Source organism: Neovison vison, chromosome X (genome assembly GCF_020171115.1).
Source record: "Neovison vison isolate M4711 chromosome X, ASM_NN_V1, whole genome shotgun sequence".
Taxonomy (NCBI): Eukaryota; Metazoa; Chordata; class Mammalia; order Carnivora; family Mustelidae; genus Neogale; species Neogale vison.
In genome coordinates, this window is record NC_058105.1 from 44,204,069 (window position 1) to 44,348,247 (window position 144,179).

The 144,179-nt window shown below is 39.1% G+C and overlaps 1 protein-coding gene, 2 long non-coding RNA genes and 1 pseudogene across 8 annotated transcripts in view; 2 read left to right on the forward strand and 2 right to left on the reverse strand.

Annotated features, from left to right (window-relative positions):
* Window positions 1-1,235, reverse strand: part of LOC122897184 (retinitis pigmentosa 1-like 1 protein) — a 2,950-nt gene extending 1,715 nt beyond the window's left edge. The window contains exons 1-3 of one of the 3 annotated variants that reach the window (XM_044235373.1): window positions 1,113-1,235; window positions 460-529; window positions 1-114 (exon numbers count right to left, since the gene is read on the reverse strand). The exon at window positions 1-114 is cut by the window's left edge and continues 1,715 nt beyond it. In XM_044235373.1, the coding sequence (XP_044091308.1) occupies window positions 1-91 (91 nt within the window). In that variant the 5' untranslated portion in view covers window positions 92-114; window positions 460-529; window positions 1,113-1,235. Of the gene's footprint in view, window positions 120-459; window positions 530-1,064 lie in introns of all 3 variants that reach the window. The other 2 variants (XM_044235372.1, XM_044235371.1) reach the window with 2 other exon arrangements.
* A 27,987-nt stretch (window positions 1,236-29,222) lies between these two features.
* Window positions 29,223-82,812, forward strand: LOC122897044. 4 transcript variants are annotated; one of them, XR_006382457.1, is made up of 7 exons: window positions 29,223-29,393; window positions 41,234-41,323; window positions 41,977-42,135; window positions 51,884-52,035; window positions 56,174-56,239; window positions 61,741-61,881; window positions 82,773-82,812. It is a non-coding gene; the product is annotated as an uncharacterized LOC122897044 (long non-coding RNA). The 4 variants fall into 4 exon arrangements; XR_006382459.1 differs by lacking the exon at window positions 29,223-29,393 and adding an exon at window positions 29,402-29,490; XR_006382460.1 differs by lacking the exon at window positions 29,223-29,393 and adding an exon at window positions 29,869-30,025.
* Window positions 82,813-92,764: 9,952 nt separating this feature from the next.
* Window positions 92,765-94,006, forward strand: LOC122897045. The gene is made up of 2 exons (XR_006382462.1): window positions 92,765-92,961; window positions 93,758-94,006. It is a non-coding gene; the product is annotated as an uncharacterized LOC122897045 (long non-coding RNA).
* A 9,132-nt stretch (window positions 94,007-103,138) lies between these two features.
* Window positions 103,139-105,147, reverse strand: LOC122897043 (annotated as a pseudogene).
* Between the last annotated feature and the right edge of the window lie 39,032 nt (window positions 105,148-144,179).

A 144,179-nucleotide genomic window follows, 5' to 3' on the forward strand; every position in this document is an offset into this window, starting at 1 on the left:
CCGGCTTTCCCGCATCTTGTGACTGTTCTTTGTATTCCATCTTTTCTTCGTTCTCAGTCATTCCATCATTTTCACTGCAGAGTTTTTCCATGTTGAGATTTCCCCCTCCTTCTCCTGTCCTGGGTTGGGGAGAAGAGGAAACAAAGGGAAGACAAGGGAAACTGAGGGCTTGGGGTGGAATGCAGGTCCGAATAGTACAGGCATCTCTCCCCTTGTCAGGGTTCCCCTGACCTGGGCCGGCTTTTAAGTGTGCTTTCTGCCCACCCTCTCCCCTCACACATGTGAGCCAACCATTTCTCCCGCAAGCCCTGCCATTTTCTCTACGTTTGCTCAGCACGACAGAGTGTGTATAAATGCGTTTGGAGCAGGGAACTGACACCCCATATTCTGCTGGTACTGTACCCCCCACACTCCCCACCCCTTTGGGTCCCTGCCCAGAGACGCCCCTCCTTCACTGACCTGCAGGGATTCTGAACAGATTCCTCCTCCTTTTCTAGCCTTCCAGAGTGCTGAGAACGGACACGCAGACCTGCAGACAGACAGGAGACAGGGGCTGCGCGTTTGGGTGGATGCGCCGGGACTCAGCCCCTTTCCCGAACCCTGGCCCTCCTCATCCAACGTTTCCCTCCCCCACCTCCTCGGCCCCCCGCACCCTAGCCGCCATTTCTTTTCACGCCTCGGGCGCCAGACCAGGATGTTTTCCAAACTAATTTTGGATCTCTGCGTCCTTCTCCCCAGAGGTAAGTCGCCTCCCCACCCTTAAGGTCAACTTTTTTTCTCTACGCATAGAGTAGTAGAGAGGATTCATTTCCACTGTCTCGCTGGCGGGGCGCCCCCCAGCTCACCAGCTCCGGCTCCAAAATGGACGGAGGGCAGCGAGAAGGAGGTGCGGGAGAAAAGGGTACACGAGTACTAGGGGGTGTCCGCTCTGCCCACCCTCCGCCGATTGGTCGCTAGCTCCACCTTAGCCATTTTCCCACCCCCATCTCTAGCTACACTCTGACCAGCTTCCCTCAACCCGGACCTCATCCCCACCCTTTTGCCTCTCCGTGTTCGTGCCTCACCCCCCATTCCAGGGTTCCGCAGGAGGCGACGAAGGCCCTCACACTGACCTCAAAGAACCTGGAGCAACAATTAGGAGCTTGCAGACCGCTCCGGATCCGACCGCAGGGGAAGAGGGCGGGCTCCCAGACTGGTGCCCACATCTGCGCCCCGACGATCACGTGAGCGTCGCGTCACCCGAGCTCGCCCCCCTCCCCCTCTCTCCCTGCCGCCCCGCCCACCAGCCAGCGTCTGCCAGTCAGTCACCCCACCGCTCTCTGGAGCGCTTCCCCTCTGACCTCTATGGGCTCTTTTGTCCTTTTTCTCTTCTTGAGGTGGTCGAAGGAATAATTTTAATAAAAACCACAGAGGCTTTTTTTCATGGGTTGGGCGGTCGGGGGAGGAGTCTTGACCAGTTGCTCTTAATTTCCATTGAAAGGACTAGAGCCAGCCAATGAAATCGTATGAATGTGAACTTTCATGTGGTACAGAGACTATTGCCCTTTATTTTTTTATTTTAAATTTTTAAAGTTGTATTTATTTATTTTAGGGCGGAGGGGCAGAGAAAGGGAGAGAGAGAATATCCAGCAGACTCCCCGTTGAGCTCTGAGCCCTTGCAGGGCTTCATCCACCACTCTGAAATCAGGACCTGAGCAAAAATCAAGAGTCTGAGGCTTAACGCACAGAACCACCCAGGCGCCCCAGAATATTGCACTTTAGAAAAAATTAGGAAAAATGTTACTCTCAAGATAAATTTGTTCCTTTTTTCTGACATGTGCAAACAGTAATTTTCTAATTATTTAAGTCTTAAAATCATATTTGAAGCAGAATAAAGGAAAGATTTTTTTTTATAAGCGAGCTACTGAATATACAATGGACAATGACCTGACCATACATGACAATAGAACTGGGGACCCACAACCTCTGCAGCAAGCAGCCCAGGAAGCCAAATCCTAGCCTCTGAAGCAATCTTCAGGACTTGATCATTGACTGCCAGCCTCCCTATTTTTGCCCCCACCAAGAGAAATCGAAATAGACTCCCCAAACCAATCATATAAGGTGTGCCGCTTTTAGTTAGCCTGCTTCCAGCTTCCCCATGCCATCAGCCTCCAATCAGAGAATACTTAAAGTCTTCTATTTTGTTGGGCTAAAGCTTTTCCACTCCCCATGGACATTAAGTCTCTGCCAAACACAAGTAATGGTGGCTGAGTCCCTTGTTATAACAAGTTCTGAATTAGTAGTCTATGTTTAAGGTTTTTGTGTGGGAGACCTTTAAAAATATAACAGACATGAACAACTAAGGAAAACGTTGATAGATTTGACTACCTGAAAATGTGTACCAATTTCTTTCTTTAAAACAATAGTGTCATTTTCACTATTTTAAAAAGGATTTTATTTATTTATTTGACAGGAAGAGAGACAGCAAGAGAGGGAACACAAGCAGGGGGAGTGGGAGAGGGAGAAGCAGACTTCCCACTGAGCAGGGAGCCCAATGCAGGGCTCAATCCTAGGACCCTGGGATCATGACCTGAGGAGAAGGTAAGACACTTAATGGCTGAGCCACCTAGGCACCCTGTGTACCAATTTCTTAAGGTAATGAGGACACATGCACTCTTCCCTGCTCTAGTTGAGTGGAAAGGTAAAAAATATTCTGAAAAGTAAGCTGGTAAATTGTTTTAAAATAAAAATATTTGGGGTGCCTGGGGGGCTCAGTGGGTTAAGCCTCTGCCTTCAGCTCAGGTCATGATCTGGGGGTCCTGGGATTGAGCCCTGCGTAGAGCCGGCATCCAGCAGGCATGGAGACCTGCATCAGGCTCCCTGTTGGGCAGGGAGCCTGCTTCCCCCCTCTCTCTGCCTGCCTCTCTGCCTACTTGTGATCTCTCTCAGTCAAATCAATAAATAAAAACCTAAAAAAATTTTGATATTTTGGTTCAGTAATTTCACTTCTAGTAATTACCCATGGAGAGAATTAATAATGTGCTAAACTAGGGCGCCTGGGTGGCTCAGTGGGTTAAGCTGCTGCATTCAGCTCAGGTCACGATCTCAGGGTCCTAGGATTGAATCCCGCATCGGGCTCTTTGCTCAGCAGGGAGCCTCCCTCTCTCTCTTTCTCTGCCTGTCTCTCTGTCTACTTGTGATCTCTGTCTGTCAAATAAACAAATAAAATCTTTAAAAAAATAATGTGCTAAACTATAATCTTATTTTTTAAAAAATGCTTTATATTTTAAAAATTCCTATAATAATTGTTTATTATGCATTTATTCTTTGTTGGAACTGGGGCTTCAGTATTCATTATGTAGGCTTTGTTTATAATGGAAAAAAAAATGGAATATCACAATTGTCCATCACACAGATTTAGTTGCATAATCTTCTTTTTTTTTTTTTTTAAAGATTTTATTTATCTATTTGACAGAGATCACAAGTAGTCAGAGAGGCAGGCAGAGAGAGAGGAGGAAGCAGGCTCCCGGTGGAGCAGAGAGCCTGATGCAGGGCTTGATTCCAGGATCCTGGGATCATGACCTGAGCCTAAGATAGAGGCTTTAACCCACTGAGCCACCCAGGTGCCCCAGCATGATCTTCTTAATACATTTGTTTACCCTGGTTATACTTGGATGTTGGGTTAAGAAAAATAATGAAAATGTTGGGTTCTCAATACACAGTAGAAATTATTAACTATTTATGATCCCCAATTACTATGGGTAGTGGGACACAAGAGATAGTCACAGGATGTGGTATTGCCCTCTAGAGAATGCCACCTATATGCCAGGAACTGTGTTAGCTACTTTATCTTACCTGGTGTGGAACTCATTTACTTATTTATTATTCTTTTTTTCCTAAGATTTTATTTATTTAGGTGACAGAGAACACAAGTAGGCAGAGTGGCAAGAAGAGGGAGAGGGAGAAACAGGCTCCCCACTGAGCAGAGAGCCTGATATGGGGCTCGATTCCAGACCCTGGGATCATAACCTGAGCCGAAGGCAGACGCTTAACCGACTAAGCCACAGGCATCCCCAGAATTCATTTATACCTGATAAAGGAACTCACACTTCAAAGAAGCAGAATGATTTATAAAGCTATATGCTTAACTCAGCATGGAATTGGAATAAGCGTAGCAGGAGGAATAAAACACAGAGATCCCACAACATACCCAAGTATAAAGGTTTTCAGTATGTGATAAGAATCCATCTCTGGTCAGTAGAGAAAAATAGGTTATTATGGAAATTACCTTTGTATAATTAAATAGTTAAAGAAAAAGGAAGATCCTTATTTTCTGACCTACAATCAAGTTCTTATAGGCAAGTACAATGAAATAAAAGGCTTCCAGATTACAAAGAAAGAAAAAGTTCCTTTATGTGCAGATGGCTTGACCTTGTATATAGAAAATCCCAAGAAATCCACTAAAGAGCTATGAGAACTAATAAATGAGTTTAGATCAATATATAAAAATCAATTTTATTTCTATATGCTAGGAGTGAACAATTTGAAATTGAAAGTAAAACATTTCCATTTAAAATAGCATCAAAAAGAATAAAATACTTGGAAATAAATTTATTAAAAAGTCTAAGACTTGTACACTGAAAGCTATAAAATTATGTTCAAAGAAACTAAAGAATACTTAAAGGGAAAGATATCTTATATTCATAGATTGGAAGACCTAATATTGTTAAGATGGGTAACATTTCCCTAATTGATCTACAGATTCAACACAATCTCTGTCAAAATCTCAGCTGCTTTGTTTGCAGAAATTTACAAGCTGATCCCAAAATTCACATGGAAATGCAACAAACACGGAATAGACAAAACAATCTTGAAAAAGAAGGGCAAAGTTGGAGGCCTCACACTTCCAGATTTCAAAATTTAATATAAAATTATAGGAATCAAGACAGTGTGGTACTGGCATAAGGGCTTAGAACCAATGAAATAGAATTTAGAATCCAGACATGAACCTTCAGATTTATGGTCATGGATTGTCAACCAGAGTCCAAAGAAAATTCCGTGGTGAAAGAATGCTCTTTTCAATAAATGCTGCTGAGACAACATGCAGAGATGAATTTGGACCTCCACCTCATACCACATAGAAAACTTAACTCAAAAATAAATCAAAGTTCTGGGGGTACCTGGCTGTCTCAGTCAATAGAGCATGCAACTCTCGATCTCAGGGTCCTGAGTTCAAGCCCCACTTTGAGCATACAGCTTACTTTTAAAAATTACATTAAATTAAATTAAATCAAAGTCCTACATGTATAAGCAGAAACTATTAATCTCTTAGAAGAAAATAGAGATGTAATTCTTCATGACCTTGGATTAAGCAATTGTCTCTTAGATATGACACTAAAATCTCAGACAACAAAAGAAATATAGATAAATGGGATTCTATCAAAATGTAGAATTTTTGTAATTCAAAGGACAACATCAAGAAAGTGAAAAGACAACCCACAGAATGGAAGACAATTTTTGAAAGTAATATATCTGATAAGGGACTTATATTCAGACTATATAAGGAACTGTTGCAACTTGATAAGAAAACAGACAACCCAATTTTACTTTAGGGATTTTGAGGTTTTTAAAAATTGAAATATATTTGACCTATAACATCACTTAAATTTAAGGTGTACAACACATTGATTTAATAAAGTATATATTATACTATGGTTGTCACTGTGTTGATAATTAGCACCTCTATCATGTAACATAATTATCATTTCTTATTAGTGGTTGGAATAATTGCAATCTGGCCTTTTAGTAAGTTTAAGGATTATAATCTAACATTGTTGTCTATATTCACTATATTGTGCATTAGATCTCTAGGACTTAATTACTATTCACTGTAAGTTTGTAGCCTTAGACAACATCTGTCCTATCTCCTTACCTCTTAGGCCCTAGTAAACACCACTTTACTCTCTATTTTTACAAGTTTGGCTGTTTTAGATTCCACATATAAGTGCTATTGTACAGTATTTGTCTTTCTCTGACTTGTCTCACTTGGCATAATGTCCTCAAGATCTATCCATCTTGTCACAAATGGCAGAATGTCCTTTCTCAGGGCTGAATAATATTTCATTGTGTAAATATACCACATCTTCCTCTTTTTTTTTTTTACCACATCTTCTTTATCCCATTTATTTTCTGCACAGAAAAAGAAACAACCAACAAAAAGAAAAAACAGCCTACAGAATGTGAAAAAATATTTGCAGACCATCCATCAGATAAGGGGTTAATATCCAAAATATATATAGAACTAATATATCCAAAATATATAAAGAACTCATACTATTCAAAAACAAAGAAACTCAGACAATCCTATTTAAAAATGAACAGAGGAACTAAATAGATATTTTCCCAAAGAAAATGTCCAAATGGCTAACAGATACATGAAAAGACGCTCAGCATCACTAACCATCAGGGAAATGCAAATCAAAACCCCAGTGAGAAATCACCTCACGCCTGTTAGAATGGCTATCATCAGGAAGAGAAGAGTTAAGTGTTGATGAGGATGTGGAGAAAAGACTTGTACACTATTGATATAGAAATGTAAATCAGTTCAACCACTATGGAAAACAATGTGTTAGTTCCTCAAATGTTTTCTAGAAAATTAAAAATAGACTAGCATATGATCCAGCAATTCCACTTCTGGGTATATACCTGAAGAAAATGAAAATGGGTTTTTAAAGAGATACCTGCACTCACATGTGTATCACAGCATTATTCACAATAGCCAAGATATGGAAACATCCTAAGTACCCATCAACTCAATTTTGAAACGAGGAAAGGATCTGAATATATATTTATGCAAAGAAAATATACAAATGGCCAATAAGCACAATGTGTTCAATGTCATTAGCCATCAGGGAAATGCAAATCTAAACCACAATGAGATAACACTTCATACTCATAAAAAGACAAATAATAGCATGTGTTTACAAAATATGTAGAGAAATAGGAACCATCATACTCTGATGGTGGAAATGTCAAATGGTGCGGGCACTGTAGAAAATGGTGAAAGAACCCAGTCACAAAAGACTACATACAGCGATTTCACTTATATGGGGAATTTAAGAAACAAAGCAAATAAACAAAGAAAAGAACAAAGGGAAAAATAGACAAAAAAACAACCCAAAACACCCAGACTCTTTTTAAGATTTTTTATTTATTTATGCAAGAGAGAGAGAGAGAGTGAGCGAGAGAGCACATCAGCAGGGACAAAGGGAGAGAGAGAAGCAGACTTCCCTGCTAAGCAGGAAACCTGACGCTGGGCTTGATCCCAGGACCCTAGGATCATGACCTGAGCTAAGGCAGGTGCTTAACTGTCTGAGCCATGCAGATGGCCCTGGGCTCTTAATTGTATGGGATAAACTGGTGGTTACCAGAGAGGAGATAGGTGGGGACAGATGAAGGAGGTTAAGAGTACCTTATCATGATGAGCACTGAGTAATATATAGAATTGCTTAATCATTATATTATACATCTGAAACTAATATAACAATTGTACATTAATTATACTGGAGATAAATAGATTAGATAGATAGATAGATAGATAATTATAACCTCCCAGGCACTCCACACTAAAACAAAAAAATAAGATGACATAGGGTATGATTCAATTAATATGAAACATCTAGACTAGGCATATTCTTAGAGACAGAAAGATTAATAGTTGCTTAGGGCTTGGTTGGAATGATGAATAATACACTTTCTTTTTGGGGTGATGAAAATGTTCTAAGATTGTGGCGATGGTGGCACAACTCTGAATAACTAAAAACCAATGAATCGTGCACTCTAAATGGATAAATTATATGCTATGAGAATCGAAGCTGTTATAGAAATCTGTCATAATTTTGGTGATTTCAAAGTACTTTATTCTATAGATTTTCTATCCAACAGGTTGAATTAAGCTCACATAATTTTTTTTCTCTACTTGGGATGTTTTTGTATTTATATACTGGTGTATTTCTCTGGTCATTTTCTTTGGATTTATTCTTTTTTTAAAAGTAAACTCTAAAAAATAAAATAAACTCTACCCCTGATATGGGACTTGAACTCATTACCCAGAGGTCAGTAGTTGCATACTTTACCAACTCGGCCAAACAGGCACCCCATCTTTGGATTTATTCTAAGAAATTGAATTGGAAGATCTAAAGTTATGAAAAATTTAATGTTTCTTGACACACATAGCTAAAACTTAACTAGTTATTAATTATAAAAATTTCAAGGGGGGCACCTGGGTGGCTCAGTTAAGCATCTGACTCTTGATTTGGGCTCAGATCATGATCTCAGAGTCCTAAGATTGAGTCCTGTGTGGGACTCATCGTTCAGTGAGCAGTCTGCTTGCCCCCTCCCTCTACCCCTTCCCCTACTTGTGCACTCTTTCTCTCTCTAAAATAAATAAATAAATCTTCTAAAAGTTTTCAGAAAACATAAACATATATAATGTAAAAAGTAGATCTGCATGTTATGTATTAAATTTTTTATGCTTATTTCATACACATAATTTCTATATTTAGTGAAATTATATCATATATATTGTTGGACTACTTGATTCTTCCACTTAAAAGTATAACTTCAGGAAAGAAAAAATGAAAGAAGATGGGATCGGAAGGGAGACAAACCGTAAGAGACTTTTTTTTTTTTTTCCGTAAGAGACTCTTAATCTCACAAAACAAACTGAGGGTTGCTGGTGGGTGAGAGGGTAGGGAGAGGGTGGTTGGGTTATAGACATTGGGGAGCGTATGTGTTATGGTGAGTGCTGTGAAATTTGTTAACCCTGATGATTCACAGCCTGTACCCCTGGAACAAATAACACATTATATTTTTTTAAAGATTTTATTTATTTATTTGACAGACAGAGATCACAAGTAGGCAGAGAGGCAGGCAGAGAGGGAGAGAGTAGGAAGCAGACTCGCCGCCGAGCAGAGAGCCCGATGCGGGGCTCGATCCCAGGACCCTGAGATCATGACCTGAGCTGAAGGCAGAGGCTTTAAACCACTGAGTCATCTAGGCGCCCCAATACATTATATGTTAATAAAAATAATTTTTATAAAGTATATCTTCAGCACATTTGCATGTCAGTATACATGGAACTACCTATGCATTTCAATTGTTGCATGTGATTCTACTCTTTAGATTTATCACATTTTATTTAATCAAATCCCTATTAATATTAAAAATGTTTCATACTTTCACTATTAACATTGCTCCAATGAATACACACACACACACACACACACACACACACACATAAAGATAGCCTTTTCAGAGAAAGAACTGTAGGCCATAGAAAAAAAGAACTTGGGGTGCCTGGGTAAATCAGTTGATTTAGCATCTGCGTTTGGCTCAGGTCATGATCCCAGAGTCCTGGGATCAGACCCTGCAATGGGCTCTCTGCTCAGCAGAGTGCTTGCTTCTCTCTCTCTCTCTCTCAAATAACTAAATAAAATCTTAAAACAAAGAAAAACAGAACTACATTTTATGAGTCAGCTTAATTTCTATCATACTAATTACTGTTGCTTTAAAAGGCCCATGTTTGTCAATATGACATACAGATGTTTTTCAACGTTATCTGTCATATTGGTCCCATACACATTGTATTATGTAAAAAATCATTTTAAGAACTTGAATCCATTAGGATATGTGTGTGAGGGGGGTGCATATGTGTGTGTGTGCCCGCTGTGGATGTCTTGCATTTGTAATTTCAGATATCAAATGAGAGCACTAGGAGAACAACATTAAAATGCACCATAGGGATGCCTGGCTGACTCAGTCAGTTGAGTGGTGGCCTTCAGACCAGGTCATGATCTCGGAGTCCTGGATTGAGCCTCACATCTGGCTCTTTGCTCAGTGGAGAGCCTGCTTCTCCCTCTGCCTGCTGCTCCCCCTGTTTGTGCTCTCGCTCTCTCTCACTCTTGCTCTATCTCAAATATGTAAAATCTTTAAAAAAATAAAATGCACAGTAATTGCTCTGTGGATGGGGCACTTGGAGTGGAAGTGTGAGAGACACCTATGAAATCTGGGGAAGAGAAAGGAAGATGAAGTTTGATGTTGAAGACCAGAGTGGGAGTTGAGTACATCTGATTATTACTATGAGTGGATGATTGAGGTAAAAATTACCTAGTGAGCAATCATGATGTAATGCTGTGGTTATTTTTTTAAAGATTTTATTTATTTGTCAGAGAGAAAGCACACAAGGAAGCAGAGAGGCAGGCAGAGGCAGAGACAAAAGCAGGCTCCCTGCTGAGCCAGGAGCTCGATGCGGGACTCCCAGGACCCCGAGATCATGACCTGAGCTGAAGGCAGTGGCTTAACCCACTGGGCTACTCAGGTGTCCCAATGCTTATGGTTATTGAGATGAAATGAGGGAATAGCTACTGCTTCACTGACAAATTATAAGCAACAACACGGGGAAAATAGCAGTAATAGGACAGGCATATACAAATCAAACTTTTTCAATGCTATTCATATTGTGAATTTCTTTGAAAAGCATAAGCAAGGACCCAAACTCAGGATGCAAATGTCTAAATCTGAAAGTTCAAGAAACAACAGCTATTCAGGACCCTTTCCAATGGAATGCTACTCTTTTTTTTTTAAAGATTTATTTATTTATTTGACACAGAGAGAGAGAGAGAGAGAGAGAGAGAGAGATCACAAGTAGGCAGAGAGGCAGGCAGAGGGAGAGAGGAAGGGAAGCAGGCTCCTCGCTGAGCAGAGAGCCCGATGTGGGACTCGATCCCAGGACCCTGAGATCATGACCTGAGCCTAAGGCAGCGGCTTAACCCACTGAGCCACCCAGGCGCCCCCAATGGAATGCTACTCTTAACTCGTTCAGTTTTATCTGATTTTGTTCTTTTCAGGTTATAAACTTTCATTCTTGAAAGGTCAGAACTTAATTATTTACAACATTATGGGTATTATGGAGCATCCAGTTGAAGCAACCACATACAATTCTGAGTCGGCCTCTGGTGGACCTACAGCCTCTGAGCCACAGCCATTGGCCCTCCTATATATGAGGAGGTGTCTTAAGATGAGCCAGTACATGTCTTCCTTGGTTATTCCACCTGGGAGACTGAGGGGGAAGCACCTCTGATTCATTCATTCATTCTTTCTTTCTTCCTTTCTTTCTTTCTTCTTGTTTTTTTTTGTTTGTTTGTTTGTTTTAACGAGCTCAACCTGTTTGTTATTAAATTCAACAGAAATAAAGGCACTCAGTCAGATTGCTATTGAGGTTTGTAAATGCTTCTTTCAATATCTGTGTTTACGCTGTTGTGGGAGGCTAACAGTCTGTGGATCCGCACCAGCCCAGCGGGCACATTTTGAGTAGCAATGTGATGGAAGATGAAGCGACTTGCCTGAAGGATGCTGGGTGTGAGCATCTGAGGAGGAGCTCAAACCCAGGTTTTCTCACTCCAGGTGCAGAAAGACTCGCTCTTCCTGCAAGCCTGCCACTGCATCCTCCTGAAGCCTGTCTTGCTCTATAGCCATAGACAGAAGGAGGTCCCTGAGGTGGGTAGCAGTCCTTCAGACATAGCAACAGAGACGTCACGGTCCATTCTCCCCATCTCCCCCAGTATAGGCAACTGCTGTATCTGTTTTGGGTCTCTGCAGATTTACCTGTTCCGGACATTTCATAAGAATGGAATCACGCAATACGCAGTGTTTTCTGACTGGCCCCTTTCCCTTGCATCATTATGCAAGGTTTGTCCACGTTGCAGCTTGTATCAGTCCTTCATTCGTTTTTATGGCTGAATAATATTCCATTCATGCCACATCTGTTTATCCATGCATCAATTGCTGGCCATTTGGGTTTCCCCCACTTCGGGGATATTACAAACAATGCTGTTATAACCATTCTTTTATAAGGTTTTATGTGGACATAGATTTTCATTTCTCGTAGGTATATATTTCAGAAGGAATTTCTGGGTTACATGTTAACTCTGTGTTTAACCTTTTGAGGAACTGTCAGACTGATTTACTCAGTGGCTGCATAATTTTACTTTCCCATCAGCAACAAATGAGAGTCTCATTTTCTCCTCATCCTTGATAACACTTTGTTATTATCGGTGTTTTTGACTATAGCCATCCTAGTGGGTGTGAAGTGATATCTTACTGTGTTTTTTTAAAAAGATTTTATTTATTTATTTGACAGACAGAGATCACAAGTAGGCAGAGAGGCAGGCAGAGAGAGAGGAGGAAGCAGGCTCCCTGCTGAGCAGAGAGCCCGATGTGGGGCTCGATCCCAGGACCTTGGGATCATGACCCGAGCCGAAAGCAGAGGCTTCAACCCACTGAGCCACCCAGGCGCCCTCTTACTGTGTTTTTGATTTGCATTCCCAGTGACTAATGATGTTGAACATCTTTTCATGTGCTTAGTGGACATTTGTATATCTTATTTGGAATAATGTGCATTCAGATACTTCGCCCGTTATTTCATTGGGTTATTTGTTACTTATTACTGAGTTGTAAGTATTCTTTATATGTTGTAGATACAAGTCCCTGATCAGATATATGCACATGTACTTGTAAACATTTCCTTTATATCCTCACTGACACTTAATATTTCTTGTCTTTTTAATTCTGGCCATTATGAATGAAGTAAGGTGATATCTCATTGTGATTTTGATTTGCATTTCTCTGATGATGAGTGATGTTGAGCATCTTTTCATGTGTGTATTGGTCACTGTACGTCTTTTTTGGAAAAATAGTTATTCAGGTCCTCTGCCCATTTTAAATTGGATTATTTATGGGGTTATTATTTTTTATTTTGCTGTTACATTTTATAAGTTCTTTACATATTTTGGATACTAACCCCTTCTTGGATATATTGTTTGAAAATGTCTTCTTGAATTCAGTTGGTTGCCTTTTTGTTTTGTCGATGGTATCCTTCACTCTACAAAAGTTTTTTTATTTTGAGGTAGTCCTGATAGTTTATTTTTGCTTTTGTTTTCCTTGCCTTAAGAGACATATCGAGAATATTACTATAGCTTATGTCAAAGAAATTACTGCCTATGTCCTCTTCTAGGAGTTTTATGGTTTTAGGTTTTACATTTAAGTCTGTAATCCATTTTGAGTTAATTTTTGTGTGTAGTGTAAGAAAGTGGTCCAGTTTCGTTCTTTTGAATGCAGCTGTCCAGTTTTCCCGGTAACACTTATTGAAGAAACTGTCTTTTCTCCATTTTATATTTTTGCCTCTTTTGTCATAGATTAACTGATGATATAAGTGTGGGTTTGAGAGAGGAATGAATAAAGAAAATCCGGTATATATACAGTGGAATATTACTTAACTATAAAAAAGGGATGAAAGTTTGTCATTTGTAAGAACATGGATGGACCTTGTGGGTATTATGATAAGTGAAATAAGTCCAACTGAGAAAGATAAATTCACTCGTATGTGTAATCTAAACAGCAAAACAAATGAATAAACAAACAAACAAAAAGCAGAGTCAGACCTATAAATACAGGGAACAAACTGATGGTTGTCAGAGGGGAGGAGGTAGGGGGATGACAAAATGGTTGAAGAGGAATGGGAGATAGAGACTTACAGTTTTGGAATGAATAAGTCATGGGAATAAAAAGTACGGCATAGGGAATACAGTTGATGGTTTGTTTTTTTTTAGTTAATGGTTTTATAATAGCATTGTATGGTGACAGATGGTAGGTACACTTGTGGTAAGCATAGCATAAGGTATAGAGTTGTTGAATAACTGTATTGTACACCTGAAACTAATGTATCATTGTGTGTCAACTATATACAAATAAAAATAAATAAAATGCCCCTCTCCTCATGACTTTTTTCTGAGGTATGTATTTTCATATTAATTTACAATTTAGCTTTATATGCTGTAATGGGTATTTTATTTTATGTTTTAAATTAATTAAAATAAATATACTAAAATTCTCAATTTTTATATTAATACAGTAAATTTTGATAGATGTAACCCACATAAAAATATTTAAACTCTGTAATTTTTAAATCTTAAAGTGCTCTGAGACCAGAACTGCTCCAGGTATTGTTTGCAGTATAATCATATCACTTGGAAATAACTGGTCTCTTTTTTGTGGTTTTTCTGCAGGAGGAGCTGGCTATCCCATCCCTGCCCTGTAAGATAACGTTCATTTGCATATTTGTAGCCTGGGAATTATTTCCACTGCTCTAAGTTGTCTAAAGCTTGCAGTTATAAAATAGTTCCCATTGAATCAGAATCAAATAACACAGAATGGTGTACTCATAATTTTCCTTTGAAGAATAGTTTTCCCCTATCATCTCTCCTCCAGTTTTGATAAACAGTAATCTCAAAAATTATTCTTTTTTTAAAAAGATTTTATTTATTTATTCATTTGAGAGAGAGACACAGCGAGAAATGGAACACAAGCAGGGGGAGTGGGAGAGGGAGAAGGAGACTCCCCATTGAGCTGGGAGCCCTACATGGGCATGGCTCCTAGGACCAGGAGATCACGACTTGAGCCAAAGGCAGACCCTTAACCATCTGAGCCACCCAGGTGAACCTGTATATTTAATTTTTGAGGAAACACCATAATGTTTTCTTTAATAGCTGCACCATTTTACTTTCCCATAAGCAAAGCACAAAGCTTCCAATTTCTTCACATCCTCAACAATAATTGTTTTCTGTTTGTTTTTTTTTTATAATGTCATCTTAATGGGTATGAAGTGGTAGCTCATTATGGTTCTGATTTGCATTTCCCCCATGATTGGTAATGTACATCTTTTCATGTGTTTGTTGGTCATCCGTATATATTTTTTTCTAATGTTTTTAAAGATTGTATTTATTTATTTGTAAGGCAGAGAGAGAGAGAAAGAAAGAGAGAGAGAACACAAGCAGGAGAATTGGGAGAGGAAGAAGCAGGCTCCCCTCTGAGCAAGAAACTGGATCCCAGAACCCTGGGATCACAACCTGAGCCAAACGCAGACGTTTAATTGACTGAGGCCACCCAGGCGCCCCCCCATCTGCATATTTTCTTTAGAGAAATGCCTATTCAAGTCCTTTGCCTATTTTTAAATCTGGTTACTTGTTTTTTGTTGTTGTTGAGTTGTAAGAGTTCTTTATATGTCCTGGATATTAGCCTCTTGTCAGATATATGGTTTACAGATATTATTTCCCATCAGTAGTTTGCCTTTTCACCCTCTTGATTACTTCCTTTGCTGCACAATTTTTAAGTTTGATGTAGTCTCATTTATCTATTTTTGCTTTTGGTGTCATCTCTAAGAAATAATTGCCAAATCTGCGTCATAAAAATATTCTCCTGTGTTTTCTTCCAGGAGTTTTATAATATCAGGTCTTAAATTTAGATCTTAGGTCCATTCTGAATTAATTTTTATATATGGTATAGGGTAGAAGTCTAACTTCATTTTTTTCATATGGATACCCAGTTTTCCCAGAACAATTTGTTGAAAAGACTATTCTTTTCTTATTGAATGGTTTTGCCATTTATGTCAAAAATCAATTGATCATGTGTGTGAAGGTTTATTTCTGAGTTCTCTGTTCTATTCCATTGATCTAAAGGTCTGTCTTTATGCCAACACCACACTGTTTTGATCACTGTAGCTTTGTAGTAAGTTTTTTTTCTTTTTTTTCCAATTTATTTATTTTCAGAAAAACATTATTCATTATTTTTTCACCACACCCAGTGCTCCATGCAAGCTGTAGTAAGTTTTAAAATCAGGAAGTGCGAGACCTCCAACTTTTTTTTTCCCAGAATATTTTGATTCTTCAGGGTCCCTTGAGATTCCATATGAATTTTTGGATAAATTTTTCTATTTCTGCAAGAAGTATCATTGGAATTTTGATAGGGATTTCAACAATCTGTAGTTCACTTTGAGTAGTATTGACATCTTAGCAATATTAAGTCTTCCAAACTTGATTTTTATGTATTGGTTTCAACTCCTACAACTTTGCTGAATTAGTTTATTAGTTCTAACAGGTTTTTTTTTGTGGAGTCCTTAGGTTTTTCTACATATTGGAGCATGTCATCTGTGAAGAGATGATCTTACATCTTCTTTTCCAATTTGGGTGCTTTTAATTTATTTTTCTTATCTAACTGTCCTGGATAGAAATTTCAATACTATGTTGAACTGAAGTGGTGAAAGTGGGCAAAATTTTCTTGTTCTTGGTCTTAGAGGAAAGGTTTTAGTCTTTCACCATTGAGTATGATGTTAGCTGTGGGTTTTTCACATTGTACTTTTAAAAGCCTCTTATTAATTATTTACCTATCCTAAGGCTAGCAAGAAAAGCCAAGAGACTATCTCTCCCAAACTTCACCTACAAGGTGTATAAATTGGGGAAATTCTTTTCTCAAGGTTACCAAACTATCTCAGAGTTCCTGACCAGCCTATTAGGCTGAGTTCCTTTCTCATCTAAAGACTGGAGACCCTGTCAGCCAAGTATCAAACCAGTTTTCTTCAGTGGGTTCTTTAGAGTCAACCTTAATGCTCTAACTATAGCAGGTCATACCCAATTAAATGAACATCATTCTCAAATATGGTATCCCAGGCAAGGCCTTAGTTACATAACCAAAGTTTCTAATTATATCCTGTTAAAAAGGAGCACACATTTTTTTGGCTGGTCTCCAGAGCATTTATTCTTTCCCAGTAGAGAGGGTATAAGGGTCCAGTGGTCTGAGGGATCCAGGCCCCTACATGTACCACATGAAGCCATAGTTGGCATTGAGGATCTCCTTGTTCATGTATAGCCCATGATCTCACCTGTCATGGGAGTCAACCAGTGCACTGTGTAGAAAACAGACTTGCCCATGTCCCAGTCAGGCACATCCTTCAAGATGATGGCTTCCTTCTCCAGATTCTCCTGAAGCATCATCAGGACCCTCCCATCCTGTTGCCATGCTTGCAACAGTGGCATCAGCATGATTCAGTCCTCTAAGTCCTCAATTTTCAGTCTCCTGCCTTCCTGGTTCCACTTTGTCGTGCTATAGTATCCTAAGAGCAATGTCCCAATGCCCACAGCAATGGGTTCATCTGACGGGTTCTACTTGTAGTTGATGGGGCCATAGGGCACCCCCCTCACTGGCAACAGACAGGGGCCTGTCCTATTTCACCTTCATTGTTACCATGCTCGAAGGAGTACATGTTATTACTGAATCTGTGCAAATCATTACATTGTAATTAAAAGTAAGAAGACTCAATTAGGGTTTGTAAATTCTACATAGGGTTGGGGGGTCAGTGAGAAAAAAAGTCATTTACAAATGTTTTATTTCAATTTATAAGTGCAGTACATAGTAAATTGTTATGGGTTGTAGTTAGTGTCAGAAAGATCTAGGGCCACATTGTATATCCAGAATATGGATGAAAACAGTATCAACAATATTCTAAACAAAAACTACAGTCATCCCTCATCAGGTCATTTAGTCCTATATAGTTAACTCTTGTTCTGCTGGATCTTGGGTTAGTAGTCTCATGGACCCATCTGTTTCTGAACTAAAAAAAAAAACCATCCTGGAAGTCAGGACTCAGTCCATTGGTATGGTTTAAGTTGCTGAAGCAAAGATTTCAGAAGTCCATATCCACAAATGTACTCTTTCAAGTCTCAGTAGGCTAAAATACCTAGCATAGTCCTTTTTTGGGAAAGAGCTCCTTTCTAGCACCACAACAACTTTGCATGTATCCACATTGGCCTTGTAGCCTAGACTCGAACATCAGCTCATCTGAATCACTGAAGAATGCCTTTTGTTGTTTTTCCAGAACTTGAGAGCATGGAAGCCTTCTGAGAAGCTGTTACCATAGCATTGCCCACTCACCTCCTTACCTAGCAGATTATTTTAAGAGTTTTTTCTTGCCTCCTGGATTCTGATGAGGTGTGAATCTTTCTGCCTCTCTCTTTTGAGGTAGATCCATAGGCTATAAAACTGTTGAGCTGCAGGACAGTATTGACTCCCCAGAAACTGGGTGCCCTATAATCCATTTGCAGTTTTCTGGCCCCTTTCGCATTTTTTCCCCAATGCTAGGGACAAGAAGAACAGTTACCTGCAGCTACTCATACTTTTAATATCTGTGTAAGTAATGCACTGTCTGAATCTTAAAGAAGCCCACTCACTGTTTTCTTTACTAAGCATATTTTTATCCTCTTTGTGTTGAAATAGATTTCTGCCGTGCTCTGAAGCAGTCCCTCTTTACTGAAGACATAAATTCTGGCCTATAGCTGATTTTGGGCTCAGCCTATAGCTGAGTCTTTGGGCAAGCATCAGAGTAAAACAAAGCCTATTTATAGATATGACATTTTGATTTATGATAAGAAATATGTATTTATTTTTTGTCTCTGTTCCTAGCACAGAGCTCATGGAATCCTTGGAATTTCCTAAGTGCAGAGAGCAATAATAATATCTTTTGTTATGTTAATGAGGCAACCTGGCAAGACCTGAGAAGGGTGGGCTGGTTGCTAGGGGAACTGATCCTGTGCTTAGAGCGTTGGAACTTTCTGTCCCATCCCAAATCACCCTTTGGGAAGGGAGAGGGACTGGAGATAGAGTTGGTGGCTCGGTCAGTAGGGCAAGAGATTCTTGATTTTGGGGCTGTGAGTTCAAACTCCACATTGTGCACTGAGATTACTAAAAAAAAAAAAACTTGAAAGATAACTAAGAGTTAATGATTTAATCAATCGTGCTTACATAATGAAGCCTCCATAAAAACCCAAGATAGGGCCCAGAGTTGTTTGGGTTGAACACGCGGAGATTTGAAAAGGGTGGAGCACTTGGAGATGGTACCAAAGCTCTGCACCCTTTTTTCTATACCTTCCCTTATGCATCTCTTCCATCTGGCTGTTCCTGAGTTATATCCTTTTATAATAAACCAGTAATCTAGTAAGTACAATGAGTAAGTAAAATAAGTGAATAAAATGTTTCTCTGAGTTCTGTGAGCCAGTGTAGCAAATTAATTAAACCCAAGGAGGGGCTGGTTGGAACCTCCAAATCTGTAGCTTATCAGTCAGAAGAATAGGTGACAGCCTGGACTTGAGAGTGATGGTGGCTATCTTTTTTTTTTTTTTTTAAAGATTTTATTTATTTATTTGACAGAGAGAAATCACAAGTAGACAGAGAGGCAGGCAGAGAGAGAGAGAGGGAAGCAGGCTCCCCGCTGAGCAGAGAGCCTGATGTGGGACTCGATCCCAGGACTCTGAGATCATGACCTGAGCCGAAGGCAGCAGCTTAACCCACTGAGCCACCCAGGCGCCCTGATGGTGGCTATCTACTCCAGGTAGTAGTGGCTATCTACTCCAGGTAGTTAGTGTCAGAATTGAATTGAAATGTAGGACATACAGCAGGTGCTGGAGAATTGTTTCACGGTATGGAAAAAACATGGGAGTTGGAGTCAGAATTGTAGTAGATGACAGAACTTAAATAGCTGTCATTAATTCATTTAATTTTTTAAACTATTTTATTTCTTTATTTTAGAGAGAGAAAGGGCACGAGTAGGGCAAAGAGCAGAGGGAGAGGGAGTGAGAGAATCCCAAGCAGACTCTGTGCTGAGTGTGGCGCCTGATGTGGGGCTCCATCCCAGGACCCTGAGATCAGGACTTGAGCCAAAACTAACAGTTGGACACTCAACTGACTGAGTCACCTGGGCACCCTTGTGGTTAATTTATTGATGGTAATTTGCTAAAGTGAAAAAGCTGAGGAGCTTATAACAAGAATAATACAATTGACAAGGAAATTTTATTTCTGTGGCATACAAAAAACAATGACAACAAAGACAATTCACAAAGTCTTAGACAAAATGTGTTTAAGGATCATTATTATGCATATTTTCAATGAAGACAATGACTGTTATATCTGATTTGCAAAAAATAGATGAGCATAATATTTACAAAAAAACAAAAAATTTCAAGATTTATAATAATCCAGGGCAACTGGGTGGCTCAATAGGTTAACTGTTTGACTCTTGATTTCAGCTCAGGTCTTTATCTCAGGGTTCTGAGGTAGAGAGCCCATGTCAGGCTTCACCCTGGATGTAGAGCCTGCTTGGGATTCTCTCTCTCATTTTCCCTCTGCCCTTCCCCCATACCTGCACCCCCGCTTTTGCGCACATTCTCTCTCTCTCCCTCTCTCTTAAACCCAGGGTCCTAGAATCGATTCCCCCATCGGGCTTCTTGCTCAGCAGGGAGCCCGCTTCTCTCTCTGCCTCTGCCTGCCACTCTGCCTGCTTGTGCTCAATCTCTCTCTCTCTGAAAAATAAATAAATAAATAAATAAATAAAATCTTAAAAAAAAAATCCCAGGACATAACATACTCAATACACTATGAATATACCAAGCATGCAGTAAAAATATACACCAAGGGAATGTCAAATAGAGAGAGAGATTCATAAGTCTAGAGTAGGTCTGAAACATCTATATTTTAATAAAACTTCATAGGAAAGTCTTTACATTCCTCACTATATGTGAGGTCCAATGCTTAGTTTCTGAACCTGTTTTGAAAGCATAAGCAGAACTATAGTTGTATTAGTTGCATTATTAACTTAACTCCTCATTTTTTGTTTTGTTCCCTACTTATGCTTTATGTACCTCTTAATCTCATGCACAACCAATCATTAATTTTGTCTTTTTACTCCTGGTCCCTGTTTACCTACAGATTGTAGAAACCTAGTAGGGACTGGACAATAACATCTGTCTTGATGAATCTGATCATACAGGTCCCAAATATCACCTCATTGTCTGGGATAATGCTTACCTCCAGATTGTTTCAAGGACTCCTCCCCCATCAAGTTTCAAGAAGCCCCTTACCCTCCACTCATGTATATAAGCTGTCCCAAGGATCAAGGCAAGGCAGCCTTGGGAATGATCCTCTGTCTTCTCACTGGGCAGCCTTCTGATTGTAAAATTTTCTTTACTTCAAAACCAGTGTCTCAAACACTGGCATACGGCTCATTGGGTGTACAGACAAGTTTGAGTTTTGGTGACATATGTCTATGGGTTTGCCTAGGTATCATTGCATAACTTACAGTTTCCACCACATATTTGGTTCTGGGAGTCACCTACATTCTATTTTTGACTGGTATATTGTATTTCACTGTATTATTGTACCATGATTTATTTATCCAGAACAATCTGTTGATGGATGTTTAAGTTATTTTAAGATTTGTGCTTTTAAGGGGTGCCTGGGTGGCTCAGTGGGTTAAGCCGCTGCCTTCGGCTCAGGTCATGATATCAGGGTCCTGGGATTAAGTCCCACATCGGGCTCTCTGCTCAGCGGGGAGCCTGCTTCCCTCTCTCTCTCTGCCTGCCTCTCTGCCTACTTGTGATCTCTGTCTGTCAAATAAATAAATAAAATCTTAAAAAAAAAGATTTGTGCTTTTAAAAAGAGTGGTGCAAAGGCCTTTTCTGTACAGGCCTCCTTGGGTACTCTTGACAGTGGTTCTGCGTATACACTTTGGGGTCTATTTGAGGATAGGCACAATCTGCTAGATATGATCAAATTGCTCTGTAAGTTGATGCAAGGTTACAGTTCAACAAATTGTGTATGAGAATCCCCATTGCTCTGCATAGTCCATCTAAAGAGGAGCTAGAGTGCCTAGTTCCAAGCACAGGACTTTGAATCAATCACATGGAGGTTATGATAGCATTTCTTTATCATAGTAGTTGTGTGATCCTGGCACATATTTAAACTCTTTGAGCTTCACTCTTATAATCTGTGAAAGGACATCCTAATGCCAAGGAGAATATCTAGAATGTATAGGAGAGACTGGCAGCAAATGTTTGTTTCCTTCTCATTCCATCTTTTCCCCTCTTTAAGAGAGATTTCATTTTCCTCAAGAGTGTCACTATGTCTTAGAAAGAATTTTGAGGATATTAAAAGAAGAAAGAAAACAGACATCCTCAGCTACAGCTACATCATGTAACAGATTAGGGTCATTTCTGTGATGAAGAATGCTATAGAATGAGTTGTCTGATGGAGTGGGGTGGGAGAAAAAGACTTCGTATTTTCTACTGAATGATTATGCCTTTGCTGTGGCCTTTTTGGGTCCAGTAGGTTCAGTTCAGGTGTATTCATGAGTTGGGAGGCTGGGACCTTCTTGGAGTTCCAGATAGATGAGGCATTTGGTGACTATGAATCTATGGGGAGGGACACTAGAGCAAGAGCCAGAAGTGCTGCCTGAGTCTCAGCGCCTGAGCCTTCACCATTGACTGGACCTTGGGTGAATCATCTCCTCTCTTCTCTTCTCAGCTACCAAAGAGAATTATACCAGGGATCCAGGTCAAAGAGGGTGTGGTACCTGAATTGAGTAACAGCTATATTCTAGGCACTATGCCATCTGTTTTACTTGCATTTTTCCCTTTTTGTCAATCACTTTTGCTCAAGTGGTCTTCATGGTGCAAAATCCAGCATCCTGTGAAAGAACAATACTGGGGACCTAATTTAGATGGTAAGGAGGTAAAAAATATCCTCTCTGAGGGTGCCTGGGTGGCTCAGTGGGTTAAAGCCTCTGCCTTCAGCTCAGGTCATGATCCCAGGGTCCTGGGATTGAGCCCCGCATCAGGCTCTTTGCTCAGCAGCAGGGAACTTGCTTTCTCCTCACTCTCTGCCTGCTTCTCTGCCTACTTGTGATCTCTGTCTGTCAAATAAATAAACTCTTTAAAAAAATCCTCTCTGAAAAAAAAAATCCTCTCTGAGAAATTACATGTAAGGGTAACCTGAAGTGTGAGGAGGAGAGAGCTAGGGTGGGATAGAATCCCAGGTGGGAGAGGGGTAGCATGTGCAAAGGCCCTAGGGTGGGAAGTAGTCTGACACTTTTGGAATGGAGTGAGGCCGTGGTAGCAGAGTGATTGTGAGAGAGTAAGTGACCCTAGATAGGAGTAGTAAGGAAGGCAGGGGCCAGAGTATGCAGGGCCCTCTAGGCCATGGTTGGGAGTTTGCCTTTTACCTGCAGAGCTCTGGCAAGGCACTGGAGAGTTTGTAACCAAGTGAGAGTCCACTTGCTTTTGGTAACCAGGAAGGTGTTGGATTCTGAGAGTAGAAATATCATCCTTCCTCAGAGCAGAGCAGCAATGAAGAACAGCCTTGTGGATACAGCTTCTGTTGCTGAGGTGACAGAACTTTGTCCTTGTTACTATGGAAACCTGATGTATGGCTAGTGGCTGGTGATAATATGTGACAGGCTGTGGGCTGGCAAGTGAGACTCCTGATTCTCCCACCCCTGTGAATGTACTGCATAAGGTAAAGAGGGCTGGGGGGCAGCTGATCCTTCATCAGTCTATAAGCCTTGCTAAGGGAGGACAGAGGTCACAGAGACACACAGCTCACTTTCTTTGTCTGGGTCTGAAACACCTAGAAATTCTTTTTTCAAAAAAATATTTATTTATTTATTTGAGAGAGAGAGAGAGAGAGAGAGAGAGAGAAAGGTTGGGGCAGAGGGAGAGGGAGAAAGAGAATTCCCAAGCAGACTCCCTTCTGAGTGTGTAGCCCCACGTGAAGCTCAGTCCCATGACCCTGAGATTATGACCTGAACTGAAATCAAGAGCCGAATGTTCAATTCTGTGAGCCACCCAAGTACCTCTGAAATATCTAAAAATTCTTATGCTCATAACAAGAGACCCATAGTCTTCTATGACATTTTTTCTATTATAATAACAATACTCAGGCACAGTTCCTGATCATTCGATATTCTTTAAAAGATACTATTATTATTCACTCAGGGCATAGTATTTTCTCTTTATGAATTACAATTCAAAAGGAATATAGACCACATTTATTTAAATTTTAGCTGTATCCACTGAACATTTTATTTTTTGCATTTTTTTCTCTCATAAACCATGTGAAGCTAGTTATCATTCCTACATTAATTTTAGTGGAACAAAGAGACAAATATATTTTAAGTGTATATTGAATATCATTTTATACTTCTCCTCAGTACCCTTACTTCCTGTCAGAATATCTTCCATATATGCTATTTCATAATGGATTATAAATAGAGCTAATTTATGTGCAGTTTAAAATGCCTCATAGCCACAGTGAAAGTCTTCCTCTTTTTTAAAAGATTTTATTTATTTACTTATTTGTCAGAGAGAGAAAGAGAATATACAAGCATGCAGAGTGGCAGGCAGAGGCAGAGAAAGAAGCAGGCTCCCTGCCGAGCAAGGAGCCCAGTGCAGAACTTGATCCCAGGACCCTGGGATCATGACCTGAGCCAAAGGCAGTAGCTTAACTGACTGAGCCACCCAGGCGTCCCCACAGTGAAAGTCTCTTACCTGACCTTTATTTCTCCTTCCTGTTCCCCAAAGGTAACCACTGCTATCATTTGATTTTACTTGGCATTCATTTTTCTATGCATCCTGAAAAATATATCTATGAATATACATATATTGCCCTTTTCATCAATTGATTTATTTTTCAGATATGAAATTGGAATCACAGAATTAACACTAATCTACTTATGTTCTTCATTTAACAAATTACTGTTTTTTTTAAAGATTTTATTTATTTATTTGACAGACAGAGATCACAAGTAGGCAGAGAGGCAGTCTGAGAGAGGAGGAATCAGGCTCCCTGCAGAGCAGAGAGCCCGATGTGGGGCTCGATCCCAGGACTCTGAGACCATGACCTGAGCCGAAGGCAGAGGCTTAACCCACTGAGCCACCCAGACGTCCCAACAAATGACTGTTTTAAAACTTTTTTCATTAAGTTATGATTAAGAAAAAAAATTCACTCTTTTTAGTGTACAGTTCCATGAGTCTTGAAAAATACATACTGTTGTATAACCATCACCACAGTCAAGATAGACAAGAGTTCTATCTAGTCAAAAAATTTCCCTATTCCTTTTGTAGTCACTCATTCTCTCCATCCCAACCATGACAACAGTTTGTTTTCTAATCCTGAAATTTTGATAGTTGTAGATTTTCATTTTGTCTTTTCATTTAAATTGTGTTCTGTAGGTTTTTTTTTAATTTTTCTTGAGACTTCCTGCCTTGGGCTCAGGTCATGATCCCAGGGTCCTGGGATCAAGTCCCATGTCAGGCTCCCTGCTCAGTGAGGAGCCTGCTTCTCCCTCTCTCTGCCTGGTGTTCTCACTCTCTCTCTCTCTGTCAAACAAACAAATAAATAAATAATTTTTAAAAAAGTAAATAAAATTCACAATAATAGTATAATTTAAAAGTAACAGAGGTCATTATTAATAAGTTAAACAACACTTTGGGCAGCATCAAATGCCGAGAGAGATTAGAGCATTCAGAGCCTTGGCAGCTTCAGGACACATGAGAAAAATTTTAGTGTAATTCCAGGTTTCACTGCTGGGCAGGCTTTCAGAGCAGTTTCCCTGATTTACTTAATCTCTCCTAACTTCCTATCATGATCTGGATTATAGGATTGAATAGGTAACTTGAAGAAGTGTTCAGTCTAAAGGAGATACTACAGGGTGACTGGCTGGCTCAGTCTTGATCGTTGGGTCTGTAGTTCAAGCCCCATGTTGGGTACAGAGACTTACTTTAAAAAAGATTAAAGGAGATTGAAATTTAGAATATCACTTGTTTACATTAATTCTATAAACATTAATTTCCTACCCTCTATATCCTCTTTCCTAGAGAAAATATCTGTTCTGACTGATCCTTTTCTATTTATCATCTTAAAAACCAACAACAAGGGGTGCCTGGGTCGCTCAGTGGGTTGAGGCCTCTGCCTTCGGCTCGGTTCATGATCCCAGGGTCCTGGGATTAGAGCCCTGCATCAGACTCTCTGCTTGGCAGGGAGCTGCTTCCTCCTCTCTCTCTCTTCCTGCCTCTCTGCCTACTTGTGATTTCTGTTTGTCAAATAAATAAAATCTTTAAAAAGAAAAAGCCCAACAACAATTTACATACTCAATTCTCTTGACTTTAGGTGCAGGATTTCATTTCTATAATCATCATCATCATCACCATCACTGTCACCACCAAGAGTGATTGTTGTGTATCCATGAGGAAGCTTAAATGACCTGTTCTTAATTCCTGGTGGCCCATGAGATACATAAAAGGTCATAGTGTGTACAAAGTGTTGTCAATTTTCTTTCATTATCTCCCCCTTCAAGGAGCCTTGTCAGACTTTTTTTTTAACTGAATCACCTGCAACCCTACTCCCTGGTGGAATATGACATTTTTAAGACCACAAATGTAGTTTATCTGTTTGTATGCTGTGGTCCTTTGAAGGTTCACAGACCACTGTAATATCTATTGTAATATCTATGAAAACTCTATCCCCAAGAACCAATCTTCAGCTCCCTGTGGGCTATGTCACCTCTGTTGAGAATGCATGATGTACAGTTATTAGGGCAAAAGCTAGAATCCCATTCTTTCTTCATCCATCTCTGGATCTAGAAAATCTATCACATCTAGGTGCCCAGCCTTGATGGACCATCCACGGAGTCACACCCAGTGTTTATGGAGCACTGCTTGTGCACCTACTCTTGAAAAGACCAGTAGACCTCCAACCTCATCCCTCTCTGAGAGAATATTTCCTTCTCTGTGTTTTCAGAGGCCCTTTCTTCCCTACAAGGTACAAGCAGCCCAATCATTTCCATAAATTTAAGTTTTCACAAAGGATGAAAGAAACACAGGCTTCAGACAGCTTCTGCTTCCAGTCTCCTCACTAACCTCCCCTGAAGAGGGGGAAGAGTCACCAAGCCTTGCTCCCTGCAGCAGGGAGGGTAAACACCAGGAGAACAGAAATTAACCACCTCAACAGAACATGTCCTGATACCTTTGTTAAAACTTGCCACCAGCAACTAACAGTACCCAGACTGCCAGGTCCCATCCCTGACTCTAGCAGTGAGCATGGGGAGCAATGTTTTGTCATCTGTGTCTGTGCTTAGGAGCATGTACTTTGGAATAACATATATCTATGAAGAGAGAATAGTGATACCCCACTAGCAGGGCTATTGTGAGATTAAATACCACCACTAGCATGAAGACCCTGGATCTGGGCCCCTCAAAACAATCTGTTCCATAAATAGTAGCTATCTTTCCTCTTTGAATCAGGAAATTGGTCCTGACCTTCTCTGTCACCCAGGTCCCCTTAACTAGATTGTACCTCAGAATCACTTTGGGGATCCATTTCTAAACCCTCACACGCATTTCTCTTGTTGGTAAAAATAAGACGTCCGTATTAAAGCCATTCAAATCATTAAGCTATAGTAATATGGTTCTCAGAAAATGAATATTCTCTTTGACAGATTCATATGTTCCTCTCCTAGGGTTGCCAGATTTAGCAAATAATGTACAGGATGCCCAGTTGAACTTGAATTTCAGATAAACAAAGTGACCTTGCATGTGAAATATTTAAAGTAAAAATTATTTGTTAGCTACCTATAATTCAAATTGAACTTGGTGTCCTGATATTATCTGGCAACTGTATACAAGTAAGATGCTGTGGAGGAGAACCAAGGTGCCCCAGTGAACAGCTCCAGCTGAATCCCCAGCAACAACGAACACCAATGGCCCATGTGCGTGATTAGATGTCCCAGCTGAGTGGAAACTCCAGATGACTGCAGCCCCAGGTGACAAATATCACATGGAGCAGAAAACAACCTAGCTGAGGCCAGGTAGCCCACAGAATCCTGAGGGATAAAAATTGGATATTGGTGGTGTTTGTTGAACGGAAATGGATATCCAGCACATGTGCTTTGGGTGGTCTGTAATCATTGGGTAAAACAGGGATTTGCTTATTCTTGAAAGTTTGGTAGGACTTAGTTATAATTTTGGCTATGGTTAGTGTGTGAGTTTAAGTGTGGGTATAGAGTTTGAACATTTCCTCAATTCCTTCTTGAATGGATTTCCAACAAAATTTTCATGATGTTTGACCTTCATCCTATTCTTGGAATTTAGAAATTTATTCCAAACCCCTTCTACAAGAAGAGACTCCCCTGCAATCATGCTTGTCAAGGAAATGACAGGGTAATGCTTCAAGCTGCTTCCTGAGATACATGGAAAACCATATCCTCAGAAGGTGGCTTGGTGAGTACGTAATTAGAACAAGGACTATTTAGTCATCTCAAGAAGTTTTCTCAAAGAAACTGTCCCGAAATACTTTTTCCTGCTACAGGGACAACCTTGCAAGGAACACACTCTTCTTGAATACACGCAGAACTCCTTCATCGGATAGCAGATATAGATGCATTGCAGTCCTTAACCTTTCTGAATGTCCCCATGCAGCACTGCTGGATAGTAATGTTTGCTCAGTTCTGGGGTTCATTAATAGGAAGCCCAATTCCCACATTCTCCAATATCATCTTTATAAAAAATAAAGTAGATATACTTTCCTTAATATTCTTTTTTCCCGTGTTTTTTTTTAGGTGGTTTAGAACCCAGATATGGAGAAGGGGTGTATTTTGAGGATCCCTTAAAGACCCAAACATTTTGGACCAAGACCATAGGAACACTCTGGAAGAAAAGAAGACACAGAAAAGGGGAGAAGAGCTGGGAGTCTATTTTTAGACTCATCCTTGAGGACAGAGGAAAATATGTGCTCCATAAGGGCAGCTTGCCAAAAGAGTTTTGAAGGGAGAGAGCTTGGGTCCTACAACCCATTTGTCCTTCCAACCTCGTTAATCAAGTAAGTGATTCTCTTGAGAATGAAGCAAGTGTGTTTGGTTATAGATGTCTCTACACCTGGAAGAAAATATGGGAAATGGAGGATAAGAGTTCTCCAGGAAAAAACAATGCGTGGTACAACTGACTAGGTGTCTGCCTACTAACTGGCTGGTATAGTTTAGGGCTGCTTCCCTGAAATTACTCTGAGATTTCTGAAATGACATTATTTGCGTATGTACCTAGATCATTCAGTCACATTGCAGACAGTCTTTCAGTTTTCTGCCTCAGATGGCTAACCGCTTAATATGGTCCTGATTTCTATATTTACCCTCCAAGGTCTAGTTTATCTTCAAGAACCCTAGGAAATCTCCCCTGGGCCTCTGTGTATTGATAATACTACCCTAGTGTTTCTTCGAAAGAAGCAAAATTCTTGAAGACAGTGACATGTTTTGTTCCATCAACAAGAGCAGACTTCCACGAATTGTTCGGGTCCGAGTCTGGTGCCTCTAACTACTATGCTTTCTCACGTGGTGGCCTAAAGAGCTTGCAACTATGCGCGAGAGGGTGGAGCCGCGTGCAGAAGCTCTGCGAGTTGTGGAGGACCAGCCCACGCTTCGCGGTTGCCATAGAAATATGACGTCAATATGGCGACCGTGACGACTTTTTAGTAGAGACGGACGTTCTTTCGATAGAAGAGCAGGGGTCCACCTTCAGGAATTTGGGGCTCTGTTGAAGGTGTTGGTCCCCGCGGTGGGGGCTGAACAGCCCCGGGGCGTGAGGAGACAAAGAACTCCAGATCCAAGCTGATTCCTTCCCGAGTTGGAAGTCGGAGCCGCCGCTGTCTTGTAGGTAAAACCATGGGGATCTCGCCCCGCCCCAGTTAGTGTGAGTCCTGCTCGAGGGGATGCCATGGAGATGCTTTCATTTAAAGACAGGGGCGCGGGAGGTAAGACAAACGACGTCCCTGAGACCCAACTTTCCCGTCTGTAAAATGGGTATGAGAATGCTGCATTCACAGGATCGCTGAGAACAATCAGTGATACACACGAGCAAGCGCATGGCCCGGTGGTTACTGTGGGATCATGAATGTATGAACTCAGCCACTTCTTACTCCTTTTCGGCTTTGTTGTTGGAGGATAAATTAGGAAAGTAGCAGAAAAAGGCTCTTTGAGAAGCCCATTAAAACGTGGTTGTTACGATCACGATGCAGTTTGTATCAGTGTCATTGCCACTAACCCAGTGCCTGGCATGGTGCTGAGCACATACTTAGGCCAGTAAATCATAGTGATTTCTGGATCTGTCTCTCCCTGTGCAGCTCTTCATGAACTCATATCAGGTACTTGGAGAAGGCAGATTCCGAGGATCTGCGTCATGATGGCTGCTGAAGCTTCTACTCCAAATTCAAGGGCAGCAGTCCTCAGGAGACCCCAACACTTCACTCTCCTGGTGGAAATTGATGCATGGATCAAGTGAATGCGTAGGTCTGAACAAAAGCATGATGTGGAATAGCTCTTGTGAGGTTCACAAACTAGTCTAAAAATAGAGAGCTATTTTGATCCCATCATGGCAGAAAAGGTTTAGCAGGTGGAATTATATTCCTTCAGTGTCTACATGCTGTGTAGTAACTCTTGAAGTTCATTTTTTAAAAAATATTTTATTTATTTATTTGACAGAGAATACAAGTAGGCAGAGAGGCAGGCAGAGAAAGAGAGAGAGAGAAGCAGGCTCTGCACTGAGCAGAGAGCCTGATGCGGGGCTCGATCCCAGGACCCTGGGATCATGACCTGGGCGGAAGGCAGAGGCTTTAGCCCGCTGAGCCACCCAGGCGCCTTCTTGAGGTTCATCTTAAAGAAGCTTTTTTTTCCTGAAAAATAATTGTCTAGTTGATGAAGGAAGTTGGTGCTTTTTTCTTCTTCAAATTTTTACTTAAATTCTAGTTGTTAACATATAGTGTAGTATTGATTTCAGTAGAATTTAGTGATTCATAGATACAATACCCAGTGCCCATCACAGCAAGTGCCCTCATCTTTTTTCTCTTATTCTATTTTATTTTATTTATATATTTTTATTAACATATAATGTATTATTTGTTTCAGGGGTACTGGTCTGTGATTCATCAGTCAGCAGGTGCCGTCCTTAATACCCTTCACCCATATAGCCCATTCCCCACCCACATCCCTCCCAACAATTCCGTTTGTTTTCTATCATTAAGTCTCTCATGGTTTGTTTCCCCCTTTTTTTCCCTTCCCCTATGCTCATCTGTTTTGTTTCTTAATTCACATATAAGTGAAATCATATTGTATTTGTTTTTCTCTCACTGACTTATTTCATTTAGCATAATACTGTAGCTCCATCCATGTCATTGTAAGTGGCAAGATTTCATTCTTTTTGATGGCTGAGTAATATTCCATTATATAGTGTATATGTGTGTATATATATATATATATATATATGCGCCACATCTTCTTTATCCGTTCATCAGTTGATGGACACTTGGGTTCTTTCCATAATTTGGCTATTGTTGATAATGCTGCTGTAAACATTGGGTGCCCCTTTGAATCAGTATTTTTGTAGCCTTTGGATAAATACCTCGTAGTGCAGTTGCTGGATCTCAGTAGTTCGATTTTTAACATAACGAGGAACCTCCATACTGTTTTCCTGAGTCTCTGCACTGGTTTGCATTCCCACTAACAGTGTAAGAGGGTTCCCCTTTCTCAGCATCCTCACCAACATCTGTTGTTTCCTGTGTTGTTAATTTTAGCTGTTCTGACTGGTGTGAAGTGATAGCTCATTGTAGTTATGAGTTGCATTTTTCTGATGATGAGTGGTGTTGAGCGTTTTTTCATGTATGTGTTGGCCATCTGGATGTCTTTTTTGGGAAAATGTTTATTCCTGTTTTCTGCCCATTTCTTAAGTGGATTATTTGGTTTTTGGGTATTGAATTTGATAAGTTCTTTGTAGATTTTGGATACTAATCCTTTATCCAACGTGTCATATGCAAATACGTTCTATTCCACAGGCTGCCCTTTAGTTTTATTGACTGTTTCCTTCACTTTAGCTTTTTATCTTGATGAAGTCCTGATAGTTCATTTTTGCTCTTGTTTCCCTTGCCTCTGGAGATGTGTCTAGTAAGAAATTGCTATAACCAAAGTATTTCCCAATATATATATATATTTCTGTATTTCCCTAAATATTTGGATATATTTCACTGGAAATGATTATTTCTGTTTTGGTTCTATGTACCACGAACCAGTTTGGCAAGACATAGTATGGTTGTGTTGATACTGTAAGAACAATGGTGGGAATCTTTCATCTATTTAATTGCATTGCAGAATTATGAATGTATAAATATTCTACAAATACTTAATTCAGGTATGATTAACATGCAACATACTATACATATTTAAAGTTTTTGCTTTAATAAGTTTTAATATGTATGTACTTGTAAATCCAATACTACAGTCAAGATAATGAGCATATCCATCACCTTAAAACGCTTCTTCATACCCCTTCGTAGTGCTCCATCAACCTCTCGCCAGTATTTCTGTCTTTGTTACTCTACCCCATTCCAGGCAACCCACTGATCTTCTGTCACTATGGATTAGTTATTTTCCCTATAATTTTATGTGAATGGAATCATATTGTGTATTCTTTTTTGCCAGTCTTCTTTCCTTCAACCTAATTATTTCTAGATTTATCCATTTGTTACATATGTTAATAGTTCCTTCTTTTTTGTTGCCTAATATTCTGCTTTATGGATATGCCACAATTTGTTCTATCTGTTCACCTGGTAATGGATATTTGGATTATTTTCAATTTTATATTAATTTTATTTTCAATTTTATAAATAAAGCTGCTATGAATATTTGGGTATAAGCCTTTGCTTGGGCATATGTTTTCTTTCTCCAGTACTGAGGTGTATTTACTTAAAGAATTTGTAAAATTAACTTTGTAGGAGTGCTAAACTGTTTTTCCAACATGGTTGCACAATGTTTCATTGTCACTAGTAGTGTATGAGAGTTCCATCCTCCACAACTCTGTTAGGACTTGGTGTGGTCACTTTTTATTTTAGCCATTTTCAGGGTGTAGTGGGATTACTTTTCCCTAATGACTAATGATGTTCAAAATCTTTTCATTTGCTTATTTAACATTTGTATTCCTTCTCTGGTGGAGCATCTTTTCAGATCATTTGTCCACTTATTTATTGGAGTGTCTGTTTTCTTATTGACTTTGCAAGGTTTTTTTAAAATTCTGGATACAAGTCTTTTATCAGATATAAGATTTGCAAATATTTTCTTGCAGTCAGAAGCTTGTCTTTTAATTCTCTCAACAGTGTCTTTGAAAGAACAGAAGTTTTTAATTTTGAGGATGTCTACTTTTAATTTTTCAGTTATGGTTTTGATTTTGCTTTTGATGTCCTATCTAGGAAATCTTCATTTAGCCTAAGACCACAAGAGTTTTTTCTTGTGTTTTCTTCTAGAAGTTTTATAGTTTTAGCTCTTGTACTTTTCTTAGTAATTCACTTTGAGTTGACTTTTGCATATGGTACAATATATATATGGATCACAGTTTATGTTTGTGTATATGGATACATACTTGTCCCAGAACCATTTGTTGAAAAGACTGTCCTTTCTTCACTGAATTGCCTTTGTAGGTTTGTGAAAACCAGTCATCTATATATGTGTGGGTATTTGTGGACTCTTCATTTTGTTCCTTTGATATACGTTTCTACCTTCGTCCCAATATCACACTATATGGATTACTGTAGATTCATAATAAGTCTTGAAATAAGATAGCGCTTTTTTTCCAACTTTCTTCTTTTTCAAAGTTATTTTCATAGTCTATGCCCTTTGTATTTCCACATGACTTTTGAAAAAAGCCTGTCAATTTCTTCTAAAAAAAAGTAAGCTAAGATTTTTTAGAATTGTATCGAATCTATAGATCACCATGGGGAGAATAGACATCTTAATGATAATGAGATTTCTCAACGCTGAAGGTGATATGTTCTTCCTTTACTTAGGCTTTGTTTAATTTGTCTCAGCAATGTTTTATACTGTTCAGAGTATAGTCTTTACACATTTGTGGACATAGCTGTGCTACATAAATTACCTCAGTGTAGTTTATCCTTTTTTAAAAAAAAGATTTTATTTATTTATTTGACAAAGACAGAGAGAGATCACAAGTAGGCAGAGAGGCAGGCAGAGAGAGAGGGGGAAGCAGGCTCCCTGCTCAGCAGAGAGCCTAATGCGGGACTTGATCCCAGAACCCTGAGATCATGACCTGAGCCGAAGGCAGAGGCTTAACCCACTGAGCCACCCAGGCACCGCTAGTTTATCCTTTCTTATGCTGTTGTCAGTGGCATTATTTTTATTTTAAATCAGTTTTTCCTATCCCCTTATCCCTCTCCCCTCTGGCAACTACCAGGTTTTTTCTCTGTATTTATGGGCCTGTTTCTGCTGCTTTTGTTCAGTCATTTAAAAAAAATATTCTACATATAAGTGAAATCATATGGTATTTGTCTTTCTCTGACTTATTTTGCTTGGTATAAAACTCTGTAGGTCCATCCATGTTTTGACAAATAGCAAGATCTCATTCTTTTTTATGGCCAAATAATATCTCATCGAGTGTGTGCTTGTGTGTGTGTGTTTCTATACACCACATTTTCTTTATCCATTCTTCTATCAATGGATACTTAGGTTGCTTTCATATCCTGGCTATTTTAAATAATGCTGCAGTAAACATAGGGATGCATATCTTTTTGAACTAGTATTTTCATTTGGGGATATAAATATCTAGTAGTTCAATTACTGGATTGTATGGCAGTTCTGTTTTTAAATTTTTGAGGAGCCTCCATACAATTTTCCACAGTGGCTGCACCAGTTTACATTCTGATTAACAGTGCATGAAGGTTTCCTTTTCTCCATATCCTTGTCAGCACTTGTTATTTCTTGTCTTTTTTTTTTAATTTTTTTATTTATTTACTTGATAGACAGAGAGAGATCACAAGTAGGCAGAGAGGCAGGCAGAGAGAGAGGGGGAAGCAGGCTCCCTGTTGAGCAGAGAGCCCGATGTGGGGCTTGATCCCAGGACCCTGAGATCATTACCTGAGCCGAAGGCAGAGGCTTAAACCACTGAGCAACCCAGGCGCCCCTATTTCTTGTCTTTTTTAAAAGATTTTATTTATTTGAGAATGAGAGAGAGAGCATGAGAGGGAGAAGGTCAGAATGAGAAGCACACTCCCTGCTGAGCAGGGAGCCTGGTGCCAGACTCAGTCCCGGGACTCAAGGATCATGATCTGAGCTGAAGGCAGTTGCTTAACCAACTGAGCCAGCTAGGTGCCCCGTCAATGGTAATTTTTTAAAGATTTTTATTTATTCATTTGAGAGAAAGAGTGAGAGAGAGCATGAAGAGAGCAGGGGAAGGAACAGAGGGAGAAGAAGAAATAGACTCCCCTCTGAGCAGGGAGCCAAATGTGGGGGGCTTGCTGCCAGGATCTCAGAATCATTCCAGGACCCCAGGATCATGACCTTAGTTGAAGGCAAATGCTTAACCAACTGAACCACCCAGGCGCCCCTCAATGGTAATACTTTTAAAAAAGATTTTATTTATTTATATGTCAGAGAGAGAGGGAGTACAAGCAGAGGGAGTGACAGGCAGAGGGAGAAGCAGGCTCCCCGGTGAGCAAGGAGCTTGATGCAGGACTTGATCCCAGGACCCTGGGATCATGACCTGAGCCGAAGGTGGATGCTTAAGTAACTGAACCACCCATTTGCCCTAATGGTAATATTTTTATTATACTTCTCAAGTATTATATTTTCACTGTACTGTCAGTAGCCAAATGTTACCAGGAATCTTTTCAGTTGAAAACACAAGTTACTTTGGGCTGAAAAAGATACTTGATGCTTAGCACCTGTATTAGGGTTCTCCAGAGGAACAGAACCAATAGCATATTTATAGACAGAGATTTATTTTAAGAAGTTGACTCATGAGATTGTGGAGACCTGGCAGGTCCAAAATCTGGTGGGGGTGCTGGCAGTCTGGGGACTCTGGAATGAGTTACAGTTGGAGTCTGAAGGCTGTCAGCTAGAGAAACATGAGAAGGTGAAGTTGTAGATAAATTCCAAAGGCAAGTCTGGCAGAATTCCTTCTGGCTCGGGTAGATCAGTCCTTTATGCTATTCAGGCCTTTGGGTGATTGAGTGAGGACCACCCACCTTATGGCTGGCTGCTTTTACTGAAAGACTACCCATTTACATGTTTATCTCTTTCAAAAGTAGTCTTACAGAAACAACCAGAATAATGTTTGATCAAATATTTGGTCATTGTGGCCTAGAGAAGTTGATGCATAAAATTTAAATTTTAAAATTTATCACCGCAATATTCATTTGCCTAGATTTCCATATTAGCTTTTAGATATTATTGATAAAGTACTTAAACTGGGAAGAAAGTGTTCCAGAGAAAATTCTATAGGTCATCTCCAGAAAAATAATCACTAAAATGAAATAGATTAGTAGCGTTCAACCTTATATGTGTGGTTAAAATTGAATTGTGAAGTTTTCTTTCCCTATGCCCAAATAAATCCACCTCAATGAGTTACTGGGTTCTTGAGTGGTAAGAAAAAGAGGGAGAGAATATGTATAACTCTGTGTGTGTGTGTGTGTGTGTGTGTGTATTGTTGCAGCTGGAAGGAATATTTCTTGTGAGGAATATATGTGGTGAATTACTATAAGTTATGTCAGTCCTCGGTTCCTAGCACATGTTAGGAGACAGATCAGGATGTTTGCTGTATGCTTTTTTCCCAGGTTTTCTTGGCCAGCACGGTTACCATGGTGACTCAGTGACTGCTGTGGGATTTGGTACAGCCTGAAAATCTGTTCATGATTCTTGCTTGAATCATTCATTACTATGATAGTTGTTAAATGTTGCTTTTATAATTCTATCATTCCTTCTAGATTTATTAATTGTTGTTCTGATGTTGGGTAGAGCTTCCTACTCTCCCTTATGGTTTATTTATTTATTCATCCATTTATTCAACTACTCTGACTCATCGAGTCTTATGTTGCTGAAAAGGTCACTACCTAACATTATTTATTTTGTTGGTCATGTTGTCACAGAATTGGCCAGTGTTTGCCCCTTCAGGTTGGCTTCTGTGTCCGTTTGTTACCTCCCTAGAATTCTTTGAGCATGGACTTTGTTCTGTGAGCTTGAATATCTCCCAGTCTGTAGAAAGGAAGTAATGATGACCCCTCAGGGCATTGCTTTGAGGATTTAAAGAAAAAAAATCTGAAAATAATGACATATAGCATGGGACATCTAGTAGACCCTCAGAATGTTAGTTCCTCATTCTAATTTTGCCTTCTTCATTCTGTCAACATAATGTCTCTGACATGATTATTCTATCATGACTACCAGATAGAATACTTGGACATGGAGCACCAAGTAGGGATGAGCCCCCATCTCCATAATGTGAGAGCTTTGGCCCCACTGCTGTGTGTGGGAGGGGGCTGTGGGATGGAGCTGGGGAAGAGGCACAGTGTCACTGCACAGCTTCTAGTGAACTGAGTGGGTATGGGCAAGCACATACCCATTTCCCGTGTGTTTCATGTTTTCCCTTCCTCTTTTTTTAAAAGACTTTATTTATTTGACAGATAGAGATTGCAAGCAGGCAGAGAGGCAGACAGAGAGAGAGGAGGAAGCAGGCTCCCTGCTGAGCAGAGAGCCTGATGTGGGGCTCGATCTCAGAACCCTGGGATCATGACTGGAGCCGAAGACAGAGGCTTTAACCCACTGAGCCACCCAGGCGCCCCTCCCTTCCTCTTACTTTTCTCTCTGTTCCATGTGCTGTCTATCCAGTGTTGTCAGCTTGATCCACCCATTATTAAATTTCCAGTCCACCTTTTAACTCAGGTTTTTTGTATCTTCTTAAAGATAATTGCCTAGATTTACCTTTCTTTAACAGATGTAAGGGGGTGCCTGGGTGGCTCAGTGGGTTAAAGCCTCTGCCTTCGGCTTAGGTCATGATCCCAGAGTTCTGGGATCGAGCCCCAAATCGGGCTCTCTGTTCGGCAGGGAGCCTGCTTCCTCCTCTCTCTTCCTGTCTGCCTCTTTGCCTACTTGTGATCTCTGTCTGTCAAATAAATAAATAAAATCTTAAAAAAAATTTCTTTAAAAGAAAAACCAGATGTAAGGAGTAATGTTTTAATTCTGTAATTTCTTCTGCATATATTAGAATTCTATAAAACAGACTTCCTCTCAACAACTACGTGGTTACACTCAGGTATGGTCCACACAGAAGGGAAGGATGAATGCTTACTTCTTTTGTAATATTTCTGCTTTTTATAAATAATGAGTTGTTTCCCTTGGATCCTCCAAAGATGAACTGTGAATTTGCTATTTGTTTTTTATTTTTTGTTTTTCTTTAAGAGTGTTGTCATGAGTTCTAGATGCTTATATACTTGAGGTTGTAATCTACTGCATCCATTAATGTTTTTGATGTTCAGTTGATCTATCTTAGGCCTGTGGGAGTCCCTTTGGGTTGACTTTTTTCTCTTTGATATTCTTTCTGGTATGAGCTGTTTGGTCCAGGGTCATCTGCTATAATCCCTTCTTAACCCTAGAATCAGGTATTTCTTCAAGGAAGCCTGGTTCTTTTAGGGGTAAATATTTTTTTAGAGCACTCAGTCTGGGAACTAGAGATGCTCATTGCTACTGGGTTGGTCACTGTTGATTGTCCTTTTTACTACCTGGAACCTGTAAATATGTATTATATATTTTATGGGAATGTACATCATCTTCTTCCATCCTGGGCTTATAGGTTCCTCTGTCACCTTATAGGTAATCATTTTTCTCAACTGGGTTTTAACCTCCCAATTTTAAAAGATATAGTAATTTACAATATATGTTTATTAGTTTTTGTCCCTGTTCATTTGTAAAAATGAAATGTAAAAAGGTGGCATATTCTACACCAGTGCTCTGCAATAAAAATTTCTGCAGAAATGAAAATGTTCTGTATCTGTTCTATCCAACTTGGTAGTCACTAGCTACATGTGGGTGTGTTTGGCAACTAAAATGTGGCTACTGGAACTGAGGAATTGAATTTTTAATTTCATTTAATAAAACTAATTTAAATTTAGGGGCACCTGGGTGGCTCAGTTGGCTAAATGTCCAACTCTTGGTTTTGGCTCAGGTCATGATGTCAGGGTCCTGGGACCAAACCCTGGGTCCAGTGGGGACTCTGCTTCCCCCCTCTCTCTCCATCTGCCCCTCCCACTGCTCTTGCTCTTTCTCTGTAAAATGCATCTTAAAAAATTTAAATAGTCCTGTGTGTCTATGACTATCATATTGGACAGAAATAGATCTATACATTTTTCTGTACCTTGCTTTTTTCACTGAACAATACAGCTATAGCACTATAGGGAGGTAGTCCTCATTGCTTTTCTTTTTTTTTCTTATTGCTTTTCAAGCTGCATAGTATGCTAGGATATAGATGTGCCATAGCGTATTTATCCAGTCCCCTATTGGTGGACAGCTGTCTTATTTCTAGTTTTTTGCTGTTACGAATTTTTCTTTAAGGAATGACCTTGTTTGTAACTTATACCTTTTCATTTTTTGTATTATTTCTTTAGGATAGATTCTTTTTTTTAACTGCATATTTTTTTATTAACATATAATGTATTATTAGCTCCAGGGGTGCAGGTGTGTGCATCACCAGGTTTACGCACTTCACAGCACTCACCATAGTAGGATAGATTCTTAAAAGAGAGATGACTGGTTCCAAGAGGAAATACGCATGTCATTTTACTAGATAGCATCAAATCCCATCTACAGAGTTTGAACCATTTCATATTACCTTCAGTGATGCATGGGAATGCTGATTTCCTCACATGCTAATTGGTGAGAAGAAATAGTTTTTTTTTAATGTCTTATCATGAGTTAGGCTGAGCAATTTTTACATGTTTAAGACACTTTTTTTTTGGTGAAATAGTTGTTTGTATCTATTGTCCCTTTTTCTTTCCTGGTGTTTTTTGGGGGTGTTTTGCCTTCATTTTTTTCATGACTCTGTATATTATGGATATAACCATTTGCGATGTAGGTTGTAAATATTTTTCCCAATTTGTAATTTTTCATTTTGCTTTTGCTTTTTTTGTTGTTTTTTTTTGCCATGTAACTTTTATTTTTTATTTAAAGATTTTATTTATTTATTTGACAGAAAGAGAGAGTTAGAGAGAGAACACAAGCAAGGTGAGTGGGAGAGGGAGAAGCAGGCTTCCGCTAAGCAGGGAGCCTGAAGCGGGGCTCAATTCCAGGACCCTGGGATCATGACCTGAGCCACAGGCAGGCACTTAATGACTGAGCTATCCAGGTGCCCCTGCCATGTAATTTTTAAATGAAATTAAATACATCACTTTTCCCCTAATTGCCTCTAGATTTGTAGGCATAGCTGGAAAAGTTCCCTCCACCTCCACGTTATAGAGGAATTTCAGTGGGTGTGCTTCTGTGGGCAGGAGAGAGATGAGAGAAGTGAATCATATTAGGGTGTCAGGCATAGGAGGAGCACTTAGGGGAGGTGACCATATTGTAAGAAATCTGTGAAAACCATGTTACTAAGTCAGGAGAACTAGATGGTGAAGTCAGGTCTTGGGCTTGTCTTCGAGAGCTCAGTCTCTTCTTTCTCCTGTGAATGTGTGTCCAGACCCCACACAACTGGGAGATGAGGTCTTTAGTGAAGTAGAAATACCATGCCACCTTAGATGGATCCTTCGTAGGTCTAAATGAGAGGACCACCCTCCTAGTGATAAGGAGAAACACAAAATCATTTCCAAAATCTTCCACATAACTTGGCTATGGACTAAAGAGAAAGTAAAACCTTTAGTTTGCAACCATGAGAGAACCAACACTGAAACCACACAATTGTTATCTTGTCTTTCACTCTCTTTCTGTGAGATCTCCTCAGGAGAAGGTCGCAGTCTCTTAGTGATATTCAAGATGACGGAGGTGTGTTACAAATTGCCTTTTCCCAGCGTCCCAGGGAATAGCATCTCCCTGTTCAACCACCTTATTTCCTGCTTAGATGCTGGGTTTCCATCTTGACTCAGGGTCATGGTTGGGCTAAAGTTGCTTGGAATGGAATCTATTTAAGGCCATACCTCACCGTTCCTGGGTTGGACACTAATATTCACCTTGTAGCCTGTGGGTATTTCTAGATCTCCAGTCTAGATATCAAGAGAGGGAAGATGTGGATGCAGATGTGGAATTGGATGGACAGTGCCTGTCACACAGCAGGCATCTGATTCACATTTATTTAACATGAGATGTAGGTATAAAGGCATAAGTAGGGTATAAAATGATGCATATATCCTTTCATTGTTTTTATATAAATGTTTTTATGTAAATGTTTTTCAAGGAGATTGGGATCACACCACAGTTACTGATTTTATAATCTGCTGTGAAGAAAACATTTTGTTTCTGTTTCTAAACATTGTGTCTTTTCACTGGGAAAAAATAACCTGTAGAAAATGAAGAAAGATGCTTCTAAGTAGATGCGTGTGGTCCTGTAGTTGGTCATCTGTAAAATGGGCAAGTTGGTACTAACCTCACAGACTGCTATGAGGAGAAATGAACAAACCAACAGGAAGTATCTGACATATAATACTGTAAAACTTTGACACATATTCTGTGTTCTCTCCCCAGTAGAGGAGACGACTTTACCATGAACAACTCATAGAGACCACTGGGATTTGGAGCAGGAAAGCAAGTATATATGTTACGAGTATATATCCGGTATGTATTCTCTTTCAGAGCTTCTAAAGCAGACACACCCATTTTCTCACTTTATATGCTGTAGGAGCTCTAACAGAATCAGCAGATAGGATACTGTTTTTAGGCATATATATATATATATATATATTTTTTTTTTTTACTCAGCTATGTTTGGTCTTGGAGTTCCCAGCCTCTGGCTAGCCCAAAACATTGTCAGGTGTCTCCTGAACCTGAAACATCTTCCCTTTTCCCAGGCCTTATTTTCAGGCTTTTATTCACATTGTTACTCACTGAGTCCTGTACATCTGCAGCCTGATCTGGGCCATCCTGGTAAGAGATGCAGTGACTGCAGGGAGTTCATTCTCTTGTGTCCAGACTAATATCCACATCCCTACATTCACTGAGGGACCCATTCTATTTTGAACTTGAGCTGATTTGTATTACATATGCTGGGCTGTATGTATTTTCCTTTCCTTTTACTATTTTCATTGTACAAAGAAGGTGATTTAGAAGTGTTTTAATCCACATACATTGGTTGCCCTGTCCCCTGGGCTGAAGTAGCTGGTAACTAAACCTCCCCCTGAATCCCGCTGGTGAAACATTTCCCTTCTGGAAGCCGTGGGCTGAGAGCACTGGGCCATCTCATGCTTTCTCCCACATTCTCTCCACTGTAGGTTCCCGCTTGGCTAACTGGGAGGTTAGACCCATGAGCCTGCTTTCAGTTCAAGGGGCTTTATTTGGAGAGAAGAGAAAGAAGCATTCTGTGAAACTACTTTCCTCTCATGACCTTTACCAAGTCCTGGGGAGTGGAGACATCAGAAGACTTCTCCAGTGTAAGATTTTTTTGAGCAGCATGCTCGCCTTTCCCCTAGGCATCTGTAGTGTCCCTTACACTGTCATGTAGATTCAAAAATTAGTTTTGAGACCGCCTAGTATGTAATTCCCTTGGTTTAGTGATGTTCCCCATTCTGAGGCCGAACCACTTTGCTATGGGGAAGTCTAGGGATATTTACTTATTCTTATTATTTTTTCATGCTCAAAACCAAGACAATTTTATGGTAGTTAAAAATGGATACTGCTCAAAAGGAAAAAAAATCATTAAATACCCTTGGAAGTCTGTTTTCCATGGATAAGCACTGTGATCATTTGTATTTTTTTTCAGAAATTTTACTATGCTTGTATAATCATGCATTTTTAAGCTTAGCAATGATATAACCATCTACTTACAGTTTTGTAAATTACTTTCTTATGATAAACACCATATTATTAAAGTGACTTCAAGCCAATCAGTAGAAGCCCATATAGTAATAAAAGTGACCCTAAGATCTCTAATGATGCATTCTGGCATGATAATAATGATAAAAAAGTCAGTATTATGACTGACTCCCTTTGTTCCCCATAGTGTTGAACATGATAAACCTATACTTACTCAGTCATCACCACAGCCTATGAGGAGGAGCTACTGCTGCCTGACTTGAAGTATCAGGGAACCGAGGTGAAGTGAGGGCAGGGCTAGCAAGTCATAAGACCAAGATTTGAACAGATTCTGTGTGGCTGCTGAAACCCTGCATTTAACCAGTGTGCATAGACCCTCAGTCTTACTGTTGATTACATTTAAAGGGCCACTGAAGTCATACTACATGCCATATACTCCAGGCAGATTTTCTTTTTCTTTCTTTTTTTATTAAGTTAGCCAACATGTAGTACATCATTAGTTTTTCATGTAGTGTTCAATGATTCATTAGTTGCATAACACCCAGTACTCATCAGATCATGTGCCTTCCTTAATTAGGCAGGTTTTCTTATTTACTCATTGAGACAGCTCTGTGACAAAGGTCTGGTGAGTCCCATTTCACAGGTGTCTAAGCTCAGACTGACAAAGCCTACCCAAGTTACCTCTCTAGATTAGTGAAGGATGGGAATGAGGTTCCATCTCTTGCCCTCCCTAAGGGACACAGAGCAGCCTCCCTTTCAGAAGATGGGCTTCCAGGGCTGGAGAACTGATTGGATCAGCTCCCGTACTATTGTGGCTCTGCAGTTACTCATTAAGCAACCCCTCTTGTTGATGAGGATAACAGAGGAGATGAAATCTCACCCTTTGTGCTAAGAGACCTGGGTATTGGGCCACGTGTGTTGGCTGATCCTCTAAGTGCTGACTTAGGCTGGGGCAGAAGCATAGATCAGACAGGTGATCCAGAGAGAAGGGAAGCAATAAGAGCAGAGCTACTTTAAGCAAATGTATTTTATATTTAATTTCCTCTAATCTTAACAGCTTTAAATATACATTATTCAAATCAGGGTACTGACTTTAAGGGAGTTTAAATACATTAGGGAAACAACTTATTTTCTTAGAATCAACAGCGAACTGGTATTATTTTAAAGTTTTTCACCTTTTGTCTTGAATCCTCCTGGGCTCTGAATGACTTAAACCCTAGGCATGGTCTCTATGTGTTACTTAATTTTTAGAATTGTGAGCTACATAGTTTTTGTTACAATATTATTGAAATTTAAAACATTCTAAATGGAGAATATACTAGGAATTGTGTGAAAACAAGGGAGAAATCATTTGCAAACTACAGCTCATCTACTGGATTAGTGTCCATAGTTTGTGAAACACACTTAGTAATAAAAATTGGCTTATAATTTAAATAGCAAATTCATGTAATGTAAAATTATAAATGAATAGTAAACATGTCAAAATATGCCCAAATCACAAGCATTAAAAAGATGCGAGTATAAATGCTTAGATTCATGTTGAGTGGAAAATATAATATGCAAAAGATGAGAAATGTGATTCCTTTTTTGGAAAAGACCGTATGTGTGTGTGTGTGTATATTTGTGCACACATGCACATGTGCAGGCATCTGTTTTCATGTATCCTTCACCTATAGGGACACATCTGGAGAGTAGCACCGTTCTATGACAACAGACCCCTTTCAGTCAGGCGGTAGTACTGTGGCTAAGAAATGCAGGACAATTTCCGTTTATAAATGTACTTGCATATGTTGTTTGAAATACAGTATTTAGGAAAAAAGTATTTTGATGAAAATTTGAAAGCAGAATATACTTATAAACAGATTCAGAAAAGTAATGCACACATGTATTCATTACTTTGGAAAAGCATTCATTTTTAAAAAATTACTTAGAAAAATGATGTAGGAAAAAATAGAGTTGAAAGTGTTTCTCCCTGTACGCATGTGTGTTTATATGTCTCTCTAGCTGTATCACCCCACATACTCACATTCACAAGTGCATCTTTATCTTCAGCTCAGACCAATGCTGGACAGCCAATCTCAGGCCTAGACAGCCCAGAAAGTGATGGTGATACAGCTGGATGGCTGCTAGTGGGTTAAAAAGTTCCATTAAACTCTGGCTGAAACTATTAGACCAAGATCCAAACTCCCGTCCCTTTCTTCCCCTTGCCGATCCCCCAGGTTTGAAAATCTCAGTGCTGACATTCTAGATCTGGCTTACTGGTGGCGTCCATCTCCCTTTTTCTTTTCTTTCTTTCTTTTTTTTTTCTTTTTTTCTTTTTATTTATTTATTTATTTGACAGAGAGAGATCACAAGTAGGCAGAGAGGCAGGCAGAGAGAGGAAGGGAAGCAAGCTTCCTGCTGAGCAGGGAGCCCGATGCGGGACTCGATCCCAGGACCCTGAGATCATGACCTGAGCCGAAGGCAGCAGCTTAACCCACTGAGCCACCCAGGTGCCCTTTCTTTTTCTTTTTCTTTTCTTTTTTTTTTTTTTTAGAGGAAACGAGTGCATTTAGCAAAGGGGAAGAAATATCAGATGGTTTGTTTACTAAGACACACCAATTGGCTCAGTTGGTTAAGCATCTGCCTTTGGCTCATGTCATGATCCTGGGGTCCTGGGATTGAGACCTGCATCGGGCTCCCTGCTCAGTGGGAAGTCTGCTTCTTCCTCTCCCCCTGCTTATGCTCTCTCTTTCTCTCTCTCAAATAAATAAATAAAATCTTTTTTAAAAAGTGAAAAATGGGAAAATTTATATGAATACTAAAGGAATTCCATCCATAGTTGACCCTAAATCTAGTTCATGTTCATTGACGTATTTCTTCCCTCCTTAATGTGGGTTGACATGTCCACATTGTAGAGGTTCTCTCCGAGAGAGCAGGGCATTCATCCTCCATTGTTCCATCCTTATAAGCCTTCCAAACCTTCTTCTACCCCTGTCATCTGTCCATGACACAGCACACAGCTGTCCAGACCCTGCCCAGAGGCCCTATCCTTTCAGTCACCTCCCTCCTGCCTCAGCTGCCTCTTCACACACACTGCCAAGGCATGCTGCTGCCACCTAGTGTTTCATCATCTGCAGGACCTGGAGTATATGTTTTCGAATCTTATACATTCATCAGTTTTCTCAGACAGAATTAGAATCATTCTGAACGTGGATTCAAAGGCTGTATTTTAAATGAGGGTATTGTGGTTTTTTTTTTCAATTTATTTATTTTCAGAAAAACAGTATTCATTATTTTTTTCAACACACCCAGTGCTCCATGCAATCCGTGCCCTCTATAATATCCACTACCTGGTACCCCAACCTCCCACCCCCTCGCCACTTCAAACCCCTCAGATTGTTTATCAGAGTCCATAGTCTCTCTTGATTCACCTCCCCTTCCAATTTACCCCAACTCCCTTCTTCTCTCTAACACCCCTTGTCCTCCATGATATTTGTTATGCTCAACAAATAAGTGAAACCATATGATAATTGACTCTCTCTGCTTGACTTATTTCACTCAGCATAATCTCTTCCAGTCCCGTCCATGTTGCTACAAAAGTTGGGTATTCATCCTTTCTGATGGAGGCATAATACTCCATCGTGTATATGGACCACATCTTCCTTATCCATTCGTCCGTTGAAGGGCATCTTGGTTCTTTCCATAGTTTGGCAACCGTGGCCATTGCTGCTATAAACATTGGGGTACAGATGGCTCTTCTTTTCACTACATCTGTATCTTTGGGGTAAATACCCAGGAGTGCAATTGCAGGGTCATAGGGAAGTTCTATTTTTAATTTCTTGAGGAATCTCCACATTGTTCTCCAAAGAGGCTGCACCAACTTGTATTCCCACCAACAGTGTAAGAGGGTTCCCCTTTCTCCACATCCTCTCCAACACATGTTGTTTCCTGTTTTGTTAATTTTGGCCATTCTAACTGGTGTAAGGTGATATCTCAATGTGGTTTTAATTTGAATCTCCCTGAGGGCTAATGATGATGATTAATTGAAGAAGACACAAAAAGATGGAAGACCATTCCATGCTCTTGGATCGGAAGATTAAACATGGTTAAAATGTCTATACTGCCTAGACCAATCTATACTTTTAATGCCATTCCTATCAAAATTCCACCGATATTCTTCAAAGAGCTGGAGCAAATAATCCTAAAATTTGTATGGAATCAGAAGAGACCCCGAATTGCTAAGGAAATGTTGAAAAACAAAAATAATGCTGGAGGCATCACGTTACCCGATTTCAAGCTTTACTACAAAGCTGTGACCACCAAGACAGCATGGTACTGGCATAAAAACAGACACATAGACCAGTGGAACAGAGTAGAGAGCCCAGATATGGACCCTCAACTCTATGGTCAAATAATCTTCGACAAAACAGGAAAAAATATACAGTAGAAAAAAGACAGTCTCTTCAATAAATGGTGCTGGGAAAACTGGACAGCTATATGTAGAATGATACTCGACCATTCTCTTACACCGTACACAAAGATAAACTCAAAATGGATAAAAGACCTCAACGTGAGACAGGAATCCATCAGAATCCTAGAGGAGAACATAGGCAGTAATCTCTTCGATATCAGCCACAGCAACTTCTTTCAAGATACGTCTCCAAAGGCAAAGGAAACAAAAGCGAAAATAAACTTCTGGGACTTCATCAAAATCAAAAGCTTCTGCACAGCAAAGGAAACAGTCAAGAAAACAAAGAGGCAACCCACGGAATGGGAGAAGATATTTGCAAATGACAGTACAGACAAAAAGTTGATATCCAGGATCTATAATGAACTCCTCAAATTCAATACACACGAAACAGGCAAATGTATCAAAAAATGGGCAGAAGATATGAACAGACACTTCTCCAATCAAGACATACAAATGGCTATTAGACACATGAAAAAATGTTCATCATCATTAGCCCTCAGTTATTGTGGTTTTTCGCTCCTAGCTGACTTTTCTTTATAGAGAAATTTAATGGTGGTGGTGAGTTGGTGCCATCTTGTGACAAAAAGCTGAACTGCAGCTTGAACTTGGCAGAGCAGGAAGGTGGGAGGGAGGGGCTGTGGCCCCAAACCAACCGACAGAGCCTTCTGGAAGTCAGGTGGAAAGGGGACATTTCCAGGGTATGGTTATTAAGGACCTTTGGACAGAAAGTGTAGTTTCCCATGTTGAAGAAAAAGCTCTATGTGAGTGGAGGCAAAAGATCCTTCTATTTTATTTTGTTTAAAGATTTTATTTATTTGACAGAGAGAGCGTGAGTACACAAGCAGGGGGAGAGGCAGGCAGAGGGAGAGGGAGAAGCAGGCTCCCCACTGAGCAAGGAGCCTGACTCAGAACTCGATCCCAGGACCTTGGGATTATGACCTGAGCTGAAGGCAGATGCTTAACCCACTGAGCCACCGAGGCACCCCTAAAAGATCCTTCTAATTTTTATTTTATTGGCCCATGAATTGGCAAAAAGGTTAATGTAACAATAGAAAATAGTGACATAAGCTCAATTACATTTAAAAAACTAAAGTATGACTAAAGCAACATTTCAAATCTGTGGAGGTATAATGGATGATTAAGAAGTGGTATTGAGATAGCTAGGTAACCAAAAGGTTAAAAAATAAATAGGGGCCCATTTTTCTATCTTGAAACAGCAGGATAGATTCCAAACAATTCTGAATGCAATGTAAAAAGAAGAGAAAATCCATACAAGTATTAGAAGAAAACATAGGTGAATTATTCTATAACCCATGTGGAAGAAAGTTTCCTCAATATAAATCAGTATCCAGGAGCATTAAAGAAAAAGATTGATATATTTGACAATATAAAAATAAAAATGACAACTCTGCATGGCAAAAACATGCTAGCTAGCCATTTAAGGACACTGGAAGAAACATTTGCTGCTAACATCTTTAACAAAGCATTGATATCCCCCCTATGTAAATGCTTATCAATATAGAGGCATGAAAAAACAGTGCTATCAAAGACATGAAAGAAATTAACAGTTAACAGAAAACAAGTTGTTTTTAAATGTATGAAAAGTTGCCTTTAAATGTATGAAGAGTTTCCAGCTTGCTTTAATTAAGAGAGATGCAATTAAAACTACACTAAGAAATTGTTTCTTTAACTGTTAGATTGGCAAAGATCCAAATATTTGTCAATATATTCAGTTGGTGAGAATGTGGAAAAATATGTCCTTTCACTCCCTGCTTACGGAGGTGCAAAATGGTATAATTGCTGGAGTAGGCTTAATAGTGGTCCCCAAAGATACTAGGTCCTAATTCCTGGAACCTGTAAATATTGCTTATATGGAATATGCTTATAGAGTATCCCCAAAGATACTAGGTCCTAATCCCTGGAACCTGTAAATATTGCTTATATGGAAAATTCTTTGCAGATGTGATTAAGTTGATGCTTTTAGGTATAATCATAATATATATATGTATATATACATATATATATATATGGCTGTTCACTGTGGCACTATCTGAATAGCAAGAGAATGGGAACAACCTAATGGTAGAGTTATTCTGGATTATCAAAATAGGTCCTAAATGCAAACCCAAGTGTCTTCATAAGAGAGACAGAGGGAGAGTTGACATAGACAGAAGAAGAAAGACAGTGTGACCAAGGATATAGAGGCTGGAGTCATGAAGCCATAGCCTGAGACTGTTGGTAGATATCGAAAGCTGGAAGAGGCAGGGAAGCTTCCCTAGAGTCTCCAGGAGTGAAGCACTGCTAATACATTGATTTTGGCCCCATAAAACTAATTTTGGACTTTTAGCCTCCAACCTGTGAGATAATATTTCCATTTAATGACACTGAGTATGTGGTAATTTTTTTAGTAACTATAGGGAACTAATCATTACAGTGGGGAAATTGAAAGTATCTTGCAATTTTATATATGACCTTACTTTTTGACTCAGAAATCCTATTTCCAGAATTGTCCTAAAGATATACTGGCAATGACACAAAAAGATTTTTAATAGGGGTATAATAATAAATATAGATACAGATACTCACTCTGGTACTATTTGAATAGCAAAAGAATGGGAATAACTTTATACATCAGTTGTGTAATGGATGAATAAACTATCACACAGTCACACAAGGTATACACAAAGTACATTGTAAAAAGACTGATGAAAATCTCCACATAGGACTGTGGAGGGATCTCCAGAATATAATGTTAAATGAAAAAGTCAGTGTATTCAAAGTTATAAATTGCATGGTACTTTTTATCTAGGAAAGGGGGAATGCAAATGTAAAAATGTTTTACTTGTATTAAAAGTAAAAGGACTTCTCTTTTGGGGACCAGAGGGAGTAGATACACTCCCTGTTACTCCCACTGGCAGCTGAAATCTCTGGGTATTACATGGGCAACAAATACAAGACTCTGAAAGGTGGAGAGGAAAAAGACAGACTGTCTTGGGACTTTGGAACCTAAGTAATGATACACAGTGAATTCTCTTGGTTGTATTTTGCCTTGTATATGCCAGACTGGGTGCTAGAGGAATAGGGAACTAAAAAAATGCCAATAGGAAAAGATGAGAAGAACCCCCAGAGAATCTTTTCTCTGGACAAAGAACCAGAAAGGGGGGAACCTAACAAGAAAGATAGTTTTTAGACAACTGCCCAAACACCACAGAATGAAGCATAGCTCCATCTCCACCATGCCAGCAAAGGTTGAGTGGGGAGCATGGATTCCATGCCCACACGATTGTAATTAGGCACCCATCCTTACCCTTGGGGGATATGAGAAAAGACTGTATGTAGAACAGAGACTTCCATTCCAACCTGGGGGAAATGAGCACCCCTCCTCATGGTGTGATCTCAGTGGAGATCACACGGAAGGCAGTAAGGAAGGGTCCTCCCCACCTGCCAGGGTGGTGTCAGTGGAGGCCTGGGGGGGGTAGTGAAATCATACTTCTGCCAAACAGGAACAAGGCATTCCTTCCCTTCCACTACCATGCACAACCACCCCCCCACATGTCAGTGGAGGCTGAGAGGGGGAACCTGGGCTTTTATCTTTTTGCCGTCTGTTTCTGGTTAGGAACACATGCTTGGAGTTGCAAACATCCATGAAGAGAGGATAGCAACACCTCATAGCAAGTTTGCGATGAAGAACTAAATCTACTCAACAGCATGAAGAACCTTTCCCTAGGGCCTGCTTTAACTAAATGCTTCATAAATATTAGATGTCTGTACCCCCCCCCAATCAGATAACTCCTGTATCTCCTTTATCTGCCACTCAGATAGGGCCCTGAACCTGGACACAAGTCAGAATCACCTTGGAATCCTTTTCTAAACCCTCATCTGAAACTCTCTGGTTGGGAGAAATGGGACTTCCATCTCAAAGGCCGTTTAAGTTATTCATCTGTCATAACATGGGCCTTAGGAAACAGATATGCCCATTTGACATAACGTTGTATGTGAGACTCCATTTTCCCTTCATTCCTCCAATACCAGCTTATTATTGCTAATATGGTTGCTCATTTCCCTGAACTTGCTCCATTGGAGGGGTGATCACAGGCAGCTAGTAGTGGTGGTCTGAAGAGTGAAGGTGGTTTGCTTTTGGTGAAAGGGGACCTAGCGTTGTATTAGGCACTTAGTTACTCCAATAAAACACAGTGATTGCTGGATCTGTCTCTCCCTGTATAGCTCTTCATGGTGGGTGGCCCAGCTCATATCAGGTGCCTGAAGGAGGCAGGTTCTGAGGATGTGTCCGGATGGCTTCTACTCCAGCAGTCCTCAGGAGAGCCCATCACCTTACATCCCTGGTGGAATATGGTACCTGGCTAAAGAGAGTGCATAGATCTGAAAAAAGCATGTTGTGGAACAGCTCCTTTGAGGTTCATAAACTAGCCTAAAAGTAGAGAAGCTGCTTTGATCTCATCATGGGAGAAGAGGTTTAGCAAGTGGAATTTTATTTCATCAGCAGCTATAGCCTGTGTAGTAAGCCCTTGAGGCTCATCTTAGAGAGACTTTTCTTCCCTAAAAACAATGAATCATCCAGTTTAGGAAGAAACTTACTTGGTCTTAAACATACATTTAATATACATTAACATACATACACCTAAATTGTTCTGTGTAAATAATCAGCGATTCTCATGTCTTTCAGATGGGTATGGAAATGTGCATTTGTTAGATCTTCCTAGTAATATGACATTGTAACATATTTTTCTCTGGTGCCCATGATATTTTCCTATTATATAATGAAATGTTTTAAAGAGCCAGAAAATTTCCAAGTGTTAGTTAAAGATATCAGTGACAAGGAATTATTATTATTACTGTTATTATATTATTATTGTTATTATTATTATTTTAAAGATTTTATCCACTTGTTTCAGAGAGAGAGAGAGCAAGGGGAGTAGCAGAGGGAGAGGGACAAACAGACTCCTCACTGAGTGCAGAGCCCAACGTGGAACTCGAACCAAGGACCCTAAGACCAGGACCACAGCTGAAACCAAGAGACAGACTCTCAACCAACTGAGCCACCCAGGTACCCCTAGAACTTAACATAAAAAAGATAATTATTACCCTAGAGTTTGCCCTCTTATAATGATACTCAGCTACATTCCCTAAAATAACCAGTTACACTTAAATATCATTATGATTATTTTCCTAGAATAGAATATTTTTATTTCCATACTTTAGAAGGATATGGACATCAACTTTCCCTAAGTATTTGGATATATTTCACTAAAATGATTATTTCTATTTTGGTTATATGTAGCACGGACAAATTTGGTAAGACAGTGTGTGGATCTGCTAATGTTATAAGAACACAGTTGTGGAAATCTTCTCCCTGATTTATTTAATTGCATCAGAGAATTTGAATATATAAATATATGTAAAGTACTTTATTGATGTATGATTGACATATAGTACACTGCATATTTAAAGTATATGCTTTGATAAGCTTTGATACATGTATGTACCTGTGAATCTAATACTAATACAGTCAAGATAATGAACATATCCATCACCTTAAAAACATTCTTTGTGCCCCTTGGTAATACCCCCATCTACCTCTCTCCATCCTCTCTCTCTCCACATCACTCTACCCCATTCCCAGGCAACTACTGATCTTCTGTCAGTATGGGTTAGATTTCTTTTCTTACAGTTGTATGTGAATAGAATATTCAGTGTGTATTTTTTGTGTCTTGTTTCTTACAACCTAATTATTTCTAGATTTATCCATTTGTTGCATGTATGGATAGTTCCTCCTTTTTATGATTGACTAATATTCCATTATTCCATTGTACGGATGTATCACAATTTGTTCTGTCCATTTACCTGGTCATGAATATTTGAGTTGTTTCCGATTTGGGGCTCTCCGCATTGGTGGTATAGTGGTGAGCATAGCTGCCTTCCACTTTGGGGCTCTTATAAATAAAGCTGCTATGAATATTTGTATATGAGTCTTCATTTGGACATAACATTTTCTTTCTCTAGGGTAAATACTTAGGAGTACAATGGCTGGGACATATATAGTTGTAAGATTGACATTTTAAGAAACTGGCAAACTGTGTTCCAAAGTGTTGGTACCATTTCTCATTGCCATTAGCAGTGTATGAGAGTTCCATCCTCCACAACCCTGCCAGGACTTGGTATGGTCATGTTTTTTAATGTTGGCTATTCTTAGAAGGGTGTAGTGGTATGTTGTAGTTTTTATTTATATTTCCCTAATGGATTTGAATATTTGAGAAAAGTTTGTTTAGCATCTTTTCAAGTGCTTATTTAACATTTATGTATGTTTTTTAAAAATATTTTATTTATTTATTTGACAGACAGAGATCACAAGTAGGCAGAGAGGCAGGAAGAGAGAGAGAGAGGAGGAAGCAGGCTCCCTGTGGAGCAGAGAGACCTATGCGGGACTCGATCCCAGGACCCTGAGATCATGACCTGAGCCAAAGGCAGAGGCTTAACCCACTGAGCCACCCAGGTGCCCAAACATTTATGTATCTTTTTTTTAATTATTAAATTGATTTATTTATTTCCAGAAAAACAGTATTCATTATTTTTTCACCACAGCCAGTGCTCCATGCAATCCGTGCCCTCTATAATACCCACCACATGGTACCCCAACCTCCCATCCCCCCCGCCACTTCAAACCCCTCAGATTGTTTTTCAGAGTTCATAGTCTCTCATGATTCACCTCCCCTTCCAATTTACCCCAACTCCCTTCTCTCTAACAGTGTCTATTTAAATTTTTTTTGCCCATTTATTTGTTAGAGTAACTGTTTTCTTGTTAATGACCTTTGTGAGAAATTCTGTATTCTGGATACAAGTCCTTTATCAGAGTTCTAATTTACAAATATTTTCTCCTGGTCAGTGGCTTATCTTTTAATTCTCTCAATAGTGTCTTTGGAAGTGTAGAAATTTTTAACTTTGAGGAAGTCCAGTTTATTGATTTGTTCACTTATTAATTATAGTTTCGATTTTGCATCTATGAAATCTTTACCTAACCCAAGGTCATAAGGATTTTTTTCCTTTCTTTTTCTTTTCTTTTTTTTAATTAAGATTTTATTCATTTATTTTACAGGGAGACAGTGGGATCAGGAACATAAGCAGAGGGAGTGGGAGAGGAAGAAGCAGGCTTCCCGCAGAGCAGGGAACCCGACACAGGGCTCCATCCCAGAACCCTGGGATCATGACCTGAGCCAAAGGCAGATGCTTAACGATGGAGCTACCCAGGTGCCCCTCTCATTTGTTTTCTTTTAGAAGTTTTGGGTTTTATATTTAGGTCTATGATCCATTTTGAGTTGATGTTTGTATATGGTAAGATACATGGATGACTGTTTGTGCATATGGATATGCACCTGTCTCAACTCCATTTGTTGAAAGACTGTCCTCTCTCCACTGAATTGCTTTTGCAATTTTGTCAAAAATCAGTTGTTCATATGGGTGTGAACTCTGGACTCTTAATTCTGTTCCTTTGATCTTCTTCCTGTCTACCTCGATGCCAATACCACACTGTTCTGGTTACTGAAGGCTTTATCATAACTCTTGAAATCAGGTAGTTTTGATCTTCCAGCTTTGTTCTTTTTTTAAAAAAAATTTGACCTGAGCCGAAGGCAGCTGCTTAACCAACTGAGCCACCCAGCATCCTGGGATCGAGTCCCACATCGGGCTCCTTGCTCGGCAGGGAGCCTGCTTCTCTCTCTGCCTCTGCCTGCCTCTCTGTCTACTTGTGCTCACTCTCGCTCCTCTCTCTCTCTGACAAATAAATAAATAAAATCTTAAAAAAAAATTTGAGTAGTTGACACACAATGTCACACTAGTTTCAGGTGTACAACATTGTGATTCAAGAAGTTTATACGTTATTCTGTGTTCTTCACAAGTGTAGCTACCATCTGTCCCCATACAAACACTATTACAAAGCTGTTGACTATGCTGTGCCTTTTATTTCTGTGACCTATTCATTCCATAGCGGGAAGCCTGTATTTCCCATTTCCCTTCAGCCATTTTGTCCATCCTCCAAAACCCTCCCCTCTGGCAACCATCAGTTTGTTCTCTGTATTTATAGGTCTGATTCTGCTCTTTGTTTATTCATTTGCTTTTTTAGATTCCACATATGAGTGAAATCATATGGTGTTTGTCTGTCTTAGTCTGACTTGCTTCACTTAGCATAATACCCTCTGGGTCCATCCATGTTGTAAATAGCACAATCTAATTTGTTCTTTTTCAAAGTTGTTCTTATAATCTAGGTCCTTTACATTTCAACATGAATTTTAGAATCAACTTCTTAGTTTCTTAAAAAAAAAATGTGCGCTAAGATTTTTATTAGGATTACAGTGAATCTGTAGATCAGTTTGAGCAGAACAGACATCTTAATAATACTAGTGTTCTGACACATGAAAATGGTATGTCCCTCCATTTAGTTGGATCTTTAATTTCTGTCAGCAGTGTTTTGTACTGTTCAATGTACCTACCTTTACATATAAGTAGAGGGAGGATTCCCAAGTATTTTATACTTTTTGGTACTATCAGCAGTGTTTTGTACTGTTCAATGTACCTACCTTTACATATAAGTAGAGAGATGATTCCTAATTATTTTATACTTTTTGGTACTATCATGAATGATGGTATTTTTTTTAATTTTTACTATTTTTTAAAGATTTTATTTATTTGACAGAAAGAGAGACAGCCAGAGAGAGAACACAAGCAGGCAGAGTGGGAGAGGGAGAGGTCGGCTTCCTGCCAAGCAGAGAGCCTGAAGCGGGGCTCAATTCCAGGACCCTGGGATCATGACCTGAGCTGAAGGCAGACACTTAATGACTGAGCCACCCAGGTGTCCAAATGACACTATCTTTTAATTGCAATTTACACATATATTTTCACTTAACTCTCAGAAGCCAAAATGTTGAAAAATAGCCATCGAGGAATCTTTTTGGTTGAAAGCTCAGGCTACTTCCTCTGCAGTGGAAAAAGTACTTGATGCATAGCATGCATTTGTTTGTATTTTTATATCAGCTTTTAGAGGTTATTGGCAATGTATTGAAACTAGGGAGAAAAATGTTCCAAAGACAGGTCTACAGTTCATCTGAAAAAAATAGTTTAGTAGTTTTCAAGTTTGTATGTGTATTTAGAATTGAATCCATTGAATTGTAGTGTTTTTCTTTTTTACTCCCCAGATATTCCACTATAATGAATTCTTGGGATCTCGAGTGGGGAGAGAAGAGGAAGAAGCATATGTGAATGTGGGTACATATGTATGCACATATGTATATATTACTAAAGCTGCTGGGAATATATTGTCAGGAATACTTGAGGGGTGAATTACTGTGTGTTATGTCAGTCCAGCCCAATTCCTAGCACATGTTAGGAACCAAATCAGGGTGGTTGCTGTTTGTTTTTTTCCTAGCTTTCCCTGGCCAATATGTTTACCATGGTGACTCAGTGACTGCTGTGGGATTTGATGCAGACTGATGCACTCAGATCTATTGCCTGGATCATTTGTTACTATGATAGTTATCAAGTGTTGCTTTCCTTTTTTTTATTTTTTACAAACTAAATGTTATTAATTTCATACCTTATGTAAAACTTTAATCATTTCATTTTATTTTTTTCATCTGATAAGTGTACTCTTTAATCTCCATCTCCTATTTTCTCCACCCACATTGCCTCTGGTAACCATCAAATTGTTCTTTATACTTACAAGTGTATGTCTTGTTTTGTTTTTCTCACTTTTTTCTCCATTTGCTCATTTGTTTCCTTTTTTAAAAAAATTTTATTTATTCATTTGAGAGAGAGACAGAGAGAACACAAGCAGAGGGAGAGGGAGAATAGACTCCCGGCTGAGCTGGAATTTGGGTGTGGGGCTCAATCTCAGTACCTGGCAAACATAACCTGAGCCAAAGAGAGATGCTTAGGTTCCACATATGAGTGAAATCATATGGTGTTTGTCTGTCTTAGTCTGACTTGCTTCACTTAGCATAATACCCTCTGGGTCCATCCATGTTGTAAATAGCACAGTCTAATTTGTTCTTTTTCAAAGTTGTTCTTATAATCTAGGTCCTTTACATTTCAACATGAATTTTAGAATCAACTTCTTAGCTTCTTAAAGACAAAATTTGTGCTAGGATTTTTATTAGGATTACAGTGAATCTGTAGATCAGTTTGAGCAGAACAGACATCTTAATAATACTAGTGTTCTGACACATGAAAATGGTATGTCCCTCCATTTAGTTGGATCTTTAATTTCTGTCAGCAGTGTTCTAGCCACCCAGATGCCCCTCTTTTGTCTCTTAAACTCCACATATCAGTGAAATCCTATGGTATTTGTCTTTCTCTGACTTATTTTGCTCAGTGTTATACTCTGTAGTTGTATCCATGTGGCAAGTGGCAAGATTTCATTCCTTCTTATCCATATACAATATCCATTGTATATGTATGTATATATCGCATCTTCTTTATCTATTCATATGTTGATGGACACTTGGGCTGCTTCCCTAGTTTGGTTATTGTGAATAGTGCTACAGTAAACATAGGGGGTGCATCATTCCTTTGAATTAGTGGAGTTTTTTGTTTTGTTTTGTTTTTCTTTTTAAGTAACCTCCACACCCAACATGGGGCTTGAACTCACAATCCTGAGATTAAGAGTCAGATGATCTACTGACTGAGCCAGCCATGTACCCCTGTTTTTGTATTTTTTTGGTGGAAATAGTCAATAGTGTGATTCCTAGATTGTAGGGTCGTTCTATTTTTAATTTTTTGAGGAAGCTTCATACTGTTTTCCGTAGTGGCTATACCAGTTTGCACTCCTACCAGTAGTGCAGGAAGGTTCCCTTTTCTCCACATCCTCAACAATACTGGTGTCTTCTGTTTTTGATTTTAGGCATTGTGACAGGTGTGAGGTGATAGCTCGTTGTAGTTTTGATTTGCATTTCCTTGATGATGCATGATGTTGAGCATCTTTTCATGTGTCCGTTGGCTATCTGGATGTCTTCTTTGGAGAAATGTCTATTCATGTCTTCTGTCTATTTTTTAATTGTGTTATTTGTTTTTTGGGTCTTAAGTTTTATATGTTCTTTAATATTTTCACACTAACCCTTTATCAGAGATGTCATTTGCAAATATCTTCTCCCATTCCATTGGTTGCCTTTTAGTTTCGCTGATTGTTTGCTTCTTGTTCTGATGTAGTCTTTATAGTTTATTTTTACTTTTGTTTCCCTTGACTCAGGAGACATATCTAGAAAGAAATTGCTATAGCTGATGTCAAAGAAGTTACTGCTTGTGTTCTAGGGTTTTTATGGTGTCAGGTCTCACATTTAGGTCTTTAATTCATTTTAAATTAATTTTTGTGTATGGTGTAAGAAAGTGGTCTAGTTTCATTGTTTTGGATGTTGCTGTCCAGTTTTCCCAACACTATTTGTTGAAGAGCCTGTCTTTTTCCCGTTGGATATTTTTTCCTGCTTTATTGAAGATTGACCGTATAATTGTGGGTTTATTTCTGGGATTTGTATTCTGTTCCTTTGACTTGTGCCAGTACCATACCATGTTTTTTTCTTTTTTATTTTTCAGTAGACTCCATGCCCAACATGGGGCATGAACTCATGACCCTGAGATCAAGAGTCCCACACTCTATTGATGGAGCCAACTAGGTGCTCCTCAATACCATACTGTCTTTTTTTTTTTTTTAAAGATTTTATTTATTTGACAGACAGAGATCACAAGCAGGCAGAGAGGCAGGCAGAGAGAGAGGGGAGGAAGCAGGCTCCCTGCGGAGCAGAGAGCCCAATGCGGGGCTCGATCCCAGGACCCTGGGATCATGACCTGAGGCGAAGGCAGAGGCTTTAACCCACTGAGCCACCCAGGCGCCCCACCATACTGTCTTGATTAGTATAGCTTTGTACTATAGCTTGAGGTCTGGAATTGTGATGCCTCCAGCTTTGCTTTTCATTTTCAAGATTGCTTTGGCTATTTGGGATCTTTTGTGGTTCGATACAAATTTTAGGATTATTTGTTACAGTTCTGTGAAAAATGCTGTTGGTATTTTGATAGGGATTGCATTAAGTGTGTACATTGCTTGGGGTAAAATAAACATTTTAACAATATTTATTCTTCCAATCCATGAACGTAGAATGTATTTCCATTTCTTTGTGTCATCAATTTCTTTCATCAATGTTTCATAGTTTTCAGAGTATAGATCCTTTACCTCTTTGGTTAGGTTTATTTATGGGTATCTTATTGTTTGGGGTATAATTGTAGATGGAATTGTTTTCTTAATTTCTCTTTCTGCTGCTTTGTTTTTGGTGCATAGAAATGAAACATTTCTGTACACTGATTTTGTGTACGGTGACTTTACTGAATTTGTTTTTCAGTTCTAGCAGTTTTTTGGTGGAGTCTTTAGGGTTTTCTATATATAATACCATATCATCTGCAAATGGTGAAAGTTTTACTACCTTCTTGCCTTTGGATGCCTTTTATTTCTTTTTGTTGTCTGATTGCTGTCGCTATGACTTCCAGTACTATGTTAAATAACAGTGGTGAGAGTGGACATCCTTGTCTTGTTCCTGACCTTAGGGGAAAAGCTCTCAGTTTTTCCCATTAAATGTTTTAGCTTTGGGTTTTTCATAGATGGCCTTTACTATGTTGAGGTATGTTTCCTGTAAACTGACTTTGTTGAAGGTTTTTAACATGAATAATACTATATTTTGCCAAATGCTTCTTCTGCATTGGTTGAAATAATCTTATCCTTTCTTTTATTGATATGATGTATCACGTTGATTGATTTATGAATATTGAAGCAGCCTTGCAACCCAGGAATAAATCCCACTTGATTGTGGTAAGTGATTTTTTGAAATGTATTTTTGGGTTTGGTTTGCTAGTATGTGGTTGAGAGTTTTACATCTATTTTTGTCAGAGATACTGGCCTATGTTTTTTTTTTGTTGTCTTTATCTGGTTTCTGATAATGCTTGCCTCATAGATTGAGTTGGGAAGTTTTCCTTCCTTTTTTATGTTTTGGAATAGTTTGAGAAGAATGGATATTAACTCTTCTTTAAATGTTCAGCAGAATTAGCCTGTGAAGCTCTCTGGTCCTGAAGTTTGGTTTTGGGGAGTTTTCTGATTAGTGATTCAATTTTTCTGTTCCAATTTTCTATTTCTTCCTGCTTTACTTTTGGTAGTTTATGTATCTCAAGGAATTTATCCATTTCTTCAAAGTTGTGCAATTTGTTGGCATATAGGTTTTCATAATATTATGTTACAGTTTATATTTTTGTGTTGTTAGTTGTTATTTCTTTTTTTAAAATTTTATTTATTTATTTGAGAGAGAGAGAGAGAGAGATCACAAGTAGGCAGAGAGGCAGGTGTGGACCTCCTTGGGGTGAATTTGGAGGGGAGTGGATCTCTATGCCTCATGGATCTAGATATGTGCTTCTTTCCCCAGACTAGTGAGATTTTCAGCTATTATTTCTTCACATAAAATTTCTGCCCCTTTATCTCTCTTCTTCTGCTGAGATCCTAATAATGAAGATGTTATTACACTTGATGGAGTCACTGAGTTCCCTAAGACCATTCTCAATTTGCATAATTTTCTTTCCTCTCCTTTGTTCAGCTTGGTTATTTTCCATTACTCTGTCTTCCTGGTCATTAATTCACTTGTTCCTCTGCTTTACCTTGCTTGCTATTTATTCAATCAAGTGTATTTTTAATTTTAATTTCTTTTATTGTGCACTTGATCTCTGATTGGTTCTTTTTTATCTCTGTGTAAAGGGTCTTCCTGACGTCCTCTACTCTTTTCTCTGTTTCAGTGAGTATCTTTACGATCATTACTTTAAATTATCTATCAGGCATACGACTTGTACCTGTTTCACTTTGGTCTCTTGTTGTGGTTTGGTCCTGTTCTTTCATTTAGGAGATGTTTCCCTATCTCCTCATTTTGTCTCACTTTCTGTGTGTTTCTGTATGTTAGGAAAGTCTACTAATTCTCTTGTTCTGAATGATAATAGCCTTAAAAAGAAGAGGTCCTGTAGTGCCCTGCAGTGTAGTGTCCCCTGCTCCCCAGGGCCTGGTGCTTCAGCTTGTGTTTCCTGTGTGTATTGTATGTGTTCTGCTATTGAGTCTTGGCCTCTTTTTTCTTCAGTCCAGTAATCTGCAGAGGCTCTCCTTGCTTATTTTGGGTAGCAAGTTGTGCAGTGGTCTGCTTGCTGAAGCTGAGGTCCTGCCATCCGAAGCTTCTTCAGGTTGGCTTCTCTGTTTGTCATTTCCTTAGGGGTCTTTGAGCATGGACTTTTTACTTTCTGAGCTTGAGTATTTCCCTGTCTATAGAAAGAAAGCAACGTTTCCCCTGTTAAAGCAATACTTTGAGGATTTAAAGAAAAAAAGTCTGAAAATAATGACTTATATTGGGTGGCATTTAGTAGGCCCTCTAAATGCTAGTTGCCTCTTCCAACTTGGCCTCCTTAATTCTGTCAATGTGATCCCACCTCTGACATAAACCTCTTAGTATAACTACCAGAGAGAGTACTTGGACATGGAACAGTAAACAGGGATAAGGCCCCATTTCCATGATGTGAGTGCTTCAGTGTCACTTGTGTGTGTGGGAGGGGGCTATGCATCATTGCACAGCTTTCTGTGAACTGAGTGGGCACAGGCAAGCTTGTGCTCACCCTTTCCCCTGTCTTTCATGTGCTTTCCCTTCCTCTCACTTTTTCCTCTATTCCAACTGCTGTCTGATTCCTTGACTTTCCCTTCTAGTAGAACATCAGAGAAAGGTGTGGAGTGTAGGCCCTCCAAACAGGAGCTGATAGAGAAGAACCAAGTATAATGTCCAGTGTGCTAGTCAGTTTCCTGGAGCAAGAATGAAGACATCGGGTTCCCATCATTGGGAAACGTTAGGTAAGTCACTACCCTTCCACCAGCCTCATCTATACTTTAGTAAAGTGATACCCAATTCCTCCCCCTACACAGGAATACTGTTGGGTTTAAGTGTGATTTTATGTGGGGAAGCAATCTGTGGTCATAGGTAGGAGGGAAGGACCAGTGCCCCCTTTGAGTAATTATATTAATGGAGATGCCCTTCATATCACATAATCTGCATGGTATGCATTAATGTTACACAAATATCAGATGTTTAGGTCAGGATTTTGCCAAGTGTGGTTCATGGACCACTTCATCAAAATTGTCAGGGAGTGTTGGTGGAAACTGAAGATTCCTGGGCTCACCCTAGGTCTGCTGTATCCCAAACAAGGAGGTAGGTGGGAAGGGTTTAAATTTTGAATAATTTGGTTCAAATAGTTGGTTCTGGCTCATTCCAATTTGAAAAGAACTCTGGATTTACAACAAAAAGTTCTTAAAATTTTGAATCTTTGGCATCTAATTTCTTTGTCAAATATCTGTGTCTGCTCCTGTGTGTCAAATAGGTAATAATTCCTTCATTTAGGTCATACATTTTTAGTGATTTATATGTGAGGCCTTAAACTAGGTACTGGGAATATAGCACAGAGAACAAGATAGGCAGAGTCTCTGGAGCTTTCATTCAGATTCGGGAAAACTGGCAATAAGCTGTTAGATCATAAGTGGGTCAGTTCCATATGGGCTTTAGGAAGGTAAACACATACACAGAAGAGAAAATGATGGGTCAGGGATTACTTAGATTGGGCTGTCCATAAAGTTCTTTCTCAGGAAGTGGCATTTGAGGTGAGTCCTGAAGGACAAGAGGCTACTAGGCCTAGGCTGGCTTCTTGATTTGTGATGTGTGTGGCATCATTTGTTCCAGGAGCTGATGATGAGCTTGAGTGGCTGGAACCTGGCAGATAGAGTACAGATGGTAGGAAATGAGGTCAGAAGGGGAGATGGAAGCCAATCCAAGGAGAAGTAAAATATTCAAACTCACACTTTGTAAATGGCAGAACTAGGGTTTGGCCCTAGTCTGTCTCCAGAGGCTACATTCCTAACCAGTGTACTAAAGAAGAATTAAAAAAACACGTGTTGGGGGTGCCTGGGTGGCTCAGGTGGTTAAACATCTGTCTGCCTTCAGCTCAGGTCATAATCTCGGGGTCCTAGGATTGAGCCCCGTGTCGGGCTCCCTACTTAGTGGGGAGTCTGCTTCTCCCTCTCCTCCTCCACCCCCCAACCATCAATCATGCTGTCTCTCTCAAATGAATAAATAAAATCTAAACAACATCAAGAACAACAACAAAAACATGTGTTGAACTATGTCAGCTCATACTGGGTGATGTTAGGCTGGAGCTATATGGTTTTTTTAAAGTTTATTTATTTTTTTGAGTAATCTCAGCACCCAATGTGGGACTCAAAACCATGACCCCAGTATCAAAAGTCACATGCTCTACTGACTGAGGACGCCAGGTGCCCCCAGGGCCATGTCTTTGGGTGAAAGCTATGCTTCAGTGTGCATTTTTAAAAAAATACATAAGGGGTATTTATTTAAGAAAAATGAGAAGGTAATAATTATAAAAAACAAAAAAAATAATTATAGTTACTATGCATTGGACAACTTGTCTATAAAAATAATACCTTGGGCTTCCACTATGAATTCTTTCTATAAATTCAGAGTGCTCTTCAAGATGAGAATGACATTATTTTGTGTCTGAGGCCTCGGTTGTTGGGTGGCCGGTATGATCTGACCCCTTTTGACTGGTGAGGCAAGCAGAGCTGTCTTAACTTACCCAAGGTCACCTAGAATTAGTGGGTTAGGTCTGGTGCAGGTCAGATATATCTCCTGCTAATACTCAGTTTTCTTTCCATCAGATATGTACTCTGTGCAGTGCACCACTTTTCAAGAGCTCAGAGGATATATGCTTCTCTGAGGTTATTCTGAATGTAATATAAGGGGACACTAAATACTTTCAAATGAAAGGAAATGAGGTGTTGATTTTCCTCTTCTTTCTTAAACTCAGTAGGGAGATTCGAAGAAAAAAATTTCTGGAATCATACAGCATGTACTCTTTTACGTTTGGCTCCTTCAAATCAACATAATAGGGGTGTGTGTGTGTATGTGTGTGTGTGTTTGAGTATGTGATTTATATTATCATTGTAGTTGCAGATCATTTTCATTGGTGTATAGTATTACATTGTAGATACTTTAAGCTATATATCTGTTATGGGGATTTGGGTATTTTCTAGTTCTTTTACTTAATGTTGTTATGGATGTCCATACTTGTACCTACCTTTTAGACGGATACTTACTTTCCTTTCTCTTGGGCACATACCTAAGACAGGCATTTCTGAGTCAGAGTATGTGTGTGTGTATGCTGAGCTTAGTAGATACTACCAAACACTTTTTCTTTTTTTTTTTTTTTAAATTTATTTATTTGACAGAGAGAAATCACAAGTAGATGGAGAGGCAGGCAGAGAGAGAGAGAGGGAAGCAGGCTCCCCGCTGAGCAGAGAGCCCAATGCGGGACTCGATCCCAGGACCCTGAGATCATGACCTGAGCCGAAGGCAGCGGCTTAACCCACTGAGCCACCCAGGCGCCCGACCAAACACTTTTTCAAAGTGGTTGTTTCAGGCTATATTTCCAATCTCAGAAACACTTGGTACCTTTCGTCTTTTTCATTTTTGTGGTTTAGGTAAGCTTGTGGTAGTATCTCATTGTGGTTTTAATTTTAATTCTCTGAAGTCTTCAGTGGCATTTTTTAAAAATTTTATTTTTTTAAAGATCTTATTTATTTATTTGACAGAGAGAGAGATCACAAGGGGGCAGACAGGCAGACAGAGGGGGAAGGGGAAGCAGGCTCCCCAGTGAGCAGGAAGCCCGACACAGGGCTCGATCCCAGGACTGTGAGATCATAACCTGAGCTGAAGGCAGAGGTTTAACCTTCAGTGGCTTTTATTTTTATTTTATTTATTTATGTGTTTAAAATTTTCATTTTTAATTAACATATATTATTAGCCCTAGGGGTACAGGTCTGTGAATGGCCAGGTTTACACACTTCACAACACTCACCATAACACATACCTTCCTCAATGTCCATAACCCTACCTCCCTCTCCCTACCCCCCTCCTCCTGGCAACCCTCAGTTTGTTTTGTGAGATTAAGAGTCTGTTATGGTTTGTCTTTCTCCCGATCCATCTTGTTTCATTTATTCTTTTCCTACTCCCCAAACCCCCCACATTGCCTCTCAACTTCCTCAAAACAGGGAGATCATATGATAATTGTCTTTCTCTGATTGACTTATTTTGCTAAGCATAATACCCTCTAGTTCCATCCATGTCATCACAAATGGCAAGATTTCATTTCTTTTGATGGCTGCATAGTATTCCATTGTATATATATATACCACATCTTCTTTACCCATTCATCTGTGGATGGACATCTAGGTTCATTCCATACTTTGGCTATTGTGGACATTGCTGCTATAAACATTCTGGTGCACGTGCCCCTTCAGATCAATACATTTGTATCTTCTGGGTAAATACCCAGCAGTGTGATTGCTAGGTCGTAGGGTAGCTCTATTTTCAACTTTTTGAGGAACCTCCATGATATTTTCCAGGGTGGTTGCACCAGCTTGCATTCCCACCAACAGTGTAGGAGGGTTCCCCTTTCTCTGCATCCTGGCCAGCATCTGTTGTTTCCTGACTTGTTAATTTTAGCCATTCTGACTGGTGTGAGGTGGTATCTCATTGTGGTTTTGATTTGTATTTCCCTGATGCCGAGTGATGTGGAGCACTTTTTCATGTGTCTGTTGGCCATCTGGAAGTCTTTGCAGAAATGTCTGTTCATGTCCTCTGCGCATTTCTTGATTGGATTATTTGTTCTTAGGGTGTTGAGTTTGAGAAGTTCTTTATAGATTTTGGATACTAGTCCTTTATCTGATATGTTGTGTGCAAATATCTTCTCCCATTCTGTCAGTTGTCTTTTGGTTTTGTTGACTGTTTCCTTTTTGTGCAAAAGCTTTTGATCTTGATGAAGTCCCAATAGTTCATTTTTGCCCTTGCTTCCCTTGCCTTTGGTGACGTTCCTAGGAAGAAGTTGCTGTGGCTGAGGTCAAAGAGGTTGCTGCCTGCGTTCTCCTCAAGGATTTTGATGGGTTCCTTTCTCATAGAGAGGTTCGTCATCCATTTTGAGTCTATTTTTGTGTTTGGTATAAGGAAAGGGTCCAGTTTCATTTTTCTGTGTGTGGCTGTCCCATTTTCCCAACACCATTTTTTGAAGAGACTGTCTTTTTTCCATTGGACATTCTTCCCTGCTTTGTCGAAGATTACTTGACCATAGAGTTGAGGGTTTATTTCTGGGCTTTCTGTTCTGTTCCATTGATCTATGTGTCTGTTTTTGTGCGAGTACCATACTGTCTTGATGATGACAGCTTTGTAATAGAGCTTGAAGTCTGGAATTGTGATGCCACCAACTTTGGCTTTCTTTTTCAGCATTCCTCTGGCTATTCGAGGTCTTTTCTGGTCCCATATAAATTTTAGGATTATTTGTTCCATTTCTTTGAAAAACAAAATGGGATTTGGATAGGGGTTGCATTAAACGTGTAGATTGCATAGACATTTTTCACAATATTTGTTCTTCCAATCCATGAGCATGGAACATTTTTCCATTTCTTTGTGTCTTCCTCAATTTCTTTCATGTGTATTCTATAGTTTTCTGAGTACAGAACTTTGCCTCTTTGGTCAGGTTTATTCCTAGGTATCTTATGGTTTTGGGTGCAATTGTAAATGGGATTGGCTCCTTAATTTCTCTTTCTTCTATCTTGTTGTTGGTGTATAGAAATGCAACTGATTTCTGTGCATTGGTTTTATATCCTGACACTTTACTGAATTCCTGTACAAGTTCTAGCAGATTTGGAGTGGAGTCTTTTGGGTTTTCCACACAAAGGATGATATCATCTGCAAAGAGTGATAGTTTCACTTCTTCTTTGCTGATTTGGATGCCTTTAATTTCTTTTTGTTGTCTGATTGCTGAGGCTAGGAGTTTTAGTACTATGTTGAATAGCAGTGGTGATAATGGACATCCCTGCCGTGTTCCTGACCTTAGCGGAAAAGCTCTCAGTTTTTCTCCATTGAGAATGATATTCGCGGTGGGGTTTTCATAGATGGCTTTGATGATATTGAGGTATGTACCCTCTATCCCTACATGTTGAAGAGTTTTGATTAAGAAAGGATGCTGTATTTGTCAAATGCTTTTCAGGATCTATTGAGAGTATCATAAGGTTCTTGTTCTTTCTTTTATTAATATGTCACATTGATTGATTTGCAGATGTTGAACCAACAACCTTGCAGCCCTGGAATAAATCCCACTTGGTCGTGGTGAATAATCCTTTTAATGTACTGTTGGATCCTATTGGCTAGTATTTTGGTGAGAATTTTTGCATCTGTGTTCATCAAGGATATTGGTCTGTAATTTTCTTTTTGACGGGATCTTTGTCTTGTTTTAGGATCAAGGTAATGCAGGCCTCATAAAATGAGTTTGGAAGTTTTCCTTCCATTTCAGTTTTTTAGAACAGTTTCAGGAGAATAGGAATTAATTATTCTTTAAATGCTTGGTAGGATTCTCCTGGGAAGCTGTCTGGCCCTGAGCCCTTGTTTGTTGGGAGATTTTTGATGACTGTTTCAATCTCCTTACTGGTTGTAGGTCTGTTCAGGTTTTCTGTTTCTTGCTGGTTCAGTTGTGGTAGTTTATATGTCTCTAGAAATGCATCCATTTCTTTCAGATTGTCAAGTTTGCTGGCATAGAGTTGCTCATAATATGTTCTTATAATTGTATTTCTTTGGTGTTGGTTGTGATCTCTCCTCTTCATTCATGATTTTATTTATTTGGGTCCTTTCTCTTTTCTTTTTGATAAGTATGGCCGGGGGTTTATCAATCTTATTAATTCTTTCAAAGAACCAGCTCCTAGTTTTGTTGATTTGTTTTATTGATTTTTGGTTTCTGCTTCATTGATTGTTGCTCTGATCTTTATTTCTCTTCTCCCGCTGGGTTTAGGCTTTCTTTGTTGTTCTTTCTCAAGCTCCTTTAGGTGTAGGTTTAGGTTGTGTATTTGAGACCTTTCTTGTTTCTTGAGAAAGGCTTGTATCACTATATATTTTCCTCTCAGGACTGCCTTTGCTGTGTCCCACAGATTTTGAACCATTGTGTTTTCATTATCATTTGTTTCCATCAATTTTTTCAATTCTTCTTTAATTTCCTGGTTGACCCATTCATTCTTTAGAAGGATGCTCTTTAGTCTTCATGTATTTGGTTTCTTTCCAACTTTCCTCTTGTGATTGAGTTCTAGCTTCAGAGCATTGTGGTCTGAAAATATGCAGGGAATGATCCCAAACTTTTGGTACTGATTGAGACCTGATTTGTGACCCAGGATGTGATCTATTCTGGAGAATGTTCCATGTGCACTAGAGAAGAATGTGTATTCTGTTGCTTTGGGATGGAATGTTCTGAATATATCTGTGATGTCCATCTGGTCCAGTGTACAGTGTATCATTTAAGGACTTTATTTCCTTGTTGATCTTTTGCTTGGATGATCTGTCCATTTCAGTGAGGGGGGTGTTAAAGTCCCTTATTATTGTATTATTGTCAATGTCTTTCTTTGATTTTCTTATTAATTGGTTTATATAGTTGGCTGATCCCACGTTAGGGGCATAGATATTTAAAATTGTTAGATCTTCTTGTTGGACAGACCCTTTGAGTATGATATAGTGTCCTTCCTCATCTCTTATTATACTTTTTGGCTTAAAATCTAATTTATCTGATATAAGGATTGCCACCCCAGCTTTCTTTTGATGTCCATTAGCATGGTAAATTGTTTTCCATCCCCTCACTTTAAATCTGGGCGTGTCTTTGAGTCTAAATTGAGTTTCTTGTAGACAGCATATTGATAGGGTTTATTTTTTATCCATTCTGATATACTGTGTCTTTTGATTGGGGCATTTAGCCCATTTACCTTCAGGGTAACTACTGAGAGATATGAATTTAGTGCCATTGTATTGTCTATAAGGTGACTGTTACTGTATATTGTCTCTGTTCCATTCTGATGTACTACTTTTAGGCTCTGTCTTTGCTTAGAGGACCCCTTTCAATATTTCCTGTAGAACTCATTTGGTGTTTACAAATTCTTTAGTTTTTGTTTGTCCTGGAAGCTTTTTATCTCTTCTTCTATTTTCAATGATAGCCTAGCTGGATATAGTATTCTTGGCTGCATGTTTTTCTCATTCAGTGTTCTGAATATATCATGCCAGTTCTTTCTGGCCTGCCAGGTCTCTGTGGATAAGTATGCTGCCAATCTAATATTTTTACCATTGGATGTTACAGACTTCTTGTCCTGGACTGATTTCAGGATTTTCTCTTCATCACTAGACTTGTAAGTTTTACTATTAGGACCTAGTCTTACTGATTTTGAGTGGGGTTGTCTGCGCCTCCTGGATTTTGATGCTTGTTCCCTTTGCCATATTAGGGAAATTCTCTACAATAATTCACTCCAATATACCTTCTGCTCCCCTCTCTCTTTCTTCTTCTTCTGGAATTCCAGTTATTCTAATGTTGTTTTGTCTTCTGGTATCACTTATCTCTCGAATTCTCCTCTTATGGTCCAGTAGTTGTTTGTCTCTCTTTTGCTCAGCTTCTTTATAGGATAAATGAGGCAGAAGAGAGAATTAGTGATTGGTCTTCTATATCACTAATTCTCTCTTTTGCCTCATTTATCCTAGCAGTAAGAGCCTCCATTTTTTATTGCACCTCATTAATAGCTTTTATCATTTCAGCTTGGTTAGATTTTAGTTCTTTTATTTCTCCAGACAGGGTTTCTCCAATATCTTCCATGCCTTTTTCGAGCCCAGCTAGCACTTTTAGAATCGTTATTCTGAACTCTAGATCTGACATATTACCAATGTCCATATTGATTAGGTCCCTGGCCTTCAGTACTGCCTCTTGTTCTTTTTTTTTTGTGGTGAGTTTTTCAGCCTTGTCATTTTATCCAGATAAGAATATATGAAGGAGAGAATAAAGTACTAAAAGGGTGGAAAAGACCCCAGAAAAATGTGCGTTAACCAAATCAGAAGAGACTGCAAGTCGTAGGGGGATTTATGATTGAGTTCATCTTTTAAAGCATTGTGATCTGAAAATATGCCTAGTATAATCTCAGTTTTTGGGTAGCTGTGAAGACATGATTTGTGACTCAGTATCTGATAAGTTTTGGAGACTGCTCCATGTACACTCAAAAAGAATGTGTATTTTTTTGCTTTAGAATGAAATGCTGTGAATATAACTGTGACGTCTATCTGGACCAGTGTGTCAATCAAAGCCATTGTTTCTTTCTTGATCTTCTTCTTAGACCATCTGTCTATAGCTATGAATGGTGTGTTAATATTCCCTACTATTATTGTATTATTAGCAATGAGTTTCCTTAAGTTTGTTATTGATTGATATATTTGGCTGTTCCCAAGTTGGGGGCATAAATATTTAAAGTTGTTAAATCTTGTTGTTGGATAGACCATTTTATTATGATATAGTGTCCTTCTTCATCTCTTATTACAGTCTTTGGTGTAAAATCCAGTTTATCTTTCATAAGGATGGTACTCCAGCTTTCTTTTGATGTCCATTAGCGTGATATGTGGCTCTCTACCTCCTCACTTTCAGTCTGGAGGTGTCTTTGGCTCCAATATGAGTCTCTGTAGACAGTATATGGGTGGGTCTTGTTTTTTTATTCAATCCGATACCCTGTGTCTTTTGATTGGAACGTTTAGTCCATTGACATTCCCTGTAGTTATTGAAAGATGAATTTAGTGCCATTGTATTACCTGTAAAATTACTGTTTCTGTAGATTGTCTCTGTTCCTTTCTGGTCTTTATTACTTTTGGGCTCTCTCTGTGTTCAAAGGATCCCCTTTAATATTTCTTCCAGGGATGGATTAGTGCTCATGAATTCTTTTAGTCTTTGTCCTGGAAACTATCTCCTTCTGTTCTGAATAACAACCTTGCTGGATAAAGTATTCTTGGCTGCATGTTTTTCCCATTTAGCACATTGAGTATAACATGCCAGTCCTTTCTGGCTTTCCAGGTATCTGTGGACAGGTCTGCTGCCAACCTTATGTTTCTACACTTGTAGGTTAAGGACCTCTTGTCCTGAGCTGTCTTCATGATTTTCTCATTGTCTCTGAAATTTGCAAGCTTCACTCTTATATGTCAAAGTGTTGACCTATTTTTATTGATTTTGAGGGGGGTTCTCTGTACCTCCTGGACTTGAATGCCTGTTTTCTTCTCCATATTAGGAAAGTTCTCAGCTATAATTTGTTCAAATAAACTTTCTGATCATCTCTCACTCTTTATCTTCTGGGACCCCTATTATCTGGATATTATTTCACTTTATGGTATTGCCGATTTCTTGCAGTTACCCCGCGTGATCCAGTAGTTGTTTTTTTCCTTTATTCTCAGCTTCCTTATTTGCCATCATTTGTCTTTTAGATCACTGACTCATTCTTCTGCCTCATGTATCCTCACCGTTATAGCCTCCATTTTTGACTGTATCTTAGTAATAGCATTTTCAGTTTCAGCCTGATTAGATATTAGCTCTTTTACTTCTATAGTAATGGATTTTCTAGTGTCTTCTATGCTTTTTTTCCTAGCTCAGCTAGTATCTTTATAATCATTGTTTTGAATTTTTGAATTCTAGTTCTGACATCTTACTTATATCCATATTAATTAAATCCCTGGCAGTGAGTACTTCCTCCTTTTCTTTCTTTTGGGGTGAGTTTCTCTATCTTATCATATGTCCAGAAAATAATAGAAGAAAGAGAGAGAAAAGACAAAAATAACAAGGCCAGAAGAAAAGAAACAAAACTAACTAGAAGAAAGCAGAAACAAAACAAGGTAAGAAAAAAATCAAGCAAGAAGTAAAACAGAACAAAACAATAAACCAGATCTTGGGTATATTTTGGTCAGTTGTTAAAAAAAAAACTAGATCCCAAAATAGGAAAGAAAAGTAAAACTTATAAATATATACAAAAATAAAATAAAAGACAATGGAAGGAAACAAAAAATAAAAATATATATATGTGTGTGTGTATGTGTGTGTATAATATATACATAAAGATAAACATTAAAAAAGAATAAGAGATAGAATTGAGAAAGTAAATAAATAGTTGGAAAAAAATAAAACTGAAAGACTAAAGAGTAATAATAAAACCTGTGGGAATTTGTAATACCTGGCTAGGTAAGTTTTAATAAACATATGCCTCCCTGGGTGAGACTAGTTGAAAAGCAAAGAACGAGTGTCCATAAAACTTGGCCTTTTTAAAGGTTTTTGGACTGAAAACAGCTAGATTGTTGTTGCGGCTCAATGTACCCATCCAGGGAGTAAATCCTTAGGAGAAAGATTTATCTTTGGTGGTCACGTACTCCCTGCCTGCATGTGCATCAAGAGCACAGCTCATTCTAATCACATGATACTCCCCTATATCGCTGTCCTGATTATTAAACCTTTGCACTCCTTTTTGTTTCTCTTATTCCTCTGATATATTGATAACATTCCTAATAAAAGTGGAGGCAGCGCTTAGCTCGGACCTTCTGCCACTAGAGCATCTGGTCCCCCTGCCCTCTCCTTTCTTCTGCTTAGGTGTCTGGAGTGATCTTTTCATTTACTGCCTCAGGATTTGCTGGCCAAACCTGAGACCTGGCCAAAAACCATGTCCGCTATATACCTTTTTCCCCAAGGGCTGAAATTTTGCAATTCTCTGATCGGCAAACTTGGTGCTAGCTGATTGTTCCTGCTGGTCTTCTGGGAGGTACCTGTGTGCTGATTCTTGATGCCCTTGCTCTGGTGGAATTGCATCCCCCTTGCCAGGGGGCCAGGTTCAGTGCAAGAGGCTCCAGATTGCAATATGTAGCCCAGTTTTGCTCCCTGATGGCTTTTGGCACAGAGGTGTGGGATGAAAATGGTGAGGCCTTGATCTCTAGCTCTGGAGCCAAAAGTTCGTGCTCCCCACTCTTCAGTGAGCCCTCACAGAAAAGCAGTCAGTTATCTTGTCTCTCTGGTTTCTGTCCAAACTATTTTTCCCCAGCCTGTGATTGAGAATTTTTATCTCAGGCACACAACTGAGTTTCAAGTCTCCAAACTTCACAACTCCCGTGGCATGGACCTGCGCTATTCCTCCCGGGTAAATGTGCTTCTGCATTTTACCAGGCCCCTGCTCTGAGAGCCGTCATGCAACCATGTACTGGTTCTCAGTTTATGGCAACACCAAGCAGAAAGCTGGTGCCTAGACTCACTGTTTACAGCTGGCTTCCCCACTCTGATGCCTGGCATCACTGCCACACTCAGCTCCCCCTCCCCCTGTTCTTATGACCCCAGGGATCCTGATACCTCTCTTTCCCACCTGGTTTTCTGCCCTGTTTCACCACCTGAGAGCCTTTAAGCCAGAGACATGCCCCACTGTAGCAGACCTAAAAGTTCTGATTTTATGTTCCACTGCTTATAATACTTGACAGTAGCCTCCTTAAGAAGGTTCCCTCCCCTTGTAGTATCCTCTCACATCCCACCCCGGATTCATGTCTCCACACCTCCTACATTGCAAAAAGTGGTCACTTTTCTATTTGTAGAATTGTAGCACAATTCTTTTCTTAGATCTTTGATTGATTTTGTAGGTCTTCAAAATGATTTGATAACTATCCAGCACAATTCCTGGGACCAGATGAACTTAGGGACCCCTACTCCTCTGCCATCTTAACTCTCTAAATGCACCTTGCTTTTTTCGCTTAATGATGTATCTTGGATACCATGCTATATCCCTACAGAGAAGGAGTCTTCATTGCTTTATTTAAATAATTATTAAGTTAAAACACACTTAAATTTACCATCTTAACCATTTTTATATTTTTAAAGATTTTATTTATTTGACAGAGATCACAAGTAGGTGAAGAGGCAGGCAGAGAGAGAGAGAGAGAGAGAGAGAGAGAGAGAGAGAGAAGAGAGGGGAAGCAGGCTCCCCGCTGAGCAGAGAGCCCGATGCGGGGCTCGATCCCAGAACCCTGGGATCATGACCTGAGCCAAAGTCAGAGGCTTTAACCCACTGAGCCACCCAGGCGCCCCAATCTTAACAATTTTTAAGTTTATAGTACTGTTAACTATATGCATATTGTTGTGCAACAACAGCAATTATAGAATTTCCTCATCTTATAAAACTGGAAACTCTGTTTCCATTGAACAATGCTTTCTCCTTCCTCCAAGACCCTTCCAACCACCATTCTACTTTGTTTTTCTATGAATTTGACTACTTTAGACACTTGTATCTGTGGTATCATGTTGTATTTTTATCTTTTTGTGACTGGCTTATTTCACTTAGCATAATGTCTTTAAGGTTCATCAATGTAGTAGCATACGACAGGATTTCCTTCTTTTTTAAGGGTGAATAATATTCTATTTTATGGATATGTCACATTTTGTTTATCCATTGGTAGTTGGACAGTTGCTACCTCATTGTTATTGTGAATATTGTTTTGGTGAAAAATAGTACAAATACCTCTTCAAGATCTTGTTTTCGGTTCTTTTGTATCTATACCCCAAAGTAGAATTGCTGGATCATATATTAATTGTATGGATTTTTGAAAAGATTTTATTTATTTATTTGACAGAGTGAGAGAACACAAGCAGGGCGAGCAGCAGAGGGAGAAGGAGAAGCAGGATCCCTGCTGAGCAGGGAGCCTGATGTGGGGCTCAATCCCAGGACCCTGGGATCATGACCTGAGCCAAAGGTAGATGCTCAACTGACTAAGCCACCAAGGTGCCCCTAATTGTATGTTTTAATTTTTGAGGAACCTCCATACTGCTTATGATAGGGACTATAAACCATTTTACATTCTCACCAACAGGGTACAGGGTTCTAATTTCTTTACATCTGTATCAATACTTGTTATTTGCTGTTTTTTTAATAGTGGTCATCCTAGTGAGTGTGAAGTGATATCTTATTGTGGCTTTGATTTGCATTACCCTGATGATCAGTGATGTTGAACATCTTTTTATAGACTTCTTGGCCATTTGTATATCTTCTTTGAAGAAATGTCTACTCAAGTCCTTTGGCCATTTTTAAAATCTAGTTATTTGTTTTGTGTTGTTGACTTGAAGGAACTCTGTATATTCTGGATATTAACTCATTATCAGATACATGATTTGAAAATATTTTCTCAGGGCACCTGGGTGGCTCAGTGGGTTAGGCCACTACCTTCGGCTCGGCTCATGATCTCAGGGTCCTGAGATCGACCCTGCATCGGGCTCTTTGCTCAGCAGGGAGCCTGCTTCCTCCTCTCTCTCTGCCTGCCTCTGTGCCTACTCTCTCTGTCAAATAAATAAATAAAATCTTTAAAAAAAAAGAAAATACTTTCTCTCACTCAATATGTTACCTTTTCAGTCTGTTATTTCCTTTTGCTGCACAGAAGGTTTTAAAAATTTTTAAGATTTAATTTTTAAGTAATCTCTATACCCATTGTGGGGCTTAAACCTACAACCTCAAGATCAAGAGTACGCTCCACCAATTGAGCCAGCCAGGTGTCCCAGAAGTTTTTAAATTCGATGTAGTCTCATTTGTCTATTTTTGTTTGTTTCCTGTACTTTCAGTGTCATGAAGAAATCATTGCCAAGTCCACTGTCATGAAGGTATTCCCCTATATTTTATTCTAGGAGTTTTATCGTTTGAGGTTTTTAATACATTTTGAGTTAATTTTTCTATATGGTATAAGTTAAGGGTCCAGCATCTTTTTTTTCGCATGTGTATAGCCAGTTTTCCCAGTATCATTTGTTGAATTGACTATATCTTTTCTTCATTGTGTCACCTTGACAACCTTATCAAGGATCATTTAACCATATATGCAAGGGTTTACTTCTGGGCTCTCTAGTCTGTTTGGTCTATATGCCTGTATTTATGCTAGTGCCCTACTGTTTTGAGAACTATAACTTTGTAATATGTTTTAAAATCAGGAAGTGTGAAGCCTTCAACTTTGTTTCTCTTTCTCAAGATAGACTTTCCCAAGTTTTGCCTATTAGCAGGTCCTTTGAAGCTCCAAATGAATGTTAGGATTATTTTTTCTATTTCTGCAAAAGATGGCATTGAGATTTTGATAGTGACTGCACTGATTCTGTAGATCACTTTGGGAAGTATGAATATTTTAATAATTTTAAGTCTTCCTGTCCATGAACCTGAGATGTCTTTCCATTAGTTTGTATCTTCAGTTTTCATCCATGTCTTGTAGTTTTCATCATATAAGTCTTTCACTTCCTTGGTTAAGTTTATTCCTGAGTATTTTATTATTTTTTTGATTTCACCTAAAGTAGAGTTGTTTTCTTAATTTCTTCTTCTGATTGTTTATTGTTAGTATATAAAAATTCAAGTGACTTTTGAAAGTTGATTTTATGTCCTGTAACTTACTGAATTTGTTTATTCTAACAGGTTTTTTTTTGGTGAAATCTTTAGGATTTTCTACATGTAAGATTATGTCATCTGTGAGCAGAGATAATTTTATTTTTCCTTTCCAATTGGGATGGCTTTTCTTTCTTTCTTTCTTTCTCTTTCTTTCTTTCTTTCACCTAATTATTTTGGCTAGGACTTCTAATACTATGTTGAATAGAAGTAGTAATAGTTGGCATTCATGCCTTTTCCTGATAATTGAAGGAAAGGCTTTCAGTTTCTCAAGGCTGAGTTCAGTGTTAGCTATATGCTTTCTATATACAGCCTTTATTATGTTGAGGTGATTTCTTTCTATTCCTAGTTTGTTGAAAGTTTATCATGAAAGAGTTTGGATTTTCTCATGTTTCTTGTGCATCAGTTGAGATGATTACATGAGATTTTTTCCTTTTATTCTGTTAATGTGTGATATATTACATTAGTATACAATATATTATATTACATTGACTCATTATCATACGTTGAAACGTCTTTGTGTTTCAGAAATAAATCCCAGTTGGTCACGTTATATATATATATACACATATATATGTATATATGTATGCATATATATACATATATATGCATACACCTCTCTCGTGTATATTCTTTTTAATGTGCTATTGAATTTCATTTGTTAGTATTTTGTTGAGCATTTTTACATCAATATTCATCAGAGATATTGTTCTGTAGTTTTCTTGTATCTCTGTCTTGTTTTGGTGTCAGAGTTATGCTGGACTCATACAATGGACTCATACAATGAGTTTGGGAATATTCTCTCCTCTTCAAATTTTTGGAAAAGTTTGAGGAGGATTGGTGCTACTTTTTCTTTAAATATTTGGCAGAATTATCCTGCAAAGCCATTTGGGCCTGGTTTTTTTTGTATGTTTGTTTGTTTGTTTTTGGTTGGGAGTTTTTTTTTAAGATTTTATTAATTTATTTGACAGAGAGAGAGAGAGCACGTGCACAAGGAGGGGGAGCAGCAGGCAGAGGGAGAAGCAGGCATCCTGCTGAACAGAGAGGTGGATGTGGGACTCAATCCCAGGACCTGAGATCATGATCCGAGCCAAAGGCAGATTCTTTTTTTTTTTTCAATTTATTTATTTTCAGAAAAACATTATTCATTATTTTTTCACCACACCCAGTGCTCCATGCAAGCCGTGCCCTCTATAATACCCACCACCTGGTACCCCAACCTCCCACCCCCCCGCCACTTCAAACCCCTCAGATTGTTTTTCAGAGTCCATAATCTCTCATGGTCCACCTCCCCTTCCAATTTACCCAAATTCCCTACTCCTCTCTAACGCCCCTTGTCCTCCATGCTATTTGTTATGCTCCACAAATAAGTGAAACCATATGATAATTGACTCTCTCTGCTTGACTTATTTCACTCAGCATAATCTCTTCCAGTCCCGTCCATGTTGCTACAAAAGTTGGGTATTCATCCTTTCTGATGGAGGCATAATACTCCATAGTGTATATGGACCACATCTTCCTTATCCATTCATCCGTTGAAGGGCATCTTGGTTCTTTCCATACTTTGGCGACTGTGGCCATTGCTGCTATAAACATTGGGGTACAAATGGCCCTTCTTTTCACGACATCTGTATCTTTGGGGTAAGAATGAAACTCGACCATTCTCTTACACCGTACACAAAGATAAACTCAAAATGGATAAAAGACCTCAACGTGAGACAGGAATCCATCAGAATCCTAGAGGAGAACATAGGCAGTAATCTCTTTGATATCAGCCACAGCAACTTCTTTCAAGATCCGTCTCCAAAGGCGAAGGAAACAAAAGTGAAAATAAACTTCTGGGACTTCATCAAAATCAAAAGCTTCTGCACAGCAAAGGAAACAGTCAAAAAAACAAAGAGGCAACCCACGGAATGGGAGAAGATATTTACAAATGACAGTACAGACAAAAGGTTGATATCCAGGATCTATAATGAACTCCTCAAACTCAACCCACATGAAACAGGCAAACACATCAAAAAATGGGCAGAAGATATGAACAGACACTTCTCCAATCAAGACATACAAATGGCTATCAGACACATGAAAAAATGCTCATCATCATTAGCCCTCAGGGAGATTCAAATTAAAACCACATTGAGATATCACCTTATACCAGTTAGAATGGCCAAAATTAACAAAACAGGAAACAACATGTGTTGGAGAGGATGTGGAGAAAGGGGAACCCTCTTACACTGTTGGTGGGAATGCAAGTTGGTGCAGCCTCTTTGGAGAACAGTGTGGAGATTCCTCAAGAAATTAAAAATAGAGCTTCCCTATGACCCTGCAATTGCACTCTTTTTTTTTTTAAAGATTTAATTTATTTATTTGACAGAGAGAGAGAGAGAGAGATCATACGTAGGCAGAGAGGCAAGCAGAGAGGGGGAAGCAGGCTCCCTGCTGAGCAGAGAGCCCAATGTGGGCCTCTATCCCAGGACCCTGAGCCAAAGGCAGAGGCTTAACCCACTGAGCCAAAGGCAGAGGCTTAACCCACTGAGCCACCCAGGTGCCCCAAAGGCAGACTCTTAACTGACGGAGTCACCCAGGTGCCCCAGTTGGGAGTTTTTTGATTATGGATTCAATCCCCTTACTGTTATAGATCTGTTTAGATTTTTTTATTTCCTCTTGATTCAGTCTTGGTAGTTTGTATGTTTGTAGGAATTTACCCATTTCTTCTAGGTTATCCAGTTTGTTGTTGTATGATTATTCATAGAAGTCTCTGTGATCAGGGTGCCTGTGTGTCTCAGTCAGTTAAGCATCCGGCTCTTGATTTTAGCTCAAGTCATGAGCATCAGCCTCCTACTTGAGATTGTCTCTCCGTCTGCCCCTCCACCCTTACTCATACTCTCCCCTCCAAAAAAAATCTCTTGTGATCCTTTTTATTTCTGTGGCATAAGTTGTAATGTCTCTCATATCTGATTTTTGAGTCTTCTCTATTTTTTTTTCTTAATTTAGCTAAGGGTTTGTCACCTTTGCTGATTTTTTCAAAACATCAACTCTTAGTTTCATTGATTTTTAATACTGTTTTTCTATTTTCTATTCCAATGATCTCTGCTCTAATCTTTCTTTCTTTCCTTTTGTTAACTTTGGGTTTAGTTTGTTCCTTTTTTTCTATTTCCTGGAGGTGTAAAGGTAAGTTGTTGATTAGAGATCTTTTTTGAATTAGACCTTATTTCCATAAACCTTCTTAGTATTGCTTTTGTTGCATTCTATTAATTTTGATGTATTTTGTTTTCATTTTCATTTGTCTTAAGATATCTTCTAATTTCCTTTGTGATTTCTTCTTTGGCATATTGGCTGTTCAGGAGTGTATTGTTTAATTTCCACATAATGGGAATTTTCCAGTTTTCCTTTTGCTGTTGATTCCTGGTTCCATTCCATTGTGATCAGAAAAGGTATTTGGTATGATTTCAACCTTCTTAAACTTGTTAAAAATTTGTTTTGTGGCCTACTATATAATCTGTCTTGGAAGATGTTTCATATGTGCTTGAGAAGAATGTGTATTCTACTGTTGTTGGTTGGAGTATTTCTTATATGTCTTTTAGGTGCAATTAATCTACAGTGTTCAAATCCGCTTTCCTTATTGATCTTCTATGTGGTTTTCCTAACCATTATTGAAAGTGGTCTATTGAAATCTCTTATTATTATTGGGCTTCTCTGTATTTCTTCCTCTAATTTTACCAACACTTGCTTCATATATTTGAGTGCTGTGATGTTTGGTACAAATATTTATACTTGTTATAACTGTGGTTGAGGTTATACCTACTCCCTTTTGGTTATAATTAACACAATATATTTTTATATTCTATACCTTTTTATATCTATATCTATATCTTTTTCTATTTATATTTAATTATAACCTACTCCCTTTTGGTTATAATTAGCACAGAATATCTTTTTCCATCCTTTCACTTTCTGCCTGTGTGTATCATTATATCTAAAGACAGCATACAGTTGGGTCTTATTTTTTTATCTGTTCAGGTGCTCTATATCTTTTGGGGAGTTTAGTCCATTTACATTTAACGTAATCACTGGGGCACCTGTCTGACTCTGGTGGTAGAGAGCGTGACTCTTGAGTTCAGGGTTGTAAGTTTCAGCCCCACGTTGGGTATAGAGATTATTTAAAATAAAATCTAAAAAAAAAAATCATGGATAGGAAAGGACTTTTTATTGTCATTTTGTTAATTGTTTTCTGTGTGTGTCAACATTTATTCTGTTCCCCTTTTCCTCTCTTCTAGGCTTTCTTTGTGTTTTATTGATTTTTTTTATTGTGATAGGCTTTCTATTGTTCTTTCGTGTATGTTCTATAGGTATTTTCTTTGTGTTTACTATGGAGATTATGTAAAACACTTTATAGTTACAATAGTCTATTTTAAACTGATAAAAACTTAACTTCAATAGTGTATAACAACTCTACTCCTTTATGTCTCTTCCACTTTGTTATTGATGTCACAAATTACATCTTTTTAAATTTTGTATCCATTAATGTACTTTGTAGTTATAATTATTTTTATGCCTTTATCTTTTAAATACTATACTAGAATTAAAGGAGATCTATGAAATACCATAATCAATTCAATTCAATTAATGTGTTTTTCAGCCTTGGAATTTCGGTTTGGTTCTTTTGTGTATTTGTCTCTGTGTTGATATTCTCATTTTGATCATGTTTCTTTTTTTGATTTTATTTAGTTTTCTATGTTTCTTGTAACTCGCTGAACTCCTTAAGATGAGTATTTTGATTTTTTTGTCAATAATTCATAGATATTTATGTATTTATGATTGGTTTCCAAGAGTTATTTTGGAAATATGATTGGGTCATATTCCTCTGTTTCTCTGTATCCTTATTATTTTTGTTGAGATTTATACATTTGAAAAAGCAACATCCTTTCCCAGTCTTTATGGATTGGTTTTCTACAGAGGAAGATCTTTATCAGTTAGCCTCACTAGAGATTGAGGGGAACTTCTCAAATCTTTTTGGGGAATGCATATTCTCTGGGCTTGTTCATGTAATTTCCCAGTCAGAGTGATATGTTGGCTTTTTTTCCTCCTGAACTTGGAATCTCTTATTCCTTCTGGTAGATGGTACTACAGGTTCTCTGGTTCTCCAGCAGGCTACAGAACTCTCATTTGCTTTCATTGGCCCCTTTCAGCCTTTTGGGTCAGATGACGCAGAAATCAATCCCTTGGGAAGCCCGTAAAAAGCCAGAACCTTGGATGTACATATCATTCTTGTCTTTTGCTCTAGAAGGAGAAACTACAAATTGGGTATTTTCTGCCAGCTGCTCTGAGCTTCACTGGCTTGGGTAAGGGGCTAATGTGGGTGAAATGCAGTGGCTTTTCTTACATATATTCATGGAGCTTTTCTTGGTTTTGTACTTGCTAGGGTATGACAACTTTTTAACTGGCTTCTGGGCTCTTATAATAGCCTTTTGGATTGTATATTGTTACATTATTGTCTCCGTGGGGAAACAAGGCCTGAGGCTTTGTATTCTGTTATCTTTTGCCAGGAGGAATCCCTCATGCTCTTTATTTTTTATTTAAATTTTTATGTAGTTTTAGTTTTAATTCCAGTTAGTTAAAATATAGTGTTATATTAGTTACAGTTGTACAGTATAGTGATTCAACAGTTCCATGTATCACCCAGTACTCATCATTACAAGTGCCCTCCTTAATCCCCATCACCTATTTCACCTACCCAGCCTATCCCTTTCTGGTACCATCAATTTATTTTCTATAGTTGAATATGTTTCTTGGTTCTTCTTTTTGTGTCTCTCTTTTTCTTTTTGCTCATTTGTTTTGTTTCTTCATTTCCATATATGAGTGAAATCATATGCTATTTGTCTTCCTCTGACTGTTTTGCTTAGTATAATACTCTCTAGCACTGTCCATGTTACTGAGAATGGCAAGATTTAATTCTTTTTTAAAAGATTTTATTTATGTATTTGACAGACAGAGATCAGAAGTAGGCAGAGAGGCAGGCAGAGGAGAGAGATGGGGAAGCAGGCTCCCCGCTGAGCAGAGAGCCTGATGCGGGGCTTGATCCCAGGACCCTGAGATCATGACCTGAGCCAAAGGCAGAGGCTTTAACCCACTGAGCCACCCAGGCACCCCTCATTCTTTTTTAAAAAATCTCTTTATTTTAGTGAGAAAGCTCAAATGGAAGGGGCAGAGGGAAAGGGAGAGAGAATCTGAACCAGACTCTGCACTGAGCATGAGCCCAAGAAGCTCCATCTCATGACCATGAGATCACGATCTGAGCCAAAACCAAGAGTCAGATGCTTAATCGACTGTGCCACCCCGGTACCCCAAGATTTCATTTTTAATGGCTGAATAATATTCCATTGTATATACATATATATACACATTTTCCCTTCTTTTTGTTTTAGATTTTATTTATTTAACAGAGAGAGACTATGAGTGTGCAGCAGAGGGAGAAGGAGAAGCTCCCCGTTGACCAAGGAGCCAGATGCAGGACTTTATCCCAGGACCCTGGGATCATGACCTGAGCTGAGGATGGATGCTTAACCAACTGAGCCATTCAGGTGCCCTTTCCCTCATGTTTTTTTATACTTGCTAAGTACTCTAGGATGTAGATGTACTGGTCATTCAACCAGTACCCTATGGGGAGACATTTGTCTTATTTCTTATCTTCTGCTATTGTGATTGTTTTGCTAGTCATGGCCTTGTACTTATGCTTTTTTGTCTTTTTGCATATATCTTTGGGATAGAGTCTTAGGAGAGAAAGTGCTGGTTCCAAGAGGAAATAGTCTAGTAATTTTACTAAATAGTATCAAACCCCCTTAATATGAATTGTAATATTTTACATGGTTGTTGGCCTTTATTTCTTTAAATACTTTTTATCCATACACCCTTTCTCCTTTCTTTCTAAGATAACCATGACACTAATTTCAGATTTTTGATATAATCTCACAAGTCCCTGAGTCATTGTCTTTTTTCTTTAGTCTATTTTCTCTCCATTGCTCAAATTGGGTACTTCTTATTGTTGTGTATTCAAGTTCATTGATTCTTTTCGTTTTCCTCTTCATTCAGTTGTTGAGTCCATATACTGAGTTTTAAAATTTTCAGTTATTATGTTTCAGGTCTAAAATATTTATATTGTTCTTCTATATATCGTCTGTTTCTTTCCTGAGAATTTCTGTTCCTTAATTTATTTCATGTATAATTATAATTACTCTTTGAAACATTCTGAGAATGACTACTTTAAAATCCTTATCAGATAATTCCAACATCTGTGGCATCTTGCTGTTTTTATATGTTGACTGTCATTTCTCATTCAAGTTGAAATTTTTATGGTTTTTGAAGTAGTGGGGTATTTTTAAATATTCTTTTTGTTATATGTAGGATTTGATAGCGTTTCTTTTTTTTAAAGATTTTATTTATTTATTTGACAGGCAGAGATCACAAGTAGGTAGAGAGGCAGGCAGATAGAGAGAGAGGTGGAAGCAGGCTCCCTGCTGAGCAGAGAGCCTGATGCGGGGCTCGATCCCAGGACCCTGGGATCACGACCCGAGCCAAAGGCAGAGGCTTTAACCCACTGAGCCACCCAGGTGCCCCTTTGGTAGCATTTCTTATTCCTATAAGAAGTTACGTGGGGATGATGGGAAAGAGGATGCAGATCATCTTCTCTTTACTTTTTACTTCATCTTCTCATAAAATTTTTATTTGATCTTTAACTTTTTTTTTTGAATCTTTTTTTTAACTAAAAGATTTTGACATTTTGTTTGTTGTCAATGTCAAAACAATGTCTGTTTTGACATTGGAATATCTGGCCCCACTAATTTCCAGAAAGGATACAGTACAGAATAACAGAGTATGAAGATGGGTCAGCTCTGCAGCTGACTGGGAACAGGAGACCTACATCCAAAATATCAGAAAAATTCTTACCCACAGGACTATGGGTAGTTACCTCCTCTTTGCTGACCTCAGCCCTGACACAGAAAAAGATTATCTACTCAGTGGATAGGGACATGGGCTCTGTGGAGTGTGATTTAAATTTGGGCATGTTTAATTGCTGGTTTCATGATCTTCATAAAGCAAATTATAAGTCTTCAGATCTATGAAACCCACATGTGTTGTATATACATTATATATGCATGCATAGTGAGTATAATGGGAGGAAATGAACATATGTGACAATATCTTTTTTTTAGAGAGGGAGGAGGAGAGAGAGAGGGTAGGGGAAGGGTCAGAGCAGGCTCCATGTCCAGCATGGAGCCCAATGTGGGGCTTGGTCTCAACACCGAGATCTGACCTGAGCCAAAATCAAGAGTCGGACGCTTAGCCCACTGAGTCACCTAGGTGCTTCTGACAGTATTTTTTTTATATTAATAGGTGGTTGGTTTGCTGACTAATTATGTATCACTGGAATTAACCGTGCTTTCCGAAATTTTCAAATTGATGTGTATTGTTGCTTACAGCATATATAAACTCATTTAATGGTGATTGTTATGGTATTTCACACATACAAAAAGTTATAGAAATCATATAATGGAGTTTGGTACTCATATTAATAAATAAAACATTACATATCTCATTTGAATTCTTTTCTGATAGCATTAGTCTCCTTCTAACCCAGGCATAACTACTAACAAAACATTGGATTTTTCATTCTTAATACATTTCTCTGTAGTTTTATTACATATGTATATATTCTTTACAAAAAATACGGTATTATTTTGTTGCATATGTTTACCCATAGATGCTTGGCTATCTCACAGAAATTAAACAGGAAGAAATATGAGAAAAACAAATCCACATTCACATTTTAACAGTGTGACCTGCCCTATCAGCCTCCTTGCTAAATGTGTTTTCTTTCTAAGCTTCTAAAATGGACACACCCATTTTCTCAGTTTATATGTTATAAGGAGCATGAATAGATTTTGAACATACTGTTTTCAGTAACTTTTTTTTGTGCGATTTTCAAAGTTTTAGTTTGTTAGGTGCTGGCCACTGTAAAACAGTACCTGAATATGTCCTAAATGCAGAACATCTTGTTTATCCAGGCTTAATTTTCTGGCTTTAATCCTTTCTGTTACTCATCTAGGTTTGTAGATCTGGAATCTAATCTGGGCCACTCTGGTGAAAGAAGACAGTGATTGTAAGGAGTTTGTTTTCCTGTGTACAGACTAATGACCAAATCCTTGGGTTGGTTTAGAGATGCATCCCATTCTGAACTTGAGCTGATTTCAATTACAAATGCTGGGCAACTGTATATTTTCCTTTCCTTTTACTATTTTAATGCTTGGCTAACCAGGAGGTTAAACCCATGAGCCTGCTTTCCATTCGGGGGGCTTTATTTGGGAGTTAAGAGAAGCATGTTATGAAAATACTTTTGTCTCATGACCTTTGCTAAATCCTGGGAGGTAGAAACATTGTCTGTCTGTAGAAATCAAGGTTTATATGAGCAACATGCTTGTTCTTCCCTTAGGCATCTGTAATTTTCCCAAAGACACCCAATTAGAACAGTCATGTGGTAGATTACTAAATTAGTTCTAAGACCATTCTATTACCTAATTCCCTTGGGTTAGTGATATTACGCATTCTGATCCTGAACCACTTTCTTATGGGAAGGGCTGAGGATATATATTTCTTTTACTTCCAAAATCAAGACATTTTTACTTATTATTATTATTATTTAAAGATTTTATTTATTCACTTGACAGACAGAGATCACAAGTAGGCAGAGAGAGAGAGGAAGAGAAGCAGGCCTCCCGCTGAGCCCAGATCCCCATGCGGGGCTTGATCCCTAGACCCTGGAAACATGACCTGAGCCAAATGCAGAGGCTTTAACCCACTGAGCCACCCAGGTGCCCCCCAAATCAAGACATTTTTAAAAGAAGATTTATTTATTTATTTTAGAGAGAGGGAGATCATGAGTGGGGTCAGGGCAGAGGGAGAGGGAGTGAGTGAGAGAGAGAGAGAAGCAGACTCCTTGATGAGCGTGGAGCCTGACCCGGTGCTTGATTTCACAAACCTGAGCTGAAATCAACAGTCAGATGCTTAATCAACTAAGCTACCCAGGTGCCCCTCAAGTCATTTTTGTTGTAGATAAAAATGCAAAATGTAGGAGATGAAAAGATTGTTAAGAACCCTTAGAAGTCTACTATTCATGAGTAACCACTGTTATCATTTGAATATATGTTTTTTCAGAAATTTCGTATGTTACTGTATATTTAAGAACAAAAATGAAATTATATCCTACTTAACAGTTTTGTAAATGGCTTTTTTACAATAAATATGTTATAAAGATCAATCCATGCCTATCAGTGTACATCCATATAGTAATAAAAATGACAGTAGAATCTCTAATGCATTCTGGTGTGATAATAATAATAAGAAAGGTTAATATTTCTGACTTCCTCAGTGCCCCACACTGATGTCAGGGCTAAGCTTTCACTATTTCAACCTTACCACAGCCTATAAAGAGGAGTTATTGTTGCCAGACTTTAAAATCAGGGAACCGAGGCACAGTGAGGACAGGGCTAGTAAGTCATTAGGCTTATATTAGAATACAGGCTTGTGGCTCCTGAGTCACTTCATCCAACCAGTATATGATACTGCTTCTCATATGGTAAGACTGTCAACCTTACTTTTAATCAGGGTGGAGAAAAATGAAACAAATTAGGGTACCATGTTTTTCCCCAGTTAACTAAGCAGAGATCTGAAGTATTGATAATAATTATTGTAGTTTGGAATTTGGGGAGCTGTGTCCTGTTTTACTGTAGAAGGGGGTCCCCCAGTATCTTCTTTCCTGTCCTGTGCCTTTGGGATGTCCCTGTTCTAAAGCTGACAGCTTTCCTGTAGATGGGCTGAGACTGCTTAAATTTTACTGTTGTTTCATTGTTTTGTGTAATTGTAAGAGTATTTATTACAAGGCATTTAGTATAGTAAAAATTAGATAGCAGAAAAAATACTAACAATTAATGTAAAAAGAGAATAATTTTACCCTCAAACATAAGCACCAGAAGAAAAGTCCTGCTAAGGTTTTCATCTGCATTATATCCTTTCAGAAATTTTCTTATGCTGGTATTTATACATTTATGCACATATGCATTTATTTAGTTTTGTAACCTGCTCATCTTTTCAAAAGATTTTATTTGTTTATTTGACAGAGAGAGCATGTGCACTAGCGGGGGAACGGCAGGCAGAGGGAGGAGAAGCAGGCTCTGCACTAAGCAGAGCCCAGTGTGGAGCTCGATCCCAGGACCGTGGGTTCATGACCTGAGCTGAAGGCAGATGCTTAACCAACTGAGCCACCCAGGCGCTCCGACCTGCTCAAGTCTAACAATGTACCTCTAAGGTCATTGATTGTGAATAAAGATTAGGACATATCATATGGATAGTAGACATACTAATGGCCAATAAAGACAGTGACTGAGAAATTAAAATGACTAAGAGGTATTATGTAGCAAGTACCTTATATGTATTGAGTCATTTATGCTTACAGAACTATTATGAGTTAGATATGGTGTTAATCCCCATGTTTACAGATGAAGAGCTGAGGTACAGCGAGTATAAGGATTTAGCCCAGGACTACATAGTTAGGGAGTAGTACAGCTTGGATTCGTACAGTACCTCATGATCTAGAGCCTGGAAACTGTCAGATTTGTTAAGTGACAGAAACAGTTTGCACAAGCATGAGTGTTTTAGGTGTTCATTAAAAGCGATATTTATATATTTATATTTTTATACAAAATTAGTGTACCTAGTGACAAAAAGTGGCTTGTGACCTTAGTGAGACCATGTTCATTGCAGTCATGGGGACAGAGCTATAGTGCAGTGGAAGGAGGTATTAGTGGGAAGTAAAGAATGTTACCAAGGAAGGTAAGAAACTCTTTTTGGAATTTTGATGAGGAGAGCAAGGAGGGATTTTTAGAAATCTTCAGTTCTTTGAAATTTGAGTGAGTTTAAAAGTTAATGGGGAGGAGCTAGCCCATCTCAGATTGAACCCTTGAGTTTCCCCATATACTCATAAGCTCAATATATATTTATTAGTTACTAGTGAATGGAGGAATGGATAATGGTGTATCAAAGAAATGATAATAATTCTTGGATTTTTGTCTCCTAGGAAAACAGTAAATGGCTGGTAGCTTGGTATGGTGTGGCTGAATAATGTACTGGTAACTTCAAGATGGATCCAGAATTTTTCCATAAATGTATTAAGATATGGAGCAGTCCAGGAGCAGTAGCTAGGCAAACAGCATAGCATGCTGCCCTGGTGCCATTTCCCACTGAGCTCATGAGGTGAATCAAAGACAAGCCTGTCTTCCCAGCATGGGGGCCTGCATTAGGTTCTGCTCACAAGCATGATGGTGAGCAGCTGTAATAAGCTTCAGAAACATCCAGGAAAGTAGATCACCATCCATCCCCAAACCTTTGAACTCAAGCCATGTCAGAGACATATTTGTTCATCTCCTCTACATGTCCATAACCTCATTAGGGGAAACAGTGAGAAACAACTTTTCGTGAAACCTGCCTTAGCCCTGAGGCTCAGCCAACCCCTACTGCCAAATCACAACATTTAAAGGGCCAAGCAATCCCCCTATGTGTTGTATTCTCTGGGCAGGTTTTCTCACCCCGTGGGACTGCTCTGTCACAAAGGAATCAAGTATCATGAGTCTTATTTCACAGATGACCAAGCTCAGGCTGATAGAACCTAAGTCGTCACTCCAGGTCTGTGGCAGGGTGGGAATGAAGTTCCATCTCTTGCCCTCCCTAAAGGACACACAGCAGCCTCCCTCTTAGAAGATGGGCTTTCAGGGCTAGAGAAATGGTTGGTCACAATTTCCTGCTACTCTCACCCCTGGGTAACCCAGTCAGAAACCCATTTGGGTAATGAAGAAGACAGAGGAGTTGAAATCCCATCCCTTGTACCCACAGATCTGACTATGCATATGTCAGGCTACATGTAGTGGCTAATCCCTGAAGTGCTGAATCAGGCTGTCCCAGCATAGATGGGACAGATGATCTAGAGGGAGAGAAAGTGATATGTGTGGAACTGCATTAAGCAAATACACATTCTGTTTCATTTATTTAATCCTAACAGCTGTCCAAGTTACCTATCATTATGACCATTATTCAGATCAGAGTACTGACTTGGTGTTGTCTAATTAGTCAGGGAGATAACTTCATTATCTCCTGATCAGCAACTCACTCTGGAATTAAAATATTTTTCCATTTTGCTTTGAGGTCCATAGGGAAGTATAAATGGTTTGTTAACTTTGCTTATAGTTTTTCTGTACTCGTGGACATTTAGATTGCTTATATTTTTCTTTTCTTTTTTTTCTATTTCATGCAATACTGTATCAGATGATCTCTTACCTCCTTACTTTTGCACATATTAAAAAATTTCTGTGCATTGCATTGCTTAATGATCTTCCCTGGGGCTTCATTTCAGTAGTTTAAACTCCCTCAAAAAGTGAATGTTCTCATTTAAAAAAAAAAGATTTATTTAAGAGAGAGCATATACAAGGGGTAGGGGCAAAGGGAGAGAGAGAGAGAATCTCAGACTGGTGCAGAGCCCGAGATGGGGCTTGATCTCATGACCCGGAGATCACAACTTGAGCTGAAATCAAGAGTCAGAGGCTTAACCAACTATGCCACACAGGTGCCCCAAGTGTTCTCATTTCTTACCCACCTCTATACTTGTTCATAATATTTAAATTGGTCTCTGTGTTTCCATTTCCTTGACTCCTACTGAAATTGAATCTCCTTCTCTCTTCCTCTACCACACACATGCACACACACACACACACACACACACAGAGCCATTTTCACATTTTTATTTGTGAATTTTAAATTTTTATTCATTTTTCTCCATATATTTTTTACTTTTATTTTTTATTTATTATTGAAGTGTAATTGTCACATCATGTTATGTTAGTTTCAGGTCTACAACATATTAATTCCACAATTCTATACATTACTCAGTGCTCACCACATTAAATGTGCTCACCATACAATGTCATTACAGTATTATTGATTATATTTGCTATACTGTACTTTTCATCTCTGTGACTTTTATTTTATTTTTTTGTTTTTTTCTCTAAATTTTTATTTATGTTCCAATTATTTAACATGCAGTGTAATATTAGTTTCAGGTATAGAATTTAGTGATTCTATACTAAATTTAGTATAGAATTTAGTATATAAATTTAGTATAGAATTTAGTGATTACATACAACACCCAGTGCTCATCACAAGTGCAGTCCTTAATCCCCATCACCTGTTTAACTCATCCCCCCACCCAGTAACCATATGTGTTCTCTATAGTTAAAAGTCTCTTTCTTGTTTTGCCTCTATTCCCCCCATGTTCATATATTTTGTTTCTTAAATTCCACATAGGAATGAAATCATACGGTATTTGTCTTTCTCTGACTATCGTATTTTGATTAGCAAAATAGACTTTAGCTCCAACCACATTATTATGAATGGCAAGATTTTATTCTTTTTGATGGCTGAGTAATATTCTATCACACACACACACACACACACACACACACACACACCACACCACATCTTCTTTATCCACTCATCAGTTAATGGACATTTGGGCTCTCTCCATAGTTTGGCTAGTGTTGATGATGTTACTATAAACATCAGGGTGCATGTGTCCCTTCCAATCTGTATTTTTGTATTCTTTGGGTAAATATTACTAGTACAGTTGCTGGGTTGTAGGGTAGTTCTATTTTTAACTTTTTGAGGAACTTCTGTACTATTTTCCAGAGTGGCTGCACCAGTTTATGTTCCCACCAATAATGCAGTAGGGTTCCTCTTTTCTCTGCATCCTCGCCAACACCTGTTGTTTCCTAACTTGTTAATTTTAGCCATTCTGACTGGTATGAGGTGATATGTCATTGTAGTTTTGACTTGTATTTCCCTGATGATGAGTTGTGTTGAGCATCTTTATGTGTGTCTTTTGGCCATTTTTATGTTTTCTTTAAATATTCATGTCTTCTGCTGAAACATTTTCTTAAATTGGATTATTTGGTTTTTTGGGTGTTGAGTATTTTAAGTTCTTTATATATTTTGGATACTAACCCTTTATCAGATATGTCATTTGCAAATATCTTCTCCCATTCTGTAGGCTGCCTTTTAGTTTTGTTAGTTGTTTCCTTCGCTATGCAGAAGCTTTTTATCTTGATGAAGTCCCAATAGTTTGTTTTTACTTTTGCTTCCCTTGCTTTTAGAAACATGTCTTGCAAGAAGTTGCTATGGCTAATGTAAAAGGGGTTACTGCCTGTGTTCTCCTCTAGGATTTTAATGATTTCCTGCCTCACATTTAGGTTATTTTATCACTGGAAGTTTCATAACTGTGAATGGGGAGGTGGACAAAATAGATGAAGGGGATTAAGAGGTACAATTTTTTTTTCTGTATTTAATATATATCAGATGGTAGGTAATAAAAGGATATTTAGATGATTTCATTTGCATTCTTTAAATTATTAGTGATTTAGAACATATTTTCTTGTGATTATTGACCATTTATTTGCTTTTCTTCAACTGTGAACTGTTTATACATTTTGTCCATTTTGCTGTTTTATTATAGGAGCTCTACATGCATTAATGGTAATACTCTACTGATTCATGGATTTGTGATTTCAATCAGTTTTTATTGGGTGGGTACTATTTGCCAGAAATTCCAGTGAAAATCCATGTCCCAGATCCCTCATCTGAGACCTAAATGCTTTCATTTGCTGAAAAGGTCCACTTGGAGAAAGTATACTAGTGTCCATACATGCACAGCTTGTCAAGAAGAGCATGTGCAGACAATTCAGAAAAACTTACCTCTAAGCTTTGCATGGCTACAAAGTAAAAAGGATGCATTGTGTTATATGAGGAGAGTACCGCCTCAGGATTAGGATTTCTGTGATCTTTACACTTAGGGCAATATTTTTTAAAACTATGTAATATTTCTTAGTTTGCATTTTCTCATTTATAAAACAGAAACCCTTTATAGTTGATATGAGATAACTGTTGAGAAAAAAAAGAGCAAAATCAAAACTATGACCCCATTTCACTTTATTTCATATACTTTCCCATCCCACCTTTTTTTTTTTTTTTTTTTAGAGAGGGAAAGTGAGGGAGTGACAGAGGGGAGAGGGAGAGAATCTTTTTTTTTTTTTAAAAAAATTTATTTATTTATTTATTTAACAGACAGAGATCACAAGTAGGCAGAGAGAGAGGAGGAAGCAGGCTCCCTGCTCAGCAGAGAGCCCGATGTGGGGCTCTATCCCAGGACACTGGGATCATGACCGGAGCTGAAGGCAGAGGCTTAACCCACTGAGCCACCCGGGCGCCCCAAGAGGGAGAGAATCTTAAGCAGACTCCACAACCAGTGCGGAGCCCAATGCAGGGCTTGATCTCACAGCCCCGAGATCATGACCTGAATGGAAATCAAGAGTTGGATGCTTTATTGACTGAATCACCCGCGAGCCCCTTCCATCCCACTTTTAATCTTCTGCGTTAGTTTCTCAAGAATAGTATGTACAACATAACTCTGAGAGAAGAGGCTCTGCAAAAGGACTCTGTAATAGAACACTGGGAACACTCTGGGTAAGTCATTTTCCCTGTGCTTACGTTTTTTGGATAAAAGCTTTCAGACAAGACTAGAGGTAAATGGAATTCCATTTAGGAAAGCACTTTTGGGGCACCTGGGTGGCTCAGTCGGTTAAGCAGCTGCCTTCAGCTCAGGTCATGATCCCAGGGTCCTGGGATTGAGTCCCACATCCGGCTCACTGCTCAGAGGGGAACCAGCTTCTCCCTCTGCCTGTATGTACGTATTCTCTCTCTCTCTCTGCCAAATAAATAAATGAAATCTTAAAAAAGAAAGAAAGCACTTTTGAGACCTTAGTTGGGAGGGAAGGAGCAGTGATTTCCAGGTAATTATTTCCAGTCTTCACTGCAGCTGTTGTCATACTCTATATTAGGTGAACTCAGTAAGTTTTTAGAGTGTTTTATAATTGAACGACCATTTGTGCATGGTCATAGAGTGGTTGGAACTTAAAACTCTCACAAAAGCAGGACTCCTGACCTCAGGAAACCTGGGAGGACTCGATGTTCCTGAATTCAAGCTACCATTTTGTCTCATGTGTTTCCCACAAAATTCTAGGGAGGCAGAGGATGTGATTGCCCCACCATTTTAGATCTAGTAAAATGACACTGTACAGAAAGGTTGAGGAACCTGGTTGGAGGTCACACTGCTACTGAGACTAAAAGCAGAGACTGCAACCTTATATGTTCAAATGTAGACTACATGATACTCAGCTGCATATCACACAATGAAGAAAATCTTGGTTTCCTGTTCATCTCTTTCACTTCTGAAACCTGTATTTTTGTTTTTGATTCCAAGATGTTGGTGCTGTCTGTATTTATGCAAGTCAGTGAAGCTGTTTCAACCACAATTTTCTATTCTGTAAAAACAAGGAGTGTGAAAGGAACACAGGGAAATTTTTGGAAGTGCTGGATATGTTGAGGACCTTCTTTGTGGTGTTCGTGCTATGGGTATATGCATAGGTCCAAGCTCATGAAAATGTACACATTAAATGTTTGTAAATTTGTATGTATCATTTATACCTTAATAAAGCTAAAAAACCCCCAAGAGAATATGTTTAAGATATTTTTGAAGGTAGGGGGCTCAGGCAACATGATTCAAGGAGTATGGATTCTCTGAGAGGGATGAGGGTCATGCTGAGGATGAACACTTGAAGGAGCAAGCCCCAAATATGTAGAGACTGGGAGAACAGAAACTTTTGGTAAACACTGACAACTCAGCCTAGAAAGAGATTGTAGTTATTGACATCCCCACCAGCAATAACAGGACTGCAGGCTTCCCCACACGCACACCCACATTGGGAATCCTCAACAGTTCGTTATACTTTGCTGACATAATAAGTAGAAAATCTATCATCATCATATTTGACTGAAAATTAAGATTATTTAAAAAGCTTTCCTACTATACAAACGACTCTATTAACCATTATTGTCATTATTTTTCCATGCAAAGGGGTCCAGTTACATATGCAGCCTAACAACGAGCAACAGCCACAAAGGCCTGCAGGTTCTCCTAGTACTACTGTTGGCTCGTAGGCTCCAGGATCTGTGTGTGAGCGTTTGTGTAGCCTCTGGGGGTTCCTAATTACAGTATGTATGCCTAGAAGGAGATTGAGAAAATCTCTCTGTGATACATGTTGAATTCAAGTTTGGGGAGGAGCTGGAGCTGCTCTTCCTTGAGACTTTGAATGACACAAGAACTGAACCACAGCATGTTTCTGAGCAGTCTGTAATCCCACACCCTTGACGGAAGCAGGAAGACTGTCTTCCTGCTTGGGGCAGGATCCCTCCAGGACCTGTGCAGCAGTCTGCCTAAATCTGCCTATGAACCCTGAAGTTGAGGGCTCCCATCTTACAGCCCTCACTTGCAGAATCCTGAGAAGCTGTGTTTTCTCAGCTACTCAACACGACCAGTTTGTCAGTTGAATGAAGAGTTCTATCCTGATGCAAAAATCTCTAACTTCCCAGCACATGTTTGACATCTTGTGCATCCATCCATGCATCCAATCAACAGGCATTAGCACCAAACTACATCATTGCTTTGGTTAAGTTTCAGGCTGCTCCAGAATAGAAACAAGGAAGTAAAATGTGGAAAGGGTCAAGTGGTAAATTCAGATAGTAGATTTTTAAAAAAAGATTTTATTTATATGACAGAATGAGAGAAAGCACAAGCAGTGGGAGCAGCAGAGGGAGAGGGAGACACAGGCTTCCCATTGAACAGGGTGCCCAGTGCAGGACTCAGTCCCAGGACCCTGGGATCTTGACCTGAGCGAAAGGCAGACACTTAACCAACTGAGCCACCTGGGCGCCCCTTTAGATGGTAAATAAGAAAAGATGGCTCCTTCCCAGTAAGCTTTCAGTCTGCTCAAGTTTCCTATAGTTGACAATTTCAAATGCAGTTTAATACCATGAACCCTTCTCTATTCCTCTAGTTTCTGTCCTCTTTACATATATTTTCCCCTTTGCCCCAAAGTCTTATGGAGAATTCTTTTTTTTTTTTTAAGAATTTATTTAGAGAGGGGTACCTGGGTGGCTCAGTGGGTTAAGCCTCTGCCTTCTGCTTTGGTCATGATCTCAGGGTCCTGGGATGGAGCCCCGCATCGGACTCTGCTCAGCAGGGAGCCTGGTTCTACCTCTCTCTGCCTGCCTCTCTGCCTACTTGTGATCTCTTCCTCTTGTCAAACAAATAAATAAAATCTTTTAAAAAAGAATTTATTTAGAGAGAGAGTGCATGTACAAGCATGGCAGGGTGGGACAAAGGGAGAGGGAGAGAGTCTCAAGCAGACTCCATGCTGAGCATGGAACCCGACTCGGAGCTTGATCCCATATCCCATGAGATTGTGACCTGACCTGAAATCAAGAGTTGGACACTTAATGGACTGAGCCACCCAGGTGCCCACCCTATAAAGAATTCATGATAATCAACTCACATGCCCCACACTTCTCCAGTTCAGTCTTTATCCTTCATCTAACAGAGCTCTGTTCCACCATGCTTCCATGGACATTAACCTTGGCAAGGTCAACAACCACCTCTTTGTCACATTTATAGAACAAGGTTGTTGAAATGAAGGTTCAAAGGAGACAAGTAGCTACTTCTCCAGGAGGTATTTCTGTCCTAAGGACAGAATTCATTTACTTGTGTATAGACAAGGATTATGTTGCAATGCTACTAGTTACCAAAAAAAGTTGTAAAATACCTTCTATAGAGTCAGATAATGTGAATGCTGTGCTTTGGACAGCAGGCTTTCAAATAAAAGCTTTTCACACTTCTTACATCCCATATTTTTGTTTCATTAAAATAGATTTTGTAAATAAATTTAGTATATGTCACAATTTTTATGGTCACTTTATTAAACTGTCTTATCTGTTATTTCTTTCTCAACTGATTTCCAAGTATGCAATAAAATAAAATTATGTCTTAGACTCTGCCATGCTTAAATGTATTGTCTAAAAACATTGGTATACCACAATTAGACAGTATAATGGTTCTGAAATATAATAGTGGTGATAAATCTTTTGTAGGTTCCTGACTCTAAAATACTTACATTTCACCACAGAAATCACATTTTTGGGATATATCCTTCCAGTAAAATAACACCTTTATAATAAAAATATACATGAATCCATATTAATATAAGTGAATTAATAAATAGGAGAGGAGATGTTAAAAATTTCTTTTTTATTGAGGTATAGTTGACATATTAGTTTCAGGTGTACAACAGTGATTTGACTATTCTATACATTATAAAATGCTCACCACAATAAGTGAGTTACCATCTGTCACCATAAAAAGTTATAACAATATTATTGAACCTTCTCTTGTGCTGTACTTTTCATCCCTGTGACTTATTTATTTTACAACTGGAAGTTTGTGGGCCTAGTGGCTTGGTCAGTTAAGCATCTGCCTTCAGCTCAGGTCATGATCTCTGTTTCCTGGGATGGAGTCTCAAACTGGGCTCTCTCCTTGCTTAGTGGAGAGTCTGCTTCTCCCTCTCCCTTTGCCCCTCCCCCTGCTCATGTGCATACTCTCTCTCTCTCTCACTCTCTCTCACTTGCTCTCAAATAAAAAAATCTTTAAAAAAATAGCTGGAAGTTTGTGTCTTTTTATCCCCTTCACCTGTTTTGCCCATACCACTCCCCCCATACAACACTCTGGCAATCAACAGTTTGTTTTCTGTGTGTGTGTGGGGGTTTTTTTTGCTTGTTTGTTCATTTGTTTGATTCCACATATACATGAAATCATACAATATTTGTCTTTGTCTGACTTATTTCACTTAACATAATATCCTCTAGGTCCATCTGTGTTGTAGCAAATGGCAAGATTTAGTCCTTTTTTATGGTTGTGTAATATTCCATTATATATACACATGCCACATCTTTATTCATTCAACTCTCGACACCTAAGTTGCTTTCAAATCTTGGGTATCATAAATAATTCTGCAATAAACAGGAGTGCATGAATTTTTTCAAGTTAGTGTTTTCATTTTCTTCAGCTACTTACCAAGAAGTGGAATAACTGGGTTGTGTAGTATTTCTATTTTTAATTTTTTGAGGAGCCTCCATACTGTTTTGGACAGTGGCTGCATCAATTTACATTCCCACCAAAAGTGCACAGGAGTTTCTTTTTACCCATATCCTTGTTAACACTTGCTATTTCTTGTCTTTTATGACTATTCTGGTTTGAGATAATATCTCATTGTGGTTTTGATTTGCATTTCCCCAATGATTAATGATGTTGAGCATCTTTTTAGGTGTCTGTTGGCATGGATGTCTGGATGTCATCTTTGGGAAAATGGCTTTTTGGCCCTCTGTCCATTTTTAATCAGATTATTTGTTACTCCCTTTTGCTACTGGAGATACATTTTCTTTAGCAGACAGTTCAAAATAATATGTATAAATACCTTCCTCCATGAGTTGAAACATTCTGCCTCCTGCACCTGAGGGCAAGGAAGACTTAGTGATTCACTTCTAAGGAACAGAGCAGGTGAATGAAAAATGCATACTGTATAATGGGGAAACTAGACAAGTACCATCTTAGCCCAGTGATGAAGGTGAACATCTCCAATTTTTAAAAAAAAATTATTTATTTGTCAGAGAGAGCACAAGCAGGGGGAGCAGCAGGCAGAGGGAGAGGGAGAAGAAGGTTCCCCGCCTAGCGGGGAGCCCAATGTGGAGCTTGATCTCAGTACCCTGGGATCTTGACCTGAGCTGAAGGCAGATACTTAATCTGCTGAGCCACCCACGTACCCCTCTGATTTTTTTTAAGAGAACATGAAATTTATTAGATGTAAACTACAAAAATAAAACCACCAAAATCGGGACCCAGTGAGCCCCCACCCCAACCCCCATAAAAACATTTCACATACACAATAGCTAGCAAAGACTAAAAGGATGAAAAGCTTCCCATGCGACAGATGCTCAGCTGGAGAAGGTTGATGACTGGGTCAGATGAGCCCATTCCTGGAGGAGCCCACTCTTGGCTCAGTCACAGCACTAGGCCCCAAACCCCAGGCTTCTGGCCCAGTGGTTGATGGCAGGGCATCCCTGAGCATGTGATAGGCTGCAGGCTCTGGGTGGGAGGCAGACCACAGTGATGTTACATGAATATTACATTCTCCTAAATATGTGATGAGAAGGGCCCTTCAACTCTGGTTTTCTTTCTCAAAACCAAAAATTACAGTCCAATCAAGAGAAAAATAAGACTATGCATGTACTCCCCAACACTGTCACAGGCATGAAAACAGACTGACAGTTCCTCAAATGGTTCAACAGAGAGTTATCAAATGACCCAGCAATGCCATTCCTGGGAGAAAAGACAACATATGCCTACATAAAAACTTGTACATGAATGTGTGGAGTATTAGCCAAAAGTGGAAATGTGTATGCAGTTCAGGTTTCTGTCACAAGATGGCACCAACGCACCACTGTCATCAAATTTCTAAGCTGTGCCTGCAAGGAGTAAATAAATAAATAAATAAATAAAATCTTTAACAGAAAGAAGGAAGGAAAGAAGGAAGATAAGGAAGGAAGGAAGGAAACTGCCTTAAGACACAGCCTATGAACTTATGTATAGAATGATTGTCTGAAAAAAACTGATGGATGTAAAAGAAGACTGTAAAAACATATACTTCAGGACCTGAGAAGATGAAATAGTGCTCCTTGACAATGGGCATCAGGAAGGTGAAGAGCAGGGCAGGGCAGGCAGGAGGTGACAAAAAAGATGGGGCATTGAAGTGTGATCTTGGGTTCTGTGTCTAGCGTCCTGGACAGGGAATGGTAGGGGGCTGGGAGAAGAAATGGGCAGTTTGTAGAGGGATGGGATAATGAAAGATGAATACCCTGTCCTCTTGGAGGTAACCGCCTCTACGGTATGGATCAGTCATCCTACACTGATGAGGGAAGAGCAAAATCAGTAATTGTGATGTAGGTTTGGGGTCAACAGCAGATGGAATTGCTATGATAAACATGTGATTTTTCTACACAGAATTGGTATTATACTAAAGAAACCATTCCAAGTGTTAAAAAGTAAACCACAGGCCCCAGATGGTGTCACTAGGTTAAGGCCCCAAGTCAGTAAACCAAGACCTAATACCCAACCTAACTGCATTTCCAACCTCCCAGAAAGGTAAGCTTTAACCAGTGAACATGGGAATTTCTCAGTCAGCACTAGGAATTTATTGGTAGACCCCTCCTCTTCCCTTAGGAGGACGACCTTGCCTAAAACAATACATTTTTCTTTTCTAAAAAAATGATTTTATTTATTTGTCAGGGAGAGAGAGAGAGAGAGAGAGCAGGCAGGGAGAGCTGCAGGCAGAGGAAGAAGCAGGCTTCCCACTGAGCAAGGAGCCCAATGTGGGACTCCATCCCAGGACTCTGGAGTCATGACCTGAGCTGAAGGCAGACTCTAAACTGAAGGAGCCACCCAGGCATCCCAACAGTACATTTTTTCTCTAATAATTTCCTTTTTTCTGCTCTCTCGCTCTTTCCCTTTAGCAAACCTTTCTCTCTCTCTCTCTTTTTGTAGTCCTTTGGAGTTTCCCTCTATTTGCTACAAACAGGATGCTGCCTGTTTCATGAATGGATTAATAAAGCCAATTAGATCTTTAAAATGTACTTGGTTGAGGGGCGCCTTGGTGGCTCAGTTGGTCAAGTATCTGCCTTCTACTCAGGCCATGATTCCAGTGTTCTGGGATTGAGCCCCACATGTAACCCCACATCTAGCTCCCTGATGGTCGTTTGGGCGGGGAGGGGGGGCGGCAGGGAAGGCTGCTTCTCCCTTTGCCCCCCAGCCTGCTCGTGCTCTCTCTCGCTCACTCTCTCTCAAATAAATAAATAAAATCTTAAAAAAATGTACTTAGTTGTTTTTTGTTATCTAACACAAGACATGTTATTCTTTGTAAAATGTGCTCCTTTTCATTAAAAATTGGAGCGGGCTCCCACCTAGTGGCCATATCCAGGATTGCAGCTCAGATAGTCCCGCCTGGGAGATAAGCAAAGAGCGGCGGTGGAGTTTGGGATCTTGGTTTAATGGTATCAGCCAGGTTTCTGGAATTATTCTTCAAAGGGAATAACTCCTCTGAAGCTATCATTTTCTGGGATCTCTAAACCTTCATTTGTTTGTCCAACCTTTGTCAAACGGAAGATAAATCTGTACTTGTGAGTTTGTATTTGAGGGGTGATCCAGCTGGAAGAGACAAACACAAGACCACACATACTCCCCCACGCCCACAGATACACTCAATTAAATTTTTATTGACTTAATTACCCCATAAATGAATACAGTGAAAGTTTTTCAAAGTAAGAAATATATGTGCATATTACTTCTGTCGATTTGTTCACAAATATATTGTGTTCAAATTTTTATCCAAATACTTTTTTCCTCAATACTACATTTCAAACAATATATGAAAGTATATTATAAATTAGTCTGCATCTCTCATCAACCCAACTGCCACCCTTTGACCTGAAGGGGTCTATTGTCAGTAAGATGTGTCCTTGTAGGTAAGGGTTACATGAACATAGACACCTGCACACACACACAGTGTCTCTCAAACAAGAATCACATTTCTAATCTTTTTTTTTTTTTAAAGATTTTATTTATTTATTTGAGAGAGAGAGACAGTGAGAAAGAGCATGAGCGAGGAGAAGGTCAGAGAGCGAAGCAGACTCCCCATGGAGCTGGGAGCCCGATGTGGGACTCGATCCTGGGACTCCAGGATCACGCCCTGAGCCGAAGGCAGTCGTCCAACCAACTGAGCCACCCAGGCGTCCCTCTAATCTTTTTCATATTTTTTTTTCCAGTTAATATTCTTCTTGGGGTTTATATTTTCATCTTATTAGTTCAGTAGTGATGGTTAATTTTATATGTCTATTTGACTGGTAATGGGGTGCCCAGTTTAAACATTATTTCTGGGTGTGTCTGTGAGTCTGCTTCTGTATGAGATTAGTATTTGAATTGGTGGACTCAGTAGATTGTCATCCCCAGGACAGCTGAGCCTCACCTAATCTCGTTGAAAGCCTGAATAGAACACAGTGTAAAGAGGAAGAATTTTCCCCTTTTTCCTGCCTGCGGCACTGCTTGACATATCATCTTCTCTGGCTCTCACATTGGGATTTAAACCATTGATTTCCCAGGTTCTCAGGTCTATGGACTCAAGCTGAATGTTACCGCTATCTGTGCTGGGTCTCCAGCTTGCAAATGGCAGACGGTGAGGCCTCTCATCCTCCATGAAAGCATGAGCCAATTCCTCGTAAATAAATCTCTCTCTCTCTCTCTCTCTCTCTCTATATATATATATATATATATGCATGTCCTGTTTCCATTTCTCTGGAAAACCCTAAGACACTACTGCTTTAAGTATGTTCTAACATACTTATTTTTTCTTAAGAATTTGTTTATTTGACAGAGAGAGAGATCACAAGTAGGCAGAGAAGCAGGCGGGGGGAGGGGGGGAAGCAGGCTCCCTGTTGAGCAGAGAGCCCGATGTGGGACTCAATCCCAGGACCCTGAGATCATGACCTGAGCTGAAGGCAGAGGCTTAACCCACTGAGCCACCCAGGCACCCCGATACTTATTGTTATATATATTTATTTGAATTTCTTGCTGAAATTAGTTGCTAATCATTTCTTTCAGTTGTCATTTATTTTTGGCTCTTGGAGCAATGTTACTTTTCAGTATGAAAAAAAGCAAATTCAACACAAAATAGAAATTTGAAGAGTAGGGCAGGATGAAATCAAGGGAGGAGAGTGGGTAGGTAATAGCAAAAGGAAGAACTGAGGTGTTGCCAAAAGGTGGAGGGTCTCCTTGTCCCCTGTCTGGAAGAATGATTCAAAAGATTTAGGTGCCAATACACATCTTTCCACATGTACACAGTAGAGCTGGGTTTCTACTAAGAAAAGGTAGGGATGGCCTTTCTGGAGGCTTTAGGGATCAAGGCTAGTTTCTTGCCCTGCCTTCTCCAACCAGGAGAAAAAGAAGGAATCTAACATGTGAAGGAGGTTATAGAGGAGAGGAAAGGATCTTGCTTAACAGAGTGGGGCAGACCCCTGCAAAAGGAACAGCTCAGGACAGAGCTTGGAAGAAGACTAAAAATAGAACTAATATTGTCAACACCTCCCGTGAAGCTGAGAGAGGAGCAGGAAAATTCATGGAAATTAGGACTCAATAGCCTGGATATCCTTCTCCAAAACTGCTCTAGAATAGAAAACTCTACCCCTTCTTTACAGCTACCACTACTACTATGAGGTAGCTTGGTTTCCTTTCCCCTGGTGTACCACATGGGCTTAGGATAGTGTCCATCTACTGGGTTTTTAGTACGTGGTTCTAAATGAGATATGATTACATAGCTTCTTGGAGAATTATCTTAAAAAACAAAGGGAAATATCAACTGAACAGATAGGAGAAATGGACAGCAAAACAAAATACAGGGTTACCCAGAATGGCAGAAAATACAGGTTTCCCAGAGTGGGAGAGAAGAAACATTCAACACCCAACAAATACTAATTGAGTGCCTATTATGTACCAGGCACTGTTCTAGGACCCCCCCTTCCAAAAAAGGAAGCAAAGCAAACCAAAAAAGATGAGACAGAGGCAGAAAATGCAAAGTCTGAGGGAGAGAACCAGGGCAACTGAGGAAGAAGGCTGAAGGAACAGAGAAGCCTTAGATGATGGTGCTCTGCCTTAGGCCTCCTCTTTGGCCTCCTCACCAAAATCCTCCTCTTCTTCTGCGGTGGCATCCTGGTACTGCTGGTACTCAGAGACAAGGTCATTCCTGTTACTCTCAGCTTCAGTGAATTCCATCTCGTCCATGTCCTCACCTGTGTACCAGTGGAGGAAGGCCTTGGCTGGAACATGGCCATGAACTTCTCTGAGATGCTCTTGAAGAGCTCCCAGATGACTCGGCTATTTCCAATGAAGGTGATTGCCATCTTGAGGCCACGGGGTGGGATATCTCAGACAGCTGTTTTGACACTGTTGGGGGATCCAGTCCACAAAGTAGCTGCTGTTCTTGTTTTGCGCATTGAGGGTCTGCTCATCTTCCTCCTTCATGGACATCTGTCCACGGAAGACAGCAACCACAGTGAAGTAATGGTGTGGCAGGCATCCCAGGCAGCATCATGTTCCTGGCATCAAAGACCTGCTCATTGATTTCAGGCACAGTGAGCGCTCAGTACCGCTGGCTTCCAAGGCTGGTCAGAGGTGCAAAGCCAGACATGAAGCAGTGAAGATGTGGGAAGTGCACCATGTTGACTGTTAGCTTGTGGAGGTCAGCATTGAGCTGACCAGGGAAGCAGAGGAGTTGTCAATCATTTTGTTACTGAGTGCACTTCACTAATCATGACTATTAACTCAGTATCTGAGGTGCAGTTTATAAATGTTTTTCCCTTTTAAAAACACAACACTTAGTGTTTTTTTCATTTAGAAATTGTTTTTGAAAAAAGGAAGTATTTTAAATTTCAATAATGTGGCTTAGAAACAACAGTATAATTAAAAAAGGAAAAATGTGGGAAGCATGTATTGTTAGCCTCAGGAAGATTATAGCATTTAGAACCCTGGCATCAAGACATCAAGACAAGCGGAAGAAAAAAAAAAAAAAAAGCTTGAGTAATTCCAGAGTGAGCTGCTGATCAGGAGATAACAGAGTTGTCTCATTGATTGATTAAACTTCCCCAAAAGAAGTACCTTGGTAAAAGTGTTGGTCATAATGATAGGTAACCTGCATAGCTGTTAGGATCAAAGGTGATAAAATATATATTTGCTTAATGTGGCCCTGTACATATCACTTTCTTTCCCTCTAGATCCAAGGGTAACACCTGAGTTTCTGCCTGAACCCCACTTCCCCCTAGAGATCAGCCAACATATGTGGTCTGACACCCAATTCTCTTCGCATAAAGGCCGTATTTCATTTCCTCAGTTATCTTTATCACCCAGAGGGGTTGCTGAGTGAATACCTGAGGGGCCACAATGGCAGGGGGTTTGTGACCCAATGACTTCTCCATCCCTGGAAGCCCATCTTCAAAAAGGGAGACTGCTCTGTGTCCCCTAGGGAGGGGTAGGATGAAACCTCATTCCCATCTCCACTGATTTAGAGAGGTAACTTAAGTAGGCTTTGTCAGTCTGAACCTGGACACCTGTGAAGCAGGACTCACCATACCTTTGTACAGAACTGTTTCAAAGAGTAAATGAGAAAAATTGCCTATATTATATGCATGTAGTGGGACTTCAGGGGCCCTTTAAATGTTGAGCTAGAACAAACAGTCTGTGCTGGCTGAGCCTCAAGGCTAAGGCAGGCACCGTGAAAAGTTGTTTCTCTTAATGAGATTACAGAAAGGTAGAGGAGGAAAGCAATTATCTCTCTGATATGCCTTGAGTCAAAGTTTCGGACATAGAGATTCTTCACTTTCTTGGGCGATTCAGAATCTCATAAGAGCTGTTCAACATTGTGCCCCTGAGGAGACCTTAAAGCAGTTCCCCATGCTAGGAAGACAGGCTTGTCTTTGACTCACCTGGTGAGCTCAGTGGAGGATGGCACTAGGGCAGCAAGCTGTTGTGTTTCTTAACTGTTATGCCTGGACTACTCTATATTCTAATATATTTATAGGAAAATTCTGGACCCGTCATGCAGTCACCAGTGCAAGCGTCCTCAGATCATGCATTATCCAATAACACCACACTAGGATTCCTGCCATCTGCTGCCTCCCCGAGAGGCAAAAAATCCACAAAGCCTAGCTTTTTTTTTTTTTTTTGACATGCAATGATCTGTTCTTTTGTTCACTAACTAAATATATTGAGCTCAAAACCCATGCTGTTCCATGGGAGATGTCTCACTAAATCTTCAGTGGAAGTAAGATGGTAAGAAGGAAAGTCAGTATATGGGGAAATTCAAAAGTTAAACCAGAGAAGAAATGACTCTTCACACGAACTTTTAAACTTTCAGGGAACTGGAGATTTTAAAAAATCCCTCCTTGGACCCCTCATCCCCATACAGACACAAGTCTTCCTCACTCTCTCTCTCCCCCCCTCAAAATAAAATTTCCAGAGTTTTTTTTTAACATGCTCTGTTAACATTTTTCATCTCCTACAGTGTTGGTTTGAAACCCTCCCAGGAGCTTTCCTGATGTTATGTGAAACTGGATCCTGTACTTCGAAGGCAGGGAGAGACTGAAGGAAGAAAGAGACAGGCCACTCCAGGTTGGTAAGTGGCAGTTTTAATAAGGAAAGGGAACTTACATATAAAGCTTGTCTTGGGCAACAGCAAGATGAAGGGATCCCTGCACCAGCCCTCCAAATCTTTAAAGTTTTTATAAAGATGCCCTAACCAGGCTCAGTCATGTATACTGTACAGGTGTTTTCAATACCACATCAACATCTCAACACTATGTTCTTGGGGCAGCCCCTGGGAACAGGAAAGGCAAGAAAAACTCACATTCCAAGAACAGGAGAGGGGGTGAGAAGCTTTTGAGTGCCTGGGTCCAAGCTCACAGGTCAATCAGAGGTTGCGTCTTTTTCATGACGTTCCCCAACACAAAGACACCTTCTTCAGTTGTACTATAGCTTCTGCCCCTGTGATTGCAATGAACCCTTGCTTTCTCACACCAAGGTCACAAGCCATCTCTTTGTCACTAGGGTCTAGATATTTTATATAAATATTTTAACATGTTGAGTATTACATTTAATGACCTTCTAAATTACACATGCTTGTGTAGACTGTTTCTGTCACTTACATCATCTTTGCCTAAGTGATTTGTATCCTGTGCCAGTCAAAGTGTCTTGCCAGTGGGATAGAGATTTGATGATTCCCATCTTTTGTCTAGATCACCCATTATTATTCTTTACTATTCTGTTCTACTTCTTGGAGCTCAATAAGAAACTGCTTTACCCATGTCAAACTAGAAAGAAAATAAGAGACCAGAAGATACATGGAATGAAGGGAATGATGACAGAGGACCAAAATTTGCATTCTATTTATGAGACAAAGGTGTTTTCTCTTGGAGCCAGGAATCTCTTCTTAGACTTTGTATAGGAGATACCACGTAAAAAGACAAAAAGGCATTAGCACAAAGCAATTCTTCACAGAACAAATCATAACAGCAAAAGATAAGAAATAAGACATATGTTTACCAATAAGGTTAAATGATAATCTAAGGACATCTAATACTAGAGTACTATGCAGCTCTAAGGAGCAAAAAAGAACTCCCTATATTGTTATGGCATGATCTCCAGGATATATTGTTCAGTGAAAGAAGCAAGGTGCAGGAAAATGTGTAAACTTGCTGGATCCAATATGGTAGGCACAGACACATGTGGCTATTTAAATAGAAGATAATTAAATTCAGATGAAATTAAAAATTCAATTCCTCAGTCGCATTTACCACACTTCAGATGTTCCACAGCTATAAGCAGCTAGCTACTGTGTTGGACAATGAAAACACAGAATATTTCTATCTCTGCAGAAATTTCTATTGGATAATGCTAATGTAGAATATACCACCTTTTACCTATGAAAGGAAAGACAATTAAAATATATTTGTTTGTATATTTAAGAACTTAAAGGTTAAAACAAAACAAAACAAAAACAGATAAAGATTATTATCTGTAAGAGGACAGAGAAACAGCCCAGGATGGAAGGTTATGATCTGTATTCTCTTAAAAATACTATACAGATTTATGAGCTCTATATACTGAAGAGGGTAGGGAAACAGTGAACAACCCAGTAGCAGTGAGCACCCCTAGTCCTCAAACTGAATCCTCTGAAGCATTCTCTACTGAAAGGAACTCAGCTTTCTTGGAGAAATGGTTCATTCCAGGTCTGGGCAGGAATTGTTCCAGGTGAGTCTGGACCAAACTCTCATACCAGAAAGCATGTCAAAGACAGAGAAGTCAACCTGAAAGGGCATTCACTGATGAAAGATAAAACCATTTGAATGTCAAATAAAATAATGACTGCAATGTATTAAAACTCATCAAAATATAAATGAATCAAGAGCTCATGATGACATTCTGAAAGAAAAAAAGCAACAAAACCAACTTATTGCTCACTTTTGAAGGATCCTAGGGAAATAATTTATTATTTTGAAAACAAATATAAAGGGCACCTGGGTGGCTCAGTGGGTTAAAGCCTCTGCCTTCGGCTTAGGTCATGATCCCAAGGTCCTGGGATGGACCCCCACATCAGGCTCTGTGCTCAGCAGGGAGCCTGTTACCCACCCCCCCTGCCTAGTTGTGATCTCTGTCTGTCAAATAAATAAATAAAATCTTTAAAAAATTTGAAAACAGAAATATTGCAAAAGAATTAAACATTCATCCTTCCTGTGTGAACCATACCACAGCATAACCTAACAGGAGATTAGGGGAAGTTCATTTTATGGAAGAATTCCAGCTAATAAATGTAGAAGAGATTGTAAAATTAGAATATCACCATTTTGTGATCTCTAATGAAATGTAGATCTATACAACAATCTTTATTTATTTGTTTATTTATTTGTTTAACATATATGTGTGTATTATTGCTTTCAGGAATACAGGTCTGTGATTCATCAGTCTTATTTAATACCCAGTGCTCATTACAATATATAACCTTCCCAATGTCTATCACCCAGTTACCCCCTCTCCCCTTCCCTCTAGCAACCCTCAGTTTGTTTCCCAAGATTAAGATATGGTTTGTCTTCCTCTTTGGTTTTGTCTTGCTTCATTTTTTACTCTCTTCCCCTATGATTCTCTGTCTTCTTTCTCAAATTCCACATATGAGTGAGATCATATGATAATTATCTTTCTCTGATTGACTTATTTTGCTTAGCATAATACCCTCTAATTCCATCCACTTCATAGGCAACAATCTTTACATGCTGCAAAAAACTTGAGGTGAAAAGCAGATGGGAAATCTTATAATGGACAGATCAGGCTGACAACATCTGAACCAAGTGACTAATCTCAGCATCACAAGGTAGAAGACAACTAGACACAATGAGCTTCCTGGTGTAATACTGTGAGGATAAACAACAATACATCTGAGGTAATTTTGCCAAAAAAATATGAATTGGATCAAGGCTCTGAATCTAATCACCAGTTTAATAGAAATAGGGGAGGGAAGCAAAAAACCATAAACAATACAAGAGGGATATGATCAGCAAAATCCAGAATAAAAACACCACAGGACAAAAATAAAAGGCAGTTTCTTAAGCAAATTAATTGAAAGGTGTGGTTGTTAATTTCATGTGTCAAGTTGATTGAGACACACTATGTAATGTTTGTGCAAACATTATTCTTGTGTTTGTGAGGTTATTTATGGACGAGATTAACATTTGAATGGGGAGGCTGAGTAAAGTGGATTCTCCTCTCTAATGTGGGTGGCTACATCTAATCAAGGCTTGAGGGAGCAAAAAGGCAGTTCTTGTCTGCCTTTAGACTCAAACTGAGAAATAAGCTCTTGGATCTCAAGCTTGCTAAATTTGGACTGAAGTTTACACCATAGGCTCTTCTGGGTCTCGGTTTTGGAAATGGACTGGAACTACACCAAAGTCTCTCTTGGGTTTCTAGCTTGCTGACTGCAGGTCTTGGGATTTCTCAGCTTCTATAATCACGTGAGCCAGTTCCTTAAAATAAATCTATGTATGTATATATATCTATATATCTATATTTACATCCTATATATATGACCTATTGGTTCCATTTCTGTGGAGAATCCTGAAATAATCTTTTTGTACTGAAAGTGGTACTAAGGGAACAGTAACTTAAGGATGAGTTCTCTGAATTCGTTCTGGTTTCTGTAGTTGCTATTCTCAGTGATCCTATGGGTGAAGCATTATTATCCCCATTTTGCAGAGGGGGAAGCTGGGGCACAGAGTCATTACCTGTCTTCCCTCCTGTGCCTCTACCTTTAGAGGAAAGCAGCTCCTGGACACCCCTGTAGCAGGACCCACACTCCCTGGAGCTGGGCAGGACCCCAATGGCTTTACCTATAAGATGGCTGGGGCACTGAGTCTCAAAGTGGGAAAGAGCTGGATCTGGATCCCTTTGTCTCCCCACACCCCAGAGTGGTTTAGCCTCCACAGCAGGGACCCACTCCCTCAGCTGATTCCCAGATATCTGAGGAAAAGAACTGCTCTCCTCTCTAAGGCACATTTATCTCTGTAAAAGTCATCATGCTCACCCTATTGCAGGATGGCAGAGTTCTTGTCTCACTGAGTTGAAGAATGAATCTCGTGGACACAAAAGGGTGAGTTTATTAAGTGAAGGTGAGAGCTGAAAGGAAAGGAAAAAAACTCTCTAGAGAGGGGTCCCAAATGTGTTGCCACTGATGGCTTTTAGTGGCAGTCTTTTATTGAGAACTGGGTGAGAAGCTTGTGGCCTTGAGATTCTTGTGCAGTCGTGGTTTGTTCCCTGGTCTCTTGTTCTGCTCTGTGTCAGTGTCTTCGCCTGCCAGGAATAGTTTCGGAGCCTAGTCAGAGGAGTCAGGGGCCTCCTATCTCTCCTGATCATCCCTTCACCCCTTCCCCACTAATGGTTCGGGATCTGTGGGCCAGAAGGAGCTACACTGGGATTGTGAGGAGTGACTGTATACCTTTTTTTTTTAAAAGTTTTATTTATTTATTTAAATGAGAGAGAGAGAGAAAGAGAGTATGAGAGAGACAACATGATAGGGGAAAAGATCAGAAGGAGAGCCTGATGTGGGACTCAATCCTGGGACTCCGGGACTCCAGGATCATGACCTGAGCCAAAGTCAATTGCTTAACTAACTGAGCCACCCAGGTGCCTGTGACTGTATACTTTTTCATTAGTGGGGGTCAGGGAAAGCACAAGTCTCCAAGGGATTCGGAAACAAGGCTTTCAGGACCTTGAGGAGCCAGCTGCAGCCAAGATAATGTTCCTTTAAAGCATTAAGTCACTAAGGCAGCCATGAGTTCCTTGAGTAAAGTCATGCTCTGCATATTTCAGGTATCTATCAGTGGGCTGCAAGCTGTAAGGAGATTTTAATTTCAGCTACATTTCTTTTGCTTTTGTTTCCCACACCAACCCTATGACGTCAGGTTTCTGTGGCAACTGGTATGAGCAGGGTTGGCCCTCTACACCAGAAGTCCTTTCCATATTCCTCCCTGACCTTTCCCTGGAAGCGAAACACCTTAGCTCTTCAGGCCACCACTTGAGAAAGTATAGTAATTACAGGGTTTAGAGTGGGTCCTGGGGAATTGGCAGAACTCTGCCCAAACTGATGAAGAACAAAAACAAAATGTTCCTTTTCATTAGGAATTTTGCATGCTTTAAAGTTGTTAGGGGACTATTATGAATACACAGTCCCAGCAGGTATCCTAGTGATCTTGGAGATGAGCTAGCCCTGGCAGAATGACCATGTAAAATCAAGTTCATGCTAAATCACTTACTTGATATACTGAGGCCACAAGGACAAATGGGTTGCACATCCCAGGCCTTCTCCATTGTTCTGACTGCATGCTCATCAAGCCACCTTCTGGGGAAATGACTTTCCATTGTCTCAGGGAACAGTATGTACCAATAACCTCTCATTCCCTTATAAAGCATGATTGCAGTGGAGGCTGTCTTGTGGAAGGGGATTGGAATATACTTCTAAATTTCAAGAGTAGGATGAAAATCATAAGCCATAAAAATTTCTCTGGAAAACCCCTTCAAGAAGGAATTAAGGAAAAAAAAGGAGGGAATTGAGGAATTGTCCAAAATCTACACCCACACAAAAATCTGCACACAGACTATAGCCAGGCAACTACAGATGTGAAAGAATAATAGCATATTTCATGTGGTGATACATACATATGTAATAAAAGTATCAAGAAATGTATTAAGATTGAAAAATCCAATTTTGGGGTAATAGTGACCCTTGAATAAGAAAGATAATGCAGTCAGAAAAGTACTTCAAATGAATTACAACTACATATACAATATTTTATTATTTAATAGGAGACTATAGTGGTCTGTTATATTATTTTTATAATTTGTTTAAAGTAATTTATAACAAGCAGTGGTTCTCTGAGCTTTGTGATTTTTAATATGATTCATATTAATTTAGAAATTGTTGGAAAAAATTAAGACCAAAAGGAGATACATAAGAAGCAATCCTACTATTCATTAATTGAAAAAATGTGTCATGTTTGTGCATTTCCTCCAATTATAAGCTCCATTCATGCTTCTATATTCATTACATGTAGTTTTGCATATGAATCAACATTTTCTAAAGATCATGACACCAGTTATTAACTTTTCCCAACTTCACAAACAACTTTATCTGACTTTAAAGTGCCTGTCCCTAGCCTTTGGGTAATAGTTTTTCTCTGTGTTAGGGCTGATGCTCTTCTTTTTCTTTCTCCTTTAGGTGTATGGTTAGGTTGTTTATTTGTGAGTTTTCTTTCTTTTTCATATATGCCTATATTGCTATAAACTTCCTTCTTAGAATAGCTTTAGTTGCATCCCATATATTTGGGCTTTTGTGCTTTCATTTTCATTTGTTTCCATGTATTTTTTAATTTCCTCTGATTTCTTGGCTGGTGTATTGATTTTGGTTTTTTTTCTTGTTGTTGTTTTGTTGTTTTTGCCTATTCATTCTTTAGTAGCATATATTTGTGTTCTTTCCAGGTTTTTTCTTGTTGATTTCTAGTTCTATAGTGCTGTGGTTGGGGAAAAAATGCATGGTATGACTTCTATTTTTTGTATTTGTTGAGACTTGTTTTGTGGTCTAGCATGTAATCTATTCTGGAGAATATTCCATGTGCATTTGAAAAGAATGTGTATCTACTGTTTTAGGGGGAATGTTCTGAATATATCTCTTAGATTTGTTGGAGCCAATGTGTCATTCAAAGCCACTGTTTCCCTGTTGATTTTTTGTGTGGATGCTCTATCCATTGATGTAGCCTGGATGTTAAAGTCCTCTATTTTCATTGTACTACTATTAGTTACTTCCTTTATGTTTGTTTTTAGCTGCTTTATGTGTTTGGGTGGTTCTGTGTTGGTTGCGTAAGTATTTATAATTGTCATATTTTCTTGTTGGATTTTACCTTTACACTTGTAGTGTCCTTCTCTGTCCCTTGTTGCAGTCTTTGTTTTATTTATTTTTACTTCCTTTTCTAAAGATTTATTTCTGTATTTGAGAGAAAGGGAGAGACCCTGGGTGGGGGCAGAGGGAGAGAGAGAGAGAGAGAGAATCTCCAACACACTCCCTGTTGAGCGCAGAGCCCATGGGGCTTGATCCCACGACCCTGAAATCATGATCTGAGCCAAAATCAAGTCAGACACTTAACTAACTGAGCCACCCAGGTGCCCCCACAGTCTTTGTTTTAAAGTGTATTTTGTGTAGCATAAGTATTGCTAGCCTAACTTTCTTTTCACTACCATTTGCATGATAAATTATTTTCCATCCTTTCATGTTTAATCTGCATGTCTTTTTTTTTTTAAAGATTTCATTTATTTATTTGACACACAGAGAGAGATATCACAAGTATGAAGAGAGGCAGGCAGAGGGAGAGGGGGAAGCAGGCTCCCGGTTGAGCCGAGCGCCCGATGCGGGGATCAATCCCAGGAGCCTGAGATCGTGACCTGAGCCAAAGGCAGAGGCTTAACCCACTGAGTCACCCAGGTGCCCCTGCATGTCTTTTTTTTTTTTAAGATTTTATTTATTTGAGAGAGATAGGAGAGCAAGAACAGAAGCAAGGGGAGCAGCAGAGGGAGAGGGAGAAGAAGGGATGAGTGCCTCGATCCCAGGACCCTGGGATCATGACCTAGCCAAAAGCAGGTGCTTAACTGACTGAGCCACCCAGGCATCCCTGGATGTATCTTTAGATATGAAATGAATGTCATATATAGGCAGCATATAGATGGGTTTTGCTTTTTATCCATTTAATCAGCCTATGTATTTTGATTGGGTCATTTAGTCTATTTACACAAAGTAATTATTGATAGGTATGTACTTATTGCCATTTTGTTGCTTCTTTTATGGTTGTTTTGTAGTTTTTCATGTTCCTTTCTTCTCTTGTCTTCTGTCATGGTTTGCTGGTTTTCTTTAGTGATATACTTGGATTCTTTTCTCTTTATTTTTTGCATATGTATCACCAGTTTTTGATCTGTTATGACCATTGGGTTTACATATAACATTTTCTGTATGTAACATTTTGTGTTAAATTGATGGTTGCTTAAGCTTGAACCCATTCTTCACTCCTTCACTCACCCACACACATATTTTAGGTTTATGGTGTCATACTTTGCATCCTTTTATTTTGTGAATCCCTTGACTGAGTTTTATAGATATATTTAATTTTACTGCTGTTGTGCTTTCTACTTTTCTTACTCCTACTTTTGGTCTTTCCTTTCCAGTCAAAGAGTCCCTTTCAATATTGTAGCACTGGTTTAGTGGTCATGAATTCTTTTAACTTTTGTTTGGAAAACTCTTTATCTCTCCTATTCTGAATGATAACCTTGTTGGATAGAGTATTCTTTTTCTTTAAACATTTTTAAAGTCTAAATTCAATTAATTAACATATAATGTATTTTTGGTTTCAAAGGTACAGATCTGTGATTCATCAGTCTTATATATACCCAGTGCTCACTACGTCACATGTCCTCCTTAATGTCAATCACTCCGTTGTCCATCCCTCCACCCCCCTGATCTCTAGCAACCCTCAGTCTGTTTCCTATGATTAAAAGTCTCTTGCAGTTTGTCTCCTTCTCTGGTTTTTTATTTTTTTAATTTTTTTCCTCTCTTCCCTTATAATCTTCTGTTTTGTTTCTTAAACTCTACATATGAGTGAAACCATATGATAATTGTCTTTCTCTAATTGACTTATTTTGCTTAGCATAATACCCTCTAGCTCCATAGATGTCATTGCAAGTGACAAGATTTTATTTTTTTGATGATTACATAATATTCCATTGTATACAGATCCCACATCTTCTTTATCCATTCATCTGTCAATGGACACCTAGTCTCTTTCTGTGGTTTGGGTATTGTGGACATTGCTGTTATAAACATTGGGGAGCTGGTAGCCCTTCAGATCACTACATTAGTATATTTGGGGTAAATATCTAGGAGTGCAGTTGCTGGGACATAAGGTAGCTCTATTTTCAACTTTGTGAGGAACTTCCATACTGTTTTCCAGAGTGGTTTCACCAGGTTGCATTCCCACCCACAGTGTAAGAGGGTTCCCCATTCTCTGCATCCTTGCCAACATCTGTTGTTTCCTGACTTGTTAATTTTAGCTATTCTGACAGGTGTGAGGTGGTATCTCATTTTGCTTCTGATTTGTGTTTCCCTGATGCTGAATAATGAGTATTTCTTCACGTGTCTTTTAGCCATTTGCATGTCTTCTTTGGAGAAATATCAGTTCATGTCTTCTGCCCATTTCTTGATTGGATTATTTGTTCTTTGGGTATTGAGTCTGATAAGTTCTTTATAGATTTTTGGATACTAGCCCTTTATCTGATATGTCATTTGTAAATATCTCCTGCCATTCTATAGGTTGTCTTTTGGTTTTATTGACTGTAACCTTGGCTGTGTAAAAGCTTTTTATTCGATGAAGTCCCTACAGTTCATTTTTGCCTTTGTTTCCTTTGCCTCTGGAGATAATGTTTATCAAGACGTTGCTGTGGCCAAGGCCAAAGAGTTTGCTGCCTGTATTCTCCTCTAGGATTTTGATGGATTCCTGTTTCACATTTAGATCTTTCAACCATTTTGAGTATATTTTTGTGTGTGGTGTAAAGAAGTGGTCTAGTTTCATTCTTCTGCATATGGATGTCCTATTTTCCCAACACCATTTGATGAAGAGACTGTCTTCATCATGGATGAAGACATGGATGTTCTTTCCTGCTTTGTTGAAGATTAGTTGACCATAGCATTGAGGGTCCATTTCTGGATTTTCTGTTCTGTTCCGTTGATATAGGTGTTTGTTTTTGTGCAGTACCATGCTGTCTTGATGATTACAGCTTTGTAATACAGCTTGAAGTCTGGAATTATGATGCCACCAGGTTTGGTTTTCTTTTCTTTTTTTTGGTTTGGTTTTCTTTTTCAACATTCCTCTGGCTCTTTGGGGTCTTTTGTGGTTCCATACAAATTTTAGGATTATATTTTCCAGCTCTGTGAAAAACATCAATGGTATTTTGTTAGGGATGGAATTCAGCGTGTAGATTGCTTTAGGTAGTATGGACATTTTAACAATATTTATTCTTCCAATCCATGAGCATGGAATATTTTTCCATTTCTTTGTGTCTTCCTCAATTTTTTTAAGCCTTCCTAAATTTTATTGGCACTGAAATAGAACATGGGTTGAGCATAAACTCCACCAAAAACAATTTTTAAAACCCCCCCAAAACACACATACATACAAAAACTCAGTACAAAATCTAACCTTTCTCGCTAGCCTCCCCGTGGGTGCATTATTATCCTTAAGGCAGCTAGACTGCACCACAACTCCAGGTTTGAATTTAGCTGGTAGAGGGCATATCACCAAAGGAGTGTCAATATAATTCACATATAGGAGGGAGGAGTCAAGATGGCGGAGAAGTAGCAGGCTGAGACTACCTCAGCTAGCAGGAGATCAGCTAGAGAGCTTATCTAAAGATTGCAAACACCTGCAAATCCATCGGCAGATCGAAGAGAAGAAGAACAGCAATTCTAAAAAAAAAAAAAAAAAAAAAAAAAAACAGAAAAAAAATATAATTCACATATAATTTATGAATGTTTTATAGTTTTCTGAGTATAAATCCTCTGCCTCTTTGGTAGGTTTATTCCTAGGTATCTTATGGCTTTGGTACAACTGTAAATGGGATCAATTCTTTAATTTCTCTTTCTTCTGTCTCATTGTTAGTGCATAGAAATGCAACTGATTTCTGTGCATTGATTTTATATCCTGCCACTTTGTTGAATTCCTGTATGAATTCTTGCAATTTTGGGGCGGAGTCTTTTGCATTTAGCACATAGTGTATTATGTCATTGGCGAAGAGTGAGAGTTTGACTTCTTTGCTGATTCAGGTGCCTTTTATTTCTTTTTGTTGTCTGATTGCTGAGGCTAGGACTTCTAGCACTATGTTGAACATCAGTGGTAATAGTGGACATCCCTGCTGTGTTCCTGACTTTAGTGGAAAACCTCTCAGTTTTTCCTATTGAGGATGATAATCACTGCAGACTTTCCACATATGGCTTTTATGATACTGAGTTATGTCCCCTCTCTCCCTCCATTGTGAAGAATTTTAATCAAGAAAGGATGCAGTACTTTGTCAAATGCTTTTTATGCATCTTTTGAGACGATCATATGGTTCTTGTCCTTTTATTAATGTAGTGTATCGCATCGATTGATTTGTAGATGTTGAACCAAACTTGCAGCCCAGGAGTAAATCCCACTTGGTTGTGGTGAATAATCCTTTTAATGTATTGTTGGATCTTATTGGCTAGTATCTTGGTGAGAATGTTTGCATCCATGTTCATCACATTTATTGGTCTGTAATTCTCCTTTTTTGGTGGGGTCTTTCACTTGTTTTGAGATCGGTGATCCCATTACCTTGGGAAAGGTAATGCTGGTTTCATAGAATGTGTTTGGAAGTTTTCCTTTCCTTTTTATTTTTTTGAAACAGCTTCAGAAGAATAGTTATTAATTCTTTTTTAAAAATTTATTTATTTATTTTTTCAGCACAACAGTAGTCATTGTTTTTGCACCACAACCAGTGCTCCATGCAATCCGTGCCCTCTCTAATACCCACCACCTGGTTCCCCCAACCTCCCACCCCCCACCCCTTCAAAACCCTCAGATTGTTTTTCAGAGTCCATAGTCTCTCACGGTTCACCTCCCCTTCCAATTTCCCTCAACTCCCTTCTCCTCTCCATCTCCCCTTGTCCTCCATGCTATTTGTTATGCTTCACAAATAAGTGAAACCATATGATAATTGACTCTGCTTGACTTATTTCACTCAGCACAATCTCTCCCCAGTCCTGTCCATGTTGCTACAAAAGTTGGGTATTCATCCTTTCTGATGGATGCATGATACTCCATAGTGTATATGGACCACATCTTCCTTATCCATTCATCCGTTGAAGGGCACCTTGATTCTTTCCACAGTTTGGCGACCATGGCCATTGCTGCTATAAACATTGGGGTACAGATGGCCCTTCTTTTCACTACATCTGTATCTTTGGGGTAAATACCCAGTAGTGCAATTGCAGGGTCCTAGGGAAGCTCTATTTTTAATTTCTTGAGGAATCTCCACACTGTTTTCCAAAGTGGCTGCACCAACTTGCATTCCCACCAGCAGTGTAGGAGGGTTCCCCTTTCTCCACATCCTCTCCAACACATGTTGTTTCCTGTCTTGCTAATTTTGGCCATTCTAATTGGTGTAAGGTGGTATCTCAATGTGGTTTTAATTTGAATCTCCCTGATGGCTAGTGAAGATGAACATTTTTTCATATGTCTGATAGCCATTTGTATGTCTTCACTGGAGAAGTGTCTGTTCATATCTTCTGCCCATTTTTTTATATGATTGTCTGTTTTTAGTGTGTTGAGTTTGAGGGGTTCTTTATAGATCCTGGATATCAATCTTTTGTCTGTACTGTCATTTGCAAATATTTTCTCCCATTCCGTGGGTTGCCTCTTTGTTTTGTTGACTGTTTCCTTTGCTGTGCAGAAGCTTTTGATTTTGATGAAGTCCCAAAAGTTCATTTTCGCTTTTGTTTCTTTTGCCTTTGGAGACATATCTTGAAAGAAGTTGCTGTGGCTGATATTGAAGCAGTTACTGCCTATATTCTCCTCTAGGGTTCTGATGGATTCCTGTCTCACATTGAGATCTTTTATCCATTTCGAGTTTATCTTTGTGTACAGTGTAAGAGAATGGTCGAGTTTCATTCTTCGAATAGTTATTAATTCTTTAGATGTTTCATAGAATTCCCCTGGGAAGCATCCAGCCCTGGGTTCTTTTTTGTTGGAAGATTTTTGATTATTGTTTCAATTTCCTTGCTTGATATGGGTCTGTTCAGGTTTTCTATCTCTTCCTGTTTCAGTTTTGGTAGTTGATGTGTTTCTAGGAATGTATCCATTTCTTCCAGATTGCCTAATTTTCTCAACACCATTTGTTGAAGAGATTATCTTTTCCCCATTGCATATGCTTTCCTACTTTGTTGAAGATTAATTGGTCATATAATTTCTGCTGCCATTTTTAAAACTATGTGCATTTGTAATGTATGGGGTGGATTGAGCTTCATAATATATTTATTATGAAAAGGCAGTATGCAAAACTGTAAGTAAAATCTTTTTTACTTTCTGTTCTTCCATGTAGTTACATTTGCATAGTAAAACTTCTGAAAAAAGGTATGTTGAAATGGAAACAGTGCCTTTTGTGAGTAATAGACTTTATATATACATTATATTATATATATATATATATTTTATTTCTTTCCAGCGTAACAGAATTCATTGTTTTTGCAGCACACCCAGTGCTCCATGCAATACGTGCCCTCCTTAATACCTACCACCTGGCTCCCCCAGCCTCCTATCTCCCATGCCTTCAAAACTCTCAGATTATTTTTCAGAGTCCATAGTCTCTCATGGTTCACTTCCCTTTCCAATTTCCCTCAACTCCCTTCTCCTCTCCATCTCCCCTTGTCCTCCATGTTATTTGTTATGCGGGACTGGAAGAGATTATGCTGAGTGAAATAAGTCAAGCAGAGAGTCAATTATCATATGGTTTCACTTATTTGTGAGTAATAGACTTTTAAGGGATTCTCATATTTTTTTTCTTGCTGGTTTTCCATTTTTATTTACAACAGAAGCACTTGGGTTTAGAAATGAAAAAAAATATATCTTCAGCCATTTCAAAAGGAATGTAAGTCAGTGTCAGATGTATAATATTCCTAAAGCAAAAGAATTAGGTAATAAAAAGATCACAACATTAGTTCTGAATCTATCACACTGACAGCTCTAATTGGGTGGCCTCAGAAACACAACAGAGGCCTAGGGAAGGGGCAAATGTGTCTCAGAAATAAACCATCCTTTCTGCAGTCCTAGGATGTCTTCACTTTCCAGGATTTAGTGAAGGTCATGAGAGGAAAATACTTTCACTTCATGCTACTTTCTGTTCTCTCCAAAGCTTCTTGACCTGAAAGCAGTCTCAGGTGTTTAATTTCCTGGTTAGCCATGTGGGGAACCAATAGGGGAGGGAAAGGGAAATTTTTAACTAACCTGAAATTTTTGTTTTAGGTATATCTCTGTAAAATTTTTGTTCTGTATTTTCCTTTAATAGACAATTTGGAAACTATTTCTTTTACTAAGTGAGTTAAATACATTTACATTTACTGATGTAATCAATGTCTTTGATTATTTATATTCAGTTCCAACCAATTGTTTAGAAACTTATGATATACTCTTATACTACATGGTGTGTTGCACTTTCTCTTTTTATTTAGTATTTAGAATGGTTCTTGTTTTGTTCTAGTGGTTCTTTTATACCAAATTCTTAAGTATCCTACTTAATTATCTTTGGTATGAAATAAAGTCTTACTAATAATAGAGAAATGGTTAAATGATATACATAGATAATTCATATAACAAGCAATATACATACTCATTGAAATTTAAAAATATGTCATGTTACAATACATAAAGGAATGCAAATTAATATCCTGAGCTATCATGTAAAAAAGACAAGTTTCTTAGGTGTACCTTGGTGGCTCAGTCAGTTAAGCATCTGACTCTTGATTTCACCTCAGGTCTTGATCTCAGGAGTGTGAGCTCGTAATCCCATGCTGGTCTCCATGAGGGGTGTGGAGACTACTTAAAAAAAAATGTTTAAAAAAGACAAGTTGCTTAAAATTTGTTATAATATAATTTGACCAGAGTATATATGTAAATGAACATATTTTGTTTTATAAGTATGTGTGTATGTGTGTATATGTGTGTGTATCTGTATCTATATCTATCTACATTCTTGCCTCTAAAGATGTGTTTGACACTGGAGTTGTAGTGACCTTTAACTTATTCATCTGTAAAATGGGGGTATTGGTATTTACCTCAAGGGGCTGTTATGACAAATGAGGAAAACTTTAGAAACCATCTGATACATAATATTTCAGCAAATATATGTATGGTCTTCAATGTGTTCTTCCACTCACAAAACAGATAGTTGAAAATTGATCATCCATATAGATCTATCAGATTGAAGCTGAAGGAAAGGAAATGTATACATATTTATATGAGAGATAAGATTTTGTGGTATTTCTTTATAGGATGAATTACCTAAAGATGGTATAAACAAAGAAACAAATCAACATCTCTTTATTATTTTGTCCATTCTGATCTTTTTGCCTTCCATTTGACACTGGAGAAGCAAGATTCCTTTGAGTCACAGAAAAGAGAAAGTACAGAATAATAGAGTACTTCAAGTACAAGTACAAGAAAAGAGACAGTACAGAATAACAGAGTACAAAGACTTTGTACAGTCTTTGCTGTAGAAAGACTGGAATGAGGAAGCTTTGGTCCCAAATATCAGATCAGTTTTTTGCTTATAGTGCTATAGGTAATCATTTTCCCTGTGCTAGCCTTAACCATAACACAGAAAAAAATCTTGCAATTCTCAATGACTTGTGATGAAGATTTGGGGTCAGATAGAGTTGTCAACTTGGGAAAACTTAATAACTGGTTTAATGATCATTAACAAATATTGAATAATACGTGAAACCCACATGTAATGAATTTACAGAAGCATACATAGAGAAGATAGTAGGAGGAAATGCACAAATATGGTATTCTCAAAAAAATTAATTCATGTTAGGATTGCTTCTTAATTATATATTTCATTCTGGACTTAATAATTTTTCCACAATTTCTAAATTAGTATGGAATATTTTAAAAATCAGAATGAAAGTGCATAGAAACAAGCATCATTGGTTATATAATTTTTAGACAGACATTATAAAAATAATAGAGCAGGGGCGCCTGGGTGGCTCGGTGGGTTAAGCCCCTGCCTTCGGCTCAGGTCATGATCTCAGGGTTCTGGGATCGAGCCCCGCATCGGGCTCTCTGCTCAGCAGGGAGCCTGCTTCCTCCTCTCTCTCTGCCTGCCTCTCTGCCTACTTGTGATCTCTGTCTGTCAAATAGGTCAATAAAATCTTAAAAAGAAAAAAAAATAATAGAGCAAATTTCCACATTTTTCGTATAAATATTAAATATTACATATACGGTTGTAACTCATTTGAACTACGTTTCTTACTGTATTAGATATCTTCTTTTTTTTTGTTAAAGATTTTATTTATTTATTTGACAGAGAGAAAGAGAGGGAGAAAGACCACAAGCAGGGAGACAGGCAAGCAGAGGGAGAAGCAGGCTCCCTGCTGAGCAGGGAGCCTGATGTGGGACTTGATCCCAGTACACTGGGTTCATAACCTGAGCCCAAGGCAAACAGTTAATGACTGAGCCACCCAGGCACCCTCTATTAGATACTTTTTATCCAGGGGTAATCACTAACAAGAATTTGGACCTTAAAATTTTCAATGTATTTCTTTATATATATTTATATATTCCTATGTGAAATATGCTATTATTTTCTTTCATGTTTTATTTATAGTAGCCTGGTCTTGTCTGTGTGTGGGTTCATATGTGCCTATGGATTTTGAACATTTCCTCAATTCACTCTTGAAAGGATTTCCAAAAGAAATTTGCATGATGTCTGATTTTCATCCAGCTCTTTTAACTTTGAAATTCATTACAATCCCCTTCCACAAGAAAAGACTCCACTGCTATGCTCCTTTATAAGAGAATGAGAGGTGTTGCCACATACTGCTGACTGAGATACATGGAAAGCCACTTCCTCAGACAGTGACTTGGTGAGTATGTAGTCAGAACAAGGGATGTTTATTCACTTTGAGAAGTTTTTTCAAAGACGTTCTCCTGAGATAATTTGTATTGCCACAGGGAGAGACTTGCAAGGAAGACAATTTTCTTTTATTGAAGTATAGTAAATACAGAATGTTACATTAGGTGTATACATCAGGTGTACATCGGGTATACAGAAGCCACTTTTCCTGAATACACATAGACAGGACTCCTTTAATGGAGAAAGGATACTTAAGTATTGAAGTCCCTGATTGTCTTATGCAGCCCTGCTGGTGGAAGGATCTATACAGTTCTGGGGTCCATTAAGAGGAAGCCCAGCTGCCTTGCAGCAAATCTAAGCCACATTCTTCAATATTATCTTTGTAAGGAATAAAGTCAATGCATTTTTCTCCTTCTTTTGTCCTATTTCTTAGCTTTTCAGTGGTTTCTTAGTTCATATTTGGAGGGCCCTCCAAGGTCCAAGAATTTTTTAGTAAGACCACAGGAATAATTTGGGAGCCAGAAAGACAGAAAAGAAGAAAATAGTTGTGGATGTATTTTTAGACCCACTCCTGAGGGCAGAGGACAAACATGTATTTCATAAGGGGAGCTTGCCAAGAGTTTTAAATGGAGAGGCCTGGGCTGTGCAACCCATTTGTCCTTCAACCCCACTATTCAGGTAAGTGACTCTCTAGATAGAGGAGTGAGTGCAGGTGGAGGATGTGCACACACCTGGAAGAAAATATCAGGAATGGAGGATATGAATTCCCCAGGGTTCATATATACAATGGAATATTACTAAGCCATCGGAAAAGATGAATACCCACATTTGCATCCATATGGATGGAACTGGAGGAGATTACACTAAGTGAATTAAGTCATGCAGAGAAAGACAATTATCATATGGTTTCACTCATATGTGGAACATAAGCAATAGTATGGAGGACCATAGGGAAAGGAGGGAATTGAATGAGAGGAAATCAGAGAGGGAGACAAACCATGAGAGATTCTTGACTCCAGGAATCAAACTGAGGGTTGCAGAGGGGAGGGGGGTTGGGAGGATGTGGTAACATAATGGGATATTAGTCACTTGATGTAATATGATGAGCATTGGGTGTTATATGCAACTAATGAATCAATGAACACTACATCAAAATCTACTGTTTTTGATGTGCTACATGTTGGCTAACTGAAAATTAATAATAATAATAATAATAATAATAATAATAACAGAAACTCTCCTTCCCCAAAGAAAGAATTCCCCAGGAAAGACAATGTATGGTTCAGCTGGCTAGGTTTCTGCCTGTTAAGTGACTGTAATAGTTTAGGCCTGTTTCCCTGAAGTAACTCTGAGATTCTTGAATGACATTTTTTTGTGTATGTATGTACCTAGGTCATTCAGTCACATGGTTAGAGACAGTCTCTTAGTTTTCTGCCACAGATGGCTGACTGCTTACCATAACCTTGATTTTATATGTGCACCCTGTGAAGGCTGGTTCATCTACAAGAACCCTAGAGTAACTCCCTGAATCTCTGCATACTGATAATATTCCCCCACTGTCTCTTTAAAGCAAACACAGTTCCTGATGACAGGGATATTCTTTGTTTCATCAACTTGAGCAGAGTTCCCTCAGTTGCCCACGTCCCAGTCTAGTGCATCTAATTAGTATGCTTTCTCACGTGATGGCCTAAAGTGTTAAAGTATTTTCCTTTCAGCGACTTCCAGAAAGATCTAGTGGGTTTGTGTCACAGATTCTCCCTCTCTTTCCTTTTATTACAAGCTGGAATTCAGACTTTTGTCACAAGGTGGCACCAGAGTACCACCTTCATCAAACTCCACACTGAAGAACTGTCTGCAAAGAGAAAAAAACAGTAACAAAAAACCCCACAATAATCTCCCTTAAAACAAGGACTTGGACCTATACAGAATAGTACTAGGGATGTCTGGGTGGCTCTGTCGGTTAAGCATCTGTCTTTGGCTCAGGTCATCATCCCAGGATCCTAGGACTGAGTCCTGCATCAGGTTTCTTGCTCAGTGGGGAGTCTGCTTCTCCCTCTGCCCGGCACACCCCCTCCTTGTGTGCGCACTCTTTCTCTGACAAATAAATAAAATAAAATAAAATAAAATAAAATAAAATAAAATAAAATAAAATAAAATAAAATAAAGAATGATTCTAATTCTGTCTAAAGAATGATTAGATGTAAAAGAAGATTCTGAACACATATATTCTGGGAACTCCCAACCATGAAACGAATGGTGTGAGTGGTGTATTGTGGTATTCAGTGGCAGATGTGTGAAAGTGGTGTAGAGCAAAAGATGGGGTAGGTGACTGAGAGAGGCTGGGGCATTAGATCTAGGTCTGGGCAGTTGTGTTCTTTGTCATGGACAGGAAATGATAGATAGGGGTGGGAGGTCTCAGTAACCTATACAAGGGTAGGTTAGTGGAGGGTGAATGCCCTGTTCTCCTATTTCAGAAATATGCCCAAGTTGATGGAACAAAACAATGTCTCGGTCATCAGGAATTTTGTTTGCCTTAAAGAGACAGTGGGGAAGTATCTGTATATTGAGATGCAGGGTGATATCTTAAAGTTCTTGGAGGTGGGCTAGTCCTTGGAGAATGAACATGTAAAATTAAAGACATGCTAAGTGGTTAGCCATCTGTGGCAGAAAACTAAGAGATGGTCTATAATTATGTAACTGAATAATTTAGATACATACGCACAAAAAGTTATTGAAGAAGTTTCAGTTATTGGTACACCTGGGTAGCTCAGTCAGTTAAGCTTTTGACTCTTGGTTTCAGCTCAAGTCATGGTCTTGGCAGTCGTGGGATTGACCCCTGTGTTGGGCTCCATGCTTAGTGCAGAGTCTGCCTCAGATTCTTTCTGCCTCCCATTCTGCCCCTCCCCATTCATGTGCTCTCTAGCTCTCTCAAATAAATAAATAAAATCTTAAAAAAAAGAATTCTCAGTTATTTCAGGGACAAATGGCAATACTATTCCAATGACTTAGAAGGCAGAAACCTAGTCAACTGAACCATACATTGGATATTCCCAGAGAATTCCTATCCTCCATTCCTGCTAATTTCTTTCTGGTGTAAGGACACCCACAACCAGACACATCTAACCTCTCTACACACTTGCTTCTCTACCTAGGGAATCAACTACCTGATTAGCGAGGTTAAAAAAGACAAATGAGTTGCCCTGTCCAGGCTTTTCCCTTCAAAACTCTTATAGTAAGCTGTCCTTATGAAGCATATGTTTTCCTCTGCCCTCAGGGGCGTGTCTAAAAATACATCCACTGCTTTTTTACCCTTTTCTACATCTTGCTGGATCCCAAACTATTTATATGGTCTTGCTCAAAAATGCTTAAGACTTAGGTTTTCCCAAAATATACCCCTTCTCCATATCTGGGATCTGAACCAACTAAGCTATAAGACAAAAGAATAAGAAGAAAATGCATTGATTTTAGTTGTATTAAAGGTGATGTTGGAAAAAGTGGCTTAGATTTGCCACAAGGCAGGTGCGCTTCCTATGAAGGAACCCCAGAACTCTACAGAACAGAAAGGTCAAGGACTGCAATCCATATGTATCCATTGTCTGATGAAGGCGTCCTGTCTATGTGTCCTCAAGAAGGTGGCTTCCTTGCAAGATTATCCTTGTAGCAGCAGAAAGTATTTAAGTACACCTTTTGTGAGGAGACTTCTTAAAATAAAAAAGCATCCCTTGTTCTGACTGCATACTTACCAAGCCACCTTCTGAGGGAATGGTTTCCCAGATGTCTTGGGAAGCAGTTTGAAGAAATACCTTCTCATTCCCTGAAGATACATGATTAAAGTGCAGGATCTTCTTTTGGTAGGGAGTTGGAATAAATTTCTAAATTCCAAGAGGAGAATGAAAATCATGTCATGAAAATTTCTCTTGGAAATCTTTTCACGTTTGTGCATTTCCTCCCCTTATACTATCTATGCATGCATATATAATGTATACTTACTATATGTGAGTTTCATGTATGACTCAACATTTGCAAAAGATCATGAAACAAGTTATTAACTTTTCCCAAATTGTTAAGCAACTCCTTTAGGTTCAAAAGTCCCTGTCCTTCGCCTGGGTGGCTCAGTTGGTTAAGTGGCTGCCTTCGGCTCAGGTCATGATCCCAGCGTCTGGGGATCGAGTCTCACATCGGGCTCCTTGCTCAGCAGGGAGCCTGCTTCTCCCTCTGCCTCTGCCTGTGCTCACTCTCTCTGACAGATAAATAAATAAAATCTTAAAAAAAAAAAGTCCTTGTCGCTAACCGGTGGGTTTGCAATCTTTTTCCTGTGTTAGGGCTGAGGCCAGGACATGGGAAGTGACTCATGGTACTACAGACAAAGACCCATTTGATATTTGGGTCCTGGGCTTCCTGATTTCAGTACCTTGTACAGCAGACCCATCTTGGTGCTCTGTTATTTTGTACTGTCTTCTTTCTGGGGATCATTGGGAGGCTGCTATTCCAATGTTAAATGGAAGGTAAAAGGATAATTAAAAACATTAAAAATTTTGCTTAGTTAGTGCAAATAAATAGTAAATCATGGCCTTGTTATTTGATTCACTTCTTCATTTCTTCCACCTTTAGGTAACTCATCCTTTAAAGATATTCCACCAAAGCTTATCCATCACGCAAATATGTATACGTTTTCTTTCCTTCTGTTTCAGTTGAAGGATCACTAGAAGATTTATTTGTAAGACCTCTCTTTTGTGGATAGAAGAACTCTGAAAATACCATACATATGTTGACTGATATTATGTATCAGATGCTTCTGAAGTTTTGCTCATTTCTTTTTTTCCTTTTAAAAAAAGATTTTATTTATTTGTTTGACAGAGATCACAAGTAGGCAGAGAGTCAGGTAGAGAGAGAGGGGGAAACATGTTCCCTGCTGAGCAGAGAGCCCGATGTGGGGCTCGATCCCAGGACTCTGAGATCATGACCTGAGCTGAAGGCAGAGGTTTAACACACTGAGCAACCCAGGCACCCCAAATTTTGCTCATTTCTTAAAATAGTTCTCTGAGGTAAATATCAAAATGGAGAAATATTTAATTATTTTAGAGAAGATCTAAACAACAGAATCCCAAGGGCAGATCTTAAGGACAGAGATACAGAACAGTGATGCCTATTAGACAAAACAACTTGCTTTTCAGAAAAGCATGGGATGTTCATATAAATGGATTCTGTCAGAGGTTGTTAAACTAATCTTGAGCTCCAATGGAAATACAGATTAAAACTGCTGAATTTGGGGCACCTGGGTGGCTCAGTGGGTTAAAGCCTCTGCCTTCGCCTCAGGTCATGATCCCAGGGTCCTGGGATCGAGCCCCGCATCGGGCTCTCTGCTCAGCAGGGAGCCTGCTTCCTCCTCTCTCTCTGCTTGCCTCTCTGCCTACCTGTGATCTCTGTCTGTCAAATAAATAAATAAAATCTTTAAAAAAAAACCCCAAAACTGCTGAATTTGATGAGGATAATGATAATGAAAACAAAACATATCAGAATCTATCCAAAGCAACTGTAAGAAGCATTAAATACCTACATTAGGGTGGGAAGTGAGTGAAATGGGTGTGAGGAGTCAAAATGTACCAACTTCCACTTATAAAATAAATAAGACATGGTGATATAATGTATAGCATGGTGATCATAATAATACTATTTACATATTTGAAAGTTACTAAGGGAGTGGATCTTAAAATTCTCATCATTAAAAACAGTTTCATATTTATGTATGGCGATAGATGTTAACTAGACTTATTGTAGTGATCATTTGACAAAATATACAAATATAGCATCATTATGGTATACTATATACTAATATACTGCTATATGTCAGTTATACCACAGTAAAGAAAATAGAAATGGGTAGAGATGGTCAAAAGCTACAAACTCCCAGTTATAAGACAAACCAGTTCTGGAGGTGTAATGGTGACAATAATTAACAATAGTGTATTATATATTTGAAAGTAGCTAAGAGAGTAGATCTTAAAAGTTCTTATCACAAAAAACAAACAAAAAACTATTTGAAGTTATGGATATTAACTAAACTTCATGTAGTAATCTTTTTGCAATATATACATATATCAAATTATTATGTTGTACTCCTTAAATTTATACAACTTTATATTTTAATTTTATCTTTTAAAAATTTTTAAATTATTTTTTTAATAATTTTTAAATTTTTATTAACATATAATGTTTTATTAGCCCCAGGGGTACAGGTCTGTGAATCGCCATGTTTAAACACTTCACAGCACTCACCATAGCATATACCCTCCCCAATGTCCATAACCCAACTACCCTCTCCCTACCCATCCCTCCCCCAGCAACGCTCAGTTTGTTTTGTGAGATTAAGAGTCTCTTATGGTTTGTCTCCCTCCCGATCCCATCTGGTTTCATTTTTTCCTTCCCTACCCACCAAACACCCCACATTGCCTCTCAAATTCCTCATATCAGTGAGATCATATGATAATTGTCTTTCTCCGATTGACTTATTTCGCTGAGCATAATAGCTCCATCCACGTCATTGCAAATGGCAAGATTTCATTTCTTTTGATGGCTGCATAGTATTCCATTATACATAATGGAATACTATGGAATACTAATCCCATATATATATATATATATATATATATATATATAAAATGCAGCCATCAAAAGAAGTTCCATAGTATTCCATTACACACACACACACACACACACACACATCACATCTTCTTTATCCATTCTTCTATTGATGGACATCTAGGTTCTTTCCATAGTTTGGCTATTTTGGACATTGCTGCTATAAACTTTTGGGTGCACGTGCCCCTTCGGATCCTTCGGATCACTACATTTGTATCTTTTGGGTAAATACCCAGTAGTGTGATTGCTGGGTTGTAGGGTAGCTCTATTTTCAACTTTTTGAGGAACATATATGCTGTTTTCCAGAGTGGTTGCACCAGCTTGCATTCCCACCAACAGTGTAGGACGGTTTCCCTTTTTCTACATCCTCGCCAGCATCTGTCATTTCCTGACTTGTTAATTTTAGCCATTCTGACTGGTGTGAGGTGTTATCTCATTGTGGTTTTCATTTGTATTTCCCTGATGCCGAGTGATGTGGAGCACTTTTTCATGTGTCTGTTGGCCATCTGGATTCTGGATGTCTTCTTTGCAGAAATGTCTATTCATGTCCTCTGCCCATTACTAAATTGGATTATTTGTTCTTAGGGTGTTGAGTTTGAGAAGTTCTTTATAGATTTTGGATACTAGCCCTTTATCTGATATGTCATGTGCAGATATCTTCTCCCATTCTGTCAGTTGTCTTTTGGTTTTGTTGACTGTTTCCTTTGCTGTGCAAAAGCTTTTTTTTTTTAAGTTAATTGAGCTGGCATTTTATTGAGAAAAAATTTTCACAAGTATGTTCCTATAAGCTTATGAATGGCCTTTGGAAATTCATTTTATCCCATATCGATCACCAACAACGGAAACATACTTTTTTTTTTTTTAGTAATTTTTAAAATTTTTTATAAATATATATTTTTATCCCCAGGGGTACAGGTCTGTGAATCGCCAGGTTTACACACTTCACAGCACTCACCAAAGCACATACCCTCCCCAATGTCCATAACCCCACCCCCCTTCTCCCAACCCCCCTCCCCCCAGCAACCCACAGTTTGTTTTGTGAGATTAAGAGTCACTTATGGTTTGTCTCCCTCCCAATCCCATCTTGTTTCATTGATTCTTTTCCTACCCACTTAAGCCCCCATGTTGCATCACCACTTCCTCATATCAGGGAGATCATATGATAGTTGTCTTTCTCCGCTTGACTTATTTCGCTGAGCATGATACGCTCTAGTTCCATCCATGTTGTCGCAAATGGCAAGATTTCATTTCTTTTGATGGCTTCATAGTATTCCATTGTGTATATATACCACATCTTCTTTATCCATTCATCTGTTGATGGACATCTAGGTTCTTTCCATAGTTTGGCTATTGTGGACATTGCTGCTATAAACATTCGGGTGCACGTGCCCCTTTGGATCACTACGTTTGTATCTTTAGGGTAAATACCCAGTAGTGCAATTGCTGGGTCATAGGGCAGTTCTATTTTCAACATTTTGAGGAACCTCCATGCTGTTTTCCAGAGTGGTTGCACCAGCTTGCATTCCCACCAACAGTGTAGGAGGGTTCCCCTTTCTCCGCATCCTCGCCAGCATCTGTCATTTCCTGACCTGTTGATTTTAGCCGTTCTGACTGGTGTGAGGTGATATCTCATTGTGGTTTTGATTTGTATTTCCCTGATGCCGAGTGATATGGAGCACTTTTTCATGTGTCTGTTGGCCATCTGGATGTCTTCTTTGCAGAAATGTCTGTTCATGTCCTCTGCCCATTTCTTGATTGGATTATTTGTTCTTTGGGTGTTGAGTTTGCTAAGTTCTTTATAGATTTTGGACACTAGTCTTTTATCTGATATGTCGTTTGCAAATATCTTCTCCCATTCTGTCAGTTGTCTTTTGATTTTGTTAACTGTTTCCTTTGATGTGCAAAAGCTTTTGATCTTGATGAAGTCCCAATAGTTCATTTTTGCCCTTGCTTCCCTTGCCTTTGGCGACATTCCTAGGAAGAAGCTGCTGTTGCTGAGGTCAAAGAGGTTGCTGCCTGTGTTCTCCTCAAGGATTTTGATGGATTCCTTTCTCATATTGAGGTCCGTCATCCATTTTGAGTCTATTTTCATGTGTGGTGTAAGAAAATGGTCCAGTTTCGTTTTTCTGTGTGTGGCTGTCCCATTTTCCCAACACCATTTTTTGAAGAGACTGTCTTTTTTCCATTGGACATTCTTCCCTGCTTTGTTGAAGAATACTTGACCATAGAGTTGAGGGTTTATTTCTGGGCTTTTTGTTCTGTTCCATTGATCTATGTGTCTGTTTTTGTGCGAGTACCATACTGTCTTGATGATGACAGCTTTGTAATAGAGCTTGAAGTCTGGAATTGTGATGCTACCAACTTTGGCTTTCTTTTTCAACATTCCTCTGGCTATTTGAGGTCTTTTCTGATTCCATATAAATTTTAGGATTATTTGTTCCATTTCTTTGAAAAACAAAATGGGATTTTAATAGGGGTTGCATTAAACGTGTAGATTGCATAGACATTTTCACAATATTTGTTCTTCCAATCCATGAGCATGGAACATTTTTCCATTTCTTTGTGTCTTCCTCAATTTCTTTCATGAGTATTCTATAGTTTTCTGAGTACAGATACTTTGCCTCTTTGGTTAGGTTTATTCCTAGGTATCTTATGGTTTTGGGTGCAATTGTAAATGGGATTTGCTCCTTAATTTCTCTTTCTTATGTCTTGTTGGTGTATAGAAATGCAACTGATACTTGTGCATTGATTTTATATCCTGACACTTTACTGAATTCCTATACAAGTTCTAGCAGATTTGGATTTGGAGTGGAGTGGAGTCTTTTGGGTTTTCCACATAAAGGATCACATCACCTGCAAAGAGTGATAGTTTGACTTCTTCTTTGCTGATTTGGATGCCTTTAATTTCTTTTTGTTGTCTGGTTGCTGAGGTTAGGAGTTTTAGTACTATGTTGAATAGCAGTGGTGATAATGGACATCCCTGCCGTGTTCTTGACCTTAGCGGAAAAGTTCTCAGTTTTTCTCCATTGAGAATGATATTCGCGGTGGGGTTTTCATAGATGGCTTTGATGATATTGAGGTATGTACCCTCTACCCCTACATGTTGAAGATTTTTGATCAAGAAAGGATGCTTATTTGTCAAATGCTTTTCAGGATCTATTGAGAGTATCATATGGTTCTTGTTCTTTCTTTTATTAATGTATCACATTGATTGATTTGCAGATGTTGAACCAACAACCTTGCAACCCTGGAATAAATCCCACTTGGTCGTGGTGAATAATCCTTTTAATATACTGTTGGATCTTATTGGCTAGAATTTTGGTGAGAATTTTTGCATCTGTGTTCATCAAGGATATTGGTCTGTAATTTTCTTTTTGACGGGATCTTTTTCTGGTTTTGGGATCAAGGTAATGCAGGCCTCATAAAATGAGTTTGGAAGTTTTCCTTCCATTTCAATTTTTTGGAACAGTTTCAGGAGAATAGGAGTTAATTCTTTAAATGCTTGGTAGAATTCTCCTGGGAAGCCGTCTGGCCCTGGGCCCTTGTTTGTTGGGAGATTTTTGATGACTGCTTCAATCTCCTTACTGGTTGTAGGTCTGTTCAGGTTTTCTGTTTCTTCCTGGTTCAGTTGTGGTAGTGTATATGTCTCTAGGAATGTATCCATTTCTTTCAGATTGTCAAGTTTGCTGGCGTAGAGTTGCTCATAATATGTTCTTATAATTGTTTGCATTTCTTTGGTGTTGGTTGTGATCTCACCTCTTCATTCATGATTTTATTTATTTGGGTCCTTTCTCTTTTCCTTTTGATAAGTCTGGCCAGGGGTTTATCAACCTTATTAATTCTTTCAAAGAACCAGCTCCTAGTTTTGTTGATTTTTTCTATTGATTTCTGGTTTCTCTCATGGTTTCTGTTTCATTGATTTCTGCTCTGATCTTTATTTCTCTTCTCCTGCTGGGTTTAGGCTTTCTTTGTTGTTCTTTCTCAACCTCCTTTAGGTGTAGGGTAGGCTGTATATTTGAGACCTTTCTTGTTTCTTGAGAAAGGCTTGTATCACTATATATTTTCCTCTCAGGACTGCCTTTGCTGTGTCCCACAGATTTTGAACCATTGTGTTTTCATTATCATTTGTTTCCATCAATTTTTTCAATTATTCCTTAATTTCCTGGTTGACCCATTCATTCTTTAGAAGGATGCTCTTTAGTCTTCATGTATTTGGTTTCTTTCCAACTTTCCTCTTGTGATTGAGTTCTAGCTTCAGAGCATTGTGGTCTGAAAATATGCAGGGAATGATCCCAAACTTTTGGTACTGATTGAAACCTGATTTGTGACCCAGGATGTGATCTATTCTGGAGAATGTTCCATGTGCACTAGAGAAGAATGTGTATTCTGTTGCTTTGGGATGGAATGTTCTGAATATATCTGTGATGTCCATCTGGTCCAGTGTATCATTTAAGGCCTTTATTTCCTTGTTGATCTTTTGCTTGGATGATCTGTCCATTTCAGTAAGGGGGGGTGTTAAAGTCCCTTATTATTGTATTATTGTCAATTTATTTCTTTGATTTTCTTATTAACTGGTTTATATAGTTGGCTGCTCCCACATTAGGTGCATAGATATTTAAAATTGTTAGATCTTCTTGTTGGACAGACCCTTTGGGTATGATATAGTGTCCTTCCTCATCCCTTATTATAGTCTTTGGCTTAAAATCTAATTTATCTGATATAAGGATTGCCACCCCAGCTTTCTTTTGATGTCCATTAGCATGTTAGATTGTTTTCCACCCCCTCACTTTAAATCTGAGGGTGTCTTTGAGTCTAAAATGAGTTTCTTGTAGACTACATATTGATGGGTTTTGTTTTTTTATCCATTCTGATACCCTGTGTCTTTTGGTTGGGGGCATTTAGCCCATTTACATTCAAGGTAACTATTAAGAGATATGGATTTAGTGCCATTGTATTGTCTGTAAGGTGACTGTTACTGTATATTGTCTCTGTTCCTTTCTGGTCTACTACTTTTAGGCTCTGTCTTTGCTTAGAGGACCCCTTTCAATATTTCCTGTAGAGCTCATTTGGTGTTTATAAATTCTTTAGTTTTTGTTTGTCCTGGAAGATTTTTATCTCTTCTTCTATTTTCAGTGATAGCCTACCTGGATATAGTATTCTTGGCTGCATGTTTTTCTCATTCAGTGCTCTGAATATATCATGCCAGTTCTTTCTGGCCTGCCAGGTCTCTGTGGATAAGTCTGCTGCCAATCTAATATTTTTACCATTGGTTTACCTATAGGGGTGGCATTGATTGGGGAAAGGGGATTACCTTGAAGTTTAACTCTATATGAATATTAGAAAATAAAAATTAAAAAAAGGAATAAACTAGACTAAACTAAACTAAAATAAAAAAAGAAATTTAAAAAATAGAAATGCAAAAGGAAAACACAGGTGTATGTATCAAAAAGTTCTGGTTAGAAGGTTATTATGGAATTTGATGTACTGGACATCTCACTGTGATGGTAAATAGGTTAAAAATTATCTATATAATAATAAAAATTATCTATATTATGAAGTAGTGGTGGTTGTTCTCTTGTCTTTTTTTTTTTTCCTTTCCTGGTTGGTTTTCTGGGGGAGGGGCCTGCCACGTGGTTTTTCAGTCAATGATGTTCTCGGAGTTAAGTCCTGCCGCCCCCCTCAAGGGGGTGGGCTCTGAGGAAACTGGTTTTTTCAGGCTTTTGTTCTCTGGAGGTTTTTATATTTGTTCACTTTTGTTTTTCTCTCTTGCCTTGACCGCTTTTGATGGTTTTTGTAGGTTTAGAGGAAAGCAAACTGCACTCTGACCTTCCTCTCAGAGAGAAGCCTCAGTCTGGCTGAGCCCAAATAAATCCCCCTTTGGACGCTGGCAGAGCAGGTTCCCAGTTGCGGTCCCTGGGGACTCAGGATTTTTTGCTTGCACCCAAAACCACAGCAGCCACGGCTGTCTGGGCACCTCCAGACTGCCAGAGAAGTTCCAAGTAGCGATCGTACACTGAGATTTTCCCACTGGCCCGGGCTGGGAATGCCTGGTATTTCCGGTCTGAGAGCACCCGGCTGGCGCCAGTGTGCACCTCTCTCAGGGGAGGGGGCGGGGCACGACTCAGACTCTGATGGCACGGCAGGGCACTCGCGTGGGGACTGCAAAAAGGCTGTGCTTCTGTTGGCTGGCGAGGCTCCCAGCCCCTCACAGGAGCTGGGCGCCATGCGCTCTCAGGCGCGCTGGTGGTTCAGGGACCGAGACCTGTTTCTCTGCTGCACTCTCTCTGGCTCTGCGCCAGGGGTGGCTGTCCTGGGTCTGGGGACTTACGCCCCTGACCCTAAAACCCTGATTCCCGCATTCCCCCCCCCCCCCCGTGATCCTTTGCTCTTTTTCAGTGCTTTCTACCAGACTCCCGAGTTAATGCTGGTCCCCAGGCGCAGGGCACTCTCATATTGGGATATTACTTTCCAACGGGTCGCCTCTGGTGGCTCCCTCCCCCTTTTGTTTATCTTCCGATATCAGTCCGACTTTCCCACTCTGCTTTACCTGCACACTGGCGTCTTCTGCTCCAGTAGAGATCCAGACATGTATAATTCCGATCTCAGGCTGATTTCGTGGGTGATCGGTGTTCTTTGGAAGGTAATCAGCTCACTTTAGGGTACAGGTTGAAAGGGCGCCTCCTCCTACTTCCCTGATGTTACAGACTTCTTGTCCTGGACTGATTTCAGGATTTTCTCTTCGTCACTAGACTTGTAAGTTTTACTATTAGGACCTAGTCTTACTGATTTTGAGTGGGGTTCTCTGCGCCTCCTGGATTTTGATGCTTGTTCCCTTTGCCATATTAGGGGAATTCTCTACAATAATGCACTCCAATATACCTTCTGCTCCCCTCTCTCTTTCTTCTTCTTCTGGAATCCCAATTATTCTAATGTTTTGTCTTCTGGTATCACTTATCTTTCAAATTCTCCTCTTATGGTCAAGTAGTTGTCTCTCTTTTGCTCAGCTTCTTTATTCTCCATCATTTGGTCTTCTATATCACTAATTCTCTCTTCTGCCTCATTTATCCTAGCAGTAAGAGCCTCCATTTTTTATTGCACCTCATTAATAGCTTTTTATCATTTCAGCTTGGTTAGATTTAAGTTCTTTTCTCCAGAAAATGCTTTTATTTCTCCAGACAGTGTTTCTCTAATATCTTCCATGCCTTTTTTGAGGCCAGCTAGCACCTTGAGAATCATCATTCTGAACTCTAGATCTGACATATTACCAATGTCCATATTGATTAGGTCCCTAGCCTTTAGTACCACCTATTGTTCTTTTTTTTTGTGGTTAGTTTTTCAGCCTTGTCATTTTATCCAGATAAGAATATATGAAGGAGAGAATAAAGTACTAAAAGGATGGCAAAGACCCCAGAAAAATATGTGTTAACCAAATCAGAAGAGACCCGAAATCATGGGGGGAAAAAGAAGTTAAAAAATTAAAGAAAAAAGAAAAAGAGGAAAAAAGAAAATATACATATTAGACTGGTGAATAGAACAGAGCCACCTACTTAATTTTTTCCAGTTACATTTTTAAAATTTATTTTCAGTGTAACAGTATTCATTGTTTTTGCACCATACCCAGTGCACTATGCAATCTGTGTCCTCTCCAATACCCACCACCTGGTTCCCCCAACCTCCCAGCCCCCGCCCCTTCAAAACCCTCAGACTGTTTTTCAGAGTCCGTAGTCTCTCATGGTTCACCTCCCCTTCCAATTTCCCCCAACTCCCTTCTCCTTTCCTTCTTTCCTTGTCCTCCATGCTATTTTTAATGCTCCACAAATAAGTGAAACCATATGATAATTGACTCTCTCTGCTTGACTTATTTCACTCAGCATAATCTCTTCCAGTCCCGTCCATGTTGCTACAAAAGTTGGGTATTCATCCTTTCTGATGGAGGCATAATACTCCATAGTGTATATGGACCACATCTTCCTTATCCATCCATCCGTTGAAGGGCACCTTGGTTCTTTCCACAGTTTGGTGACCGTGGCCATTGCTGCTATGAACATTGGGGTACAGATGGCCCTTCTTTTCACTACATCTGTATCTTTGGGGTAAATACCCAGTAGTGCAATTGCAGGGTCCTAGGGAAGCTCTATTTTTAATATCTTGAGGAATCTCCACACTGTTCTCGAAAGTGGCTGCACCAACTTGCATTCCCACCAACAGTGGAAGAGGGTTCCCCTTTCTCCACATCCCCTCCAACACATGTTGTTTCCTGTCTTGCTAATTTTGGACATTCTAAGTGGTGTAAGATGGTATCTCAATATGGTTTTAATTTAATCTCCCTGAGGGCTAGTGATGATGAACATTTTTTCATGTGTCTGATAGCCATTTGTATGTCTTCATTGGAGAAGTGTCTGTTCATATCTTCTGCCCATTTTTTGATATGATTTTCTGTTTTTTGTGTGTTGAATTTGAGAAGTTCTTTATAGATCCAGGATATCAACCTTTTGCCTGTATTGTCATTTGCAAATATCTTCTCCCATTCCGTGGGTTGCCTCTTTGTTTTCTTGACTGTTTCCTTTGCCGTGCAGAAGCTTTTGATTTTGATGAAGTCCCAAAAGTTCATTTTCACTTTTGTTTCCTTTGCCTTTGGAGACATATCTTGAAAGAAGTTGCTGTGGCTGATATTGAAGAGGTTACTGCCTATATTCTCCTCTAGGATTCTGATGGATTCCTGTCTCACGTTGAGGTCTTTTATCCATTTTGAGTTTATCTTTGTGTATGGTGTAAGAAAATGTTCGAGTTTTATTCCTCTACATATAGCTGCCCAGTTTTCCCAGCACCATTTATTGAAGAGACTGTCTTTTTTCCACTGTATATTTTTTCCTGTTTTGTCAAAGATTATTTGACCATAGTGTTGAGGGTCCATATTTTTGGGAGAATTTTGGTCTCTTAGAAAAACTACCTCCCCAAATTTCAAAGAATGAAACACACACACACACACACACACACACATACATGTATATATATACACAAAAATAAGGTTAAACATGATGAAGGGATGGAATATGACTATAGTCTTTGGCTTAAAGTCTAATTGATCTAAGGATTGCCACTCCTACTTTCTTCTGATGTCCATTAGCATGGTAAATTCTTTTCCACCCCCTCACTTTAAGTCTGGAGGTGTCTTCAGGCTTAAAATGAGTTTCTTGTAGGCAACACATAGATGGGTTTTGTTTTTTTGATCCATTCTGATACCCTGTGTCTTTTGATTGGGGCATTTAGCCCATTAACATTCAGGGTAACTATTGAGAGATATGAATTTAATGCCATTGTATTGCCTGTAAGGTGACTGTTACTGTATATTGTCTCTGTTCCTTTCTGATCTACTACTTTTAGGCTCTCTCTTTGCTTAGATTATCCCTTTCAATATTTCCTGTAGAGCTGGTTTGGTGTTTGCAAATTGTTTCAGTTTTTGTTTGTCTTGGAATCTTTTTATCTCTCCTTCTTTTTTCAATGATAGCCTAGCTGGATATAGTATTCTTGGCTGCATGTTTTTCTCACTTAGTGCTCTGAATATATCATGCCTGCTCTTTCTGGCCTGCCAGGTCTCTGTGGATAAGTCTGCTGCCAATCTAATATTTTTACCATTGTATGTTACAGACTTCTTTTCCCAGGCTGCTTTCAGGATTTTCTCTTTGTCACTAAGACTTGTAAATTTTACTATTAGGTGACGGGGTGTGGGCCTATTCTTATTGATTTCGAGGGGCGTTCTCTGCACCTCCTGAATTTTGATGCTTGTTCCCTTTGCCATATTGGGGAAATTCTCTCCAATAATTCCCTCCAGTATACCTTCTGCTCCCCTCTCTCGTTCTTCTTCTTCTGGAATCCCAATTATTCTAATGTTGTTTCATCTTATGGTGTCACTTATCTCTCGAATTCTCTCCTCATGGTCCAGTAGCTGTTTGTCCCTCGTTTACTCAACTTCTTTATTCTCTGTCATTTGGTCTTTGATATCGCTAATTCTTTCTTCTGCCTCATTTATCTTAGCAGTGAGAGCCTCCATTTTTTATTGCACCTCATTAATAGCTTTTTTGATTTCAACTTGGTTAGATTTTAGTTCTTTTATTTCTCCAGAGAGGGCTTTTATATGTCCCGAGAGTGTTTCTCTAATATCTTCCATGCCTTTTTCGAGCCCGGCTAGAACCTTGAGAATTGTCATTCTGAACTCTAGATCTGACATATTACCAATTTCTTTATTGATTAGGTCCCTAGCCTTCAGTACTGCCTTTTGTTCTTTTTTTTTTGTGGTGAGTTTTTCAGCCTTGTCATTTTGTCCAGATAAGAGTATATGAAGGTGCAAGTAAAATACTAAAAGCATGGCTACAACCCCAGGAAAATATGCTTTAACCAAATCAGAAGAGATCCCCAAATCGTGAGGCAGGAGAAAGGGGATAAAAAGAGGTTCAGAAAGAAAAAAAAAGCAAAGAAAAGAAACAATTGAAAAAAGAAAACCAATAAAGAAAAAGTATAAAAAAGAAAAAATATATATATTAGATAAACTAGTTTAAAAACGTTAGGAAAAGAAAAGCGTAAAAGTTTTAAAAAAATTTAGCAGAAGAAGAGAAAAAAGAATTGAAAAAGAAAAAAAAATTAAATTAACAGCAAGACTAAAGAATCATGGGGAGAAAGCCATGAGTTCCGTGCTTTGCTTTCTCCTCCTCTGGAATTCCGCTGCTCTCCTTGGTATTGAAACTTGGAATATGACTGTAAAGATGAGAAATTTAAAAAAAATCTAAAAAAGGAGTTGATAAGATACGTTGGTTGGGAAAAGAAAGAAAAAGAGAGTGGAGAGAATTTGCTCAGGTTGGAGACTAGAACAATGCCCTGTGCTAGATTTAGGGTATATTTTGATATATTAGAAGAAGCTGTATCCCAAAATACAGCTTTTTAGAAGAAAAAATCCTAGGTGTGTACAACAAATAAAACAATGAAGGATAAAATAGGACTATAGTAATGAAGTTTCAAAAGACTTTTTTTTTTAAAGATTTTATTTATTTATTTGACAGAGAGAAATCACAAGTAGATGGAGAGGCAGGCAGAGAGAGAGAGAGGGAAGCAGGCTCCCCGCTGAGCAGAGAGCCCGATGCGGGACTCGATCCCAGGACCTTGAGATCATGACCTGAGCCGAAGGCAGCGGCTTAACCCACTGAGCCACCCAGGCGCCCCCAAAAGACTTTTTTTTAATGAAAGGTATTGTTAAGATAAACTAGTTAAAAAAGTTAAAAGAGGAAAGAGTAAAAGTTCAAAAAATTAGAATAAAAAAATAAAAAAAATTAACTAACTTTGCAAGACTAAAGAATCATGGGGAGAAAACCATGAATTCCACTCTTTGCTTTCTCCTTCTCTGGAATTCTGCTGTTCTTGATATGTGAGCTTGGTCTTGGCTGGATTTCTTGCTGATCTTCTGGGTGAGGGGCCTGTTGTAGTGATTCTCAAGTGTCTTTGCCCAAGGCAGAATTGCACCTCCCTTGCCAGGGGCCGGACTGAGTAATCTTCTCAGGTTTACTCTCAGGGGATTTTGTTCCCTGAATGCCTTCCATAGAGTTCTGGAGAATGGGAATGAAAAAGTTGGCCTCCCCATCTCAAGCCCTGAGGAACTGGGAGCTCAGGGCCCACTGCTCAGTGCACCCTGGGAGAAAAGTGCTCAATCACTTCCATCTTCCTGGCCTCTGGCCATGCTCTGAGCTCATCCAGACTGTGAATGAGCATCTCTGTCTCTGGCACACAGCCCCACCTGGAGTCCAAACCCAGCAGATCCTTGCTGCTCTTCTGGGGGGTCTTCCCGGATCTGCCACTTGTGGGGTCCCTGCTCAAAGAGTAGTGGTCTCACTGTGCCACAGATCACAGTTTAAGGTAACCCTGGGTTGAGAGCTCAGTCCTCGGCTCCATCTCTGTAGCTGGCTTCCCCACTCTAATACCTGCGAGCTCTGCTATACTCAGACACCCCCAATCCTTCTGTGACCCCGCAGGACCTGAGACCACGCTGTCCCCATGAGGGCTCCTGCCCTGCTTAGCCTCTGGAGCGATGTCCCTAAGTGGAACAGACTTTTAGAAGTTCAGATTTTGTGCTCCATTGCTCTGCTGCTTGCCAGTAACCAGCCTCTTCCCCTGCGGTCTATCTTCCCGTCGCTTTGGATTCACTTCTCTGCAGGTCCTACCTTCCAGAAAGTGGTTCATTTTCTGTTTCTAAAATTGTTGCTCTTCTCTTCAATCTCCTGTTGCGTTTGTAGGTGTTTAGAATAATTTTATCTTTTTTTTAACAAAAAGATTTTATTTATTTATTTTTTGACAGAGAGAGAGAGAGAGATCACAAGTAGGCAGAGGCAGGCAGAAAGGGAGGGGGAAGCTGAGCAGAGATCCTGATGTGGGGCTCGATCCCTGGACCCTGAGATCATGACCCAAGCCAAAGGCAGCGGCTTAACCCACTGAACCACCCAGGTGCCCCCAATTTTATCTTTCTTAAAAGTCTCTCTCTCTCTCTCTCTCTCTATCTATATATATATATATATATATTTTTAAGTAATCTCTATACTCAATGTGGGGCTCTATCTCACAACTCCAAGATCAAGAGTTGAATGTTTTTCCAACTGAGTCAGGCAGGTGTCCCATGTCAATTTTATCTTAATAAAACTAGATTAAAAATTAAAGTTAAAAAACAATTAGACTCGAACACACCTTGTTAAGACTCACCACATTCAGCTAGGGATGAAACACTGCCCACAACAGGCAAAGAGAGTCTCTGAAAATGATTGGACTGAAGGATAGAGCAGCCATAACACGATAGCAGAGTGTACCTAACACACACCAGAGGCACTCTCTGAAGTGCCAGGTCCTGGGTACTACATGACTTCTTCTTAATAAAACCATCAATTTTGAGAGCAGGAGATAAAGCACAGAAGAGACTTAGACAAAATGTGAAGAGAGAAAAATTTATTTATAGAATTTATTTATTTATTTATAGAATAAATTTATAAATAAGATAAGGCCATGGCCAGAGATCTAAGCAAAACAGATATGAGTAAAATGACTGGTGAAGAATTTAAAGCAACAATACTCACTGGGCCTCACAAAAGATAAAGAACTCCAGTGAGACCCTTACCACAGAGATAAAAGAGTTAAAAAAGAATTTAAAAAGAACTAAAAAGATAAAAGAGTTAAAAAAGAAAGAGATGAAAATATAATAAAAGAGCTTGGAAACAGGCTTGATGCAATGAATGGCTGGCTGGAAGAAGAAAATAAATAAATTAGAGGTCCAAATAATGGAAAGTAATAAAGTTGAACAACAGAGAGAAAGAAAAATTATGCAACATGAGAATACACATAGAGACTACACAGAGAGGGCCGCCTGGGTGGCTCAGTGGGTTAAGCCTCTGCTTTCAACTCAGTTCATGATCTCAGGGTCCTGGGATTGAGCCACGCATTGGGCTCTCTGCTCAGCGAGGAGCCTGCTTCCCCCCCCCTCTCTGTGCCTGCCTCTCTGCCTACTTGTGATCTCTGTATGTCAAATAAATAAATAAAAATCTTTAAAAAAAGAAACTACACAGAGAAATACATATTACATCAAATGTAATAACATTAGCATCATATGACATCATAGGCACTAACATGATGTCTTCTTCATAAGGCTATTAATTTTAGGAGCAGGAGACATAACTGGTTTTTATAAAAACAGAAGAGGACAGAGACTTAGACAAAATGTGAAGATGGAGGAATTTATTGCAAATGAAAGAACAAGATAAAATCCTCTTTAAAATAATGGAAAGTAATGAAGCTGAACAATAGAAAGAAAAAAATTATGCAACATGAGAATAGACTAATGAACTCAGTGAATCCTTCAAATGTAGTAACATTCATATCATAAGAGTCCCAGAAGGAGAAGAGGGAGAAAAGGGGGCAGAAAATTTGCTTAAAAAATAGTAGCAGAAAACTTTCCTAATCTGGAGAAGGAGATGGACATCCAGACCCAAAAGGCACAGAGAACTCCCATCAAAATCAACAAAAACAGGCCAACACCAAGATATATTGGGAAGATATAGTGATAAAGAAAAAAATCTTAAAAAGAAAGACAAAAGAAATCCTTAACTTACAAGGGAAAACCCATAAGGCTAGCTGGAGATTTCCCAAAAGAAATTGGTGTGGTATATTTTACATGCTGAATAGGAAAACTCTGCAGCCAAGGATACACTATTCAGCAATGCTGAATAGATAGCAATGCTATCATTCAGAGTAGAGGGAAAGATGAAGAGTTTCCCAGACAAACAAAACTAAAGGAGTTCGTGACCACTAAACCAGCCCTGCAAGAAATATTAAAGGGGTCTCTGAGGGCAAAGGAGAGACCAAAAGTGACAGACAAGAAAGGATCAGGGAAAATGTCTAGAAACAAAGACGAAACAAATAATAAAATAGCAATAAATACATATCTATCAAAAATAACTTCCAATAATTACTTAGAATGTAAATGGACTAAATACTTCAATCAAAAAACATAGGGTGTCGAAATAGTTAAAAAAATGCACTTGGGGCATCTGAGTGGCTCAGATGGTTAAGCATCTTCCTTTGCCAGGTTCTTGGGATCAAGTTCTGCATCGGGCTTCCTCCTCCATAGGGAGCCTGCTTCTCCCTCTCCCTCCTGCTTGTGTGTTCTCTCTCTCTCTCAAATTAATAAATAAATATTTAAAAATTTAAAAAAAGAAAAGCTGGAGGCATCACAATTATGGATTTCAAGTTATGTTACAAAGCTGTAGTGATCAAGACAGTGAGCTACTGGCACAAAAGTAGACACATAGATCAATGGAACAGATTAGAAAATTCAGAAATAAACCCACACCTATATGGTCAATTGATCCTTGACAAAGCAGGAAAGAATATCCAATGGAAAAAGACAGTTTCTTTAACAAATTATGTTGGGAAACCTGGATAGTCATATGAAAAAGAATGACACTGGACCACAAAAAAAGGAAAGAGAATGACTCTTTCTTACAGCAAACAAAAAACAAATTGAAAATGGATTAAAGTCCTAAATGTGAGACCTGAAACCATAAAAGTCCTGTGGATGACACAGGCAGTAACCTCTTTGACATTGACCTTAGCAACTTCTTTCTAAATATGTCTTCTGAGGCAATGGAAACAAAAGGAAAAATAAATGATTGGGACAACATCCAAATTAAAAGTTTCCACACAGTGAAGAAAACAATCAACAAAACTGAAAGGCAATCTATGGAATGGGAGAAGA